The 123,685-nt window shown below is 33.4% G+C and overlaps 8 protein-coding genes across 9 annotated transcripts; 4 read left to right on the top strand and 4 right to left on the bottom strand.

Annotated features, from left to right (window-relative positions):
* Nucleotides 1-22,233: 22,233 nt before the first annotated feature.
* LOC103571731 (octopamine receptor beta-2R) lies at nucleotides 22,234-26,714 on the top strand. Of its 2 annotated transcripts, none has more exons than XM_008550001.3 (2): nucleotides 22,234-23,642; nucleotides 24,085-26,714. In XM_008550001.3, the coding sequence occupies exons 1-2, from the start codon at nucleotides 22,432-22,434 to the stop codon at nucleotides 24,173-24,175; spliced, it is 1,302 nt and encodes a 433-aa protein (XP_008548223.1). In that variant the 5' UTR covers nucleotides 22,234-22,431; the 3' UTR covers nucleotides 24,176-26,714. The 2 variants fall into 2 exon arrangements, with proteins under 2 accessions (XP_008548223.1, XP_053598225.1); XM_053742250.1 differs by having other exon boundaries at nucleotides 22,234-23,673; nucleotides 24,085-24,165.
* A 4,211-nt stretch (nucleotides 26,715-30,925) lies between these two features.
* On the top strand, nucleotides 30,926-37,925 carry LOC103571733 (probable basic-leucine zipper transcription factor J). The gene is made up of 6 exons (XM_008550003.3): nucleotides 30,926-30,944; nucleotides 33,552-33,586; nucleotides 34,762-34,836; nucleotides 35,476-35,845; nucleotides 35,929-36,443; nucleotides 36,532-37,925. Exons 1-6 carry the CDS (start codon nucleotides 30,926-30,928, stop codon nucleotides 37,132-37,134), a joined length of 1,617 nt encoding a protein of 538 aa, XP_008548225.2. The 3' UTR covers nucleotides 37,135-37,925.
* Nucleotides 37,926-38,026: 101 nt separating this feature from the next.
* On the bottom strand, nucleotides 38,027-43,127 carry LOC103571735 (DNA-directed RNA polymerase II subunit RPB2). The gene is made up of 3 exons (XM_008550006.3): nucleotides 42,923-43,127; nucleotides 39,189-42,411; nucleotides 38,027-38,871 (listed from the first exon to the last, which is right to left on the bottom strand). The coding sequence occupies exons 1-3, from the start codon at nucleotides 42,936-42,938 to the stop codon at nucleotides 38,586-38,588; spliced, it is 3,525 nt and encodes a 1,174-aa protein (XP_008548228.1). The 5' UTR covers nucleotides 42,939-43,127; the 3' UTR covers nucleotides 38,027-38,585.
* Nucleotides 43,128-44,687: 1,560 nt separating this feature from the next.
* On the top strand, nucleotides 44,688-45,982 carry LOC103571734 (peroxiredoxin 1). Its single transcript, XM_008550004.3, has 3 exons — nucleotides 44,688-44,982; nucleotides 45,138-45,361; nucleotides 45,451-45,982. The coding sequence occupies exons 1-3, from the start codon at nucleotides 44,938-44,940 to the stop codon at nucleotides 45,905-45,907; spliced, it is 726 nt and encodes a 241-aa protein (XP_008548226.1). The 5' UTR covers nucleotides 44,688-44,937; the 3' UTR covers nucleotides 45,908-45,982.
* Nucleotides 45,983-49,401: 3,419 nt separating this feature from the next.
* On the top strand, nucleotides 49,402-52,224 carry LOC128668733 (uncharacterized). Its single transcript, XM_053742321.1, has 2 exons — nucleotides 49,402-49,890; nucleotides 50,304-52,224. Exons 1-2 carry the CDS (start codon nucleotides 49,692-49,694, stop codon nucleotides 52,082-52,084), a joined length of 1,980 nt encoding a protein of 659 aa, XP_053598296.1. The 5' UTR covers nucleotides 49,402-49,691; the 3' UTR covers nucleotides 52,085-52,224.
* A 6,707-nt stretch (nucleotides 52,225-58,931) lies between these two features.
* On the bottom strand, nucleotides 58,932-69,781 carry LOC103571866 (homeobox protein Hmx). The gene is made up of 3 exons (XM_053742449.1): nucleotides 69,189-69,781; nucleotides 61,539-61,855; nucleotides 58,932-59,749 (listed from the first exon to the last, which is right to left on the bottom strand). Exons 1-3 carry the CDS (start codon nucleotides 69,779-69,781, stop codon nucleotides 58,932-58,934), a joined length of 1,728 nt encoding a protein of 575 aa, XP_053598424.1.
* A 254-nt stretch (nucleotides 69,782-70,035) lies between these two features.
* Nucleotides 70,036-92,374, bottom strand: LOC103571867 (cell death abnormality protein 1). Its single transcript, XM_053742450.1, has 9 exons — nucleotides 92,137-92,374; nucleotides 91,806-92,021; nucleotides 91,098-91,346; nucleotides 90,786-91,034; nucleotides 90,467-90,715; nucleotides 90,116-90,358; nucleotides 89,787-90,038; nucleotides 89,577-89,714; nucleotides 70,036-70,079 (listed from the first exon to the last, which is right to left on the bottom strand). The coding sequence occupies exons 1-9, from the start codon at nucleotides 92,372-92,374 to the stop codon at nucleotides 70,036-70,038; spliced, it is 1,878 nt and encodes a 625-aa protein (XP_053598425.1).
* Nucleotides 92,375-101,564: 9,190 nt separating this feature from the next.
* Nucleotides 101,565-108,115, bottom strand: LOC103571868 (homeobox protein Hmx). Its single transcript, XM_008550191.1, has 2 exons — nucleotides 107,080-108,115; nucleotides 101,565-102,403 (listed from the first exon to the last, which is right to left on the bottom strand). The coding sequence occupies exons 1-2, from the start codon at nucleotides 108,113-108,115 to the stop codon at nucleotides 101,565-101,567; spliced, it is 1,875 nt and encodes a 624-aa protein (XP_008548413.1).
* Nucleotides 108,116-123,685: the final 15,570 nt, after the last annotated feature.

Here is a 123,685-nt window from a genome sequence, read left to right on the forward strand (position 1 = left end):
GTGTGTTGTTATTATTCTCGTTATTTAACACTCTTTACTCCTTATTTTCATTACACACTTTTTTTAAACTCACTATTTCTCACCAAAAAAATTTTCCTCTCATAATTAATTTTTTTTTCTTACCCAGTTTTGTGCTCCATTTTTTGAATTAAAAACAAGTGATCGGTAATCAAGCAAATTTACTTAATTAAATCAAGTGTGCAATTTTTTTCCAAGCAATAGTATTTAATTTTTCGTACTAGCTGCTATTATTCCTCATATATCTTTTGTTAATATATATATAGTTGTTATTATTATTATTATAAATGAGGATTGTGTATAGAACACCGTTAGATTAAACAAAGTATCAAAACGTCAGTTTTAATTCAAGTGAATAGTGCATAATGCTTCGATTGAGCTTATTAGCCTTGTGTTTGACGTAAAAGTGAATAAAATTTATTATACTAGTTTATATTGTATATATATTGATGTATATTTATACATTTGGCATCAGCTAATCTAAAAGGACTTTATTAAAATGTAAGTTTTAATTTATTATTCCAACAAACTTTTAAATAAATTACTGGGGTAATTTCGAGTCATGTGACTCGTGACTTTGGTACTTGTGTGGCTTTATCGCTGGATTTTAAGATTTTTAGTTAGCTCGTTAAGGCACGGAAATGGTTTAACTTTGACAGTTGTAAGTATTAACGGAGCGTCTAGGCCATACGTCATTTATCTTGTAATTTCTTATATTTAAATATGATAGGTGATTTTTCGGTTGATTTTCCATGGGAATAAAATTCATAGCTAAATTTTGACGATTTTTCATTTTTATTATTAATTACTTTTGAACCGGGACCAAAATTTCAAATTAATTTATTATTTGATAGATTTTAATTAATAAGTAACATTTATTTGATTAATGTGTCATAAATTAATTATCTTTAAGTACTTAGTCATAAATTTGAGTTCAAAAGTTATCTAGTATATGAAATAATTTATCGTCTACAAAAAAAAATTTTTTTATTTTTTATAAACTTTTTATCCTGGCTACCAGTTGTCATTTTTTGTATGCATTTGAAATATAAAAATAATTTCACAGCTAAAATATTATTTTTGCATAATACATTTAAATATTTACTCAAAAAAAAAAAAAAAAAAAAAAACGTTTATTGATTTAAAATTATTTTCACTTACATTAAGTGATTTATTAAAGTACCATTCGTTTTTTTTTCAATCCAATAATTTTAATTAATAATTAATTTAAAATTAATATATGAATAATTAAACACAGTATATATATTTTTAAATATTTTATTGCTAACTGGGTTTTTAAAAATATATGACTAAATTAGTGATAAAAGTTGCATACATAAAAAAAAAATATTCATCGGCTATCATTAATTTGTTGTCGCTATTGTTATGATTATTATTGTAACATATGATATTTAATGACTTTCACTAGGTACCCTGATAATTACAGCAAACGTTAGTTTCGATAAATATTTAATCACGTGTATCCGATAGTTATGGGTCTGAGATATTCCCTCATCAAAGTGTACACATTATGATATGTATATAAATCTACATATGTATATATATGGATACAAATGACAATAGAATACTATATATATATATTTATATATATATATACATAATACAATAGCTGGTAGTCGCGTGCTAACTTGTCCAAACAAACGTGTACGGCCTTGTCAAAAGCCATTCTATAAAGGCCTGCTCATACTATATATATATATATATATAATCGCACAACACATGAAGTTATGAGCCGAGCGTACAATCACAGACATGCGATAACGAGAACCGATACCGTCATCGTCTCAGAGAACTAGTCGCATTCAATTGCAATAGAAATAGATACGGTCAGCTATTGTTTGTGAGTGTTCATTGACTCAACATCAAACATGCATTAAACTGACAATAGAACCAACATAAAAAAAAAAAGAATATAAAAAAATGAATAATTAAAACTGAGACTCTTTATTTATAACTTTGGTTAAGTAGTTGAGTGATCAATTATCCCATCAACTTGGAACACTTGTAGTGCTGTGGGCTTTAAACTTGCGAATAATCCCTTAACTTATCTTTATCAATGTCTTATCATGTACTTTATCTTCGACAATCATCTAATTTCATTCGTAACTTTGTTGATTTGCTTGAGAGCTTTTTAAAGTTCAAGCTTTTAAATTTTTTATTTCGTTTATTGTTTTAGTGACCAGTGAAAAAATAATTGCAGTTGACTTTTTAATTTATTACTTTTTTTACTCTTTATCAAAGCAGATTTTTTTTTACAGTCGTGGCCTAAATTTTTATTTCGAAAATTTTTTAATTGCTTACTATCCAGACTGACCAAGTTGCCCCACTGTGGAAACAAAAAAAAAAATTTGTCTTCAAAATTTTGTCCATTCTACTCCGGTGCCTAATTTCGCTCCATATTTCCCAAAAATTAATTTTTTAAGGAAAAATTTAACCGCTGACCTTTATTATAGTTATATATATGTGTATATAATAGATTATCAGTGATTGTTTAAATTGAAAAGACAGCAAATATATATGAAGAAACTATAAATAAATACAATGCTTAGCTGTCACCTGCAACAAGCAGAGCCCGAGTTGGTTGTAGAGCTTGTAAAGTAAAGTAACATGTAACCATGACACTTGTAACGAGAGTACAGAGTTGCCAGTGTTGGATAAATTTCTCAGCTCTTACCTGTACTGGTGCAATTAGCCGAACAATGTATCCCCACGTGGACCTCGGAAAAGTCGATGATGTTGAGAGCCAAGAGCATGCAAGCCGGTTTTAAGATTTATAAATAAACCAGCTTCACTGCTTGCAATCACGTATTAGTAGTAGTAGTAGTAGTAGTAGTAGTAGTAGTAGTGCAGTGGTGGTAGTATTACTATTATTACGATATCCAACCCCGTGCTCACCGTCACCAACTTGTCAACGTATTAATCGCGACACTTGCCTCGATTCGAGGTCACTTAAACTTTATTGTCAACTCTCGAACTTGAATCAAATATCACCTGAATAAATATATCTGTTAAATTCTTACAATGCGAACTTGATACTTTTTGTATATATATATATATATATTTTATAATGATAACTGATTGAAGCATACGAAGTACACGTGTGCAAGTTAAGATAAATTAATGGGAACTTAAATTAAATTATCGTTACCGTTACCGTTACCTCATTCATAACGTTGACAAAAGTTTTGCTCAATATATTGTTGATGAGTTAGTTAAGTCCCTGGGGAGTTTAGCTCCGAGTCAAGTCTCTAATAAATTTACGAAACTGTAGTTTCATGTAATAATTAAATACGTGTGTAGTGTGTGGTATGTTGTTATTGTTGTTCTTGTTGTTGTTGATGATTGGTGACACGGTCTGTACATGACAGCAGCTCATCTACTGCAGACAAACATTTATTCACCTTCAATATATTTTGAATAGAATCGAAGATCTAAATCCTGTAGGTTCAATTTTTTGTTATTGAAAAAATAATTCATTAAAAATTTCAGTAAGGGGTTGAAATATTTTTAAAATCAAAATTTGAATTTTTAAATTATTGGTTTTTGCCTTTATATAGAAAAATTAGGTGTAGGGTCTAAGTAGAGAAATTGAGGTCCTGGAGATTAAGTCTTTTTTTTTTTTTTTTTTTTTTTTTGGAAAATCAATTTATACGAAATTAAATAGTGAGACGAGGATGTGACTAAATATTAAACGGAATTATAAATTTTCTGAGTAAAGGAATGACGTAAAATGCAGAGTACACACTCTTGGGTATTATTCTTCTCTTATCGTTAAACTCATCGAACTGTCAGACTCGATCAATGTCCATCAATTTCTTGCAATGATCTTGAATATGACAAAAATTAAATTCCGTCTCCGTTTAAAAAACTTTTGTCTGCAGAAAATGCATACTCAAGTAAATTTTTTATTTGTTTATTCAAATTAACATTTTTTAAATTACAAATCAGCTAATTAAAATTAAATACCGTAAAAAAATATACGAAAATTTATATAAATTTGCATATTTGTGCTCTAACCTTCATCGTCCGAGTAACTCACTTTCTCGATTTACAAAAAAAAATTATTTTTACCCAACCCAAAAATAAAAAAACTTTTTAAATAAACGACTTTACAAAAAATAAAAAACCAATGAAACAAACAATCTAATTTAAAAAATAAAGAAAACGTTCCATCAAGATAAATGAGTCATCGAAAAAATCCTCAGGGACTGAACCTCCGTCAACCGATTTTATTCACCCTCACTCTCACTTACTCACTCACTTACTCGCTTACTCTCATATATCATATATTATATATATACCCTAGTGTACATAATGTTTATTGATAGCAATTCCGTTTTATTTTGGCAAGACTGACGTCTTCGCAACCACAACCACTACAACATATCCTACGATGCCAAATTCATCACCCAATATTTTATTTTGAATAATTTATATAATTAATATTTTGCATATTATTATTATCGTCATCCTGAAAAATTAAATTTTGAATTTTCTACTTTTGCAAATGACATCCGCAAAAAAAATTTATTCAAATCTAGTTAAATATTCACTGATTTCATTCTTATTTAAAAGCCCGCGAAATTTAAAAAAATTTGAAATTTTAAATTTTCTACTTTTGCAAATGACATCCACGGAAAAAATTTATTCAAAACTCATGAAAGCTGATAAGATCGACATTGATTTCATTTTTATTTAAAAGCCCGCAAAATTAAAAAAAATTTGAAATTTTGAATTTTTAAAGTTTCTTTGAAAAAAAACTAAGATCCATTAAGATCTGAATCAGGAATTCCGCGTTTTACAGACTTGGAATAAATTAAAAAATGACAACTAATTTTAGTTTTAATTAAATAAAAAATTTTTTAAGAGCTTCCATAAATTGAATATAAAAAAAAAAAAAGAAAATGTAAAACGTCTCTTAAAAATTAGCATAAAAAAAATGTTAAAATAAATTCATCAAGTCGGAAAAAAATGTTTAATACCGAACTTGTTAACTTAATTTTAAAAAATGTAATAAAATCGTCTGTACCAAAATGACGACCAAGGTACTCGTCAGATAAACTAGCCGCGCCAATTTATTCTCATTATTATTTATAAATTCGCCAGAGCCAGTGACGAGAATAAAACACGACTGAAAATTTCTCATTTGCATTGTCTTGTCTCTTTTTACCTCTTCCTCTTCCGCAAATCTTTTTTTTTCATTTAAAAAAAAAGTCCTGACACAAATGAAAAATAAAAAAATTCATATTACAACCGGCATAAATTAACTTTATAAAATAATCACATGCATGTTATTAAATAAATGTGACAATTACTATCAATATAAAGCTCTTGGAATTTTTTTTTTTATGTTACATAAAGTCATTAATTTTTTCCGTACACTCGATGCATGCAAATGATAAATTTTTCTTCGGAATAAAAAAAGTAAATTCGATAATGCAACCAAAGGTTAAATATAAAAAATGATCTTAATACTGTGGCTTAGCCTTTCTCAAGGATGAAGGAGTCAAATAAAATTAATTCGAGTCAATGATAATATTAATATTAATAGCTGCAGATAATAAAAAAAAAAAAAAAAGATAAATTAAAAAAGTAAATTAAAGATATTGTTGAAAATTATACTCTATGAAAACTCAATTTTACTTAATATTTATCTATATATGTATTTATATATTTGTGAGAGGCTTACGATTCCTATGGGGGTTGCAGTAGAGTTCTACATCCCCTGAGGCTATTAGTTGAGAGTTATCGAGTCTTTCAAAGAACCAACTCCAATAGTAAGACGCTAAAATCATGAGAAAACAAAATCAAATACAAATTATTTCTAATATTTGCACTAGTATCTTTTTCTTTTGATTTTATTTCTTATATATATAATTTTTTTTTTTAACTTTTGAACGGGAATGAAAAAATTCATTGTTGATTGACGAGCATTGATAAATTTTTTTTTTTTTTTTTTGAATATACCGCTTTTATTTATGGCGCCATCTTCCAATTCACTGCCGCACCATTGGGACCACTAACCAGTAGAGTGCGAAAACAAAAATAAAAATGTCGGCTCTTGTACATTATCGGTTTTGATCTTTTTTTGTTAATTCTATTAAAACACCAACGATTTCAGTAGTGCTTTTTTGTAGGGTTATATTTGTTGCAAATTCCGAGGTAATGGAACAAGACTTACTTGAATTGAATTTTTTTTTCGAGTGTTATCGTGTCTACAAATATCTAAACGGACAGCCGCCACTAAAAATTTTAAGTTTAACTAATTTTTTGAACATAAAACTATACTTTGTATGTAAAATTGTTCATTATGATTTACGCTTTGAAAGTAAACATTTTATCTCATTTTAGTCTACTAAAAAACTTAATAATCGATTTAACGTGAGTGTAAAAGTTTTAAGTTTTTAAACGAAAGTAAAGTGAGTTTAACTTTCGCGCTCATAGTCTGCTATTAAAAATAATAATAATAATAATAATAATAATAATAATATTACAATTATTATTGTGTAGAAAAAAAAAAAAAAAAAAAAATAGGTCTGCCAAAAAATGACTATTGAAATACGAGAGTGACACTGTTGACCGATGTACAGTCGTTAAAATGATTCATGGCTCAAAGCCAGGACAGTCAAGTTCAAGCAGGACCTTAAAATATCTACTCGTTTACTTTTATCTATTCGGTCATTCAATTTAAATTTCAAAATTATAATTATCGTCCAATTCAACTAGAAATCAATTATATACTATGACTAATTACTCATTACTATTATTCTACAATAATTTATTTATTTACATCGCAATTTTGCCGCCAGATTTTTATAGACTATAAATGAGTGTTATTTACGAATTTTGTGAATTTCATAAAATAAATTAGTCACTTTTTTTTATATAAATAAATTTATCAATGTCATATGGACGCATGTCCTATCGACGTAAATAGATAACAGAATATTGACTATCTGTCTCTTATGAATTCGCTCTGATTGGACACGATGGGAATTCACATGGACCATCATCAGTATATGTTACCCTCTGGGACATGCCACTGAAAATTATCGACGGCATAAAATTTGAAGCATTCACTGCTCTGGCTTTTAGTCTGATAATAATATTAAAGCACCGATAACTTAATTTTACGGTTAAAAATTCAACGTACAAGCGGTGAATTCAACACTTGGTATAATGCGATCCATAAGCTTAATTTTTTTAAATTTTAAATTATCACACATTTTATCAAGTTGACGTCATTATCTTATTTTATAATTAATACGTACATCCTGCTTATTTAGCACAGTTTGACTTTGTAACTTTATATAATTCTTCTCAAAGACTGCAAATGAGTTTGACATGCTCGGCAGTAATAAAAGGATTTATAATTGAGCTATCGATCTTTTCTTGCACTCTCGGCTGTACAGTTCCTTGCTTAAAAGTACCGAGAAATCGATATATATTTAACTTTCAATGCTGACAGCTGATAATGGAACTTGGCTTATAATTATCGGGTTCATTTATCACAAGAGACCGAGGAAATTATTCATATAATGACGTACGATTATTATTTAGACGAATTCTTTTAACATTTGTCTGCATCCTGGAAATGATGTCACGGTGATTTTCGACGCCTTGTCTAAAGGTCCCATAGAAAATACAGACTCAGTACAGACTCGGTGCTCGATATTGGAAAAAATCATCATTTTCATTAATTTTTATGTTCTAGCGTGATTTTAGAAGCCTTGTCTAAAGCTCCCATAGAAAATACAGACTCAATACAGACTCAGTACAGACTCGGTGCTCAAAATTGGGAAAAATAATCATTTTTATATATGTGCTCTTATAAGTTTACATATATGATTATAAATATATAAAATACATGTATTAATTTAGAAACTTACGTATGTAATTAATTATATTAAAACTTACTATATTAAATATAAGAAAACATATATCGTTTTTGGCCACTTATACGGTCTCATATTGATCACATATTTATCATATATGGTATTTTCCTACGGGTATTTGGTATGCATAATATTTACAATTTTTTTCTAACAAATTTCTGTCACTGCATATTACCCCATATTTGTGTAGGCCCTTTTTCCAAAAAAAAAAAAAAAATTAATCTCGTGACTTTTTTAAAATATTTAAAAAAATGTCTTATTTCGACACTTTTTATTTAAAAGTATCAAAAAATATATACTCCCGCAGTATATTTATTTATTTGTAAAAAAAGTTAATTGAAAGGTTAAAGTAAAAAATGTGGACGTAGAGTACAGTGTAGATACAAAGCTAAATATTTTTGAAATTGCATCAGACCCGGAAGCTATTTCGAAATGGCAACAGGTTATGTTGTTTGATAAAACCCCGTTTTGTAATACAACACGTACATATATAAAATGAACTGTGTAAGTATATTTGTGTACACAAGTGCGTTTGATCGACGTTGTTCAATGCACACACATACACACATGCGTCTACTTGAGTTGCAACTAAAAGCACAAATAAAAATTGAGCTTTCAAACGGCTGACCGACGTCATGATTTAATTAGGTCAATCAGAATTTGAAGACTCACTCGAAACCGCGTGATGTTTATTTATACATGAATTCAATAGTTACAAAATAAGTATCAAAATATATGTGTAAATGTATTCAAGTTGTTGAAGATGATATGCGATGATTATTTACTTGACACGACTTTGTATTGGCTCTTTGGTTCTTATCTTCGACTCGACCTTCTTCTTGGGCTTATTCTTTACTGACGAACGCCTACGAGCCAATACTGACAGCTAACTCAAGACGATGAGTTGTAATACTCTTGTAGTGGTTTTTATAAATTAATAACTTCCGTTTAGCTCTCAATGTGTCACATGAATAAGACAAATCAATTTTATAAAATAGTGTTATTATTAAATCCTATTTTTAGCAACCACTTAATTCTACTATCATCAAATTTTTTCTTTTTTTTTTATTACTTCGAGGATTTTATTTTTAAATCTATACCACATACTTTTAGAAACTTGGTTTATTTCAAGAAATAGTCGAGCAAAATTGTCATTAATTTTTTTCAGTCAAATTTGATGACTTTTTACCAATTGATCTTTTTAGATCTACTCAGATTCAAAGAGATCTAGAATCTGAAACCAAATTTTTTTTTCTGCATTTTAAATTTTCTTTAGAAATCGAAATTTGAAATTTTGAGTTTGAAAATTAACTTTTTTTAAATTAGATCTAAAAAAAAAAAAAAATTGGACCTACGTAGGTCGCATTTATCATTTTTCAGGCAGGACTAAATTTTTCAGTCAGATCTAATTTTTTTCCACAGAAAAAAATAAAAATTATTTTTAAATGAAATTTTGGCTGATAAATTTCTGAGCGGCTATCATAGCTCATGCTCTCCTGTATGAATTAATAATTAATTTATACGTTTTCAATTTGAAACTTGAGTTTCTTGATTAAAGGAAAAAAAAAGTTTTATTTTGAAATTTTATTTTGTAGTTTACCGAAACCTTTACCAATCTAACGCTCGTGTATTACGGTTTAGCAAAGTTTGGTATCGCTGATTAATGTCTTAGTTTGATCTGTCTAAATTCAGGAAAACTTGGAATAGTAGTTGTAGGTCTTGGAGCTTAATTGGAGATGGCGGCAACAAACTTTTGGAAACTAGTCATGTAAAAAATTGGTCATTCAATCATCTTGAAAGATCTTTTTCACTTAATACCACTTACGGAGTCTAAAGATACTTTCAAAACAATTTTCTTAATTAAATAAACTTTCTTCGGCTATGATAAATAAAATACAAAAAACTACCAAGCGAAATATTGAGGTTATGTAAAAAAATGTGCGCACTTGACATCGAAACGGGCAAACAGACGTAAAAGCAGACAACAAGGAAATAAAAATCTCAAAGTAAAAAATGTAATCATAAAAAAAAAATGTGGCCTATATATTTTAGCTCGGGTTTTTCCGTACTTATTGCGAAAAAAAAGTTGAAAGTCTCAAAATGTTCTCGAGCACATCATGAAAGTTGTAAAGGAACCTCAGCTAGCGCCCGGAAGCGATAAATTTCAATTATATCCCGGGGCTCGTTCGATCGATTTCACCCGGGTTTCCGGTATTTTCCTGGGGATTTCAAGAGGATGCATTTTTTTGTGTTCTTAAGATGTATAAAAAAATTAAAAAGTTAAAAAAAAGTATAGGTGGACTAATATAAAGAAGAAAAAAGACAAGTGGTACAAGAAATCTAATAGAATAGGATCGTTAGCGATGGAGGAAAAAAAGCTTAGCTGACTTCAATTGTAAAGATAAATTTTCTTTCTGTTCTCTCATTAAGTTGAAATAGAACTCCTACATCGGGCAATCCTTATAAAGTAAAAAGCCATTACTATTAAATCTTATTATTATGATATTTAAAACTTTTCTTTTTACAAAAACTTAAAGTTAAGATTAAATTCAAATAACTCGGAAAATACTGGGTCTATGAAAAAACCTAAAGAATCATTTTTTCTAGCAAATTTAATTCTCTACAAATTCGTTCATATACATTTTTATCATATCTTTGATAGATAATCCGTAATTTTGATTTTAAGTTCTCAGTTTCTAATTTTCACAGAAATCGCATCCTACTAAAAAAACAGTTTCTTTAAAATGCGAATTCCGGCTAAACTATTGAAAATATGACAAATATGATTTGATACAATTTTATAGGAAATTAAATTTCCTACAAAAAAGTATTCTATAACTTTTTCCATATACCCAGTAGTTTAGACACAATTTTCATCCAAAGTCAAGCTCCAAAAAAAAATTCAAACTCTCTTCATTTCCGACGAAATTTTCCTTTGAATAAATTAAACTACTATTATACCTCACCTGAATTCATTAATTAAAAAAAACTAATTATTCTTTATCCTTAATGATGATTCAATAATGACTCAGCTCTAATTTCAATTACTTAATTGATCAATATGATTTATTAATTAATAATAATTTTTTTTTTCGATAATTGACGTTTACTTTCACAACTCGGTACTTTAGTTTCGTTACAGCTTAAAATACCCAGTTGACCTCATTAATAACTAAAAACCCACATACCAAGTAAATTACAATAAAAAAAAATTTAACATCGAGATGAAATTTCATTGAAATCAATCCCCATTTCTGAATAAAACTGACTTTTAAAAATTAATTTACCATAAAAATTATAAATTAAATTACATTTAATTATCACAGCAATTTACGATTTCATACAAGCGAACTAAAATCATATATTTAAAATAGTAGTAATAATAATAATTACAGAAATTCAATAATGTAAATTATGCCAAAGATAATTACATTGTTTAAATGTATTAAATATCATGAAAATATTTTATATCCCAGATTATACGAATTACAAATAATAACTGTGTACATTCTGTACATACGCGTAGATATTTAAAGGTTTGATTATTGTAGGAATGGTTTAAATTTAATTATTTTATGATAATTCATCGACGGCCGAATCTGCTCGAGTACGTGGAAATTTTTAACAGTATTTATACATTTATATTCATTCATTGAATAATATATGCACAGAATTTCTACATACTTATTTAGTACGGATTTAGTCTAACGCATTTTATAGAGATACAATATATATATTTATATATATATATATGCTGATATCTATGAATGTCAATGTGCTATGCCGAGCATCACCGACGTACGCAACGTTTATTTCACATAATAACCAAATTAATCCTTTACAAAATTATTAATTACTCTATGGGCGCATATTCATGAATCAACGATTTATTTTAATACAATAGTTCGTCCTTTATTATTGTTATTATTATTATTATTATTATTATTATTATTATTATTATTATTATTATTATTATTATTATTATTATTATTGATTGTATAAATCATAGAGCTTGTCAGTTTTTGAAATTTTTTTCTGACTCAAATTATGAGGTATATATATTTCAAAAATTCAAAATTTGTTTTTGGACGAAAATTTAAAAAAAAAATTATTAATTGAAATTTTTCTATTATTTTTTTTACTTTATAAGTATATTTTTTAATAAGAGTTATCAGTTATCACTTATCAAAGGGAACCCCATTTTTTTTACCAAAAATTTATGGCAATTTTTTTAAAATTTGATTTTTTTTTTAACTATCTGTAATTTTATAAAAATTTTTTTTCATGTTTTCGCTCACTTCTTAACTAAAATCATGTTTTCAAGAATATTTTAACCCTAGGATTTTCTTCAAAAATATCTGAGATATTTTTGAACTTGATCTTTTCGTCTGATTATATATTTATTCTAGATTTTTTTAATTTTCATGGCTATTAATTACTCGATATATATTTATATATATATATATAAATATGTAAACAATCCAATTGATGTTTTTATTAACGAGGATTTTAATGAAAACAATGTTGTCAATTGAAAACAGAGATTGACAATAAAAATTCAAGCGTAATTTATTATTCCTATCGATGAAAAATAATAAAAGTTTATTAAGAGATCATATAGATCGTTAGATATAAACACATGTCATGATAATGCAACTTTTTGATGACACGCGATCCATTTATTTCCATTTACAGATTACAGAAACAATATTTTTCATCAAATGATCAACAAAAAACACGAGAAACTTTTTTTTAAATCGTGAAATATTAATTATAGTTTAGTATATAAATTTATTAATAGCAGTACAGAATATTGTTGTTGTTATGAAAATTATTTTCATCTCTGGTCGATTTATCTAGTCTATTTATGTATACACGTCAGTGCACACGTCTCAAGTGTCAAGACATTAATTGTTAAATTAAATTTTATCAAACCGACCCTGAATTTTTTTTTAATTACACAAGTCGCTAAATGAATAATTATTCAAATCAAATTTAATTATTAATCAATTTATTGTTATTTTTTTTTTTTTTTTAATTTTAATTTTTACAAAAATTCAATAATTGAAGTTTGAATTCAAATAACTCGGGAAATACTGGGTCTTCAAAAAATATTAAAGAGTCTTTTTTTGTAGCAAATTTGATTTTCTATAAATTTGTTTCTATACATTTTTGTCATATCTTTGACGGATAGTCCGTAATTTCGATTTTAAAGGCTCAGTTTCTATTTTTTTTTAACAATCGCATCCTATTAACGAGATAGTCACTTTAAAATACGATTTCTGGCTAAACTATTGAAAATATGACAAATATGACCCCATACAATTTTATAGGGAATTAAATTTCTTACAAAAAAGTATTCTATGACTTTTTCTATAAATGCATTAGTTTGGACACAATTTAAGTTTAAAGTAATTTAAAATAAATTTTCCCTTTTCTATTAATTTATCAAAAATAAATCTTTAATAATTGAATACAATTAAAATTGATGAGTTAAATTGAACGACAATCTGGTTTTGATCCAACAACCTCGGTGTAATTTGTCTAATTATCATAATTACATTAACATTTCATCACTCTCGATAGTAGAACGTGAGATGCATCGTCCAAGCAATTAAAACTTATGACAGCTGATCGATTTTCATCACCGGCAATTTTCGCACGCACATAATTCTCCGCACAACAATATACTGATGTACTAAACACCGGGCATGACCTTTCAACTATTCCTCCAACAATTGCTGTTTCATCAAATTTAATACCATCATTATCATTCAATCTAAAAGTAATCAATATTTTTTTCTTTTTATTCAATATCATAAAAAAAATAAAAAAATAAATAAATGAATTTTATAAACATGCTATTAATGGTTTCCGTAATTCTCATCAGTCGTATAAATGTCTAATATAAAAAACCTTGAAGCAAGTAATTGAATTATGCAATTACGCAATAGGTAGCACCGGAACCGTCAGTAGTTTACAATCGTAAGAAAAAGTATTATTTTTATCTCACAACTATATTCTTACTTAACATATTTTTTATCAGCATTTTAACGTCGAAATTCGGGGCGTGAACTACAAAAAAAAAAAGGAAACGAGGGTCTTTTATAATATACGGAAAATATGGATATTGAGGGAAAAAAACATATATATGTATAAATATATATCGAAAAAAAAACGAAAGTTTAATTTACTGGTTTTTAAGCCACGGATATGGATCTGAGATAAATCCCCGGTGTTACTGCTTTTATCTATAATAATTACTTATTATCAATGATATGTCTTTCGTTTTTTTTTTCTTTTTTTTTTTTTTTTTTTTTTTTGTTATTTCATTCTTCCAAGGCATTCATTTTATTTATTATTGTCGTAAACTTATCTACAAAGTTTGAATTTTCTTTTCTTGTTTCGTACGGAGGACAACTTTATTGCCTTTTTTTTTTTTTTTTTTAACATAGAAATGAAGATAAATTCCATCTGCTAGTCTCCCTAGATACACTTGGGGTGGAAACAAATGAAACGTATAAGAAATAAATTTATGAAATTTTTTATTTTTATATTTTTGCGTGGAGATTTTATACTGAGGAGTGATAAAGTCTTCAAAAATCTCAAATACTAGAATTTATTTTCAGAAAAAAACAAAATTCTATCTCTTATTAAATGTTGTTTGTTTTTTTTTTTAATTTGAATTTTTCTAAAATTCCCGCCCTTTTTTAAAAAATCCCCAGAGAAGTCTAGTAAAATTTTTTACATGAAAAAAATTTTTAAGGGTTTTCGTGAAAATCCATAAAAAAAAAAATCCTGATGTGAAAAAATTCTGGAATTGAAAATATGGAATTTCAAAGTAGTTTTCGGTGTTGGGAAAAAAAATTCGGTCGAAATAAATTGATCGGCATTAATATAGAAAAAAAAAAAAATTTTTTTTGATAAAATGGGATTTTGGTAAAATGGAATTATTTTTGCTCGGAAATTAACAAGTTTAGGAAGTTGTTGATAACTTAAATTGAATAATAAATGGTTCATTTGCCCATTGGTTTAAGTAAAAGGAAATAATAAAAGATATCAATGTTGTAATAAAAATGTCATTCGCTGTTACGGCAAAATTATATTTTATTTCGTGAGTTATATATATATCTGGGTTTTATATATATCATTAAATGGCACGAAAAGAATGTATTTAATATAATAAAAAAAAGTATATATATACATATATATATGTAGGTAAATTAGGAAAATAAATGTCAGAAAAACGAAAATAGTAAAAAACACGCACATGTAAATAAATATATAAAAAAGGTCAATGAATATTTGATTTAAAGTATTGATATATAATTTAGAATGAATTATAATATGAAGTTCGTTGTGTTGAAATTTTCAAATGAAAATTCGATATTGCAATAAAATAAACATGAATAGTAAAGTACTGTTTTATAAATCAATATACTAAAAATATAATCAGCCTTTGCACATTACACTTGAGTGAGGAAATATATATATACATTGACTGTGAACTATAAGCAGATATGTGCATAAAAAAAGACAATTTACCGAGTTGCTTATACTCAACTGCAAAACAGAAATACCGACACCTTGAACTGTGACAGTGAACCTTCACAATAATGACATAAAAAGTAGTCACCGTTTCATTTTTATTTAAATGCTGATATCCTTTTTTATTTTTAACTGATCATATATATATTTACACTAATGTATAAATATTTGATTTATTGATTTTGAGAGCCGCTAATATTTATCACTGTTGAATAATTGCAGCTATAAATTTTTTCTAAAAAATGCAATACCCTAAAGTTCAAAATTTTTTCAAACTTTACTTTGAATTAAAATTGTGTCTAAACTGCTGGATATACAGAAAAAGTTAATAAATACTTTTTTGTAAGAAATTTAATTTCCTATAAAATTGTAGATGAACATTTTTCTCATATCTTCAACAGTTTAGCCAGAATTTGAATTTTAAAGAGACTGTCTCTTTAATAGGATGGTATTTTTAAGAAAATTAGAATCTAAGTTTTTAAAATCAAAATTACCCATTATCTATCAAAGATACGATAAAAATACATAGAATTAAACTTATAGAGAATCAAATTTCCTATAAAAATGTATAGAGTCATATTTGTCATATCTTCAATAGTTTAGCCAGAATTCGTATTTTAAAGAGACTGTCTCTTCAATAGGATGGGATTTTTAAGAAAATTAGAAACTGAATCTTTAAAATCAAAATTACAGATTATCTATCAAAGATATGATAAAAATGTATATAACTAAACTTATAGAGAATTAAATTTACTACAAAAAATGATTCTTTCATTTTTTCCATAGACCCAGTATTTTCCGAGTTATTCGAATTTAAACTCCAATTATCGAACTTTCATAAAAATATAATAATAGTAACAATCATAGTAAACAAATAGTATCAGGTTAAATAAACGTCACATAATAGAGAAGTTATGAATGTAAATGTGAGCCATAAATGTTGTATTATAACAGCACACATAAGATTTTCAGTCGGAGTTAAAGGATTACTTAAGTGGTGCAGAATGAACGCGAGAAATGAGTAAGAGTGAACATAAACGTTTACAATAGATAAATGAGTAGTTTTGAATAGCATCGAGCTAGATATACACACATATATATATTCTCAAACGGCCCATTAAATGGATTATGTCAAGTAATCCTGGAGCGGATTGAGGCCAGGCCACGCAAAGTCTAATATAAATTATCTCCATATTTTATCATCATTTTAAAAATACTCCAAGTACTTAGCGATCGAGCTCTATTTACTACTATCATTATGATTATATTTATTAATTGCTAAAAAAAATAAACTCATTGTTTTTTGAGAAGGAACAAACCACTGAGCAGTTTCCGTGTCTGTATGCATTTAATAATAGCTGGTACATTTGTTGTATTAAAGAGAACGAGCAAATGCATACGAACAAGTTGCCATGTCGTATTTAAACCCAGGGCTCCGTTGAAAATCCTGTAGTTGATGTAGAGGTTCTAGTTGAGGAGAGTAATGTAATTAAAATATGGACTCTCAGAATAAAGTTTAACAAGTAAGTTGATGCCTGGACCTTTCCGAGCATGAAATTAAAACAGAAACTACTTCTATCTGATTTTTTTAGTTTATTATTTATTTTATGTTCTGGTAATGACTAATTGGAAATTTAAAAATAATTATATTTGGGCTTAGGTATGGATTTTTTTTTTTTTTTTTTTTTTTTGGGAGACAATGTTCGAGTAGATAAAATACACTCGGGTACAAGTTTACCTGGTGTTAAATCGATCTTACGACTTTGGTCACTCGTAAATTCTCCTATCGCTCTGCTCCATACCCGTGACTTGTGCACTTTGCTATTGCTTTTTATAAATTAACTGAGTAAGTAAAGAGCTCATAAAATATACTAAAAGGAATTATAAATAAAAAAATACTTGATCGAGGAGTTTTAAATTTCATAAGCTCATGAATATTCAATTTGACAAAAAATAATTCATTAATTTTTATATTTAAATTTTTGAGTAAATAGACCCGGGTCAAGTGGGCGATTTTTTTTTTGTGTTGACATCTGCAATGTGGCCACTGAAATTTTTCTAAAAAATTAAAAAATTTTTGGGTTTAGAAAGTAAATCGATTTTTGAGTAGTCATTTATTTCTACAACTGGAGCAGAGAAATTTTTAATTGCAGTAAAAAAAAAAAATTATTTTTGATGAAACAGTTGTAAGAAAAATGAGATAAAATTGTAATTATGAAAACAGTAAATTAAATTTTTTAAATTTTTTTTTCAGTGCGATAAATATAATAGTGAATTTTTATTTTAAAGGATTAAATAATTCAGAGAAAAATAAAAATTCCAGTGAAAAATGTCTGTGTGTTGGAATGATAGTACTTTTTATAATATATTAGTTGTAATATCGTACTTGATATTATTAAAACCTCTCGAGAATTTCATAAGATAGGCAACTCTGCATTCTCTTAATTTTACGTTACTTCAAGTCTCTTTTCTTCTTTTTTTTTTTTTTTCTTACTTTACGAATGAGAGCAAGCTCCGCTCTTTACCCTACTATATATCCTTGTCCTCTTTTCGTTTTACTAGTGCTTATACTGCATTGTAAGGGATTTTAAGACATTTTAAAAAAGTGTTAAAGCACCGCCGCTGGTTAAGTCAGGACATATTTTTTAAATTTAACCGCCAACTCTTGCAAAAAACTTTCTTTTACATGAACTTCCTTAAAAAAAAAAAATTAATAATCATGGTAATGAGGCAGTCTTAATTACCATCAAATCGAAAAATTAACATCAAATAACTGAAAAAATTCAAAATTCCAATAAAAAAAATTCTACTTAAATTTGGCCAATAAACCGAAGGAAAAAAAATTGTCGGTAAAAAAAAAATTCGCAGTCACATTTTTTTCAATTTAATGGTAAAAAAAATCAGATTCTAGTTTGTAAAAAAATTCCATTTGAAAAAGCACTTCGGCGTGCACTTATTTTTAAGTCAACATGCCTTTTTTTTTTTTTTTTTTTTTTTTTTTTATCTAAAAATATTTTCCTGCTTTTCCTCTTTAACTCGGTCTTGTTCCTTTATTTAAACTTTTTCTATCCCGCTTTTCCACTTTAATTTTCACTCTTTCATCCTCTCTTCTATTTTATTTTTTTCTTTTATTTTTATTACTTCTCACTCTGTCCGTTAGTTATCTCACTAACTGTTAGAGCTAATCTTGGGAAATAGCCATGGGGTTTTTCCATCCTTAGCCTCTCTATCTAAATATTTTTCACACGACATACGACTTACATAAAACCTATTTAAAAAAAAAAAAAATAATAATAAATTATTTTTGTTCTCCAAAGAATAAATATTTCCTTCAACTCATATTTAAATTTAATGGCTCATTAAAATCGCCAAACAAACAAAAATAATGACGCAAATGACCAGGACTTTGAGTTGATCATCAATAAAAAAATATGAAAAATAAAAAAATAAAACGCGACTATGTGATTTGTTGATACTGCGGTGATTGTCCCAGGTTCCGGTTCGGCAATCATGAATTACTGTTTATTTATAGGAATGCTGGGATCACTTGGATTATTATAAATGTATACTATTCACGTGATAGAATACTTCTGCACATATATAAATATATATAAAAGTACAAACAAGTACATACATATATAAATAGATGAATTTTATCATAAATTTATACTATTCTTTGTATCACCGATATATATATATATATATATATATATATATATATATATATATATATATATATATATATATATATGCATCAGTATTTTTTTTCTCGGTGACTTACCATAATAACCAACACAATATCCGGCTTTTGTAGATACGCGTATCTCCTGGATTATCATTAATTTTTCTGAGATTTTTATATATTAATTTTTTCTGAGATTTTTATATATTAGTTCCATAATAATAATAATAATAATAATAGTTATTAAAAATTTTTTTAGAAATAATAATTATAATTTACTATCCGAAAAATATATGTAATAAATGTGATAAATTACTTTTTCGAGCAAACATATATTTATATATATTTTCTATATATGTCAACATATACCCAAACCTAATTCATTTTTTACGCGCATATATATTGTATATGTCATATATATATTTTTTGAGCGGAGCAAAAATTGACTGATAAAAAAAATGTGGGGCAAAATGAACTGCTAAGAATAAAAAAAAAATTATTTTTTTGTATTTTTACTTCTGAGTCACAAACTAATTAGATATGGTGTAATTACAAAGAGGATTAGGGGGCAAAATGAGCCGCTGAAAAAATTAATGCAATTGTTGTTTAATAGAATAAAAGCGTAGAAATGATTTGTATGGTACATTAATCTATGAAACGATAAAATTATTTTTTATTAAAATTTTTAATACTGATAATTTTAAACGCAATTATAATTTACAAGTACATTAAAATAAATTAAATTTTTTTTAATTAAAAAAACTCTGAAACAATAAGCTGATTGTTCTAAAGAACAAATATACTCTGCATTTAAATTATTAAATGTACATGAGTAATTTTACAATTCTCCCGGTAAGTTCTTTAGTTATTTCCAGATAAATGCAAAAACGTCGTAATAAAGAGAGAAACTGAAAAAATTTTAACGGAAGTAGTATAAAATATAAGTACGCTACATATATATATATATATACATACATAGCAAACTTAAAGTTATCGTCATTTTTTTTTGTCAACGTCAAAGTGCTTTTAATCAGCGTAAAAAAAAAGTTAACGATAATAAATTTTTTATTATAAAAATAAAAAAGTATCAGGGAATAATGAAGTAAAAAAAAATAAATGGATAAATAAAAAGAGTTTAGATAAAAATTAAATATTGTAAATAATAATGAAAAAAAAATCTAGCTGTTGAAAGTTTCCAAGACTAGGTGGAGATGATGAAGAGCTTATTATAGACTTACAGGGAGATCTTACCAGGGGAATGAGAAACCTCGAAGACTATTAATCTTAGAGTTGAACCGTGAGAAGAGAAGCTGTTGGCGGACGAGACACCCTCCGTATTATCTTTAACCCTCCCTCTTTTGCTGTTAGTTAACGCCAATGCGACTCGTCCTGGGCGCCTTTATTTATTTTTTTTTTTTTTTTAGTGTGAGTGTTCCTAGATGATGCGCGGTATAGCCCACGGGAACAAGTCACGAAAGTACATTATTTATTAGGATATTACGGACGATCTAGAGCGTTAATAAATAAGTTAGACGTGGAAGTATAAATATCTTGGTAGGCACTCGTAATTTAAATTCATACTTTGTCTCGCCCTGAAAATAATTAAAATTATTTTCAGTTTTATCTCTGGCCCTTGGATTATTAAGCGGAATCTCGTAATTATTTTTTTTTAATTTATCATGAGGTTACATTTGCGCAGAAAATACTTTTAGCCTTTATTTTTGGAAATATAATTTTTTTAAAATATAAATAATCGGCTTTTGTTCTCCATTTCGCGAGTTATCTCATTACACTCTCATTACTTAGCGCCGGTTATTTAAATGGCTGAAATTTTAATCAAAAGGCTCAGTTTAGCCTTGACACTGATCTTGGACACAAAGACCACGTCCTTGAGCTGCAATGAGTTTTAAAAATACTTTTACTGACTTATCAAAAATAAATCTTTTTTTTTTTTACTGGCTCCACTTTATCAAAATCTTTGGCGAGCCTCTCTTCCCCCTCTCTATTTTATTTTAATTACTAGATTAAATGAGCAAACCAAAAAGCCCTGAGTTAATTAAAATAATTACTAAAAAATCTCGGGGTAAAATGGAACACTTTTATGTCAAAAAATTTTTTTTTATGAAAAATTCAAATTTTTTCCGGTTGGTTGTAAAAAAAAAAATGGGAAAGTTGATCAACGTCAAAATTTGGTTTTCTATGAACATAAAAAAACTATGAGGTAAAATGGGTCACAGTTGTAAAAGTAAAAAATTTTGATCGACCATATTTCCTTTTAAGCAAAAAAAATATCTGTCTTCAAAAACGAGCGCCATTTTGCCCCGGGTGCACTTATATTTTATTTCAACTATTAAATGGACAATTTACTCATAATTTTATCTTGTTATTTATCCCCGTAAAAAATGTAATCTGTAATGGATTTTTTTTCCTTAACTCACATATATATATATAATTTAATTTACGTTCACAAATACATGAACGAGGTCAAATGTAAAAATTCCATATTGCATTCTTGTTGTTGGGTGCCTCCGGCTCAACGACACTCTACCTCTACACATTCCACCACGTCAGTCAGTGCAGCTCAATGCTATACCTACAGGATAATTGACCCAAATATAAAACCAGCAAAAAATAATAAACAAATAAATAAAGATTCGTAAATAATTATCTCGCTTGTCCCGGCGACTATTATTTAACACAACAAATACTACTCTGTAGCCATCATATTTACGGATAAACATGTTTATATAAACATACATATATATGAATTATGTTCTAACAATAGCCGGCTGCAAGGTTAAAATGTATGCCCTCATTAAAATTTAACCCAAAATTTAATTTTTATTTATCATGATATTAATAACCTCTGGATTATATATGTATATATGTATTTATATAATTGGTGATATATTTAAAGCAATACTTATATTTTATAATTTCAGATCAAAGAACAGAAGCCAATGTGACATCCAAGGTCCGTTGAGCCCGTGAAATCTGGCAAGTGTCAGAGATTGGCCGTGTCATCGATTCGTCGAGCGGCGGCTCGTCGACGAGGATGAAGGCCGCCATTTCAATCCTCCATCTATTAGCGTCGTCATCAGTAACTTAATCCTATCAGTCGATCGGTCGGAACTAAAAAAATCACAAGCTAGCCATAAAAATCTAAACACGAGTCCCCTCTTAGCCAATAATAAAACAACAAAAAACAAACAAGAACAAGAACAAGGAGAAGAAGCTTATCAAGTCGTCGTCGTCTTCAAACTGAGGATGGCGACGACGACGGATCCAAATCCCTCGGACACGTCACTGGATCCGTCAGCTTCTAATTTAACGAACTCTTCCTCAAATGATAATAATTTGAATTACACGACTCAGCCGCCATGGCCAGACTTGTCGGTGTCTGTTCCCAAAGGCTGCATTCTCGGGTTCATAATAATAGCAGCGGTCTTTGGAAATCTCTTAGTGATAGTGTCGGTCATGCGTCATCGTAAATTACGCATAATAACAAATTACTTTGTGGTATCGCTTGCTCTCGCTGATATGCTGGTGGCGATGTTCGCGATGACATTTAATTTAAGTGTCCAGGTGACGGGTCGTTGGCTGTTCGGGTATTTTATGTGCGACGTATGGAATTCATTGGACGTGTACTTCAGCACTAGTTCAATACTTCACCTGATGTGTATATCAGTAGATCGTTACTACGCGATCGTGATGCCACTCAAGTATCCGAGCAATATGACGAAACGTGTTGTCGCGTATATGCTGCTAGCCTGCTGGGTATCGCCGGCGATCATATCATTTGTACCGATTTTCAATGGCTGGTACACGACCAGCGACAATGACCACTTTCGTCACTTGCATCCTGACGTATGCGAGTTCAAAGTTAACGAAGGCTACGCCATTTTGTCCTCGAGTATCTCATTTTGGATACCTTGTACCATTATGACGCTGACGTACTTGGCGATATTCAAGGAGGCCAACAAACAAGAGAAGCAAATGCACAGCAGGATGGGGAACGCGATGCTTCTGAGCCATCGGCCGAGTCGCGACCTCAACAACCTCAATGGCGAACTCAACAGCGGGGGTTCATCTAAAACGCTTACGCTCAACGAAATAAATACGGATCATCTGCACACGCCGACCAAGGACAAAAATTTGATTAAAATGAAGAGAGAACACAAGGCTGCGCGCACACTTGGAATAATAATGGGCACATTTATCTTGTGCTGGCTGCCATTCTTCCTCTGGTATGTCACGATAAGTCTGTGCGGCTCAAAATGCCACTGTCCGGAAATAGTCGTCAGCATTGTCTTCTGGATCGGCTACACCAATTCCGCCCTAAATCCACTTATTTACGCTTACTTCAATCGCGACTTTCGGGAGGCTTTCAAAAACACACTTCAGTGTGCATTCTGCTCGCTCTGCAGAAGAGAACCCTTTGATCTTGAGACTCTTGATATACGAAGACCGTCTTTGAGGTTGGTGCATTTCAATAAATTAAATTTTATAGTGAGTTATTTTTTTTTAGAGAACTTAATAGGGGCGGGCGAATTCACTGAACTTGAGAATTATTCGGAGGAACTTGACGCTGATATTTTATAGGAAATTGTAATACAATACTGATCATGTGGGAGTTTTAATTCGAAATTTGAATTTTAAATTGATCACTTGAATTCTGACCGAATAATTCGTATTGTTTGTGAATGTTTTGAATTTTTTGAATGGTCGAAAAATTTCAAATAATTTGACAAATTATGAAAATTTAAAAACTAAAAAATTGAAGGACTTAAAAAAAATTGAATACTTGAAATTTTTCGAACGATTAAATTCGAAAATTATTCGCCCATCCCTAAAACTTATTAATAAAATTTTTCACTAAAATACGAGCTCAAATTTTTTTTGTTGTTGCTGGCATTCTAGGTATGATGACCGTACAAAAAGTATGTACACAGAGACCTACATCAAACACAACGATCGAAGAAGATCGAGCGAGTACGGGAGCAGCCTCTGAGACGAAACGAAATTTAGATTTTAAATAAAAAAAAAAAATAAATAATAAATAAATACAAGCAATTAAATGCAATTGTCATAATAATCAATATTGAATTAAATTATAAATTAAATATTGTCATATATTTTTTTTATATTACCGCATAAAAGATATTTTATAATGCTGAATACTTGTCATATAAATATTACCGTAAACGTCTACTTCATATCATGTAATTATTTCATTGATAGGTACTATTTATTTAATGCCGCCAAAATTTAATCGTTTATTTATACTCTCGCTCGTGTTGTTATAAACACAGAGCAAGTTACAGAGCAAGTTAAGAATTAATCAATCACTGAGCTTAGACTTGTATTTTCATTTATTATTTATTATCATAATTGTTTTCCCAACAGGATTTTATTTCGCGTCGAGCTGATACTCAACGGCCTTTTTTTCTATTTTTTCATGTTGTCTTAGGAATTCTATGGCTGAAGAGTTTAAACTGAGAAAATGAAAAAATAAAAAATTTTTTTTTCTTTGCGATACTTATCATAGAATCATCGAATCACGATACCAAAGTTTAATTATACCATTAACTATCTCTAAAAATAAAACCAAAGAGTTATTTATTATAGGAGTAATCGATTTAATCGCCACTGAAAATGAAAATCGCCTCGTACGCTATAAATTTATAACTTTTAATAATTAAACCCTTTGTAGCTAAATAATGTTTGTATAGAATATTATTTAAATGCTCTCTACATAAAATTAATTAAAAATATCAACTCAGCATCGTCATCTTTTAATTTCATTTTTAAAGAATCAATTTTTTAAATTATTTTTTTCATTTACTTCGCCTGGAAAAAAATACGTAGATACGCGCAGATATGACCATACATACCCGTACATGATCATATATGACCATATATGAACATATATGAGCACATACAGTCATATATGAGCATAGATGATCATTTATGGATATATATAATCATTTATTAACATATTTGAGTACATATGGACATATATGACCATATATGAACATATATAAGCACATACAGTCATATATGAGCATATATGATCATTTATGGACATATATAATCATTTATGAATATATATGAGTTATAGGAACATATATAAATACATATGAGCATATAGAAGCATATATATGATTATTTATGAACATTTTTGAGTGCATATGTGCAAATAGAAGCATATATATGATCATTTATGAAGATATACGAGTTATACGGACATATATAAGCATATATGGATATATATGGTTCATTATACATAATTTAGGGCCTGGTCATATAAATACAAATATGATCATATATGAGCATTTATGGTTCATACATGAGTCATATAATCATATATAAGTTTGGGCCTGATCACTCATATTAATAGATAATCATATATGGTCATAATGGAATTTAAGTCTGATCAGATATTAACATATCTGATCAGATATCATCATATATGACCATATATATTCATATATGAAGCTATAACAGTATAGGATATTTCATATAAGATAATCGATCAGATAGAATCATTTTTCATATCTGATCATATCTGAATATTTTTTTCCGGATCATTCTCAGGGTTTCATTACATTAGATGAAAAAAAAAAATCAGTTAATTTAAATGAATTAAGAGGCAATATGTAACGTATGCTCAAGAGCCAAATCATCATCGTTCACCAAACGAACTTTATTACAAAGAAATAAAAAAAATATATATATACATATATAAATAAGTAAATCGTGTAAATAATAGCTATAAATAAATAAATAAATAAAGTAAAATATATAAATAAGTTCCACGGGAACGAGACTGGCCTGACATATTTATACGAAACCAACTCGTGAAGGAAAATATGAACGCTGTATAATTAATTATAATATTGATAATTATTATAATAATTATAATACTATAATAATAATAATTATAGTTAGAAATTAAATTAGGGAGACAGTGCAATATATAAAATATATTGTTGAGTATAATTAGGTGCGTATGGATGTTAATGAATGTTAGTTTTGCGATAATATATTATAAATATATATTGCTGTTACTTGCCGTACTGAGTATATTGTATATTATATATATGACGCAATAATATATTTATGTGGGAAGACGTTTATTTGGTGACATGATGAATTCCTCTGTTCTTTTCAGCGAATTATGAGTTTAAAACCCGTCAGTTGTAGCTAATTAACTTTTCGTCATACACAACACGCACACACGATTTACCCAGGCATGAGTATAAAAATATTACATGTGCGTCTGTCTGTCTCGTCCAAGCCAAAACGTTAACTAATAACAACAAGTGCAGTGTAACTTAAGTTACACTGCAGTTGTTGTTAATAGTAATGGTTTGTTGGGTTTCAGTATTTGTATATGACTTTGTCGTGACAACTCATTATTACATATGTATGTTGCCAAAATATATTTCAAATTGTCAAGGTGCCAAACCAATCCACCTTTAACTCATATAATATAATAATAATGATAATCATCATATATTTATATTCATATATATTTCAGAGGGTGGGCAAAAATGGACACCATTTTGTTTAAAAGAATTTTCTTTTTTTTTTTTTTTTTCCGAAAAAACGAATTGTCGGTTTTTTTTATAAAAAGTGGGGTATGTTAGTCAGTTTGCAGTTTGCTCAAATGTTTTTTTTTTTTCTAAAGAATTTTTTTTTTGAAATTTTTCATTGAAAAATTAAAAAGTTGACTCTGAGGTAAAATGGGTCACTTAAAAAAAAAATTTTCTGTAAGAATTCGGTTTTGGAAATTTTTTTATAAAAAATTTAGTCTAGGGTAAAATGGATCACTTGAAAAAAAAAAATTTCCTGTAAGAATTCGGTTTTGGAAATTTTTTTTTAAAAAATTTAGTCTAGGGTAAAATGGATCACTTGAAAAAAAAAAAAATTTCCTGTAAGAATTCGGTTTTGGAAATTTTTTATAAAAAATTGAATCTTGGGTAAAATGGGCCGCTAACATTTTTTTTTCATGGTTTAGAAAATCGTAGCTTACCAACTTACCCCCGGATCTTAATAAAAATGGTGACTAATTAATTTGAAAAAAAAAAAAATTTTAGCTCATACCTCGAATTTCTGCCTATATATATGTATATAAATATATGTGTATATATTATCGTTAAAAAATTATAATCGTGTTGAAGTGATAAATAAAATAAATAATGGCTCAGAAGAGAGATATTATTATGATAATTATGTTAGGAGTAACAAATTGGTGCTTGTAAATATTCTTTGTAAATAAATAAATAAATAAATTAATTAATAATGAATTAATAAATAATTGTTTAGCGAAGTTAATTTGTTCAACGTAAACAATGTTGTTTTTTTATTGTATTATTTATTATTTTTGTTTTTCCAGGAATCGCCGCTGGTTATGTGCGACTCTTTTTGCGTGTACTCACTTACTATGTAATATTTAAATGAGTGTTAATAATTAATAGATAGCGGATAATTGTGCTTGATAAAAAAATTAAAAGTATAGATGAGTTGATAATAATAATAATTTGTAATATCATACCCTTGACATAATTTATTTATCATCAAATAAAAAAATTTTATATGAAGCTTTGCAATTTGAAAAATTTTTTTTTTTCCATAGAGAAAAAAAATGAATTTTATTTGAGGTAATAATTAAGGGTCATTAATATTCATGGTTGTAGGATTGGCTGAAATAATATTAGCTCATGAAAATCTTCCGGCAAACACGAGATGAGTAAAGAGAAAAATAAAAAGAAAATTTAAGAACAGGATTAAAAAAAAAAGTGAGCAAATACAAGGGCACAGTAATTCTGCAATTTTAAGAGCTCAAGGTTCAAGTCATTAACTTAAAAAGCCAGTTTTCCTTACTTGCTACCACTGCAATAACCCACGAGTGTTTTATGATTTCAGTGGTTATAATTTAACTCAAAGTAATTACAAGTACTAGTGTCTTATTCCTGTAGATTTACTCGTATTACCTTTTCTTTTATCATTGTATTATTATTATAAATTAAAATAATAAGCACAGAAAAGATAATAATGAGTTATTTTAATTAAATAATTGAATTAATGAAGATGACACGTTAATGGGAAAATAATTGCTTAACTAAATGACACTGTTAAATATTGCGACGGTCTTTTAATCTCATTTAAGTTACATTCCCCATTACCGCCTCATCTTAACGCTAAATATGTGCCGTAATTAATGTGCTTGAGGTGAACCTTATATATATGTGTTTTAGTCCAAAATTATTATTTATAATTTATGTTATGTCTTCGTAAAGCACTTTATCTATGCATATATCCTTCAATGTAATAAATTCCTCTGAATTGTTTGATTAAATTTTTTTTTAATTTTTCCGCAAGTAAAAAAATTGACAATTCTTATGGTTTCAAGTTTTACTATTCATTAACGATTTTTGGAATTATCTGGACAAAAAAATAAATTTACTTTGTTCTTTTAGTCCTTGGCGGCGGGAAATTCAAAATCTAGAGAATTTTGAACTCTGAATTTCTGGATCTTACTCTTGGGTATTAAAACTCCAGATAACTTGATAAATATTCGGTTTTTCGAAAAATTATAAGAGACCTTTTTTGTAGAGAATTTAAAGGGCTATAAAAAAGGTTTCTTTACATTTTTTGAAAAAATGAATATTAATCGAGATATTTACAAAAAACAAATCACACTTTTGTTTTCTATAGATTTTGAATTTTCGATCAATAATTGTGAATTTTGAGTATAAAAATAAATATACTTTTTGAAGTTTTGAAGTTTTTTAACATTCATAGGTCCAAGTAAGTTTATATCTTAAGAATTTGCCGCAAGATTAAGTTAAAAATATGAAAAATTATGATAATTATTACAAAAAAAGTAAATTTTCCCTTTTTTCCAGATTCAAAATTAAAATATATGATATAAATATATAAAAAATTATACAAAAACCTTTGAATGATATTCCTACGAAATTCAAAAAATGAAACCTGCGAGCTTCAATTAATTAATTTAATTAAAAACGACCAAGATTTATTATTTCCCGAGCCAATAAATTGAGAAAAGAAAAAAAATAAATGAAACAAGTTGTTTAATCTCATTGAAATCCATACTATTGTATCGGGCTATCAATAAAGATTAGTTACAAGTTCTCGTTAATTTTCTCCACCCTCAAAAAACACCCGTACCAGAGAAGGTACCAGCTGGTAAGAACTTTTGCCCGCATGCTTCCCGAGCACGCGAATTAGCAGCGCGCACGGAAGCCTTCTTATATATAATAATAAATATCAATCGCAATGATTTATTAGAAAAAATAAAAAAATGAAATCTTTTTTTTTTTTTTTTACACATTTTTTATAAAAAATAAATTAAGTAAGTCGGTAACCTGAAGTATGATTAATTGATATACTACCGGGAAAAGTAATTAAGGTCTACTAAGCCAACGATCTGATTCTTCGAAAAATCACATCTAGGCTACTTCTAACAGATCTAAGATCTAGAAAAATCTCATAGTTTCCAGGATCTTTATTCGAAAGATCTATGGAAAAATTTGTGGAGATTGGTCTGGTTTGAAAAATTTTAGATTTTCATAGATCTTCATAAATCGAAATAACCTTTTCCGGGTAAATTTATCGATTGCGATCAATTTAATGAAAGTTTAAAAAATTACCGACCGCAATAGAAATTTCTTAGTAATTTTGAAAAATATTATTTTAATTACGAAATACTGTAACGAAAATCTTGAATCAGGCAAATATTCGTCATAAGTGTGGTCATGCAAAACATTGGCACGTTGACTATTCTCTCTATTTCTCTAGCTTTCACTATATATGTATGTATGTCTGCGCATGAAATCATTCAGTGTACAGTACTCATGGGTATTTTTTTTATTATTTAAATTAAAATAGCGATGGATTAGCGCGAGATGGTGGTAAAGTGTCTGGTTTAAAATTTTGTTTAAAAATAACATTGTTATAAAAAAGTCAAATGTTTGATAAAATAATAGATAAGTAATTGTATTTTTGTACGTGACATTGCCGTGAGTGGTAAGAATTAACTGCTGGCAATTACTATGTTTAAAGCTGACCTTTTACTGCACGTAACACACACGCGCGTATTATTATATGTTATTATATGATTTTTCAATGTCACCAGCCAATCAAATTACCAAGATTTTAAAATCATTTTTTTTATTTATTTACTAAAAATTTATACTCATATTCTTATATTTATTATTTTTTTTTCAACTAAAATTTTGATTAATGTTCAAAGTTAAATAACTCATGAAATACTAGGTCTACAAAAAAAATCAAAGAGATTTTTTTTGTAGGAAATTTAATTCTCTATAAGTTTGGTTATATACATTTTTATCATATCTTTCATAGATAATCCGGAATTTCAATTTAAAAGGCTCAGCCTCTAATTTGATTAAAAATCGCATTCTATTAATGAGACAGTCTCTTTAAAATACGAATTGTGGCTAAACTATTGAAGATATGACAAATATGTTTATATACATTTTTATAGGAAATTAAATTTCCTATAAAAAAGTATTGATTGACTTTTTCAGTATGTCCAGTAGTTTAGACACAATTGTAATTTAAAGTAATTTGAAATTTATTTTTGTTCTAAACCAAATTTCGCTTGAAATAAATTTTCTTTATATTATTATTATCACATATATATTATTACATATACTCAATAAAAAAAATAGCATTCAGTTGCAAGGCTTCTCCCACAAATTGGATAATGACGACGGAGCTAAAAAGTAAATATATGTAAATAAGTATTTGTCAAGGGATCGTGCATGTTTTTAAAACCAAAAATAAAATGCCATCATCAAAATAAATTACACAGTATACATATATATATATAAACCCCAGCCCATAAAAATTGATACCATTACAACACAGGAAAAAAAATAAACAGCTAATGGCAGTCATTTATTTAAAAACTCAAAAATATTACCGACAATCAAAATAAAAAAAAGTAAATAAATTAAAGTCGAAACAATTTACTCTACATTTAATTGACACATTAAATCTGAACCATGTACTAAATACTTAACAATAATAATAATAATTAATATATAATATGAACTAAAAATAAATGGGGAAATCAATTAACGCATACTATGCAATAAGAAAAGACTAATAATTAAATTTCGATGTCTTGTAAATAATAAATGTATAATAATTACTAAAAAATATATAATAATTATTAAAAAAAATAAATCACTGTACCATAGTATAAATTAAATAAATAATGCAATTATTGTATAAATGTATTGTCATTTAATTTGTTATTAATAATTTTAAGAGATTATAAAAAATATATAAATTGTTTTTATTTAAAAAAAAAAATGAATAAATAATTAAAAAAAAATTTTTAATTGACTTTTTATTTATAAGAAGCTCAGTCGAATGACCTGGTCCTAAAGAGAAGAGTACGGAAGCTGAAGCAGCAGCAGTTGCAGCAGCAGCAGTGAAGCCGATGAGTGTATGAGTTTATATTAAAGTTGGGAGAATGTTAGTGCGGTGGTTGCGCATTGCAGCAACCCCAATACAAACACCCACTCACGCCTCCCTTTATTCACATCCACTTTCGTCCTTATTCTTCACTCATGCACATTCCGTACTGCCTCCGATAGTACACAGCCAGACTACTAGTACATACTACAGTCAGCACTAGTGACATATATACGTATATATACATATACATATGTGTGGATATGAATGTATATATAGATGAGTAAAGTACTAGAGCACGGGGTAATGCAGTTGTAAGGCGCACTAGAAAACTGGCCCTGACTGAGAAGTCGAGCAGAGTCAAGTGTGACGAGACTGCAGTTTAAGTTACACTGCTTTATGTCACCTTCATATTTTTTTTTACATACTAATAATAAAAAAAAAAAAAAAAAATTTTTAATTAAGGAAAATAATGGAAGTAAATCAGCCGCGATTATTCAAAAAATCTAAAGAATTCGAGATTTAATTTAAATTAAAAATCCCATTTAAATAGACTTTCTTTATCCGTGAGTCTTTCGTGCGAAAGACGTAAATATTTCTTTTTATTTCTCGGACATTATTTTTTGCGGTGGTGAAAATGTTTTGTACCGAGTCAAAGATGTGACCTTGGCCGGGGTTGATTTTAAACTCAGATTGGGTACATGCGATCCCCGAGGAGTTGATATCGTAGTTTCATGATAAGAATATATGGATTAAATGCTAGTATCATGGTATATATCGTGTGAACCTTGAGAATAAACGTATCTGAGAGTGTGCCAGCACACTTATAGCTAATTATTATTACGTGATTATGTCGATATCATTCCTCCATTATTCACTCGACAGCGATTGTTGCAAGTTTTATTTAAAACCCACTCGGGAGATACGATTTATGTTTTATATATTAATAGATCACTCGCATGCTAAAGCTCAAGCTTTTTAGTTCCTACTTTGCTTACTCGCGATAAACGCGTTTCCCAGAAGACCGCGGCCGGATGTCAAAATTTCGACATTACCTAATTTCGACAAAATAACCCCCTCTATGTTCACACATAATTTTTTTATATTTCATATACTTGAAGTCAATAATTAAAAATTTTTTTGAATTCGCGCCCAAAAAAAATTTTTCCGCCAAAAAAATATCTGACGCAACAACCGCGAAAATTACGCGAGTAAAGTTATCTGTCCTTGCAGTAATCTGAAAAGTGATTAATATCAATCATGGTAATGTCAACATACAAATCGAAAACATGTGACCGGATTCAAGGTCTAGTTCAAATTCTAGCCTGCAAACTGCTCGCTTCAACACAAAAGTCGGCGGCTTCAAAGGCGGCATAGTCGTAGAACAAAAAATCAAAATTTTATCGACGTTACACAACTACCCGGAATTCCCCAACCATGGGTTGTTGGCCGTTCTATATAATGATACGTGTCCCATTACCACCATTTTGTCTAACCCATCTCTCCTATTGGTGCTCAGTGACGTCAGTTTACCGTCGATTGGCGGGCGGTAACGTCAGGCCGGTTTCATTTGCCGGAAGCACACACACATACTTGTATCACTTGCACACAAATTTACTGTCTCATGCTCGTGAGTTATGACGTATGTTGATGCGCGAGCCCAAGCCGATCTCGCGTTTTCATTCTCATCGCATACTACCTCCGCGGTCTGAGTCTAACACTTGCCAGCTCGTGATTCAAGTGCACAAGTCTTTGTTGTCAAAAAGTGATTCAAGTTCCTAGTGCGCGGCAGTTACATAATTTTTTCATTTTCAAGAATCTAGCTTCAATTTTTTAAAGTAGTAATTAATTATTTTTCGCGGAATTCATTATTAGATCGATCGTCGATCGCCGCTAAACCACTTAAGTGGAAACAGTCCAATCACCCATCGATTTAGGGAGGGTAAGTAAAATACTAAATACCAAAGGTCTTTTTCTACTTACGTTTACGTAACAAATTTTTCCAGTCAAACCAAACTCGTACCTATTCTACTAACATATTGTTACATAAACCTCAATTTTTTATTCACCGAAACTAAAATATTATTTTTTAATTAAAAAAAAAAAATTAATCAATTCTCTTATCATTTTTTTTTTTTTGATAATAAAAATTAAAAATAAAAAAAAAAGCTATTTCATTCCTCAGCAATATTCACACAGTATATATAGATGTCATGTAACTGTTGAATGTTTGTTATTATCTTTATTTATCAACACATTTTTACCCCTTCCATGTAAATTTTTTTTATTGCCACCAATTGCCATTCTATTGAATAAAAAAAAAAAAAAATTTTTTAAGTGAATAGTTATTCTGAAGAAGATGACGCAAATTGCTCAGAAAATTACTTATGGGAATCTCTTACGTAATGATTAAAATACGTGTAAATACGTTCAGCTGAAATAAAAGTAATTGGCATTTGTAATTAAATTTTAAATTGGATTGAATAAATATGTAGAATTTTTTTAAAGATAAATTATTGAGTAAAAAATCGATTTTTTTTATCTTGATTGTAAAAAAAAATGTGTGTATATATTGTTATCTGTTTTCCTGGTAAAGTAATCAAGTAATGACATGCGGCAGGCACATGATCAGAGGCGCCAAAAATAGTTTTTCTGTCTGGAGATAATGATCTAGCTATTACATATAATCAATGTAGATCTAGATCTAGATTTGAATCTAGATATTTATTAGCTGAAATTTATTGACATAATTTTTAATTATCCCTTTGAATTGTTGACTCATGAGAATGTTATACAACCTAGATCTTGCCAACTCAAATTAATGATTTTTTTTTTTTTATAAATAGAATAAAATGATTTAATAGATAAATATTTCCCGAGCCAGGAAAATAAATGGTAATAAATTAAATGATTGTTAATGCTCGTGAGTCATGCATCGATTCATATAAATAATTGATGTCATGTATGTGATAAGATAAGGTTCCGTTTCCTAAATACAACCTTGATATTATTTTTTTAAGAGCGTTAATGTTTTTTTTTTTCTGTCAAAAATATTTTCTGTCTCGTTAATGGGACAATTAATTTTTTATTAATAATATTTTTTTATACTGTTAATAGGTTTTCAAAATCCCTCCTATTTCAAAGCGTTCAACGGCCAGCAACATTACATTTGATAAGGGCGGGGAATTTAACGTAAATATGTTTTTGTTTATTTTATTACTCATAATTATAAGATAATTGCTTACATTTTAAATGATCACGTTGATATTTTTTTTTTAATGAGTTGTTGAAAAATATCAACCACCGGGAATCGAACCCGGCTAGTCAGAGTTCCTGTAAAAAATAAACCATATAGCAGCATGTATAAAAATTCGTCATATATGTCACATATACCAATAGAATTTTCACATATGAAACATATATGAATCATATAAGATCAATTTTCATAGATGATCTATATATGATTTGTACATAAATCATATGTGGATCACATATTGCTATATACGAAAATTGGCCATATGTGATTAATATGATTCATATATGAATATATATGGACATGTATGAATCATATATATGGATCACATATAGTCAATTTTCTAATGTGCATCATATATGGGTATATGTGAAAATGGGCCACATGTGATCCGTATATGATTCATATATGGATCACATATAGTTCATTTTTAGGCGTGCTTGATATATGGGTATATATAAAAATTGGTGATATGTAGTTCATATATGATTCACATATAGGTATATGTGATTAATATATTTTTGGGTTTGAATATTAAAAAGTATTTGTTGATTAACTTGTAATTGTACTTATTTCAGGTACAAGAAAAATGCAACAATACGAAAAAGCAGTCATCTGCTTTTCATGGCGTGAAATCGCGGCCGCAATTGTCGGTCCCACCATCGAATGCGGTCGTACAGAATGCAAAAATACTAACACCGCTTATAAGTCCGACAACGGAAAAGGAATTGCTGAAGGATATAATGTGGATTGGATCTGCGCCATCCTCGAGCACTACGGACTCGATAAATTCATCCCCGAATCAAAGGGACGAGGACAACACGACAATATTTTCACCGACTTGGGAGGAAAATTATCAGGATCTAAGTGGTTGGTGCTCCAGGATCCCCATGGATCACAGCAGTTACAGTTTTCCTGTAGGTGAATCTCTTAACCGTGGACATTCAGGTAAATCTCTCTTGAATTTCATCAACCTAATTTTTTTTCAATGTCAATTTAAGTTTACCATAATTATTATTTTTATTTTGCAGGCATGAAAATTAACGATAAGACTTACTCGACAAACGTGGGGGTTGTTATTGACGTGGGGGTCACTTCTGCATCGACAGTCGCCTTCGATGAGTTTAAGCAGCAAAGTTATAATAATAACAATAACATTAACAATAATAATAATAATAATGACAGTAACAATATCAATAATAATATAAATAATCATAATAATAATAACAACATAAATAACAATCAAATCGTTACCATCCTACCACCGATTGATGATGAGAAACCGGAAATTATTGGGGGGAGCATCGATGTACCTGATGAATGGTTGGATTTACCAAAATCTTCCATAGCCTTACGTACCGACGAGTGGATTCGGCTTGTTGACAATGAAAAAGTAGATGAACCGCTTCAGCGAATTGAAATCGACGGAATTAATGACAATTTTGACAACAGTAGTCCCGTCGAACCGACAGTTAATTGGGACATTATCAGTACTTTTGATAACAATGAGAAGGATAACTTCGATTTGCTGTCCTATTTATGTGATGTAAGTATTTTTTTTTACAAACAAAACGGGACAAAATGGACCCCAGATTATAATAAAAATATTTATTTTTTTTTTAATTCGGTTTCAGGACAATATCCGTTCACCAGAAAGTATATCAACAGACTCAGTAGACATTTATCAGGCGTCAACAAGCTACGACCCACAAAACAATGATAAAATATTACGATTACACAACACACGACAGAGCCGAAGAAGTTACAAATCAGAAAATCCGTCTTTAATTAAAAACTCATCAGATCTACATGACGTCAAACCATCGAAATCACTTCTCAAGTCATTGGTAGCACCGCCATCGCCATCGGCGTCATCATCATCGGGGGGCAGACTAAAAACCGCGAGGACGAAGACCAGAACAACCAAGGCAATTAAGACGCGTATGAAAAAAGAAGAAATATCAAGTGATGAAAAGAGAGGCCGCAAAAGGCAGTATGACAGTGATTCGGACGACGCGTCTTCGGACTTCAGCTATCGCGAGTCCAGGGAAAAGAATAACGAGGCCTCGCGTAAATCTCGTATGAACAAAAAGGCCAAGGAGAGAGAAATGATGAGCAAAGCTGTGGGTTTAGAAAAAAACAACAGGGTTCTAAAAGCTAAAGTTGAGCAGCTCGAAAAAATGGTCATGACCATGCGCAATGCTATACTTCAATCTGCGCTAAGAAGAAATGTTTAATTTTACAATATTTTTATTTTATACAATAATATTATCCATATATATTTCTACGCCATTTAACGTCTATATTTTTTTTCTTTTTTTTTTTTAATTTCTCTCGTTATCATTATTTTTATTTTTTGAATAACGAGATAACTAATTAAATGGCGTTAATTTTATTATGCAAAATAAACAAAGATTTAACATTTATAAAGACAAATCTTTGATATATATTATATATTTAATTTGAATGCTTTATTATATATGAAAGATATATATTTATATTTTTTATAATTATATGAATTATAATTTAAAAAAAAAAAAAAGTTTGAAAATTTTAGCGAATTATAAAAATATGATTCATAAATTATAAAAAAAAATATTTATGCTGCAATTTAAATTAGCAATTGTAATTGTTATTATTTTTATGTTGGTTGATGGTTATATATTATATATATTATATATAAAGGGGAACTGCATGATTTAAGTTAATTACTGATTAGTAATTAAATTTTAAAAGCTCTAATAAATAAATAATTACTGATGCAATTGATGGTTACTAAAAAAAAATATGTAAAAAAAATATTTATATATTTTTAGTCGGCATTATATATGTTTTACGTCGACAGCAGTAAATAAATCATTTTAATTAATTTAAAATTAACAGACCAATGGCGATATATGTTTAAAAGCCAATTGCTGAGCAATGCAAATAGATAATTTATAGCGCGACAAATCACTAAATTATATAGATAATTTGTTAAAATGCTTGAAGCGATTCTGTTGGAAAATATATTTATAAAATAATAGTATCAATTTTATTTATCAGTTTATTTTTAAAAATGACAGTTCAAAATAAAATTTAAGCTTAGTTTCAGTTATCACTTTACACTAGTGATGTAGGGCAGAGAAATTGGCTGACAATTGACGTCAATTGATCAGCGAAAAATTGACCAATGATTTTTTTAATTTAACGCCAGTTTTCGCGCCAACTTTTGCCTAGAAAATTTACCGCAGTTGACTGAATTATTTTTGATGTCAATTGACGTGCAATTGTCAGCCAATTTCTCCTCTGACCATAGAAATAATTTAAAATTTTGAATAAAAAAAAAGTCTAATAATTATGGTCGCTATCGAAATGCATTCTGGTATGAAGACAAATGCAATAGATATATTTATATAAATATATATTCACATGTTATAGTTATTGCCGATCTACACACAACACAGCATTTGCTAATAATGATAAATAAAAATTATTTTTTCATCAGCTAGCTTTTAAGCTGCAAAAATTTTATTTTAAATCTCGATAAAAATGAGCCTAGTAATTAAAAGTGTTGAAAATAAAAAGAATATTTTTAAAATTAATACATTTTTTATTCAATCATAGAAATATTCACCTCATATATATATATAATAATACACGTACAATTAAGTTATATAATTAATTAGTTAGTAAATTTAAATAGAAATTATGTAACCATGAGCCGCGGCGCGATATTCATTGCCATCAATTCTTGGAACAGCAACTTGGCGGCATACGGCAGCCGTATCTGGGATATCTGGGTTTTATTTTTGCAGCCCTTGCACTCAAAAGTGTTGTTACGTAAATTAGCGATGGCTATCAACCCGCAGAAGTTGCAGATATGGATGCGGTAGGGATCAGAAACTTCGAATAGACGCTCTCGTAAAAATTGCGCTGCTCCATGAGAGATCTGGCAATCACGTTCCATTTCACCGAAACGCAGTCCTCCGTCCCTGAATTCAAAAATTTAATTAGTTATCACAGCAAAATCAAGTTAGCAGACAATTTAAAATTTTCGAATTTTTTTTTTCGCCAAATTAATTACAATAAAAAAAAAACTAAAAATATGCACATGTAGAAAATTTAAAAAACTCTAAGAGCAATTTTTTTAAATATTTTTTTTTCATAATTTATCATTTAAAAACGAAACCAAAAATTATTAGACGTCAGCTAAATTGACTATTATTAAAAAAAAATTAAATTTGGGCATTTAAAATTTTTTTGACGACCCATTTTGCCCCAACTATTGTAAATTAAGTATCCAACTCACCTAGCACGACCTTCCATAGGCTGTCTCACTAAAATTTGTACTGGACCACGTGCTCGACTGTGGATCTTGTCGTCCACCATGTGCTTCAACCTCTGATAGTAAGTAGGACCCAAGAAGACCTGAGCATTAATTTTCCTTCCAGTGTGTCCGTTGTACATGACCTCGTTGCCTCTCAGATGGTACCCGTACTCCTGGAGTAGGGTAGAAATTTTCTGTACATTGACTGCGTCATTAAATGGAGTCGCGTCACCGATTTCCCCCTTGTTAGCAGAAACCTTCCCCTGAATGCACTCGATCAAGTGACCGATTGTCATACGGGACGGAATGGCATGAGGGTTGATGATAATGTCAGGCGTCAGACCTTCGCAAGAGAACGGCATGTCCTCCTGCCGGTACTGGATACCGCAAGTTCCTTTCTGCCCGTGTCTTGAAGCGAACTTGTCGCCAATCTGTGGTATCCTCACACTCCTTACTCTTATCTTACAGAACTTATATCCTTCGCTATTGAGGGTCAGCATCACCTGGTCAACAATTCCTGTTTCACTATTTCGCAAGAAAGTCGAGGCATCTCTTTTAGTGAATCTCTTGGTGGTTCCTTCAAGCTCGTCATCGGTCTCGGGCAACGTGATAGTCTTGCCAATGACAACATCGTCACCGGAAACACGAATTCCTGGTGCGATAATTCCGTCATCGTCCAGCTTGTCATAAATCGCGTGACGCATTCCCTGGCAAGTTTGTCTTGTTGGTTTCTCAAATTGTTCTTCCTGGTCTCCGATTCTCTTGCTCTCGGCGTCTTTGTAAGACCGGTAGAAAACTGAACGGAAGAACCCGCGCTCTACTGCGCTGGCATTCAAGATGACACTGTCTTCTTGGTTGTAACCGGTGTAGCAAAGAATAGCGACGATGCTGTTGATACCCGCAGGCAATTCTCTGAACCTCAAGTACTCCATGGATCGGGTGGTGACGAGCGGCTTGTGGGGATAGTAGAGCACGTGGGCAAGGGTGTCCATCCTCACGTGGAAGTTCGTAATGTAGACACCCATAGCTTGCTTACCCATAGCACTCTGGTAAGTGTTCCTGGGACTCTGGTTGTGATCAGGGAATGGAATGATCGAGGCACAGACTCCCAGTATCATCGCCGGATGGATTTCGCAGTGCGTGTACGTGGTACAGTAGGCGTACTCTTTGTCTTGTCGCAAATCATCTGGAGACATGGCGATCATGACCGTCTCTTCCTCGAGAGTGTCAATGTACTCGACGACACCACTTCCGACCAGTTCCTGCCACCCGTCGTTGTTGTAATCCCGTTCCTTCAACATATTGATGTGTCTCTTCTTCAGCAGCAGCTGCTGGTTCTCGACAATCAGCAGTGGTCTACTAATCCGACCAGCGTCCGTGTAAATTCTTATCTCTCGATCACGGATGTCCCGGATCATGGACACTTCGGATACAATGATGTCCATCTGACGTCGCAATTTACGCAAAGTGGCCATCAGTTGATCTGGGTCACGATGGATTCCTACCCAGCAGCCATTTACGAATATTTTAGTCGCATCTGCGATGGCACTGGGTGCGATTTCTTCAAGGTTTTCCATCGACCACTCCTCCAAGAACTCGAGGATCGGCGAGGGCTGGGAGCCGACACTGATGTAAGCCATCAGGGCGAGGTTTTTTACCAGACCTACGGCAGCGCCTTCTGGAGTTTCGGCTGGACAGAGCATTCCCCAGAGTGTGTTGTGCAACTGACGCGGCTTCGCCAGCTTACCATCACGTCCGATGGGGGAATTGACACGTCGCAAGTGAGACAACGTGGAGGCAAAGGTCAAGCGGTTCAATACCTGGGACACACCAGCACGAGCTTGATGAGCTTTCTTCTGATCGCCCCAGTTACCTGTGGCCAGAGAGTATCTCAGCCCGTCAGTGATGATCTTCGTCTTGATGGCCAGCTCCAAATTAAAATCTTTTCCACGATCAATGAACTTCTGTGCATACATCCGGACTTCTTTCATAAGATTTTTGAACAGGCCGCGGAATAGAAAAGCCAGGAGTGGTCCAGCCAGGTCTAGACGTTTGTTACCGTAGTGATCACGGTCATCAAGCTCACGACGACCCAATGCGGCGGACAGCAAACGATGGACCATGTAGCCAAGAAAATAAGCTTTCTTGGTCTCGCAGAAGTCACTGATACCCACGTGCGGCAGCATTTCCTTCTGCAAAATTTCCCGCGCGTATTTAATACGCTTGTCTTTAGTGACACCGGGACGCGCACCACGAGTACCGATAAAATTCAATGCGACATTCTGCTCCTGAACGACAAAAGCCTCGTCCAGTGAGGGCTTGACCATCTCCATCATCTCCGGGTCGTCGAAGTCGTAGATTATGTGCTCGAGGATGTCACGGTCGGCGACAAAACCCAAGGCACGGAAGACGATCATTATTGGAATTTCTTGTTTGACATACGGTAGGATAGCAATGATATGTTGGCCGATTGCTGATTTTTTTAAACTTGCGCCACTTCGCGCCATCATGTTGATCCACAACGTCGACGTTGGACGCGAGCTGTGCTCGAGACACGAACGTATCTCAGCTTTGTAAGCGTACTTGCCGTCTTTCATAGCGAAAACGTAGACAGTATTCGTCGCCATTTTTTCCTGGGCTATGAGAACTTTCTCGGAGCCGTTTATTATGAAATAGCCACCGGGATCCAGCGGGCACTCGTTCAGTTCCGTTAAATCACGATCCGATAGACCAGCAAGTAGGCAGTACTTTGAACGCAACATGATTGGGATTTTACCGATGAATGTCTTCTGATGCTGGGTCTCGATCGCTTCTTCCTGGTCTTTGACGATCGTCTTCGCGATGTCGACGTACAGGGGCGCTGAGTATGTAAGGTTTCGCAAACGAGCTTCGTTGGGCATCATAGGGGATGGAGCTCCGTCTTTCTCCCAATGTGTCGGCTTGGACAAGTAGATTTGCTCAAACTTAAGCAAGTGTCGTGTCGGGTTCTCGATTTCACCGGATGTGTGCTGAGCCTCTGCTTGCAAATCAATCTGTGGCGACTCCTCGACTATTCTCTGGACTGACATTTCTATAAACTCGTCGAAACTATCCAGCTGCTGACGGACGAGACCTTTCTCGTCGAAGTAGGCGTTTATGACGATCCAGCACGCCTCCTGCCATAGTTTTGATGAAATTTCCTCAGCATCTTCGCTCTCGTACTGATCTAAATTTTTAAATTCATCAAATTTTTTTTTAATAATTGAGTAAAATTGAGTACAAGGAAAAGGGGGAAAAATGGACCCGACAAATTGTAAAGAAAATTACAAAATTTTTTTTTTTGAGTTTTTGAACAAAATTATTGGGGTATTTTGATTTCCGTATTTTTAGTTTGTAAAAAAAAACACATGGATCATTTTACCCCTTCCTTATATATATTTTACTGAAAATAATTAATAATTAATTAGTAATTATTAATTTTAGTTTTTGAAGTTTGAATTTTTTGAGGTTACCTACAGTTTAAATCTTAAAAAAAAAAAAAAAAAAAAAAAAAAAACACAACAATAACTTATTTTAAAAATATTGAATTTATTTAAATTAAATTTAAAAATATTCAAATTAATTAATTAAAATAAAAGTAATTAAATGAGCGTCCGTTATGAATAAGTAAATAAAATTATTATTGGGGTTAAATATTAAAAAAATATACATATATATTTATTATGTAAAATAATTACCTTCGTCTGCGTACATGACGACTTAATTATTTTACTTTCTTACAAATTAATATAAAAACTACAGTATTGTTACTAATAATAATAAAAAATGTCAGTGGCCGTTAACTAAGCGGCCAAGCGGTTTCGTTTGACAAATATTGTATTTTTCACCGATTGCTAGTCCATTTAATACAACAGCATCAGAATCAGAGTCAGAGATGAAACTTGTAGGCAAAATATTATTTTTATGCTACCGCCATCTTGAGTTTCAAAATGGCGGCGTCTGAGCGCGCGCGGGCTCACTGCGCTGTAGGCTTCTTCGCTCAGTCGTTGAAACAAAAGACTGAGTGAGAGTGAGTGCAAGTAGTTGGTGAATGTTGAAACGTTAACGTGAAGTTTTTGTAATATTTATGCGCAATTAATTTAAAATTAGTGTTTTTTTTATTTAAATAATTAATTGTGTTTAACTTTTGGTGAAAGTTCATTTATTTGCAGTTTGTTGCGTAATGTGTAGTGTTTAGTGATTCGTGGTGATGATTCTAAAGTTCTAGAACTGATACCTGATGTCTATTTTATTCAAAAATTTACACAAAGTTAATATTTGAATAATTCATTCAAAATAAATAAAATTTATTTTTAATTTTTATTTATAATATTGAAGTTAGCAGACAGTTGTCAGTTTTTCAATTTTTTTTTTACGACTCATTTAGAAGAAAAAAAAATTTTTAAAATGCATGTATAGAAAATTTAAAAAACTCGAAGTGCATTTTTTCAAAATATTTTTTTTTATAATTTATTGCTTAAAAAAAATATCAAAAAATTGCACTTTTAGTTTTTTTAATTTCCTACATGCGCATATTTTTAGTTTTTTTTGTAATGACGATGAAAAAAAAATTCGAAAATTGTTCATTGTCTGTTAACTTCAGGATCGTACCGCGCGTGGGCTGACGGCGCTGTAGGCTTATTCGGTGAGTCGTTAGAACAAAAGACTGAGTGAGAGTGAGTGCGAGTAGTTGGTGATTGTTGTTACATTAATGTAAAGTTCTTATGATATTTATGAGTAATTAATTTAAAATTAGTGTTTTTTTTATTTAAATAATTAATTGTGTTTAAGTTTTAGCAAAGCGGTTGATTTATTTGTAGATTGTTGTGTTGTGTAGTGTCTAGTGATTCGTGGTGATGATTCTTTAGCTCTAGAATGTACCTGTTGTCTACTTATTCAAAAATTTACACAGTGCATATAATTATATTTAAACAATTAATCATATAAATGCAAAGAATCTGTGGTGTAGTGAAGTGTTCAGTGCTAGTGTAAAGTGTTGAGTGTCCAGTGCTGATGGAAAGTGTTGCTGATGGCTGATGCTGACAACTTCCTAGTTCCTGAGCAAAATCATCTGGCATCGTCTGGTGGGGAAATAGCAGTCAAGTGACGTTGTTTAGCTGCAATACACTTGGAGCAATTTAATTCAAATCTCCAAGTGTATTAGGACACCCTTCTGCACATTATTTCTCCGCCAAGGTTTGTTAAAACACTCAAGTGTTTTTTTTTAATATTTCAAATATTTTTCTATCATATTCTGCCACCATTTTATTTTGTAATTTTTTTTTTTTGACACTGAAAATTTTTTTCAAATAAATTGAAAATGTCTGTTATGAATTCAATTTTTTTGGCGGGCATTTTGAATTATTTTTAAAAACGATTTACTGCGAGTCGATAATACATTTTTTAAAATTATCGACTGTAAGTATAAGCGACAAATTTATCAAAGCGGTACATCTTGAAATTTCTACCCCGGGGTTAACACTCGAGACAAATAAATAAAACTCAAGTGAAAAAGCCGTAAAAGTTTTTCTTTTACAACCGGTTCGCTTACATTCCTATTTTAAATAAATCATAACAATAATAATTGATAAATATTATTGACATTCATCGAAAAATCGAAAGTAGTGAAGTGATAATTTAAAAAAAGTGTCTTGTTGTCAAATTTTATTATATAACCTAACTCGTGAATATTAATTTAATATTGCACATAAAAATGTCACGTTTACTGATAAATCTTTGTCCAAAGATAAAAAACTTGGTAAGTATTAAAAATTTTTTTTTTACGATACTCGTTAGCCGACATTCAATAATTTTTTGGTTTTTTAATTGTCCATTGACTTTAGATAATTTTTTTTACTGAAAATTAATTAAATTTTAGTTAGTAATAAAATAAATTTTTTATTTCAAAAATAGATTTCATCATCCGTTGGATCGTTGGCTGAAATAAAATCAGTCAATTTAATTAATAACCAACGTAATTTTTCAATGACATCGAGGCTGTTATCAGGTTACGCGCAGGTACAAAAACGTGCGCCGGATTTTGCCGGTACTGCTGTCGTCGATGGTGAATTCAAAGAAATAAAATTATCTGATTACCGTGGAAAATATCTCGTTTTATTTTTTTATCCACTTGATTTGTAAGTATCTTTTAAAATAATTTTTAAATTACGCGGGCTTTTCAATTTCGAATATTGTTATATTTAAAATAAAAAAATAAAATTTCCAGCACATTCGTCTGCCCAACTGAGCTGATAGCATTCAATGAAAAACTATCAGAATTCAAATCCCTAAATGCTGAAGTAATTGGGGTATCAACAGACTCTCAGTTCAGTCACTTGGCCTGGATAAACACTCCCCGTAAGCAAGGCGGTCTCGGGAGCTTGGATTACCCACTGCTGAGCGACTTCCACAAACAAATATCCCGGAACTACGGTGTGCTGATAGAAGAGCAGGGTATCGCACTACGTGGTCTCTTTATCATCGACAAGGAGGGATACGTGCGGCAGATGAGTATCAATGATCTGCCGGTTGGCCGCAGCGTCGAGGAAACACTCCGTCTTATCAAGGCTTTCCAGTTTGTTGAGAAACACGGGGAAGTTTGTCCCGCTAATTGGCAACCAGACTCCAAGACAATTAAACCCAATCCCAAGGACAGCAAGGAATACTTTGAATCAGTCAATTAATTTTTATTTATTAATTAAGTTTTTTTGTTAAAAATGTTTGGTAAATTATAGAAGATATAAATCATCTAAAAAATTTTCCATTATTATCATTTATAATTAAATGGGGTAAAATGGGCCAGCTGAAAAAATCTGAATGTTATCTAGATTCATTTTGCCTCATCTTTTTTATTTAAAAGAAAAAAATTACCGTGGTCCATTTTGCCTCAGGCTTTCATGTTGCCCCTCTGCCCCAAAATAATTGAAAAAATTAGTGAGTCATTTTTTAATGACGTTTTTTAATTAACAATTACCTTAGATTCCGTACGAAAAAATTAAACAATACAATAATTATTTTTTTTTTTATTCAAGTATTTTCGTGGGGTTGAATTGTTTTGGACAGCGCGTGCTGACGTGTGTTTAAAACAGCAATTTGCTAGCCGGCGATTGATACATTACAGTTTCGAGTATACGCACGTGCAATTGGTGTAATTTTACCATAAAAAATAACAATAATAATAATTATTATTTTTATCTCAAGTATAAAGATATAAGCAAGACCAATCAGTCATAAAGGGCACAAGGGCACGCGGATTTTGAATAGAGACCACCGTCTAGTGGAAAGAAAGTGTAGCATATATATGTATATAAGGGTGGTGGTGGGGGGGAAAGAAAGAGGCACACCAAGCAATCTCGTGCTGGTTGATTTGATTCTTTGTGGCGATGGGAGCAATAGCAGATCGAGTAGTCACTCTGAAAGAGCACGTTTCCTTCGTCGACGGATTATCCTTCTCTCGTCTTTATCTCTCGCTTCTGTGAATTTGTGTCCAATCCTACGGATTTATTATTATTGTACAAGGGAGTCATTCAGTGTGCAAGGATTTGCTTTTTTATTTTTATTGATAACCAGAATTTGTCTTGATAACAAAATAGTACGAACAAAATAAGTAGTTTATTTTATTTCAGCCTCGATAGATAATTGGTATCAGTAATTATTGTCTATGTGTAATTCAAAGCGGTAATCGGTTTTATGTCATGTGGTATCCAATTTAAATTTGAATGTCGATTGAAATTGGCGAGTAAGTAGGCAGTAGAGTTGAGAGTTAGTTGGGAGTGAGTTGAGTGAGTGGAAAAGGGTGATGAGTGCTACTTGAAATCGATAAGCTACACCTTTTGAGAGATTTATATATAGATATAGATGTATATATATACATATATATATATATAAGAGTTCGCCAAAGGGGATATATGCAATTGGAAATGGTAAAAGAGAGAGCGGTTGTATAACGGCGGAGCGAGAGATCATGTTGAAAGAGACTTACGTCTTCAAAGGTCTCGTGATAAATTTCCGCGAGTAGAAGCGAGTCTGTAAAGAGAGGGGGTGGTTTTCCGAGGAGTTAGATATTATATATAATAAGAAGTAGAGGGGGAGAGATGAAGATGAGGGAGCTTATTATTTCGGGATGTTAGTATTAGTAGTCAAGGTACACGAGTACCCTTTGCTTCTGTCTCTTTCACTCTTTTTGAACTTGGGTTTGAAGAAGTACGAATGAGAGGGAGAGAGAGAAAGAGAGAGTGTGCTTTACTATTACTACTGAGGCTGAGGCTGCTGGTAACGCCCCAAAGGAAGGGATAAAGTAACCGGAGATGAGCGATGGCAGTAAGAGGAATAGGAATGGGGGATGGGAAAAAACTGAAAAGCGACGCCAGAGATAAACGGCTCATCCTCTCTTATATCCCGCCAAATCCAATCCTGTCCTCGAGAATGGGAGTCTCGAAGGACTAATCATATTCGAAGCACTATAAACTTACATATATATATTTTATCATGAAAAAATAAGTAAATTTAATAATACGTTTGTTATTTTATAAATCTTTTTTTATATTATACCGGCTTACGGGAATTTTAGAGCGACCGCGGGAAATTTAAACTCGTTTTCTGACGGGCTTTTAAATATATGACGTCTTGTTAATTAACGTAAAATGGCCCTTGATCATGATTATTATTTTTCGGTTGGATTGGCTGTGAATAGGACGAGAAACACGAATTTTGCAATAGGTTTTTATTTTATTCAAAATTTTTTAAAATAATCGAGTTATAAATTCATCAGTAGATCGACTTTATATTTATGTATTACTATAAAAATGTATAAAACTTTTCTCATCTTACGATGAAAAAATATATTCGTGTTATAACCACAGCAAAGTCTCGCCTGTATGTTATATATATATTTATATATATATATTTTTTTTTTTATAAACTCATACTTTTTCTTGGAAGCCGGTGGGAGCCGTCTCAAAATGTACTTTCTGTCCGCACCTTCCATTCGAGAAAAGTAGGGTTTTGCTTGCGGTATATCACGTTGATGTGAAAGCTCGCAACTCCGTGACGACGCTTTTCCAGCTAAAACGACAAGAAGTATAAGCATAAAAAATATATATATAAATAAAGTCAAGTATAAAAATAAATTTTTCGTACCGAAAAATACCCAAGTATTTAATTTTAAAAATTGTTTTTATCGTTGATCGAACACTCCTGATTGCACACGACGATCAATGACCAAGTCCTTTAGAATTTCTCTGTGAATCTGTATTGACTGTGGAATAAAAGAATAAAGAAAGTAGTATAGCAGAAGGATGCACCGACTACTACTACTACTTTTCCGTCTCGACGATGGGTCGCCGGCTACTGGGACCCGGGACTTTGATTACTTGTTTTAATCTTCCAACTAGTGGTAGAGCATCTGTCACTCAAAACACGTAATTGTACGATCCACCCCTTTTGACTTATTCTATGCGCTTCTGCTCATTTCAATTTCACTCTCTTGCACACACTCAATAAAAATTTGTTTATTTCAAATCCCGCTACGGTGGCGCTGTTGGTACTTTTTTTTTTCGCTCACAGTAGATTTTTTTTTTACCACTTACTACTTATTCCAAATAGCAAATTTTCATGAGATCAAAAATTGATATGAAACATTTGACATCCCCCTTAATAGCACAGTTTGCTATAGCAAAAGTTTCCTTGAATTTTTCATCAAATGTCCATCAATTTGGTACTTTTCCGTTTTTGATGATAATTTGTATACAACTTGCTATATAATTTGACGTCAATTTGCTACGTAAATTAGAATACAGATTCACTTCAAAAGTTGACTATAAAAAAATTGTCATCAATTTTCAGTTTTTAATTTCAAATTTTGAGCTGAAACTCTGTTTTCTTGAGTAGGGGAGACCGGGGCATAGCGGCCCACTTAAGCGAGTTATTATTTCTAGCTACTATTGATCATCTAAAAAATTTTCTTGTGCCTTATCTTGAGGGAATATATGATAATTTGGTCAAAACCCACAAAAAAAAAATTTTTTTTTTCTGGGGCACAACGGCCCACTTCTGGAGAATAATTAAAAAAAAAAAATATTACCAAAAATTTTTTTCTTTTTTAATATTATTCATTTATTCTAATTTAAAAAAAAAACATTTTGAAATGATAGTTATTATTTTTTAACTTCCCCCACCCCTTTTCACTTTCTTTGTTTAGAAAAAAATTAAATTACAAAGATTTTCTATTTGAAACTCAGAAAAAATTTTAATTCCGTACGATGTAAATTTAAAAGTACCGCCAAACGATTGGTTGATGACATCAACGGTCGGTAAAGTTTTTGAAACAGTCGCTAAGTGGCGTTGTAAATGTTGAAAATAAATATGGAGTTGTACATCATATGACTATATTTGTGTTGGAGGTTCACTACAGTTCGGCGGTAAATTTTACAATTTTAATTTTACTTCTCATATTTTCTAAAATAAAAAATGGTGCGCAATTATAAATCAAAAAATACTCATATGTCATGGAATGAATTGGCTATGGCAAAAGCTATCGAAGCAGTTAACCAAGGAGAGATGGGATATCTTGCTGCTTCAAAAGCGTTTGGAGTACCAAAAACCACTCTGAGACGCCGATCCAATTTTTATAAATTAAACAATGATATAGAGTTTGTATCATCGAAAGGTATTGAGAATCTAAAACAATTATTTTATTAATACACAGTAAAAAATTTTGCATCAATGCGTCAAAAAATTTTTATGCTAAATATTTAACATAAAAATTTTTAACACAAAATTCTTTGATGAGAATTAATTTAGCACATATTTTATAATTTTAAGAATTTTTTTAACAAATAAATTGTCAAAAAAAAAAAAAAATGAGAAAAGAAAATTGACATTTAGAAAATAAAAAAAATAAAAAATCCAATTTTTTAGGAATAATTTTTTGGAGTAAATTAATTTATTAAAAAAAATTAAAAAATTGTCAAGCGACTGCTAACTTTAATGGATTAATTTTTTGACGCAATAATAACGTAAAATTTTTTACTGTGTAATTTAATCGAAGAAAATAATTATAAACTAAAATTTTTATTGTAGGGCTACCCAGAAAGTTTACTCCAGTTTTTAGTCCTGTGCAAGAATCCGAACTTGTCAGTTATTTAAAAGATTTAGAAAGTCGATTATTTGGATTATCAAGCTTCGAGGTGAGAATCCTCGCTTATCAGCTCGCTGAAAAAAATCAAATTAAACATCCATTTGTAAATGGAGTAGCTGGAGAAGATTGGCTGCAAGGATTTTTGAAACGTAACCCCACCTTATCGTTACGCAAACCTGAAAGCACATCAGCAGCACGGGCAGCTGGTTTCAATCGGATTGTCATTCAAAATTTTTTTAACTTACTAAAACAGATTATGGAAAAATACAATCTACTTCCTCATCGTATTTTTAACGTAGATGAAACTGGCTGTAGTAGTGTCCCAAAAACTCACGGGAAAATCATTGTTGAGAAAGGAAAAAAACAAGTTGGAATTTTAACGTCAGCTGAGCGAGGTAAAAATGTGACAATGGAGCTTTGTGTTTCAGCTTCAGGACAATTTTTACCACCATTGTTCATTTTTCCTCGTAAGCGTATGAAACCCAACTTGTTGAATAATACAATCCCAGGAAGTTGGGGGCTTTGTCATTCCAGTGGCTGGATGCAACATGATCTCTTCTTGCAGTGGTTCCAATGGTTTGTTGACCAGGTTAAGCCAACTTCTGAAGATCCAGTGCTGCTGATTTTGGATGGGCATACGACACACACTAACAATTTAGATGTGATTGACTACGCTCGTGATCATCACGTTGTAATTCTTTGCTTGCCACCTCATTGCACTCACCGTTTACAACCATTGGATGTCAGTGTAATGAAACCAATATCTTCTTATTATGAGCAAGAAGTAAAAAAATGGTTATCAGAGCACCCAGGAAGAGTCGTCACGCCTGAAGTTCTGCCAATGCTGTTCAGTAATGCATTAAATAAAGCAGCAAAGCCTGAAACTATAATAAATGGTTTCCGAAAAACTGGAATTTACCCAATGAATCCAGATATTTTTGACTCAAAAGATTTTGCTCCTGCCGACACTACCAATAGCAACAAACCACCTGAAGAACAATCACTAGAAAATCTGACCCAAAGTCTGAGTGATTTGTGCAAGACAGATTTTATTGAAGGACCTGAACCCGAGCAACAACCTGAACAGCAGCAACTTGAGCAACAAGAGCTTAGACAGCAAGAGCCAGAAAAACCTGAACTGCAACAACAACTTGAAGAGCCAGTAATTATTCCAATTGCCTCCACCTCCACTGGTAAACCATCGTTGAGGCCCCCATCTAGGTACTTTAGACCACAAATTATTGACGAAAGCTCCGATGAAGAGATGGAAAAATCTCTTACTGAAAATATCACTAAAACTGCTGCATCATCCAAAGCAACGATGAGACAAAACACATCGAAGTTTTATGTAACACCTTACGACATCAAGCCATTGCCATCAAGAGACTCCCCGCCAAAAAAACGACGTCGAGGTGTGACGAGGATTTTAACCAGTAAACAATACCGTGATGAGTTGGAAGAAAAAAAAAATAATCAAAAAATAAAAAATATAATAGCAGAAAAAGTCACTAATAAAAACAAAGCTCCAAAAATTAAAAAAAAAAAAAGTTCTCAAAAAGAAGACAGTGATTGCCATTGCCTGTATTGTAATGGACTCTATTCTGAATCAAAGGAATCATGGATTCAGTGCAATAACTGCAAAATGTGGTCTCACGATTCCTGTGCAAGTATTGAGGAAGATTTTTCAGATGAATATACCTGTGATTACTGTGAAAATAATTAATTGTATTTTTTTATTTAATTGTTTAAATATTTTTAGAAAGCTAAGTGTTTAAAGATTTATCAATTATAAAAATTGTTCTTTGTTATAATTACTCTTAAAATAATTAATTGTATTTTTTTTATTTAATTGTTTAAATATTTTTAGGAAGCCAAGTATTTAAAGATTTATTAATTATAAAAATTGTTATTTGTTATAACTATTCTCAAAATAATTAATTGAATTTTTTTATTTAATTGTTTGAATATTTTTAGGAAGCTAAGTATTTAAAGATTTATTAATTATAAAAATTGTTATTTGTTATAACTATTCTCAAAATAATTAATTGAATTTTTTTATTTAATTGTTTAAATATTTTTAGGAAGCTAAGTGTTTAAAAATTTATCAATTATAAAAATTGTTATTTGTTATAATTATTCTTAAAATAATTTAAAATTTGTTGATTAATACAAAATATTCTTATTTTTTAAGTTGCTGTATAATTTTTAATCCCAAAAGTTTTTGTTATATTTTAGATTAGAAATTACTTGATTGTGGTTTGACAAATTTTAATTTTTTTGAAAAAAATTCTTATCAAATCATTTTTATCATAAAATTAAAAAAAAAAAAAATTTTATCAATATATTTTTGAAAAAAAAATTTTTATCAACAATGTTTTATGGAAAAAGTTTTTTGATGGTCCATTTTGCCCCGGATTTCGCTACTTAACTAAAAAAAATTAAATTTATTTTTTGACAAAATTTTTGGAGTGGGCCGCTGTGCCCCGGGTGGGCCGTCGTGCCCCGGCCTCCCCTATGTCTTTGACATTAAAAACTTTTCTCAACAATTTTAATGGGTTTTATTTCTTCAATTGATAATTTATTTATTAAATAAATAAATTTATAAATATGATATTTTTATTTACTAAAAAAAAATCATTTCTGTGGATTCAAGGGAACAGATGTAGTGGGATAACAAAAATCCGAGAGAGAGGGTGTTCTCTTGTCTCTGGGGGTTATTTTCAGTCGATTATCCTTAGAACCATGGGGTCAATGAAGAGTGTGCCCCAGACCAGTAATTCGCCTCCACTGGACTCTATTAAAGGCAAAGACATGATGCTCAGTGTGTTGTGTACAGATGATGATCGTGATGATGTGGTTGTATAGACGGCGGAGAGCAACTAATGCATTACGGGGCCGACGAACGACTATTGTAATCGGTCTACTCGGTCGCGTTAACGTTTCGTGTAGCTCACATGAGTGCACCTTAGTAGTAAATGCACATACGTGGGTTTTGCACGAGGCTGACGTTTAGCTGAGTGCTGGGTACGGGAATATAAGCGTCGATTGGATCGAGAATTCCCAGTGGTAATATGCACACCACACAGCACACGGTACACTACACCAGTAAAGTATATAGTGAGTACTGTACAGCAGTTGAAGCACTGGGAGATGAACTAAAGTATCTACTGTCTCCCTTTATTTTTCACGATACGCCTTTTACTTTTACATTTTTTCCACATTTGTTGTGTGGATTTAATCCCGCTGGGGAATTTAAAAAGATTTCATTGCTTTGATATTATTTCATACTTTCAGCTTTAGTCTTTGAGTTCTTTTTTTTTTTCAACTGTAAAGATGTATAGAGATTTTTAGTTTTGTTGGTTTCCCTGAAATTTAATTATTGTTTGTTTTAATTGTACAACTTTTATTAAAATTTGATACAAAATGTCGGAATTGGATAAATAGGTTCTAAAAATACCATTGGTTCAAAAGAATATTTTAGAGACTAAAAAAAAAATTTTTTTTGCTGTTGCCCTTCGAAAAGTCTGTGGAAAAAAAATTATCGCAAAGTTTTGAACTTAAAAACTTTAAAAAATTTTGAAATTCTCAAAAAGTAGAAAAAATCGAGTTATGGGAAAAATTTTTAAATGTAAAATAAATTATGAGAAAATTTACCTCAAAATGTGAGTTTAGAAATTTTCAATAGAGAGCTAATGCACTTTTGTAATAATTTTCATCGAGGTTCAAAGTTATTTTTGATAAGAACTTTGCCTCCAATGCAGCAAAATGCATTTTTCATTTTTAATAAAATTTATATTTTTAAATAAATAAAAAATAACTGATTACTTTAGTAAATAATAAATAAACTCCATTCACATTTGCATCAAGTCGAACAAAATCGGTGAAAACGAAATTTTCCGCATCTACACCTTCATACATTAATTTCCGCCGCAAGAAATATAAAGTATACCTGCTCGCGAAAAAAACTCAAACCATTACTCACATATAATCTCACTATGTGGAAAACTCGCGTCTCTATATACCATATATATATAGATATATATATAAATAAAAAAAAAGACTATTCCATCGTTGGTTGTGCGAGCACTCTGCGTAATAATCTGACTGCGGACTGTCTACACAAAGAGATAAAGACATATAGACGTACATCCAGCGTTGCACACTACACAGAAATATGTAAGCTATGAATATATTGGAAATAATCGTGAATATGGTATAAATAAAAAATTTATCCGTAAATAAAAGTAAAAAGACAAAATAGAAAAACCATTAGCTGACCAAAATAAAAATCGTTACGCTGTGAATAGCCGTGATATTCATTTTTTTAAAAAAAATTTTATAATTTTATGAAGCCTGTATACATTATATATTAATGTACTAAAACCTACTAGCCTATTATGTGCAATATGCTTTGGTTTTGAATCTCTGGTGCTCCACTCATATGCTTTAGGTTTAATATCTCGCGAGATGAACCAAAAGGGTGCCAGTGTAGTACCATATCAAATTGCTTTTCAGTAGCAGACGGTCGCGAGATATCCAATGAATATAAATATATATATATATGTATAAATTGTATAGACGGAAATCGTAAGCTATGGAGGTAAAGCATATACAATAAAGTGTAGATATATATGTATATGTATGAAGCGAGGGAGAGAGAAACGAGAAAAAGAATTGAGAAGAGAAGAGAAGAGAAGCAAAAGCTAAAGCTAAAGCACAAAACTGCGTGGATGCTGTTGGTGTTTTCTGCAACATGTGCTCGATACTCGCATGATGATGTATACAGGGTGCGAGTGAGTATTAAAAGTGGTATAGAGAGTATAGAGTAGAGGCACTGGGTGGTACTGAGAGAGAGTTATATCTGGTGTATGGAATGACGTATACAGGATAAAAGAGCAAGTGAAAAGGGAGCCTCTTTTTAATCTAGCGACGATTCGTAACCCCCGACTCCTTTCATAGTTACGTGCTTAGTGCTTATACCCATTGACTCTCTTCTTTATCTCTCCCTTTTTTTATTTATTTACTTTTATTATTATTATTTTCTTTTTTACAACTTTTGTGTGTGATCTCTGTCTAGTTGAACTGTTTTCTCCATCGCGTCTTCATTGCTTCCGTTTTAACAGACTACGAAATGCTTACGAGTTGAGGGACCGGAGATATGCTGCGATGGGTGGGCGCCACACGTTGGGCGCCGTTTTACTTCAATGTTCTTTTCTTTGTTTTTAGTTCTATAATACAGGTTTCAATTCATTTTATTTGGTCTTTGTGACGTAGATAAAGTACAGGGATACACGTTTTTAGAAAAATTAATTTCTATTGAATGAAAAAACTAATACTCCACTCGAAATTTGGTTTAAAACTTTTTGGAAAATTTAAATTTTATTAGTCAAAATTTAATTCAATTTAAAATTTGAATAATAATATTTAATTTGAATACTAATTGCACACCCCTATTATTAAATAAATATTTTTATCCATTGATGACTAAATTTATTAATGTCGTAATAAAAATATTTATTTTCCCTTGTGCTATTATTATTAATAAATTAATAATTTTTTCATTTATAAAACCCAAGTATCCCTTGGCGGCTCCCACCTCTGCTCTATATATCTAGAGACAAATTGACGTGCGTGGTCATGATCAATGTAGAATATTTTTTTTTTTATTGATATTATTAATTTTATAATATTTTTGTTATTATTTTATTCCATTAGGATAATTGTGTGTTGATTACAGTGAAGGAGGCGGGTTAATGTTATGACTGATCGTGATAATAGAGATGTTAGTCTGTCGAGTAGAGTAAATTAAACGGGAAAAAAGAATGATGAGTAGTGAGCATTGAATGGCCAAAGTAATAGTAGTAGTAGTAGTAGTAGTAGAATTAGTATACTGCTATAGACGTGGGTGATTTATATCTAAGGTTAAAATGAAGCGTCATCTGCCCATATGATCTATCAGGTGATTTGATGTTAAGCGCCAGCTGTTGGTAGATTAGTTCGAGCCAACGACCTAATTAAGCGATTAATTGTGTCCACGGGTCGAATTACTTTAGGATTACTATCATCGTTTGATTTTTAGGGTTTGATAAGTGTTTTAAATTATAATAATATACATATTTATTTAAGTCACCGTTTTATTATTTTAATTTTGAAATAAATAAGATAACATTTTTTTTGAATTATTTTAGTAAATAAAAAAAATAATTAATTTTATTGTTGGGGAAAATGAAATAATTTTTTTTTAATAGGGTAGGGTATGTCTTTAATATCTATTTATATATTTTTATTTATTTTCTGGAGGGTAATTTTCAAAAGGAGGATCGGTCAAGTTTTTATTAAGCAGTTTTTTTGTGACTGGAGATTTGACAAACACACTCGTAACACGATCATTACACTTTTATATGTGTAAGGGTGATGATAATCATGGGGATGAAGGGGGCGCTAAATACACTGCGGGGGCACATGGTGTGCTCTCTCTCGGCCATTGTCATCCCCTTTACGCGTTAAATTACTCTGGGGTACGATACGATATACACGCGTGTTAGGATGAAAAGGATAAAAAAAGTAAAGTAAAATAATAAAAATGAGAACGAGAAGGAAAGAAAAGAGGGCGGAGACGTAAAGCGACGAGCGACGGCATCAGAACGACAACGAGCACTAAAGACCCGCAATTCGACTCCAGATTGCCGGGGTAACAATAATGTCACCGGCAAACTTTCGATCCGTTGCAAACTCGATACCTACTGTCGTCATCCACCATCACCAGGACCTTTTTTCACTCCCTACTTTTCTTTTGTACCTCTTTAGAAAATTTTTTTATTACTACACTCTTCAATACGATCCCATGTACTTTCAGTTTTATTTTTTTTTCAAGTCAATGGAAATTTATTTTTTTATCTTGCAAATAAATATTTATTACGTGAGTAAAGGATAAAACGTACGTTTGATCAATTCAACTTTTTCGCGGCTAAATTTATATTTATTTTTTATTAATTTTTATTCACAACTAAACAAAAAAAAAAAAAAAAAAAAAAAAAAAAAAAAAAAAAACAAATTTTATAAACGAAACATAACATCAACGAATCCCAAAGGGCAAGTAGAGTTTCGTGGCGTCTAAAGATACCGAGGGTGTGTATGTGCAAATGAATGTATGAGAGTGTGATGGTGTGTGCAAAGTAAAAGAAAAGTTTGGATTTGTCATGACAGAGATGAAGAGGATGAATTAAAAATAAGGATAAAAGGTTTTATTTGAGATCATAGGCCAAAGAGCAAACGAAGGTGTGATGATGCTTGACATATACTCATACATATGTATGTGCTGCACACCACGACGATGATTGAAGTGCACTTAACTCTTGTAATACGTCACACTCATCAACGAGTCGAGTACAAGCAAAGTATTGTCACCCGGATGTGTTCCCTTGTGGTCTAGGGTCTGCGGTGTGCATAAAAACTCTTATCCAAACTCATGCACTCATAAATTATCTCTCTCTCTACTCACTCAGTACGTTTGCTTCTGGAGTATAAATATATATATATATATATATGAGTAGAGTTAAAGAACCCAAGAGGACATTGTATATAATATACGGACGACAACAAAAACGATGCACCAATGCTCAGATGGATATGAAGATGGAGATGATGACGTTCACTCACTTATGAACACTCGTAACCGCTTCCGCCGGTGCACTCGTGCAGATAATTTTTCACGGCGCCCATTAGATGCATCTTGTACATCTTTTTACTTAAATAGAGTAACATTTTTTAAACTTTTTTTCATTCCTTGAATGCAGTCGGGTGTGCAAAATATTTTTTAAAGATTATGGAGGATTTTCTGTACTTGATATATCAAGTAAAATATGATCTTATTTTTATAAATACTTGTTGATAATTATACTCTATGTTTTGTTTAATGAGTAAATAAATATTTTTGAACATCGGTTGTGCACACGCTGGAAAATAAATTCGTTTGGCCAAAAAACGTAACGTCAAATATAAGACGGTAATTTATCGTTAGAAATTCTGGTGATTTTTGGGGTCAAATTGAGAAGATGAAGTGTAAAAAATTTTTTCTGAGACTAATTTTTGAAAAACGATTTGTTAGTCGAGTAAAAAAATTTTTCAGCGTGTAGACGTGTCGCATTTAGATTTATTCTTTTGTGTTTTTATTTTAAATTAAATAATAATAATAATAACATTATAGGAGAATCTGGGCGAGTACGAATCAGTTATTATTCATAAAGCGGTGCAATTTTTAATAAATAATTAATTCCGCCATATAATAATATTATCATCATAATTATCATCATAAAATCTTCATTTTTTTTACAATATATCATTATCATTACTATAATTATTATTAATATCAATAATTATTTTATTATTATTAAATCATTATCATTAATATCATAATTATCAATTATTATTATTATTATTACAATTACAATATGAGTATCATCGTCCATGATATTTAGTGGGTATCACGGTGCAGCGAGGAACCTCGGATATTGATGATGATGAGCATCCATTATCAGTCCAGAGTGATAGGATGACGAGTTAAGGTAAGGTTATTGCGACGACTGGACTTGAGAGTTGGGGGGTGGGGGTGGGGGCGGTGGTGGTTGCGGATGCACCTGATGAGGTAGCAGTGTGTGGGCTTGTACGTGCGGTGGCGGCGGTGGATGATGGTGGTGGTGATGATGCTGATGATGGGCCGCTACTGCCCCATGTGGGGAATAAAATATTGACGGCGTTGTCGTACACGGCACACAAGAAGTACCAACGCCAACAGTGACGCCAACTGAGTGAGGTCCGCTGGTTGCTGTCAGTGGATTCGCAGTTACGATCGACGGTTGTCCACCGCTGCCGACAGAAGAGGTCGCGACTACTGTGTTGTTGGCAGCAGTTGCTTCGTGGTACAGAATTGGCACGCGTACCAGCCGCTGTGCCGCGTGTGCCATACTCGAGGCCTCTATTTCCGCAGCTAACTGACGTTTCCACTTATTCCGACGGTTTTGAAACCATATCTTAACTTGGGTCTCTGTTAACCGTAACGACGCTGCCAAAGACGCGCGTTCCGACGACGAAAGATACCGTTTCATCTCAAAAGTCGTTTCCAATTGAAATACTTGCGATCGTGAGAAGACGGTACGGGTTTTTTTCTTCCGTTTTACATTCGAGTCTTGGCCGTTTACGTTGGATTGGCTGCCCTGGTTACCACCGGCATTGATCGACCCATGGTGACCCGAGGAACCGGGGGACTCCCCGTCGTCGCCATCCATTCCGTCATCAACGTCGCCCAGGTCATCGTGGACTTCGTCGCCACTTGATGGACTCCGGCCGCCTCGATGCAAACGATCGTCCGACGGATTGTCATCGTCATCTTCTGTAAAAATAATTAATATAAATTATGAATTAGGTCGTAAATCCTTTTAAATGTCTTTTATCACTTGTGTCTATTGACAATATATATATTTATATAAGTATCTAGATAGTGGGACTTTACAAACATTAACAAGGCAAAATGGCGATAAACCGTTGGGGATAGTTTGATGCTATAAGTACTGTGTACTCGCAGAGGTGGCAATAGCAAAACGATCGACGAGTGTAAGGCGATCGACGTTGGTTTGTCGTAGCGGAAGCCATGGAAGCCGTATATTTATTGTATATAGTTATAGTCTTGCACGAAAGCATTCTACTCCCTGGTATATATCGTCTCAATTCTGTCTCTCATCCGTGCACACAAATACGTACAGTAATATTCGACGCATAAAGAGAAACAGAGAGAGAGAGAGAGAGAGAGAGAGAGAGATATCTGACAAACTACGGAACTGAATTCAGCCCTTTGCATATAGCTTCCCTCAGCAAACCCTCTTCCATCGGCGCCCTCGTTCTATCATCGCCATCCCGAGCGTTTTGGTCCCGCACGCACAACAACCACCAACACGGACATACAGAGATATATATAAAGCAGAGGATAGTATAGAATGTAGAATAGAATAGAATAGAATGAGTTAAAGAGAGATAAAGAACAAACCACGGTGAATACCCTGCAACACACCCCATTCGAAAATTTTAATCACACCCTCCTGTTGGCCACGTAGTGGTTTTGTGAGGAAACCAACCTCATTCTACCACACACGGAGCGTTAACGGAGTTCCCTTTAGCATGCAAAATGCCAGCTCGTCTAGAAAACCAGAGAAAACTGACGATACGATGAGCGAACTCGTATATCTTTATGATGTCACAATATATATGTATATATGTGCGAACATATTTCAGCGCTCACAAAACGCAGATTTATATTTCAAGAGCCCACCCCTAAAAAACTCCACGGAGGTTACAGTTTATTGAAGTAAAAGGGTTGACGTGTGTTGAATTTAATTTCAGTGTAAGTAAAGACAGACTTTTTGGTCGTTTGATGGTATTAATTTGATCCTTATCTATCGACTGAGTGTGTGTGTTATTGTGTTCACTGTGAATAAGATGAATCAATTTTTGGGATGGTCGTTCACAAGGGGACACCAGATGGCTACGGGCTATCGCCTAAATTAGCGGTTTATTACTTTTGACAACTACGATTCCGTGATAAAAATTCAATTGACCTCCATTACATTTGGCTGTGAGCTTGAGCTTTTCAATTCGCCTAATTGCGTCTACACTTTTTATTATTTTTCTCTACACTCTTTAGTTTAGATTAAAAAATAACGATAATTTTTTTTAATGATATGAGTGGTTGAAACAAATTACTAATCGCCGGTAAGGGCAGCAAACTCTGGCCAACTTTTGATTATTATCGAGTTTATGGCGGTTACATATGTTGACATAATATTTACTTTAAACATGTGCTCTAATAATTTTACCTCTCTACTGACATTTGAAACATTATAGTTTTAGATAACCAACTATTCGAAAACATCCCGCGGTTCAATTCAATATTTTAATAGAACTCAAAATTTTTGAATTTTTTATTCAATAAATTTTTTATTCACTTCAAATCTAAAGAAGAAAAAGTAGAAAAAATTTTCCATTAAATTGATAAATGTCCAAAAATGACCCAGGGTAATAATTTTGAATTATAAAAAAAGTCGAACAATCAAAATTTTAAATTATAAAAAAATTAACGACTAAAACATTAAAATTCTGATAAAGTGTCAGTAGGAAAAAAAACTCACCTCGTTTGAGATAAGACCCGGAGGGTGGACTAACGCGACTGTGTGATCCAATAACGTCGCTCGGGGATGGATGCTCAAGAGCTTGCAATCCATGAGTCGGCCTCCATGGAAACGGCCAGCCTCCGTTACCCGGTAAAACTCCGCGTATTCCATCAGCGTCACTGGCATCCGATTGGCCGGCATTGCTGAGCGCCGAGCTTGCAACGGCGGCAAGTCTTGAGTGATGCTGCTGTTGAAGATGTTGGAGTGTCGATGGGAAAAAAACACCACCCACTCCTATGGGATACCTCTCGATCAGCGAGGACACCAGACCCAGCCTGAAAGAATATCACAGAATTTTAAAAAATTTATCGATGACACGATTATCATTTTTATAATTTTTATCTTTGGTAAGTTCGGAATTGGGGATGACGGCAATTGAGGAAAAATCGATAGAATATGTAATCCCCAATCGTATTAATGTGGTTTAAATGGCGATTTAATAATGATGTACACAGTACAACGGATATATACAAATGCATTAATTTGTATCAGAGTTAATTTGTATTCACCCGATAAAATATTCGTTGGCGTTTATGTCTGACCAATGCCCAATAGCGGAATCAACGAATCGTTATAATCGAGCACGCAGTATCCAGTTATACACAATCTGTTTGTTGCTGGCTGATGCTACTGCCTACCACTGGCAGCAACACCCCGCTGCCTCTGGCGCATTGCGTTCCTCCTCATCGTTTGCGGGATAAACTAGCGTACAATTTCAGGTAAATGCTGAAATTCTCTGCGGCATCGATCGAAAACGCAACATTGGGTGCTTCGCGCTATCGCGTATCGCTATTGACCCGACCATAAGCTATTATCTCGTAACGTCGTTATTACTGTGCTTTATATATACATATAACACAGGGTAAAATGGATCACTGAAATTTAGAGGTTCGAAAATTTATTCAAATTTTTTTTTACGGCTTCTGTATTTCATTAAATTTGAATAGAGATCCATAAATAGTCCGTATCTGTAAAATAACTTTAGAGAAGACCGCTGATTATTTTTTTTCGGGTTTAATGCCTCTATTATGAGGAAGTAGTATTGTATTTACTAAAGCGCGATGTGTTTTTGATGCTTTGAAAAATTTTAATTGTAGAGAAAATTATTATTTTGAAATTCTTGTATAGAAATTTTGAATTGTGTCGTCAGTAGAATTGAGAAATTTTTGTAGCGACTGGAATGCTATGAGCCAGCGGGCTGATATTATATTTGGTCGGCAAATAAATCCCATATTTGGATATGGTAAACTAAATATTTTGTTAGCGTAAATAAATTATATTGAGTCAACTACACGAGGAGGAATATCTAATAAACTTTACTCGTTAATTGTGCGTAAAATTGGCCGAGGTTAAATAATTACTCTTCTATTTTTCTATATAGTGTTCGATTATGAGGTAAAAAAACTCAATTTAATTTAATTTTTAAATAAAAAGTAGGAATAAATTTTTTATTAAAATCTAATAAAATCTCATTAGTAAAAAATTCCATAAAAATATTATAATATAATTAAAAAATCTAAATTTAATATCGCGTGATGATCCACAAGGATTTGGTGACAAAATCCAGAGAATCCACGAAACAACTCAAGCCGTAGTAAAGCACGACAGGATAATGTAGCTCGGATATTAGGGCTGGCAAAGGAACACACGAATAAGAAAGTTGAAAAAAGACACCCTAGTCTCATAGCCTCTGTCTTTCTGTCTTAAGCCCTCCCTATGTATACCAGTACCTGCTTGGCAAACTCTTGGCTGCTTACAAACAGACGCTTGTCAGATTTCCTTTATCTCCGGCGAGGAATCTGGAGCGCATGCCTTGGGGTTTATCGTCTCTTTCTACCTCACAGTCTCTCTTCCTCAACGGTTTTCCAACTTATTTGTCCTCTCACTTAACAACTACCCTCTTTATACTTTAAAATCTTTTAGGAGCTACCCTCATTGCAACATCACACTATCCAGTCCCGTAACATCACACTCTTCATCTCCACTCACCAATAATACAATCTCTTAAGTTCTTAATTTATCTTACCCAATTCCCATTCCCATTCTCCTGTTTGTCCATCACTCTGCTGCACAATAAAATACGGTGTCATTTGTCATACCTTATTGTTAGAAATAGAGCTAATAATCTAAACTACATCCAGATTCAAATAACAGAAAAACTTTTTTATTGTATACCTGAATTTGATTTGCTCTCACACAATTCAATTGAGCCACTTGTTAACTTTTTGTTAGAAAATGAATTTAAATTCTTTGAAAAAATTATATTCCCATTTATTTCCTATATTTAAAGCAGGTTTTGGGTCTGTCCATATTAGATCAAATACGACTCTCATATTTTTAGAAAATTTCATGTATACTGAAATTTATTTTTTCAAATCATAAATCTCAATTTTTCATAGAAACAATTTGATGTCAAATTTATCAGCATTAAATATGACGTTATCATGGGATACTTAAACTATTAAGAGATCTCTTGTAAAGTTTGCTATGGCTATCCATAGAGTGATAATCGAAGTACGGCAGTATATCCAGGAGAAAAAAAGGGGATCGTTGTACGGCTTCTGAAGCCTATCTACCTCATGCAAGTGATCCTACCTACTTACCTAATACCCACATTTTCCTAGCAATCGTCGTTATATCGTTCAATCATCGTCGTTATTACATTTTTATAAAAAAAAATCCTCTTTACACAGAAATAAACATCTTATTCTTTAAATACTCGGTTTAGAAAATTTCGCAGCAATTTTTCCAACTCTGAATAAAACACAGAAAAAATAAATTTTTTGGCGGAATAAATTTTTACTCACTTCAAAAAAATTTTTTTCTTCAATTTATAATGAAAAATATTTCTTACACCAAGAAATCCTTTTTTTCTCTGAACAATTACTATTTTTCGTAACCCAAAATTTTTCATACAAAGCGAAAAGTAACTCGCGCAATATTGTAGTATATTTTAAAAGATTTAATACAGTTGAGAGCGTTTTCGCAGGCTGTGTTTAAGGGCAAGAAATTTTCTTCAATCGATCCTCTCTCTTTTATATTTACTGGTAGGCGTACGCCAGCATGTCGAGGATTTTCGTGCCTCAGTTGGTTGCTTTGGTTTGCTCAAGTGATTTTTTCATCAGCGCCATCACTCAAACGTCTGTATAAAACTTCACTTCTGACAATGGATGAACAATTTCGCATGCTGCCGACCACATTGTTCATTTTATTCTTACATATCTGATGCTCGATCGATCCCCAACCAAACTGTACATATACTTATATTTATATACACATACGAAGTTGATTTCATTCCCATTGCGAGCGATTGCTACTCGATAGCATTGATAAAGAGTATACTTGGTCAGTTAACGATATACCCAGTAGTCGAACACTATTCTAATGGCATTAAACTGTTTACGTACATTCATATATACATGTATTATATATATGAATTTATTTTAAACGACGAGGAATAAGTAAGTCATATAAAAATGCAATAGTAAAATGAACACATAATCGAAGCCATATAGAGTAGAAACGACAAAGAACTTTAGTGTTTGCACGCTTCACTGGCTAGACGCTGGTAATCAACGCAAGGCCTCGACGTAAATAAAAAAATATAAATATTACTATTTCTTATTATTATTTTAAACACAAAAGATCCCGTTAATTTATCGAAACCACTCAAGCGCTTACTCATATACACAGACATTGTTTCTGCATTAATCCCTCGTTTTTTTTTTTATTGTTTTTTTGAATTTACAACTCGAGTCTGATAGATCTGATTATTTTATTGAACTCAAAATATATCTGAAAATTTGTTTACTGACTACTGATTTAATTTTAGTCTGATTAGACTGTTTTTGAATTTTTTGATCTGTTTTTGAAATTTGTTAGAAAAAGTTGAATTTTGGTCTATAGCTGACTAAAAATCATTGGAAAAAAGTCTAAAAATAGTTTAAATATGGAACAGTTCAGTCGAAAATCGACCAAATTTTGTTTTTTAATTCAATTCTAATAAAAATAAGAAAACGTTTATTTTATTTAAAACAGATCAAATTTTTTAACCCGGGTAAAATTCCCTGCACTTCCTGTGCTGGTCAACTTGCCCCATACTCGACTAAAAATCGTAACTAAGCATTTTTAAATACAAATAAAATTTTTTTTTGTATCAGAAATGTTAGTTTTTAATGACTATTGTATAATTTGTGAAAACTTTTTGTAGAAAAGTAAAATTATTCATTTGTTTCATAAATAAATCTTTTGATCTTTTGTTATTACTGATAACGATCGTCAGTAGGATGAAAAAAAAAGAAAATTTATTGTACAATCTGGTATAGAAGCTTGATCAATTATTAGCCAAGCCGTTTGTCGTCAGTATCTTTTTCCAGCGAACCGAAGAGCTTTGATCTCGTCTTGCTTTCTTGTCTTTTTCTTTTATTTTTTTCTTTTTATTTTTATTTTTCCTTCAATCGCGAAAGTACTTGGTAAAGTCCGGCGGTCTTCCTATGGCCATTAAGCTACTGGTTAAGGGGAAAAACTGTAACTCGTAAAAAAAACTTTAAAAAAATTGTTTACGCTGATGAAAATTTTCATTTGGGCTCCGTTTGTTCTGTCATTGATGAAATAAATTTTGAGAACGCGTAGATTTCGGTAGCTAATTCATGATCCGATTTATGTCTATTCTCAGGTAGCTACTAAGAGTATACAATAAAGTGCTATTGGAATGACTCGACAATAAGTTATTGGCTTTAGAAGTGCAGGAATTAATCCACTAGTTGGCTTCGTGCGATCACTGTTGAGGGCCAAGTTAGGGGATTATTTATTTCTTGTGCTTTCGACGACCGGCACCAACCCAATTGATTACTCACTCTATAAAAACTATTATTCCATACTTTTGTTATATTACTAGCACTTCATTTAATACAGATTCATTTTATATTTTTTTTTATCCCATAGAAATTTTGCAAAAGTTACGGCCTCTGGAAATTTTTTTTTTGTCAAAATTTAAATAATATCCTTCAATTTTTGAATTTCTCGGTACGAAAACTAAAAAATCCATGATTGGTTTCGGTCCGATTTTCAAAAACCAAGTGTTCATTAGATGGCGTTTTCAGATCTTAAGAATTTTTTCTGACTATTTTCAGTTTGACGTCTGTGTCTGGTATAAAAATATTTCACGTCAAATTTTAAAATTATAGCAAATTTGAAAATTCCCGCGGATTCATTTTTGAATTTTCTTTTCACAGACTAAATACAAAAGGGATTTAGGTCTTTGTAGATAAAAATTTTTTCTCAATACTTTTTCATGAATAATAACTTTTTAATAAAATTACAATACGAAAAAAATTTTTTATTAAAATTGAATTTAAAAAAATGAAAAGACTCGCTGACAATGTAACGTAGATTACATATGTTACCATACATATATTCGCGTCAATAGAAATTCTTACAATAAGTATTGATAGTACATATGTGATATCTGCATATATATAAGTCTATATAGTAGCAATATAGTTATATAGTTTCTTTTGTGAGTACGACAACCGGACAATTCGTCACTAATTAACGAATCACTCATTGATGGCTGTAATTAACGTGAGAGAATCTGTAGCAGAGATTATCAGAATGGGAACGCGATTCGCAATTTGATAGGCTTCTCAATGCTCAGCCAAGTTATTGGCTCTCCATCAGCGTAGAACCTGCATTATCACATGACTAAAATCTCTTTGTCATTTTATTTCAATGCCCAGTAATTATTATTCAATTACTAATTACTATCATCAATCAGGCTTCTTCAAATTAGTAATCACAATATTAAACAGTGATACGATAACTGATAACTTTTATGAATAACCTCTTAAAAACTATATGATGATGTATAGTAAATTTGAATAAAATATTTTCCGAAAGCACTTACGCTGAAATATATTTCTTCATCGAATTATATATACCCAAAGTTAAGTTACTAAAGTTATATAGCTTACGGAGGGTACAAAGGAACTTGGAAGCGTTGGATTAAATAATAAATAAGCCCGAGAAAGTTGCTAAGTTCCTTCCTTGCAGAGGATGTAAAGACTCTCTGGCGAAACAAATGAACAGATTGCCGGATAAGAGAACCCCGGTAGGTTCTTTTACTTTATATATCTATACATGGGTGGGTGGATGTGTTAAAGTGAGGGATAAATGGGGTACAGTCTACTCAGGGGAGTCTTAAGACTCCTTAACCTTTACTGTACTCTAAGTACTCCGCTATCCATTATGCACGTTTGCTCCCAATTGATTTCTTCAATGCCCTGCACATTAACCTGCCACCTTTTTAACTACCAATCTTACTATATCTATACTCGCTGATTAACCATAACCGAACCGGTGATCAAATCAAGCCGTTCCACTCACGGTAGGGATGACGAAGAAATTTTACAAGCATACCTTCACTGTATTCCTTTGAGGCATCTTGAGAAGCAGTTCACGCGTGAAAAAGTGGATTCTTGAAAAATAAAAGGCTCCTTGTACTTTTACCCGTCGTTTATTTTCATTATGTGAAGCAAAAGAGGCCTATAATCACACTATAGACGGCACTAGTCCGTAATAACTTAATAAAATGGTAAACGGGTGGAAAACAAGCAATTTGAGCCACCTACGTCACGAAATTGGGGTCTAAAGGTTTAGATTCTGCTGGTGCATATTCAGTGAGCGTCAAATCAGATAAAATCTCTAGCCCCTTGTGGAAATCATCCGTGTCCCCTTTGTAACAGGCATGGAAACTCAACTTGTTCTCTATCATAGTTATTTTAATTCAGGACTCGCCGTCTTTGTCGTTAATTTTTGCTTTTATATCTATAAATATATATCATTCCATCAACGGCACCCCCAACACCGGGCATCAGAGCATCAGCACATTCGAGCATCAGAGAGTAAGTAACTACAGTAAGAGGGTGGTTGTTACTACGGTTGTTATTAAATGAGACAGCCTAATAGGGCCATTACCCGTCTTCTCGGACCCTCGAGGGTCCATTCCCACATATCATATAATCCTTACCGCACGCGTCATCATATTGCTCTTGGAATAAACCTCGGAACCCTAAAAACCGACACACACCCTCGCTTTTACTCTTTTATATTATTATTATATTATATATACCACACACTAATATAACACACTATCCATAATATGACGTACGGTGGATATCTTTATCCATCTTGCACGCGCGCAAGCCCACACACCGTGCAGCCACTCTGATCACACGAAAGATAATTCTGTTAGGCCTTTTGACAAAAGATTACTTTTAACAACAAAAAGTAAATTCCTAATGACAGTTCCGTACATTTTCTCTTGAAAAAGGAAAAGAATTCTATCACGAGGGATTTTGGGTAGAAATCCATCATAGGTTTACTTGGTCTCGGATAGCTTTTGTTTACTGGTGCGGAAGTAAACCTTTAAGATTTCCCTGGCATTCCTCGGGGAATTAGTTGTATTTTTACTTAAGTGCGGGTGCGTTATCTAAGGATGCCCTTTTAAACAATTTACAAATATTTAGTCTCTAAGCAGCATAATGATGGGATGAATATGACAGAGTATTATGAACGAATATAAAAAAAAAAAAAAACTAGTAGTCTTACCTTGACAACATGGCGAGATTCGCAGACGCCTGATGACCCATTAGCGGATTAGTGTGGTCTCCAGAAGCCGGAAAACTCGGGGGACTTGTTGTTGGACCGGAACTCCATGATAATCCAGTTGCAGGATTACTATTACGTGTTTCGGTGGTACTCTGACTGACTATTGATCTAGCACTGCCGGAACCACCACTGCCGGTGAGTATTAATGACGTGGGTGACAGTATCCTTTCGGTGGGTGAAGAACCACACGAGGTGACTAGTTTTTGCGAGGTGGTAGCTGCTGGTGGAGATCCACGTTCCGCGTCGGACGAACGGTTGACGATGCTAACAGCAGCCGTGGCATTCGCCGACGGGGATTCTGACCGGCCTAAAATACTCGATATACTGAAAGACGTGTAGTGAGCATTGCATGCCGGCCTCAAGGCAGCCTTGCCGACGTCGAAGCTGAAAGGATGGCTGGGAATGTTGCAGCCATGACGTTGTTTATCCTGCAGCAACATTTCGGAGTGCTTCGGCGACGAACTGCTGCCACGCGAGGCTTCCAAATCTTCCTCGGAGACGACCGATACCTCTATTTCGGTCTCTGCCGACATGTCCTCCTCCGCCTCCCCCGTCGTCTCAACCGCCACCTCCAAATTATCGGCTGCAGAAGCAGCCTCCTCTCCTGCGTCTTCACCTTTCTTCGTCTCAATGACGTTCAGCCTCCTCCCGGCACAAGCCGACGGGAACAACACGCGTCGTACAATTTTCGTGGCTACTTATTAACAAATTCTACAAATATGTCAATATACATATATATATATTTACTATATTATAAATTGTTTAGACTACAGATGCACATTTACAATCACAACATTTGTTTCGAAAAATCATTTGACCAGGCAACATTTGCTGAAAAAAATTAAAAAACAATCACAATTTAATTTAGACTTGTAGTTTAAGCTAACACTTGTTTAATTCACATTCAATAGCTCGGCACATCGAACACCGTGTTCTTTTTCTACTACCATCAATAATAAATAACCCACACATTATTAAATTCTAGTCCAGGCACACTCGAGTCACTGTCAACAAAACAGTTTTCACCGTCTCGTCACACAAATACATCTGACAATCATGTTACTATCACTGTTATGCAATAGCCGGCAACAATGGTCGTTAATAAGAGGAACGACAATGCGTCGACGACGACGAGAACGTTGGTGACGGTGGTAGTCGTCGCGATTCAAACGCCCGATCACTCGATCGCGGTTCATTCGTAAGCGATACCCGAACAAGAAGATGATACGAGACAAGACACTTGAGGTGGGCCAACCCCTCCGTGGTATTCACTCCCCACTCGAGCCCACCATCAATTAATCTCCATCTCTTTCTAGCTTTAAACTGATCTTCCTTCCTTCCTCCAGTTATCCACCCCGTGTACAACCACACTAGTCGTCCCGGCACAGTAGTTATTGACACCACCTAACACCGAATTAATCAAAAATCCTCAATAGCCGCTCGCTTAACTCCCAATTATTGACGCTCTCGGTAATTAGCTCTCGGATTTTCCCACAAGCACTTCTCAAAGGAAATCTCGAGTCGTTCACTCAGTGGACCTTAAATGGCAAAATTAAACAGGGCTCTGAAAAATTTATTTGCTCGACCGGTACCACAGGATAATCTATAAATAATTTAAGTAATCACAGAATCTAATTGATACACCCCAAACAGAAGTCAATGCGATGATACACAGTCGATGAATTAGTGGAGAGTATCAGTAGTGAGTGCGAGGTGAGCGGGGGCTGATTGTGACGGTCTGCGGATGGTTACTGTACTAAACTAAGGACAGAAAACACCGGAGAAAACCGCAGGTCACACGGGCACACACGGGGCGGCGCACACTAATACATTTAAATGTACACCAATTCAAGAGCCGAGTGTAGGAGAGATGAGCTCAACACATCACACACAACACACAAATATTCAGCATATCAACAACACAAGAACAACCCAACCACCAACCCAACTAACACAACATACATTAATACAGGCGTCGGTTTTATCTACTGGCATCGGTGGCGCGAGTCACGGGGCGGCGGTTCCCGCAACAGAGAGACTACCGCTGGTTGCCGTCATCCCTCCGAATTTCACAGACACCATCACAGCGCATCAACCTCGTATACTTGCATACACACTCACTTATACATTTGTGCGAGCGCTGACGGGAATAGAACCAAGGGCAAGAGAGACAGCACGAGCCACTAAAACCCGCGGGGGTAGATTTTAACGGCTGTCGCGCGGTGAAAGAGCCAACAGTAGCTGGGAAACAAAGACACACTGATAGCAGCACGTCATCCCCTACAGAGCAACGTGTGCAAGTGAAATGGAATGACTTTGGAAGTTTGCCTCGAGGGTGACAGGGCGGAGTTTCGGCTCCAAGGGGACGGCACTCACGATTTCTCATAGGGTGGAGGCACGATCGATGGCCTGTACTTGCTACAAAACGTTAGGGGTAGCTTTCAGCGTCAACCAATCCGGCGTGACTACTCGTGGTCCTTAACTCGAAAGATACACAGTACGTATACGGTAGGTAATGTGGGTAGGGATAGATAATATGGAGAAGAGAATAACGGAAACCCAGGGAGTAAGCGAGCGAGTGAGTACGCTGGCCCGTCCCGTGCCACACCGTGTTACTTATCCATTATAACACTCCAAGATCTTGATTTAAGCCTGCAGCGGCGGTGAGCTTTTAACCAATTAGCCTTTATAGCCGGCATCCCCTGTCTCTACAGCAACTACCACTACTACTGCTCAGCTATTACTGCTACTACCACTACTTATATAACCAGAACTACCTTTACAACAACTACAACTAGCTACTGTTAGCTACTGGTACTGCTGATGCTGCCGCCAACATCCCTCGTATACACACACCCCACATGCGCGTTTTATATACACACCGCACTATTCACTCCCTCTCGCTCTGTCGGCTCGTTACACCAGTTCCTGGCATTTAGTGTCCCTCTCGGCTTAGCACTCCACCATCATACGCCACCAATGGTCTCAACTCATCGTACATTCAGCTTTTGGTATAGCCTAGCCTTCTCTTACTCTACATTGCCTGGCGCCCTACCGCCCAACAGCCCCTTTGTCCCACCGTACCCCCTTCAATCTCTAACTGGTGGCTCTACCGACGCGCGATATACCCACCTAATCTACCGGTTCTCTTCTCTTCTCTTCTCCGCTCTCCCGCAGGCCACTCACCATTACCATCATCCTCAGCAGTACTGCTAGCCACCACTGTGTGTATATTCAACGCCCCGATACTTACGGCAGCCTGCAGCGATCTGCTCACCAATTCATACTTCTAGAGTTAAAATTCTCTATATTACTGTGGCTCTACCAGCACACCACTGTGTCGCATCGTGTCGTTTTCTCGATATGCATTATGCACCACACTGAGACACACATTATCCGCTGGCAATCCATACATATGTTTGCCTGTGTGTGTCTCATGTGTGTATACTTATGACTATTCTGATGCTATTCTGGGCGAGTGTTTTGTACAATGGGGTAGTTATTTTATAGCTACACAGATATACTCTATGCAAAAGCATCAGACACAAACAAGAAGCCCGGCCCTCGATTTTATAGTGATCCCCCGGCACGCTCTCGCCATCAACAGCCCAGGCAACCATTGGGCTAAGTAGATGCTTACACGCGGGCATTCTAAATAGCCATGTTGGGAATTCTCGAGCAACCAAGCGTCGATTTTTACGCGGTTTCCTCGATCCACTACGCACCTACACATTTATTTTCATACATGTACATCAACTTCTATATACATATATATTAATACTACTGAGTACACCAGAACACGAGCATCAGTAACCACCCGGGCAATCTGCCGCGCCTTTAAGCCTCTATATCGATCCTTCAGTTACACGCTCTCTCACTTTGAGAAATTATTTTTCTGAGGAAAAACCAAAACATGACCCTCAATAATGACGTAAAATTGGAGGCAAAAATTGATACAGAGCAAAAAATATCGACTAATTATGTGCGAAGCTTTTAGCAAGGAATTTTTACCAGCACATGCAAAAAGCCGCGCAGTTTCAAAAGTACATTTTACAGAACTAATGTAATGTAAGAAAAACGATTTAAAGATTTTTGTACTTTATTTGTGAGGCTCGACGGCCAAAGATCGTTGCACAAGATTTGGGTCAATTTAGCACCCGCTCAAGAGCTTCTGGATTTTATAACAATGCTCGACGATCGTTTTCGTTTGGCGTGCTACTGCAAACTATTTTTTTCTTTTCACCGCCGTCTTCTCTTCTCACTCGGGCCTTTTTATTTTTTACTTTTCTTTTTGTTGTATCGCCGGCTATCTCGATATTTTACGTCCATGTGTGTGCCACAGTTTAACATACATACATACATATATGTCGATGAAATCTATGAGAGAATAGCATAGAAGCGATATATATATTTTCGGAAGATCGGTTAAAAAAGAGAGTAAAGAAGATAAAAGATTTTACTTTATGTCTGGCGCGCGGTGCGTAAGAGGATTATATTCTCCTCTCTTGAGACGTAAGTGGTGAGTATGCTTCACTTTTCACGGGCTTTGGTATTGTTGTCTATTATCCGATGTGATTAGTCGATGATGCAGGTAAGCTACCGCGGGGGGTACCCTATTATGCTGCAACGTCCAGAGCCAAGCTATACCCATACATTTATTAGTGGACCCACGGCTCCGGTTTTTTGCCCTGTATACATTACTACACTCGGTTATATATTCTTACGTGTGCAGAACAAACGACCGATCCACGCGCAATATTTATATTTTATTCTTCCGTACACTTTGTTCTCCTTTGCGCCCAGACCTACTTTTTATAAGCAGACTTTGTTGTTTTCATTTAATAATAGATACCGAGACTTATTCTCAAGCGTGAGTTCAAAAATGCCGACTGGACGCCCACTGAGAATCGACAATCGATTATCCGTCGAAAAGAATGAGGATAAATAAATAGAAATCGTTAAATCGCCGGTGTAACGAGAAAAGCGGTTTTTAAATTTATTAAATTATTTTTAATTATGTAACTGAAGAAATTTTTTGTTACATAAATGTATACGTCTTTAGTGCAGGTCAATTTTTTTAAATTTCCCACAAGGTTATTAGTTTTTTTGAATTGAGCTTCAATTGAGTTTTCATTTTTTAAAAATTCAAATGATTCGTTAGTTTTCTAATCGTTCGTGAATTTTTGAATCTCAAATTTTTTAGCTTGCGAGATAAATGAATTTAAAAAGTTGACAGATTTGAATTTTTTCAAATTAATCAGCTAAAATTTTGAATTTAATATTAATAATTAATGTAATTAATTAAACAAAGGGATGAATAGATTCATAATTATTTTATAAAGGAATGAATAAAAATACGTAAAGTCGACATTTGCAGTGCGACTAAAATTATACGACATCTTAAAATAATTAAAATGATGAATTAAAAAAGATGTTGAATAATAAATAGTTTGTTTAATAAATAAGAGCTTAAATGAATATTGTCTCGAGTCTCGAGTAATTATAAAATTACGTTAATAAGAAAAATACATTAAAGTAAATCTAGATTGAGACGTTTCACGAGATAAGTGCTGGCTTACATTTTAATTAACGAGAAAAGAGTAGAGCCGAGGGCTTATTTTCCTCTCGTAAGATCCAATGTTTCACTTTAATATTTTTATTATTTTTACTTCATACATATACAGATTAAATTTTTATTTTTTTCTCCTGTTGTTTTCCCGTTTGAATACTTTTTTTTTTTTTCTTCCCTCGAGTTAAAAAATTTTTTATATTTTACTTTCGTTAGAGCTTATGAGCCAAAAGAGTCGAGAGAAAATTTACGCGAGGTGACGGAGAACGACTGCGGGTATAAAATATAAGAGGATAAAAGAGAGATGACAAAAAAACAAAAAGTTAACTATTTTTTTTTCTCCTGTGGCTATTGGAGGAAACATTCCCGCGACAAACTCAGACAGCCGTTTTTTAATTCGCGTTTAGTCTCAACGGCGTCGAGTAATTAGTTGCTCGGTACGAAGCTTATAATGTAAGGCATTAAAGCCGTATTACCGCTTTCTACTCCTTGATTTTATACCAGCCTCTTTATTACTTCCTCTACTTCCTCACACACCGGCACTAAAAACAACTATACATATTTTATCCTCCGTCCTTTTCTCTCCTCTTGCTCTATTCTGTCTTATCATATATATACGTAATCTTTAGCATCAACATCACTCCCTTAAATTTTCCAAGCTCATCACCATTGTATTCCACTCCTCCTTCAGGCTTCACTGTCGTTAATCGTTTGTTGTCTAAACGTGCTGACGATCTACTGTCTTTCACTCCTCATACTTTATTGTACACTAACAATCTGTCAATATCCTCAAAAATTATCGTGTTATCTTGTAAAAACTACACAAATTATCTTTTAATTATTTTATAAGTACCAAAAAAAAGATCTTGCATCAGAAAGGGAAAATATCCAGTCAAAATTTTTTTTATTAGTGATAAAAAATTCTTTTTTTTTAAATTTTTAGAAGTCCATATTGCTCATAAGTGAATTAAAAAACCTATTTTACGGAAAATTTCGAAGTAAAAATTGAAAAATTACAGTTTCTCGTACAGAAAAAGTATATAAAAATATATATTCGGGTAAATCTGGATATATGCTGCATATATGAGATATATATTCAATTTTATATATATTTTTAAACAGAATTTAAAGATTGAAAGCCTGGTTGTTATTAAGGACTGAAAAAATTCATACGAAACTGTAACGCCTTGAAATAATAAAATTATGAGTTTTGAAGTAGAGACTTTGCTGATATTAGAAACTGTAATTTTCCACTATTTTCTTTTCATGTGTATGGATTATATATATATGTATATACGCGACTATTTGTTAGTTTTCTTTTATTAGTAAGAGTTTTTATTTCCATCATCTAGATAGTAGGCATCTCTCCCTAAGCTTACCCTGTCTTGCGTGTAGGATTTTCGTTTGGGTCTGTTCCCAGCAAACCGAGCGAGTAACGAGAACGAGTATCCCTGCTAGCTGAAAATGGAGTCCACCGCGCTAGCTCATAGTCATTACTTGCTCGGTGAGAAAGCCTCTGGTTTACTTGCAAGTTGCTTCTACTGTTTACTGGCTACCAACAGCGGGGAAATTTTATGCTTTTACATATATATGTTTATGTATGTTGGTATACATAAACATGTGGGTATAAAGAAAGAGCGCGAAATGAAAGAAATGTAAGATGGGATTTCTTGGTGTCAACATATGACAATTTAAAATATGAAACTATATATAGGGGAGACTGGGGCAAGACGGCTCCCCTGGGGTAAGAAGGCCCACCTTAGAAATGAACCAAAATTTTTTTTTTCTTTTTTTCTTTTGACTATCACAAATTCAGATTATTTACTCATTTTTAGCCCCTATACGTGAAACTATGGGCAAAATGAACCACTCAAAAATTCTAAAAAAAATGTATTTCATATTATTATAACCTATTCATGATTAATTTAATAGAAATATCATTTTTTAGTTAATTCTATGGATTTGGAGTAAAATAGAGCATTTGAAAAAGTTAAAAATATCAATAATTAATTTTTTATTCAATAGAAAAATAATTATTAATCAATTAAGTTATTTTCTATTAAATAACTTTTAATTTATTCATATAATTTGTTATAGAATCCAACAGAAAAATTATAATTATTATATGTAACAGTATGAGTAATATATTTTTAAAATTAACAACATTGACTATTAAAATGTAACAAAAATACTTTTTTAGATATTAAATTTAATTTAAGTGTATTGTAAATTAATCCTCACAATATTCACAAATGTACATATCGAAAAAATATTCGTCAACTCCTGCACAGGAATCATGAGCCCATTCTTTACATTTTTGACATTGAATCCATGATTCTTTTGATTCCGAATACAGTCCATGACAGGAGAGACAGTAACAATAGTTTGGAAAAAAATTAAAACACCCAATTTTTTTCTACAAAAGTGAACAAATTACTGGTATTATATCAAAAAAGATTATTTCGAGTAATATAAAAGTAAATACAGTTGTTAAAGGAAAAATATAAACATTTATAACGCGGGAAATTTTTTTACAATTAAAAACAAAAAATTTTTTTTCATTTTTTTTCGGAGGGGGCCGTCTTGCCCGAAAAAAAAAAATTTTTTTTTGGAGCTTCACCAAAATTTTGGTGAATTGAGTTAAAGTTGGACGAGAGTAAATCGACTTGATGGTTAAAAGCCATAGAGAATAATAATTTGCTTAGGTGGACCGTCTTGCCCCGGTCTCCCCTAAATATAACTTTTTATCTAGCTTTAGAAGTACCTACGGCGAAATTAAACAGCACGTGAAAATGTAAATGTCTGACTCTCTACTCGAGCAGATCACTTGCTTCGTATTTTTAATTAATTTATTTTATAATTTAAAAAATTACTAATTGAAATTTAGTTTTTTTTTTTTTTTTAATACTAGGAGGCAATATAAAATTTTTAATTGTTTTTTAACTACGAGTTGATATCAAAAACTTACAACTTAATCTACTGATCCGTCATTAAATATTTTTAGTCATTTACCCTAGAGTAAAATAAAAGCGACATATGTTTTTTTATATTTATTAATATAAAAATTTTATTTTTAATTTTTTTTAAACGAGAGATTGAATGATATATTTTACTAAAAGTTTCAAATAAAATAAAATAATCTATTTTTTGTTATTAAAATTATTATCAGAATTTTTTATCAGTAAATTTGCAGTCCAATTTATTTGCATCTGATACGAATTTTATTTTTAAAAATTCACTTGTAAAAACTTACTGTCCAGAGATTTTGCAAAAAAAAAAAAAAAAACAAAAATTTATTTTCCAATTTTGAACTTTTTCAAAATTAATAAAATTAAATATTTAAAAAATTTCTTATCTGTACTCCTGTATTTCTTCATTAGATAACAATTAATTGTCAAATATTAAATGAAAATATTTTACAATTTATAAAAATTCAAAATTCGTCGGATCCCGCAGAAAAGTATAAATAATTTTCCATTGATTGGTTGTAACCGCGCTCCATTACAACATATCCAAACAGCAACCCCAGCAACACAAAAAAAGTAAAAGTAAACAAACTAAAAAAAAACATCATACTAAAGAATGTGTGAATATCATCAACAAAACACCAACAATAAAGCGCAATGCTAATTACCCCTCAACAAAACTCGCTAATTAATTCTTTATTCCCTCCTTTCATTACTCCCAACAATAAAAAAAAATAAAAAGCAAAAAACCTAATAAACTCGAGAAAAAAAAAATAAATAAAATAAAATAAAAAGCCAGCATGCAGCTGATGCTCACCCGAGCAAACATGAAGAGGGTTTCACGTTGTCTATTTTGACATTCAACGTGTATACTCAAGCGGGAGGAAATAATTATCGTATACAATCTAACCATCATCATCATCATCGTCGTCACGATCATGTATTCATATATATATATATATGTATGTACATAAAAAAAAAGTATTCTTCGCCTCAAGAATATTTCTACGTGTTGCAAAAAATTTTATGAATTAGAAACGAAAATTTTCTTGGGGTGTGAAAAAATTTCTTGGGCCAAAAAATTATTTTTTTTTTCTGTGTATAGCAAATTGTAGCGAAACACTAATAATCCATTGAATCTTAAACTCTCCAGGCTATCATCAGCATCTCTTTAGTATATATACCCATATTTATTACCCTATCACTTGAATAGCTAACACTCAGTTGATCCACACATACACTTGTGTGTATCATGATCAACAATGCACTCTAGGACTTTTTATACATGAATTTAATAGGTTGCCAGCTAATAAGCGCGATATCTATACAACTATAACGGAAGCGCTTTTAGCATTGTATGAAAAAAAATAAAAAAAAAAATAAAGAAAGAATGAAAATATATATAACCCACAGGCATAAAACTCAGCTCTTCTCTCAGTACTTGGCTGTATACTATCGTCCTGGTAGTTGGGTGTCAACATAACAGACTAAAAGAGAAATAGATCTACCCATTCTACCCTATAAAAGCAACTGAAAAGAAGCGAGAGATAAATAAGCATCACAACAGGAGTCGAGAGTCGAGAGTCGAGTACAAAAGACAAAGATAAACCTGTTGGAAAAAGAGGAAGAGCACAAGTATACGTACATATGTATGTACGTGGGCGAACCAAAAGACATATCAGTATATTCGGGCAAGGAGGAGCGTAGATTGTAGACGAACACCCTTACGGTGACAATACGAGTGGCTTTTTTTATTTCGCCTCGGTATAGATCGGGGACCGTAAACCCGTTGGCTGGAATCGGTGACAGTGGTACTGTAGAGAATTCGATCGATCCTCGCCTCGGTTCAAAGGAGCGAAAAATGGTTGCTTGGAAAATGGGTATAGTGGAGCCTCTCCTTTTTCCATCACCACCACTCACCCTTTTTCTCTTTCGATTCCATCATGTCCCTCCACTTTGAGTGCTCCATCTGGTAACTACAGCCACCTCTCTGGCATCCGCGATGAGAGTTAATGTCGCCAGGAATGATCACCTCCCGTGACGCCACTGTGAGGAAAAGCTCATCCCTCAGTCTGTATATAATACAATGGATATACATATACATATATGTGTATATAAATATAGAGGTAGAAATAGCCTGTAGAGTGGGTAAAGCGCGACATCCGGCTAATCAGAAAATGTATAAGCGCGGTAGAGACTAATAGAGAGTGAAAAGGCATCAAATAAACAACAGAGGCCGCGGTGAGGATCGTTTGGTGATGGTTAAAGAGGTATGAAGGGGTAGGAAATGAGATTGCATGGGTGTTTTGGCGATGAACAGGAAGACGGAGGGGCTGGCAGTTCCAAGGGGCGCGGGATGAGAAACGGAGGAAAGGAGAGAGGGAGAGAGGGAGAGAGGGGGAGAACACACGGAACGAGTTTTGGTGGAGGATGGCAGCAGTAGTCAAGGAGGGATATATATGAAATGAGGATGAGAGAAAACGAGTAGTGTGGAGGGTGAGATAGGGCTATTAGGGTTGGGTGTAGGCGCCGCCCCGGCTATTATAGAGGGTTGTTTCAACTCCCACTACTTTTACTACGGTCTGCTCTGTCGCTGTATAGATATACCGGGTATATTTCTCTTTACTTGGTGTGCACCTAACGATGAGAGCGCACAGAGCTAGACAGAGAGACCGAGCTAGATTTTGGTTCGGGCTTGAGCTGTCTGTGGGCACGCAACCCAAGAGGGAAGCTTGTACGGATGAGTATGCGGATATAAGCGTCCTCTTTATCTATCCTCTAGGTGTGCGCTCTACTCTCGGGTTTGCTGCTGATGGGTGTGTGCTGAGTGTGTGTCACAGAGATAGATACGTTTATGCTACTCGCAGAATGAGAATAAGAGGATACGAGTTGTGCCCTGTGGGTTACCACGGCAACGCTAGTCTCTGTAGCATATATAAATATATATATATATATATACATATGTATGTACACGGCACTCGACAGTGTTGAAGAGATGGCTTTAATAGGAATAGAATCTCTTTGGTGTGAATGTCTAGGTGTACAGTTGGACCCGTTTTCGGGGAATGTGTACGTCAGTTTATTTATAGGTGTGTAAAATACCATGAGATTTTAAATTGCACTCGTTTTTATATAAATTTTTTTGTCAACCAGAAATAAAAAAAAAATTTTGATGTATTTTTGCTTTGATATTATGTAAAAGATATTTATTTATTTTATTTATTTAATTACTTATATAATAAATATAAGAATGAATATTTTAGTTGAAATATTAAAAGTAATAAAATTTGATTTTTATATTTTTCAAAAAATTCCACGTGAAATTTTTTTGAAAAAAATTAAACCTCGAAGTGAAAAAACTCCGAAAAAATTAAAGAATAGCAGTATCTCGAGGTTGGCAGGTTTTTCGAGCTAATAGCAATTTATGAATAAATTAAATGGCAAAAATTTCTGACTAGCGAAAGCTTTTATTTCCCGCAAGAAAAAAGGATAAACGTGTAACGTCATATATATCTGACACGTTTGCAAATGTACACATATATATACAGAGTATTGTCATATGTACCGAGTTTTACCGCGGTATGGGTATCACAGGGGTGAGAATTTTCCGTAACAGCATGGTGATACATCGGTATGCATTTCAGGCAAAATTTCTCAACATACATTTTGCGAGGGCAAAAGTGTACGCGAACTAACAAAGGGAACGAGTAAAAGAACGCGTTGAATTTACTATGAGTTTCAGTATACGTGCAGATAATAAGAGAAAAAACAACCAAATACCTACTCCATAACCTATAGGTATCCATATATATACATATATATATATGGGGACTAGAGTGACTGAGAAAGAAAATGAGTATAGTTGGATGAGAACGTCGACAGCTCGTCTAAATGCTAATAGCTTTATCGAGTGTATAACTCAAAGTCTCGGGTTTCGATTCTTCGCCAGCGAGAAAAAGCTCCACCGCTGTTTTGTCTCCTACATAATGTGTATATATTTTTTTATATACATATTTACAATATATATGTATACAAATATTAAAAAAATCTTAGTACCACTTCGTTTTTTTTTTTTTTTTCTATTATTATCTTTGCTTTTTCAGTTTTGTTTAACACCTCTGATTATTCACGTCTTTTTCTTTCATTCTCGTGCTTTTCTTTCTTTCATTTGCCCAGCCATCACAGCGATAGAATGACAAGTATACCAAGACAGACGGTTTATCACGTGATGTTTTACAATGAGTTTCCATTAAATTTTTTTTTTATTTTCTTCCTTCATTTTACTTTGTAATTTTTTTTTCTCTTTCCTCCCCGTTTATTTATAAATTTAAAAATATAAATCTATATACTTTTTTTATATGATATAATTAAACATAAACATTTTTCCATCATCAGTCAGCTCAACTAATTCACGATGATAATAAATTTTTAAATAAATTTTTTTTTTATTCACTATTATTTATTTTAATTGGCTTGCATTAATACACCGGATTATTAAATTAAATAACGCATTTAAATAAATAAAATAAATAACATTATTTAATGAATCCTTTGAATTTAAAACCTCTTTATTTTTTTTTTAATTACAAAAATATTTTGGGGGATGGATGGAAAAAATAAATGATTTAATGGCCACCCGTTGGCTTTCGTTCAGATGATTATTGTATTACCGTTAAATAATTTTTATGATATTTATTAATGCGTATGTTATATGTATGATATACAAACTCACTTACCAGATGTTTCGGACCCCTCATTAGCTCTCAAGTAGCATGTACTTTATTTAAACTATTTTTTTTCTTTATCTCACTCAGTGCGCATGAAAGTGCACACCTGGTGATGACTTGTGGGACTTCGCGAATCGACGAAACCAACTGCGATCTCAGTTTACATGCTAAAAAGTTACGATTACATCCAATTATATATATATTTATTTCATTCAACATTCGAAATTACTCAAATAATAATAATTATTGATTTTTTCTTGTTAATTTTAAAACTGATAGCTTTTATACGCTTCTGATCCTTTCGCCGCTAACCCTAGTCGAAAAATATAACTTCGTTTGAACCTCTAGCATAAAAACGGAAATAAGCGCAGCATAAAGGTTCAAATAAGGTTCTAGACTACGTCTATTTCAATCCACTAAACCTTTTCCGAAGCTCTGTTTCAAAAAAAATCGGAAAATTATTAATTTTCAATAATATCGAAATTAGTACTTTTTGAAATTATTCTTGTTTGAATTTATTAGGAAGGAAAAATAAATAAATGACATGAATTATCATGGTTTAGGTATCATTACACCACCCAAAGGCTTATTTTCAATCCACTAGCCCTTTTCGAAGTTCTGTTTAAAAAAAGCCGAAAATTGACATTTCCATAATATCGAAATTAGTACTTTTGAAAAATATTCTTAAGACAATTTTTTATTTACTAAATCAGAAAATATTCTATAATTTTTTTGATGTGGGTAAGTAGGGGTGAAAGTAAAATATCACAATAGAAAATATTTTTTTTTTTCCATGGATAATAAGAAAATTAGTCGGTGCGTAACTCGACACTTGAAAGAATAAAAAAATTAAACGCTATGATAATGAGAACAGTCACGTGGCAGGGGTACTTGTAATTATCGATAATAGTTATTTATACGGTGGGAGAAAAATAAGTAAAGTAAGAGATAAAAAGTATAATAGAAAGGAAGAGTGGTAATAAGTGAAGAGAGTGATGGGCAGTCAGCCGGGATGAACTGGAGTCAGCAGGCAGCACACGCAGTGGATGTGAAACTTGGAGTAGTATTCACTCATAGTAAAAATAGTAGTAGTAGTAGCAGTTGTAATAGTTAACAGAAAATTTCTAGATTCTGGTGTTGAGTGTTGAGTCTAAAGCTCACTGTGAATACTCGACTGGTGATGCAAGAGTACAGAGTGTATGTGTATACATTTACAGGCACAATGAAAGAGTAAAAGAGAAAGAGCAATAAGGGAAAGGGGAAAAGTAAGAGAGCTCTCAATGAGCCCTTCGGTTATTCTAAACAACAAAGCCCCCATCACCCTTACCTCCCATTCTATCCCGTATCCGCTTCCACGACAATCATTTACTCTTGCTTGAGGCCATCGCTCGTCACACAATGCCCAAGTTATCCATCCACTCCACCGGCTACTTGCCCGTGAAAACGACCACCACCCGAGGCAAACTCCGCGTCTCACCTCTACTAGCCATCACGTTTTACTTTTTTTCATCGTCTTATTCTGCATTGTTGTTTACTTATGTCGATGTGGACATAATAGAACTTGATATTTAGCCCATTTGACAGAGGGGACTTGGAAGTGTCGTAAATTGGAATAACTTTCGAATAAATTGAAATAACTTTTCTGGCTATTGTCATATTTGATCAATTAGTTTTTTTTGTCGCTTTAGTTACAACCGCCGAAGTTTGTAATTTTTAACGATTGAAATTTTTTTTTATCGAGTTTATTACCTAATAATTTGAGTTGTTTGTCAGTCGTTAAAATCCTTAATCACTTGGAATTATCTCCCAATTATTTACAGCGTAAGCATTTTTCGACAAAAAAAAAATATATGTAAATATGTCTAAATGTATAATTGGAAATAAAAGGGAGTGTTATCTCTGTAGATTAAAGTCACAAAATGTTTTGACATTTAAATGTAGCAGATTCAAAGGGTGGCAAGAAATTGATCGATTGAACGTGATCTAGAGTAGTAGAGTAGAGTCGCTGACGATGATGATGATGTGGGAGTGGTTGTTTTATATACTCGCCAATATAGGGGCTTTGTGCGATGCGTTATTTCGTCGAGAGAGATGCTGTGATTATTGCTCAAACGAAGCGGACATAAAGACACTGGGATATGTGTGTAACACCCTCGGGGATGTCCCATTAGAAAGAAAAAAAAGTCCTATACAAAAGTCGTACTCCCAGTTGGAATATTGCTGGCAGGTTTGGATAGACAGATAGATAGATGGAGTTGTCTGTCGACTTTTCGTAGTCGGTGGTCTTGCCTGGGTGATTCCACATGTCGAGCTCTACACAAATGCCCCCGATAGATTGATGGAGAGAGGAAACAAGAGTTTAATAAGAGAGTCTTAGTTGATAGCTCTGGCAAAAAAAAAGCTATCAACTTTCTCTTGATATATATGTGCATCAGTCTAAATGGACCATACTGGTTGTGTTCGGTCGCACCCTAATAGAAGCCAACGAGCGCCAAGTGGTTTCCCAGCGGGCCCACCGACCAGGAACGAGTGCCTCTCGATATCCGTCGGCATTTATCATCGATTATATAGATGTATATAACATAAATATATACTAGACTATATAATCCAATAGTACTCGAGACCTCTTCAGTACATAATGGTGTTGGTTAACTTGGGAATTGGCCATCTAACGCCTCGCTGACTTTTCGAGGAGAATTACAATTACTAGCAAAAGTGTTACTGTGTATTAGGTGTCACTTGATGGATTAGTAGAGGCAACATTCCCCTTACGTGTCACAGGAAATTTTTTAAATTTTGAGTGCTACAAAATTTTATTTCTAAATTTTTTGTTGCAAAAAAAAATGATGTATGAGGAGGAATTTAAAAGATTTTTTCGATGGCCCATTTTGCCCGTATGAATTTTTTTTTTATTTCCTGATCGAATAAATTTAGTGAAATTTTTTTGTTTTCGTATGTATAAAATTATTATCACGATAGGATTCGCGAGAAAATAAATTTTTTTGTGACGTAATGAATAAAAATGGAGGAATAAATTCACGATAAATTATTTAATGATTAAAATTTATTGAATTTAATTTTGAATAAAAACAATATACGTATTAATTAACTGAAAAAAAAAAACTGACAGCATGAAAGCGCTGGACATGGGATTTTTAAATTTTTTTTATTGAATAGCAGGATAGAATGATAATCCGAGCTGTGTGTACGTTTCGGATTAAATTCACAATGGATTGACTTTAATCAATTAACTGCTCGTTAATTTCTATTGAAATTCATGGAAATTAAACTCAAAAGATATTATTCCCTGATAAATTTTTGTTAAATTATTGCCCCGAGATAAATCCATTGTTTGGAATATTATTATTTTATTGTATTATACAAACGGTCGATTATATTGTTGAGTTAAATATTATTTTATCAATTTTTATCTCCAAATCTCTTAACATTTTAATTCGTTTATTTTCAATATCCCCGATATTTTATAATTCACTTTTCATAAAAGTACAATATTATTAAAAAATAATGACTTTTTTCAATTTTACGTCAAAGGACGTCAGGCAATAGACTATTTTTGGCCAACACCAATAATCAGTAACTTAAGCTAAATATCAACGGACTTTCGTGAAGATGATAGCAGTAGTTTTGCAATTTCAAGTTTTGAGTGCTGGGATAATCATTACCGAGGATACTTTGGCGCCTAGATGATAGTACACAACACACTACTATCAGGAGTAGACCAAGTACACTAGGTAAAGACAGAATGAAAGTGCGAGTAGGAAAAAAGAGAGAGAGAGATAGAGTATAGAGTTGAGTATAGGATCGCTTTTCGCCAAAGTCGAGAGCGCTTGATGAAACTTGCAACTGCAGTATTACCCATCATACACTCTATCCAAAACTATCCAAGACTTTGTACGCTTTATATACCCGAGTCCCAGCCCCTAAAACTTGGATATCTACTCAGGGATCCTTAGATAAACTTCGTACTCTCGAACTAAACTCTCTTCGTCCTTATCCCCTTCGCTCTTTTCATATTTACAAAAGCTCATTTCATATATATTTATATATATGAAAATATGTATGAGAAAACTCGATAATTATGATATTTATCAGCAGCAGTAGTGATAAATAGCCAGAGAGCGCAGGGTTTGGTTTGAGGAGTTCAATTAGAGCGTCGGCGGTTCGAGTCCCAGATGCGATTTTTTACCGAATTTAAAAAAAAAAAAACATTAAATTGTAATTAAATGTCCAGAATTTATTCATGAAATATCACGGTGGTTTTGAAATGAGAAAAACTGAGTTGAATTTATAAAAATGTTCAGCGATCGGGAAGATAAAAAAAAGTTATGAGTTTATTGAACAGAATAAATTTAAAAGATGATGAAGACGTTTTTAGATTTTGTGCAAGAGTGTTAAGAGTCGGTAAAAGTATTAGTGGACGTGGCGATGGCGACGATAACGGTGATGAAGGTGGCAGCAGCGATGGTGGGTGAAGGACAGCGGAAGGTCGAGTACCAGGAACGGTTACACGAATGAAAACGTGGGGAATAGGAAAGCGTTGAGTTGGTCCTTGACGCGCCTGACAGCAACGGCTCGCCCTACGAGCTGTTGGACACGCTGTAGCCTTCAACGAAATTAGAATAAATTGTCTCTTGTCTTTTTGGTTTACTCGCTTTTACGCCTTGTACGCTGGTTCTTTTTTTTTAAAGCTGAATTTTCAGCTCTGAAATATACGACCGTCAGATTTATAAATTTTCGCTTATTCTTCTAAGACTTGAATTCATTTTTTTCGTAATGATTTTGGGAAAATGATAAATTTATTTTATTTGGCTTGTTATTTTGGTGGTGTATTAAATTTTTATAGATATCTTTAAGGTTTTTCTGACCCTCTTATCAACCAAAGAAATAGAGAACCCAATCTGCAGTGAGTTACATAATGTTTTTACGATTTTCTGAGGTTTTAGATGGCCGGGGGAGAAGAGAAGAGAAAAAAGGTAGAGTCTGAGACCTAAAGTCCCCAGTGACATCTTCAAGAGAGACAACTCACGGCTGTTATATAAGACGACGAGAAAGAGAAAATAAAATGGCGGGGGATAATCTCGTGTATCTTTCGGATAAGAGAGCTATAAATTTGTTTGGCTTGTCAGCTAAGCATTAAGGCGAGAGAAGCTCCAATCTGTTGGTTATACCACCAATGGCGTTGTCCTGGATTTTCGGAAACACCCAAACTCGCTGTATGATTCTTACACACTCGCAGTTCCGTGAGGTGTATATATAGGTCTATATATAAATATATCCATCGTTATATGTAGACATTATCAACACAAACAAACCTGGGATAACATTATAGGGGTGGATCGTGAAATGAAACAAGAAGAGACGTAGGACCTAAAGTTTCTTATCCTCAGTCAACTTTCTTCCTTCTCTCTTACTCTCTTTGCATATTCACTGTTTCTTTTGTTCTCTATACACATAAGATTCTCAGCTGCGGTTTATTGGATTTTGTTGTACTCAAATCTTTAACATCAATTCCCTCCCCCAGAAGAAGAATCAAAATTCTTCGATAATAAAACTTTATATTTTGAAAAAATGTCCCATTCTCACTTGATTTTGCAAAAAAAATTTCGAAAATAATTATGTTAGATAATAATGATCCTGAAGTTAACAAAAAAGTTAACAGTTTTTGGATTTTCTTTTCCAATAAACCCATTAAGAAAAAAAATAAAAAATATGCACATGTAGAAAATCAAAAAACTACAAGTGCAATTTTTTAAAATATTTTTTTTTTTATAATTTATCGTTTTTTAAAAAATCTAAAAATTATTAAACGTCGGCTAACTTTAGTATCATTGAATAATTATTATTGTTGAAACTATTTAGTTGCACAGAATAAATATGAAAAATATATACAAAGGTAATTATGATAATCAAAGCTTAAGTGTTTTCAGTGAATAAGTCAAATATGAATGATCATTGCAGTATAAGCAGGCAGTCATTTATTTATTTATGTATTTAAATTGAGATTGAGTATATTATTGTTAACATATCAATGCACTTACAATATCAGAGCTTGTATCGTGTATAGGCAAAATCGGTAAAGCGTGTATATTGAAACTGAACGATGCTCATTATGCCAATTGCAGAGCTACGATTCATTAATAGTTGTATGTACTTCGATACGATTCTCTTGAGAGTAGTAAAAAATATTAAAATAAAGAGAGGAAATTATTTTCAGTGATTGTTTCCATTAAAAGACGACGACAAATTAAAATGAATGTATCTGTTATGTTTTTAATTTTTTATTATTATTGTTGTTTCGAAGGATTTCAATAACGCAGCTCATTAAGCTTCTCTATGTACAAGTGTACTTGTTTTAATTTACATATATATTTATATATTTCTTCTTTATACTTATAACTCTTGTGTCTGCAAAAAATTAACAATACAGCAATCATGTCTGCTTAGTTTTTTTTTTCAACGTTTTAATTATTACATTAATTACGTTAGGAAATTCGGTCTGATATTAAATGAAATTAAAAAAGGGTAATGTTTTATTTTTGAGCTTGAAAATCTTAAAAAATTCGTTTTTTTCCGACAGAGTTAATTACTTTTGTCATTTTCTTTGTTTGATTCAATTTCAATTACAATTTTTCATCAAAAATTACAGAAGCTATCGCAATAAAATTTTAATCCTCAATTTTTTCTCAATTTTCTGAAAATTATTTCTCATTAGCTTCCATAGAAAAATTGTTGAAAAATTTAAGTTGGGATAAATCCTGAAGATATCTTCTGTGCGCATATGCAGGTAAAATCATTTTCTGCTTGTAGATAAAGTAGTGATGAGTCTGGTTTTCTAAAGAATATTCTGATTCAGATAGAGTTGGAATTTTTATTTTCGATGCATGATTTCTTGTACAGAAAACTTTATATTCAACAGTTAAAAAATTTTAATCACTTTCTACACACAAGTTATTGGAAACAGCTATATAATAAGGTTTGCATTTGCATTGAAAGTCAATGCATGCTGAGTTTTCTGTCATACATTGATCGTCTTTCCAGCAAATACCCCCCAAAATTGGCAAGCATGTCGATCTGTTTATCGCAATATTATTTTGCCTACAAACACATTTTTTATCTTCTGTACATTCGTGATGCCACGGCTCTCCGCAATCCAAATTTACTTCACAAACTGACAGCAATATTTCTAAAACAAAATATGCACAAAAAAGTAAATATTGTTTCCTTTAAAGTAACATTTCAAAGCGATTTTACATACTTGGAAAACACTGGGTTTCGGATACAGGAGCGAACTTGGTTAGACATTGACATGAGCTGTTACTAAAACATTCGGAATTTTCGAAATGGCATTTGTTGTCAAATGAACACGATGCACCAATCATCGGTGCACATGCTACTGTACTTAATGCATAACTTTGCACATTACAGACACATTTTTGATCGTTTGAACAGACTGCATTAGGGATAAGACTACAATCTGAGTGCTGTTTACATGGTGCTCCCAATATAACTGGACGTAAAAATAACGATTTAAATAGATAATGAAAATATAATATTTTCTATGAAAATTATGATGAAATTTATTACCATGTTCACATTGATAATTTCTTACAACATAGGCCGGCTTGCACAAACAATTGTTCATATAGCAAACAGAGTTTTGGTCGAAACAGTCATCATAATTGTCACAACTACGTCTTAACTTTACTAGACACGTACTACCAAAAGAAAAATAATTTGATTCACAAACGCATTTTCTATCATTCGAACAGTATGTATGTAATAGATCACTGCAGTCCTGGTCTGTGAGACAAAATTTTTCAGAACTCTCTAAAAAATGAAATAGGTGATAAATTATTCTGAAGATTACTAATTTTCAGCTGATAAATCTTTATTCTAATTGCTATTAGTTGCATGATCATTTTTTAATCTACTTACGTAATATACATAAATGATTAGAGGCCTTAATAAAATTCGGTTTGCATTTACAAAAGTTATCAATGCAAGCGGAATTTTCTACTAAGCAGTCTCTATTTTTCGAACAAAAGTCTTGGCTTAGTGATGTACACCTAGTTCTATTATATTGAGAGTAATATGGTTTACAAACACATTTTTTATTTTCTGAACATACCGCGTTTTTTATTTCATTACAATCTGCATTATGCTTACACGGTTCATTTAACGAAGCTGAAATAGTATATAGTAAACATTAAGCATTGAAATGAGAAATTTTCTCTCTATACATTTTTATACATACGCAGCGAATGTTTTTGATTATCTTTAGAAATTGAGCTGGGATCATGTGAACATTTATTTCTAATACAAAAAGTTCCATTGACAAAACATTCTGAATCATGTTCACAATACTCTCCAATGTAAGGTGCGCATTTTAAATTATTCACTTTGATATAATTTGAATGACAAACACATCGATTATCTCTTGAACATTTAGCGTACTTAATATTTTTACAATCGTAATTCATTTTGCAAGATAGACCCAAAAAATCTGCAATCAACATGCATTCCCAAATTACTATTTACGAATTTTCTTGAAAAGGATCATATTTACCTGCTAGACATCTAGTATTAGATTCTCTAGAAAAAAAATCATCACATGTGCATTCGTGGCCTGAACAAATAGAATTATCAGTTGCGCAGTCTGTACTTTTGTCACAATACTCTTTCAACAATGGCCCACATGCCGTTTCATTGATTCGATCATATTTGCTGATACAAACACACACATTGTCTTCAGAACATATTGCATGTTGTATTTGATTACAATCCTCATTATGGTAACACCATTTATCTGAGTAAACTTTATTTGAAAACACAAATAAATTCTTATAAAATAATCAATTTATACAAATATTAGTAGAATCATAGGGGGCAAGTGTGCGCACACTCGACTCACATTACTCTATAATTATGATGTTCAATTTAGCTCATACGTACTAGATATACATTCATCATTTGATTCTGATCGCTTATACTTTGGCTTACATTGACAGACATTTTTAATGCAAAGTGAATAATTCGGTGTACATTGTTCGTTTGTCCAACAAGAATAACCTAATTTAAATCCACATCCGCTTTGATTTGAATCAGAAGCAGTTTGTGTGAAAATTTTTTTTTTTTCTAAGCATTCTGTCAAATATTTATTTTTGCACTCAATGTCATCATAGCAAGCCGATATTGGGTACACTAAAGCGCAAAAAAATTTTGATATGAATTTTAAAAAAAATTTGGTTGATTTTTATACAATAAAATGTCTTACCTGGTATACATCTGTTATTAGACTCAGACTTATAGCCAGATTCACACTGGCATTTTTCATTAAAACATATACTTTTTTCAACGATACAATCTTCATTTCGGAAACAGAACCCTCTTAATAATGGTGCACAATCTTTCTCATTTAGTTTATAATAATCATCTTTGCAAGAACATTTTTTATCAATCGAACAATTTGAAAACCTTATTGTATTGCAATCTGCATCATTTTCACAAAAATCGTCTAAAGATTCTTAACATAGATGGAAAAAAATTTTTCATTTAAAAACAAACTAATGCCTAGAGAAAAAAAAAATTTCATAAAATCTAATTACTTGATTCACATTTGGATCCTAGACGTTTATAACCAGGCTTACATTGACATGCATTGTCAATACAATATGAATTTTCAAGTAAGCATTGCTCATCACTCGAGCAATAGGCACCATAAAGTATTATACACGCTGTTTCATTAATGGAAACATAATCTTTTAAGCATTGACACCCTTTTTTTTCTGAGCACATTGAATTTTTTATGAAATCATTGCAATCTGCATTTATTTTACAAGGCATTGTCAAATAAGCTGAGGTAAAAGAGAAAGTATTTAAATTTTTGTCATCACGTAAACTATTAACTCATTGGAAATAATGATACATACGCGGGTCGCAATAATAACTATTTTTACGTAAAACGTCGAGTTTACACTTGCATCTATCATGGATACAAATCGAATTTTTAGTTGCACAATCTTCATCTGTTGCACATAATCCATCTAAACGCGATGCACAAAAAGTTGAATTTATTTTTATTGTGTCCCATCTACAACTACAGATATTTTCTGAACAATCGGCATTCCTTATCTTTTGGCAATCTGCCTTTTCCGAGCAAGGGAATCCTAAAGCCGCTGAAGTGATCAATAAATAATTTTTAAAAAATTGCGTTTTGGTAATGTCAAAATATTTGATTTCATCGAGAACTTACTACGCAAGCATATATTTTGACTCACTGGTGAGTAAAAATCTTGACATCTACACTCACTATTAACACAGACAGAATGCTCAGGAGAACATTGTTCACTGTGCAAGCAATATGATCCTAATAATGCTTCACACCTCGCTCCTTTTTGAACATAACTAAAACTACAAGCGCACTTTTTTTCCTTAGAACATCGCGCATACCATAATATTGTGTTACATTCATTATTGTCTTCACAAGATTCCCCAAGTTGTGCTGAATTTAAAATTTTAAAAACAAAATTTTAGCAGTTTTATAAGTGAATTTAATTTCACTATATTTCGTCAAATCTATTTACCTTCTCTGACGCATCTATACAAGCCTTCTGGTTGTGTTAGTTTGCATTTAAAGGTTCTGTCACAGCATGATTGACGATAATCCGGATTACACTGTTCAAATAAAATCTTTATAGTCTATGTATGATTGCCTATTTGATTTCTAAGTATTATACCAATCTGCAGATTCATTTGGAAAATCCAATATCATTGTAAACCGAAACGGTAGGGCCTTAGGAATCTTTGAAACCTTAAACGTAAGGTACACGGGTTCGAGCCTCAGCTAGAATAGGATTTTTTCCACCATGTCACAGGTATCTACTTTAGGAGGTCGCCATAAGAGGGCAGTCTATACTAGAATAGATTTTCTAGGGTTTTCCTGGTCATGGTAGGCTTATTTGCATCATCAACACAGGCACAAAATGTAGGTAGGGCGTTGGGAAAGAAAAACAGGAAATAAAAAAAAAAAAACAGATTTTAGTAGAAAGGCGAGATCACTTTCTCTCCCTGTGTAAAAAACAGTTAAAGACAAAAGTGTAAAAAGGCTACTCTGCAGAAACTGTACACTGAAGCCCACTAGTAATAATAATAATAATAATAATATAATACCATATTGTATATAAATTTTTTCAAAAAGAGTATGGTCGCGCCAAATGGGGAATGAATAAAAATTTAAATTGTTTCTCTTTAGGACTTGATTTTTAAAAATTTGAATTTAGCTTTGGAAAAAAAAATTTAAACGTTTGATATAAATTAGTCAATTCATATATTTTATAAATAATATACTTACTAGGTTTCTATAATTGGCACAATAGTCTATTTGACTTTCATTATGTCCAAAAACTGGAATAATGATAATCGAAATTAACGTTAAAATTATTGCGAGCATTTTTACCGTCAATTGAATTGAAAGACTGAGTGGAAATAATTTAATCTAGTTTTTATAACAACGTTAGAAGACATTAAAAATATTTTAACTTCCAGGATCTGAACTGGTAATAAAAGTTATATTTTTGTATTCATTTTATTTAATAATGAGTTCAACGTAGCATTACGAGCTTTATTATTGTCTTTATCATACTTTAATTTTATTACGCTTCAGTAAATTTTAGTAAATGATTTTAAACAGTTAAGCTATTTTCTTCTCTCTCTATTTTGGATGTTAGGAGTATTGACTTTGTTCCTAAATAAACCTATTTAATTACTTTATTTTTTATTTCAAGTAATTCCATGATTTCAAAATTTTTAAAACAACAAACTATAAAAAAATAAATATATCTAATTTTTTATTCGAATTGTTAATTGTTAAAAATAAATAAGAGAATAAAAGTTAGAAAGCACTATCTACTTATCAGCGTAATAGCTTCGGTTTATCTTAAAAATATTCTGTTCAGTGTTTGCAGTCAGTTTATCGTTAAGTATAAGTCGAGTTTTACTTATTCCAAGTTTTAACTAATATGAGTAAAACATAAGCCACAAGTTAGAGTAAATTTACAGCCGTTATCGAAGTGTAAGCTTACAGAAAGTAATTTTCACCATAGTCAAAATTTCTAATTTAACGATGCATTTAGTGACTGGAAGTTAAACAAGAAGGGGTTTCCCTTATATTTGTAAAAAATTTTACTTCTCTGGTACCCTGATAGCCAAGTTGGTGAGAAACTGATGAGAAACTTGCAGCCGCAACTGGAACCAAGTTGACCGCCAACAGTTGGTACCTCCAATAGTTGATGGACATTTTCTGAGAAAGTTGGTGGCAAAAAATGTAAATCCAAAAAGTTGACGATCACTTCCTGAGAAAGTTGGTGGCAAAAGTTGCTTGCAAAAGTTGGCAATCATAAGTTGACGGTAAATTTCTTTTCAATTTCCTCAGAAACTTGCATTCCAGTTGCGGCTCCATACTGACACCAACTTTCTGAGAAAGTTGGCGGTAACTTGTAGCCAAAAGTTGCAAAAGCTGAAGTTGTCGATAACTTGTCGTCAAGTTGGTCGGAAACTAATGAATGACCAACTTTTTCACGATCAACTCGTGTTATCAGGGTAGGGATAAACTGGTGGCCTGTCACAGTCCCTAGGTCTTATTACCTAGAGTTGAAAACCTACAATGAGATCTTCTTTACCAACGATGAAATATTTTTTATCATCATCTGTCTAACATAATCGTTCCATTATCAACCTTAACCCCATTAAACATATCTTCATAGGATATAATCGCTCTGTTACCTTTTACAAGATAAGCTGTTATCGAAATATGTATTTTATTTTAAAATGACATTATTTCACATTTCAGTTATATAAAGCGTCTGCTTTCCCACATTTTTCCAAACCAAGTAATCATATATTATCTGATATTTAGTGGCTACATAAATATAATTCATTACTTTTCGATCTGATCTAAGATAACCTGTCAATTTTCTTCCAATCATGTCTTCTATTCCCGTCACCAAATTTAACAAAGCGAATTTATTTGTGTACAGGCTTGACACCCTTGTTTTTCATCATTATCCCCCATCAGTATCTCAGCTGGGATGTTACATAGAAAGGGTTCGTTTCTCCTGCAAAGCCGAGAATCCCGGCGATATAAATGTCAAGTTAACCACTCAGCTTTTGGCTTTCACGATGCCTTTCCTTCACGCAAGTAGTCCTTGAGGGATCTCATCGTGTTGCCTCATCGTACCTTCATCCCTTACTTTCCAGGATTTCTACCCCGCGTATTTTCTCTTCAGTATCATCTCTTTCAAGAGAAACTACTCCGTCAAGCTCTTCTCAAACTTTCCTCCCCATGTCCTCCTCAATTCTCAGCAAACTCCTCGCTTTAGATCTTCTTTACTCTTCCGCGGGTAATCTTTACCCGGCGCTCTGTGGCCAACAACAAACAAGCTGATTCGGGGATGGGTAGGATGAGTAGGGCGCGTAGACGGAACTCTATAGAAATAACAAGAGAAATTTTCGGTTAAATGTAATCGGGCGATCTTTGCAGTTGTGGAGAAAAGTGAGAAGGCAATTTGGGGCAAGCCACGTTGCAAGGTCCACGCCAGTAGATAACGAAGAGCCACTGTTGGGTAATTAACGGCGTTTTCCACCTCGGGAGTGATGCGGCTCGTTAAGGAGGTCCGAACTCGTAGACTACCGTTTCCTTTCTCTCTTACGACAACCAATTAATTCCGCCTTACTACATCTGTAGACCAGTGGATACTACAGGCATATAAGGTAAATATACTCAGCCAAACGGTTTCTGGTTCTACAATGTTTTCCAACTCTAATGCCTGCTAAATCTCAGACTTCAAGTACCAAGAATCTTTTTTTTACATTATCATGCGTCGGAAAAAATTACCATTAAGCTTTAAGTCTTGATCTTATTAGACGAGTCTTTCCTTTCCCACCCCACGCAAAAGCTTATAGATTGCTTTTGATACTTACGCTTCTCGAGAAAAGTAACAGTAAAATTTTACTAATGCGATTCTCCCTTTTTCTCAAAGTACTTCTTACGTCTCTGATTTGCATTTTCCCTCGGTATTATTTCCATCGGAAGCTACGTAGGAACCGTGAGCTTGGATTTACAAGGGAAATACGTGAAACACAGGTAGATAGATCATAAGAATAGATTCTGATGAATATATATACCTGTATATATAGAAGAAGAGAAGGGAGAGAAGTTGAATATCAGAGATGTGCTGGCTGAGTGGGTGGATGACACGCCTACCCAACGCGACTGCGGCGGAACGCGGCCAGAGATAGTTGCTTGCCCTGGTAAATAATGCAAGCCGGGGGTAATGGCGCTATCTCTGCGCATCTTTTATTAAACGTTCGCATCGCCGCCTCTATTGCCTCTTCACCCCCTTTGGAACAAGCACCCGCAGCCCCCAAAGTATTCCATCGCTGTCTGTCTATCTGGAAATTTTACCTATACAGACACCAATAACGACACATATCTGTGTATTTCCACCACAATACACCTTTCTCCATCTTCAAATGCCGAGAATCATCCACCGAAATCTCTTTCTCTCTCGCTAACTTTTCATTCCCCTCATTGTTGTCCTCGATTGCTCTCTTATACGATGCGCAACGTGCGATTCTCGCCACGTTCCATTGTTCCATCGTCAACCAGATTATCCGGATTGTCGATAACACACCCCACGAGACTCCTATACACTTTTCTTCCTTTCTCAGTACTCTCTCCCGGTCTCCCTTTCCTCCGTTTGCTTTTATTTCGATGTATTTCGTATCGACCATTTGTTTGTTATTTTTCCGCACACTGTTTTATTTACATTCCGAACTCACAACAATTTTTTATCTTCCGATAATATACATATTCCAAGCTGCACAACCATACATTTTTCACAACCGTTATCTCACGATGTCGTCTCTTGAGTTAATGCTGTTGTAGTCCGCACAGAATTCGCTAATCTTGCTGATGCAGATGCAGACGCAATAGCGACATGACGACAATTAGCATAATTATTGACAACATCTTCAAGCAACGGCTTACACTTCAACTATGACGTAGGTCGTCTTACCTAACAGAGCAGTTTTCATCTCAATGACATCTAGGTCGCTGTAGATCATGACAATGGTAATAGTACGTGTTATGTCAGGTTGTATAGCAGCAATTACATCTAAAGTGTTTTGGGTCAGACTGTGACGTTTGTATATACATAATATATATAGACGGTTATACGGAGGGACAGAGGGTAAAAGCGTTGAAATCAATGCTTCTGTTTGCACTGTTGAGGTTGAGCGGAAATTCCAGTTAGCAAAGGGAAGAGAGTGAGAGACCTGTCTCTCCCTCGATCTATCGTCGGGTGTGTCCACACGTGCATGTATACACATATACATAATCATCGTTTGTGGGGATCAGTTAGGCCAGTTGTAGGATATAATAAAACGTAAGGGTGGCTTTTATTTTTTCATTCACTCAAAACACATCCCCTTCAATTATAATCAAATTGATACCAATATGTATAATCAGTAAGCGTAAACATTGTTCACTTTATCTTATATTTTGACTACTATGTTGACTGAATATATTTGTGATCATACACTGTAGATAGTAGTTATTATTTCGGGCATAATGATAATATGATGGGATAATTTTATGTGACGATGAGTTTATCGGTTTTTTCACGCTCAAAAAACTACAATCGTGTTATATTCAAAGGATTTGTTAAGTCGAAACGTATCATTTAATATTAGGCCGCTACGGTTCGGATGTATGTATAAAGAGAATGAATAAGAGACGGGATAGAGACTGTATAGCACGGAAAGTAAAGATAACGCGGTAGTGCCTGGCTCAAACAGACGATCCATCGATTTCCAGGTCCTTTTGTTCAGCTGACAATATCACCCGCTATCCGATTTAACTCGATATCCTTCCATGGACATTTGTAGATATGTATAGCGAGCATTGCCGGAAGGAATTGGATCATCTTACAGCAAATCGATACATACACTTGCCTTCAACATTTATTTCGGTCACATTTTCTGATAAGCTGCTCTTCGCGATTCTATCAGTAGCCCAGACAAAATCATTTAGTTCATAGAAAAGTATACGAGGAGCTTTTTAGATTAAGGTATTAAGGACTGATCTAAATTAGCGATCAAACATCCAGTTTAATTGGTTTCCCAAAAAAATAGGTTGCCGGTTAAAAGAGATAAAGTTGGAAAAAAATTTTAGCATCACTATGTTACGTAATTTCGTAGACATTACAATCCGTTTTGCAGAGTGGTTCGACGAATAAGAAACGCGACACAACTATTAAAGCTATTACACGCTCAACTGCACTTTGGTAACAGTGGGGTGTTAAAATAGAACACCCCCTTACTTTAATTCCAGTCTTTTAGCATCAACTTTACTTACTTACTTACTTATACTTACTAAGAAAAGGAGTAAGTATAGAACTGACAACTCAAAGATCAAACTTTATAATATATATGATATCTAAACAGACTATTTTGATGGGTTGACTTTTCCAATTACTAAAATCCCAGTTAATGCGAACGAAATGGATCAAATGGAAAAGCAAAAAAGAGAATAAAGGGTTCTTGAGATTTTTGAGTCTGGCAAAACGCTAATTCTCGTGTCTACTAGCACCTTTTTGGTGAATTTACGCTACTGCTTACTGAGAAACGGGAATAAGATTTCAGAGAGAATGTGACGGTGGGGTAACAAAGTGTACGAGGGGGAAGATGCGAGTTGGTTATTTCACGGTCCACTTGCTCTACAACTCACACCCTCGATACAGGACGCCAGAAAATCGGGCCCTTACAAATCCAACCCCTGCTCTAAGAATTAATTCGAGAGAATCGTCCAGCAAGACCGACAGCAACTACACATAGATATATAGATATATATATATGTACAAATCCAAGTCTCCTTTTGTGTCATTTGTTCCACTCTCCTTTCTCTCTAGAGCTTTACTTAATCTTTTATTTTGAAACCTTTTTACATCGATACACAAGTCTTTGTTTCTAGAAAACCCAAACTCTCGGGGTATTCTTCAGCTGTGTCAATCCACATCCACGTTACTACTGATAACGCGGTTGGTTTAACAATGCCTTTAAAAACTACCGAGTCGCGCCGAGAGTATTGAAGATAGTATACGACAGAGTGGATGGAGATAAAACTAAAGGTCGAGCCAAGTTGTAGGGCTAATCTCCTTGACGCGGGATTCCTTGAGAAAGGAAAAGACTAAGGTTATAAAGAGGATCGTATTTCCTTGAAGGGCTACTCGTGATTCTGTTTCTGCTGATACCTCAAGCGAATAGGGTGGGGGCAGCCTCGGGCACTTTCAGAAGGGTGTCAATGTTTCCTCCAACTTAACTTTCTGGGTAAACTCAGTTTGTTTCACCTTGGGTAATCAGTTTCAGAGATTTGATATCTCTGGTTAAATTACTGGGTTGCTTTTGCGAATGCCTTGTTGTTGGATTAAGTTCGGGATTTATCGAATCATATTACAAGTTATTTCGTGTCATGTTAATTTGATTTTATGCTTTCAGTAACCCAAGCATTATGATTACTCCAATATATTGAAATGGAAACTGATATCTGTGGTTTAGTTTACTTCTGTTTACAGAGTGTATTATAGTATAATTGCAACTGCAATTAGAGAAGGCGAAGGCTTTAAATTTACTAATAGCGATTATGAGTTTACGGAGACAGATGTTTCAGCAAATGTACAAACGGCATTCAAAGGAACATACGCGTCTAATTTAATCATCAAAGCAACTTGGACAATTTTCCATTAATTTGTCGTGGCCGCTTTGGGCTGTAATACAGACCGTCGATTGTCAATCGCGAGCCGAGCATGAAGGCCGTGTGGTGGCAAGGGGCTCGGGCAACCTCAAAGCGAAAAATGAATTTATTACCAACCTACGATTTGTTAAGCACTTGAATAAATAATCATTAATTCATAAAAAAAAATTTTAATTAATATTATATGTATATCTTTTACTAGTAGTTGAGAAGAAGAAGTATAAGACAACAAATAAATATATGAGGATTTATAGGATTTTGTTGTTGATAATAAATTAATGGGTAAACGAGCTGAGTTATTTACAAGCATAACATAATAGCATTTATTTTACATTTTAATTTTTTTTTTTTTTTTTTTTTTTTTAATAATAATTATCTTTTTATTCACATTCACAAATATTCGCATTCCACAATTACCTTAAATCTATATTTAATATCTCAATTATCACACTTGTACATAATCATAATTATAATTAATATTAATTTATTAAATTTTTTTTTGCACATGATCATAATTATAATCAAAGACTTTCGACTGTCTTAATTATTACTGCGTATTCTCTAAAAAATTTACTATGATCTCATATATTTCGTCATCAACTAGGTTCGGCGATGAGCCGCCAGATGGCGCGCGGTAAAAAATTTCTCTCATGCGTCGACACTACTGATGGCTGGTGTTAATTATGTGAAAAATTTTTAACTGATTTTATTTTATAAATGAATATATATAAAATTTATCTGAAAAGAGTGCATTAGATGAACTTTTTTTAGAAAATACACAATCTAATTTGTCGTATCCCCGATGCACGACACATGGCATACAAGACTTTGCGTCATCAATTAATTACGTCCTCGCTTAATCAGGTCACAGACCTAACGCATGTTCGATACTTACACGCACATACATACACACACTTACACATACGATTGTACGTTTGGAATCGTAGGTAATCAGGGAGTATTAACAGAAATGTTTGGATTACAATGTGGAGTGTTGGGCGCAAAGCCAGGTACCAAATGTCTGTCGCTTTGTCATTGACAAATTTGTAGAACACAAGAGACGATATTGTGTTCTAGACAGTGGCTCAACTGATTGTACATAAAATAGTGTCATAATATGTAGGCATAGAAAATTAAATCGACATAATCCAAGTTGTAATTAAACAATTGGTTGAAGGGTTTGTATTATTAGGATGAGATTAAACGTGACTGAATTGGTGATCGCTACGCATGTGAGTGCGCGTGTGCATGCACATGATGTGACGACAATGAGAGACCCACGTTGGAGGTAGTCGCGGCTGATGACACACTTATTGGCGTTGGGGCTGTGACAGCAGGTGATGATGACAAGTGGTGACCGAAAAAGCTCGGCGTTGATGACCCGTAAGGTGGAGCTGGATGATGGTAATAACCTGGTGGAGGTGGGGGTGGTGGTGCGTGATGCACGTGCGAGTGCGGATGTTGATGTGGATGCGAGTGAGCATGTGGGTGGGCATGTGGATGTGCGGCGAAAAGAAAGGCTGGTGCGTAGGGCGAAGGATGTGGGGGAGTAGTTGGTACAGTTGGGCTGTTGACATCCAGACCGGGATTTTGTTTTTTCCACTTGGTCCGGCGGTTTTGAAACCAAATTTTGACTTGGGTTTCCGTGAGGGATAACGACAGCGCCAGGTTCAGTCGCTCGCACACTGACAAGTATCTCGTGGTCTTGAATTTATTTTCCAATGCCACCAATTGTTCGTAAGTAAATGCGGTCCTCGCACGTCGGGGTTTGCCACCAGATGAGCTGCCGCCATTTTGTGCTGAACCACTTTGACAAGATGGATTCTGACCACCACCTGAAGATGATGACGACGAGGAAGACTGCCTTTTTTTACTGCCATTCGAACCCGTTGACGCGGTATCACGTGTCACTGTTGGTGTCCCACGATCATCGACTCCCTGCATGTCAACATCATCCTCATCCTCATCGTCCTCATCGATTTCTTCTTCCATATCTTCTACTTGGTCATGCACACTGTCGTCTTCTTGACCGCTTCCACACAGTTCTCCTCTCGAGTCTCCATCTGTGAACACAAAATCATAATCAACGATTAATGACATCCCGCCTGAATTTAAATTGTGAAAAAATGATCGAGTAATTTGTTTAACGCAATCAAGTAATGGTGGTTTTAAAAAAAATTAACGTTAAATTTTTATTGGAGAACAGCTTGCGATACTTTGGCAGCTGAGCCGAGAGAGCTTTGTGAAGTGATGAGAGACTGTGAAAGTGAGAGAAAGAGAGAGAGATAATTTAGCCAGCGGCTAGTGTAGTTGAACGAACGAACGACCGGCCCGTTCGTCCGGCCAATCGTTCGCTCAATGAGAGAGACGAGATTGGAGATTCAATCAGCGCGCAGATGTCCCGGGGACAGATATTCCCTGGCTCGAAACTCTCTCTACATAGTTAGTGGCAGTAGTTGTAGGTAATAGTAGTAGTAGTAGTCGCTGTATCAGTATAAGTAATAGTACAGACATAGAAGGGGCAACTTCTATGGTATGGTCCGGGACGATGGATCGTGCGACAGACTGAGTGAATAAGAGACACCGTCAGCCACAAAGTACGATCAGGACTATCCCCATATATACATATATAGATATATACACCGTCAGTATAACGAAAGCGAGTGAGACAGAAATTTTATCCGAATTGACGTGGCTGCTCGTGGGCCACGCGCGAGAGAACGCGGCTTGCTGCTACTGCTGCAAGTCCACAGGGGGCGACGGATCGAGAAGCTTTACGCCGTAATGGGATTTGTATCTCGTTAACGCGCGATCGTTCTTCCAGATATATCCTCTTCTCTCTTTCTCTCACTCTCCTGCTCGCTATACCGCTCACACACTCGTCTCTTATATTTTTTATTTCATTCTTTATACGAATTACTTTTACGGTAAAATATATCGTATATCGGTTTCCGTATTCCTGATAGTCAAAAAAATACTATCCGAATAAAAGATCCTTAGTGGATTTTTTTTATACATACGTGGTTCTATATCAGGAGGGACTATTCCAATTGATTCTAAGTAATTTCCAATGCGTAATTCACGCTCCCTTATCAGGATACCTCTCGCGTTTATTTTTTTTTCCTTAAGTCCAAAGAAAAACCAGATTATTTTTATCGACATGTGCTTTCGCGGTTTTTAATTAAAGTACTCATCAGCGTCGTCGCTTCTGTTTACGCATCTACCGTCTCCTGAGGACTCGTTTCCTTATAAAAAAAATAAAATTTTCAACCGGCTTAGTGTTGCCAAAATTATCCCGAGAGGATCCCAATCTTGATGATGTAATAAATGAATGAGGACATATGTATAAATATATATATATATAATGTGTCATATGATTTCCATGAGTTGTAGCACTAGAATATTTGCCCTCAGCTATCACGGCAAAGAGGAAGTAACGATCAAGTACATAAACTAACCTAAAAAAAAGTTTATGAGAAAAAAAGGAATAGAACATGCGCGAAGAAAGGTTTGTCAGTGAGAACTCAAGCGTGCGAGCTTTTTTTTTATGGATCCTCAGAATTTAAGGGTACACTAGGGACCGGCAAATGTCGCAGTCGTCGACGCTGGTGACCCTAAAAAAAACTTTTATCTTTTTTCTGTATTCTTTCTTCATGTATGTGTGTGTGTGTATGTGTCACATTATCATCAGCACGCTCGTGCAAATCGTTCAAGTCGAGTCGTCCAAACGATTTGTCTTCCTCGACGCGGTCACGTTGTGATTTGAAATAACGAGCTTCAACATTTTTTTTTATCCAATTTTCTTTGTTATATTTATAAATATATATAGTATCTCTATTTCTGTATATTCAACTTGACAATAACGTTTAATTAGTTGAGATTTTTTATTTGTTTGATTTATTTTTTTGTTTTCGTCAGTTGGTATTTTGTTAATTAATTAACATGGCGACTTGTCAAAGATAACAAATGACCTTTTTGTTTGGTTTCACATAAAAAAAATAATTACCCACGTAAATTAGTAAAAAAGATGGGTAATTGATTTCCCCTTATCAACGCTGAGAGCTTTTTTTTAATTCAACGATTTTACCCTCGGGTAGGAGCTCCGTAATTAGCCATTTTTATTTAAACCTAATGGAAGATCTACTTGGGTAAAAAATTTTATTTAGCTACGCAGAGGAGTTTATTTTTGCTCGCTTAAAATAAGAGCATAAAAAGCGAATATAAATGATGGTAGTTTTCGCACGTTCAACAAATCTACCCTGGTTATCGGGTGAAGGCGAGTATTGGAGAATCGAAGAGGAATATGACGGAGACAAGTGAGTCAGTAGGATGACAAAGCTCGCACTAAATTCACGGAACGAGAGACAGAGTAAGAGAGAGAGAGAGAGAGAGAGATAGTGTGAGTTAGCGAGGGTTGGAGGGTGTCATTGTGATGCAGAAGAGCCAATTTTCTGGGCGGCTTGGCGCGATGCGACGCGATGCCGTGCGATTATCATAACAACCGATGATATTATTCCCTCGGCCGTGACGCGTGTGAGTAAGGGAGATGAGAAAAATAAAATAACTAAAATCATCTGGGGCTCATCACTAAATCCCTGAAAGAATCCTAGAATATCTGATGTACTTTTAATGAGAATACAAAAAGCAACTTGCGGAACCGCTGTCCGTCATGATTGATGGCCAATTGATTCTCCAATTTCGGAATTTCCTATTTTCAATGCGATCAATCTTGAGATTTATCTTGTTATTGCACTGGTTTATGCGTCAACTGGTGATGTTTAGTTACGATAATGCTGTTTTGATTGTTATTTTCATTATCATTTTCTTCTATTCTGTGACTTTTTTCGGTGATCACGGGTAGAGTGAAACGCGGCAAGATTGATTTGCCGATCAAGTGTCTGTCGTGTTTTGGGTACTTGATGTCCCGTACCGGAATTGTTGGAGCTGATGACGACGGGGTTCAAAGACTGGTTAACGCAGATTAGCACAGCTATTTGTCACGCTACGACAGTTTACCCCCATCTTACTGCTTCTGCAAAAGCTATTTAATCCCTGTTAGTATCGTACTTTTGTTCACGATGTAATTGCGAATATGTGCTTGAGTTATTAAACATTCTAATCGAAAAATTTCACTAAATCGTCAGTTTTTTAATTCTGTTTCAGTTTTCGAATTATTCACAAGGTTTCAAATTAGTAATCAGTATCCGCTTTATTTTTGAAATTCAAATTATTGAATACGCCCGAGTCATAACTCAAATTCGGATTTGTCTCAGAATTCTCAATGACGTTTTTGATCATCAATTTAGACTTTGAAAATTGACATCAGTATAAAAAGCTATCCACATTTGAGCCTCAAAAGTCTCATTTGACGTCTTCTCTCCCCTCCCTTTTCTGTCGAAAATTTTTCAAAGTCCGAAATACAACTTTTGGTTCGTTGAAGATTTTGAGGTCTTAGTTATAATTCAAAATCGATAGTTCAGATTTAGACCTCATAGTTCTCATTGAGGATTTTGAGTACTAGAGTTACTTTCTTGGCGGTAAATAAAACATCAAAGGAATTGAGGCTTTTGAGGACTAAACTAGAATTTGTTTTTTGACTCGGGCGCTTACTGATAAATTTTTAAAATCCGGACCGAACATTTGAGTCATTCGAAAATTCAAACTATTTTATTGTAATTTAAAAATTCAATAGCAATATTCGATTTGAACTTCTCTATTACTGGTTACATTCAGTCGTAAAAAACATCAATAAGTTTATTTATTTTTTGGTTACATAAAAATACTGAAGAGTTAGTGCTTTTAATAGCCATTCAAAAGTGACACATTCGCTTTGTTTCTGGATGAAAAAATATCAAAATTGATGACGGATATTTTCAGTGATAAATTCACATGTGCGTGTGTGTGTGTGTGTGTGTCGTTAAATAACGTAAAATAAAACGCGCGTGCGTAGATACATATTCTGTCTTTGTCTGTCTATTGCTTATTCGTCATGGCTAGTTGCTCTTACAGACGGGTCGTTAATCATTTCTGCCGTTTCATTGTATTTTTATGAGGCTCACATATTTTACTGTTAAGTGAGGTTTTAATAAATATCAAATTTTTTTTTATTGTTATTATTGTTTTCATTTACAATTCATTAAATTATTTATATTTTTAAAATCATTTTACATTGTTCTATAAATAAAATTAAAATTTCATTACAAAATGATGTAACCAGTTTTTGAAACGTTTAATAAATTAATTGAATATCTTCTGCACGAGCCATAAATTAACTAAATATTCATCTAATTACTGACCAGCTTTAAATAATAAGAGCATTTCAGTAGTAGTTTTTTTTCATCAGACCGTCACGATTCCTTTTTTCTGATTCAAGATCCCTGACACTTTTTAAAGGCAAACAAAAAATTAAACTCATGTGACTGGAGTCTAAATATAGGACAGGATGCCGATGTCTTCGACCGCACAAGCTGAGATTTACAAGAGTCCAAACGGAGTAACTGAGAAAGAAGTAAAGAAGGAAATAAATAAAGCAATAGAGCAAAATAAGTTATTTTGCAGCGATGAGCCGGGAGCTGAATAATTAGCGAGGGCTGTGTCCCCGTCGGGAAACCAAAAATTAATACCAGCATTCACACTCTGGTTTTATTCATCGCACATGCCCGCGTCCATCAAAAATCATTTAGAACCTTGAGCGTTTATCGACGATGAGCAAAAAAGTTTATACATAATTACAATTTACCTTCATGTAAACTACCAGTTCTACGTCGTCTTCGATGGCCCCTGTCGTGGATAACCCGTCCGCCGGTAAACTTGTGAGGGTCAAGAATATTCTCAACCGAAAATGCGAGTCCACGTTTATTTGGTTGTACAGTAGCATTAGTATTCGTTAAACAATTACCACCACTTCCTAATGAACTACTACAATTTGTTCGTGATAACTGATTCGCGGGATTACAAATACTCGTAACCATTGACCCAGCGGCATGTCCAGTTGCTAGATAAGGCGTCATTGGAGTTGTTGTGTGTCCAGCAACATTTATACCATTGGTATTACCACCAGAACTAATAACAGCACCATTATTACCACTATTACCACCACCAATACCACAACCACCAACACTACTAGCAATACCACCAGCACCACCACTTCCACTGGACGGTAAGCACGAGAGCAATCCAACAGTGCGATTCCCAAAAGGACTAAATTGTTCATTTATGCTGATTGTTCTTGAGGAAGCCGTCAAGTCAACGGGACTGCTTGGGTTGCTTTCAGCTTCGCGACACACGTCGACTTCGACATCTTCGTCCTCGTCGTAATTGCAACCGTTTCTCTCGTGAGCCTCATCTTCATCATCTTCCTCCTCGTCGTCAGCCGCGTCTCTTGATGACGACAGTCTCGTCCTATTTACAACTTCCGCGGTCTCAACATCATCAGTATCTTCCTCGTCGTCATCAATCCGCGGCTGGTGGACCAGAGGATCCCTCTTGACATCATCAATGCAGTCCTCGTCCATTGCAGCACTGGTTCGCGAGGCCGGAGATCCCACTGGCGATCCCGCCGGTGCACTTGTTTCCAGCATCTGCTGCTGCTGCTGTTTCGGATGCTCAAATCCAACAACAAATGGATCACCAGTTCTCACGTGCAACAACAAACCACGGCGTTTATTTTCCCGTGGCACGACTGCCCGTAGATTAACTTCCTCAGGACCCAGACACGTAACAAGCCCGTCTCCGTGCGGTGACAGTGTTCGGGATTCCTGATGCATCCTCCACATTTTACATGCGGAGGATCTTATCCTGCTGCTTTTATCTCCTTGAAACAGACATTATCTGACACTGAACTCAACTTTTGTTAAATTAACGGTAATCAAGTTCTGGCTGATTGAAACAACCAACCAGCTGGTGATTCGAAAAACACTTGTCTTCAAACAGCTGCCGCTTTTTTGACCTAGGGCTTTCTAATGACACTTGTTAAATCATATATTCGTGAACAATTATAGTTCCGGGCACTTTCTGACACTTTTGAGCACTCAATGGTAAATGGAATCAGCAGGATCACATTGAAATAAGTAACAATCCGTAACTAATGAATGGTTGTCACAAAAACACGCAAGCTGTTAGACATCACAAGTATCAGTAGTATCAGTAAACAGACAAGCAATAACTTTGTTACGCAGCAGCAGTAGTAACAAAGTCTTGGCAACGTTTGTGCCGCGTATAGAGAGCCATGGTGCCGGAATAGGTGTGTATATCGCGATATTATTATCCCAGTGATACTGTCGGGGTAATAGTTGATACAGAGCAAACTGAGTTGTGAGTAAGAGAAAGAGAGTAAGATAAAGGGATCCTGATGGGGATGCTTGTTACGCCTCAGATGGGCGTTGCCCGAATGCGACTGCTCCCAAAACCATTGGTACACCCACCAATCACAGCATCCAGATAATTTCCCGGCTACAGTCCACCAGCATTCAGAGTCTGTGCTCTGCTCTGCTAGTAGTATCTGGCGCTGATGACTACGAGTTGCGCGGTTGCTCACACAACTCAGATACCTGCTACATAACGTGGCGTTTGCTGATCTACGTCAGGTTATTATTCAAGTTATGACACACGACACTTTAATTAATGGCTATTTTTTTAATTTTTCCGTCGGATTTTTTTAAAGATCCTGACAAATCTCCAGCTTGATAAATTTTTACAAAATTGGGTTAAGTTTCGAGGGCTAATGAAGCATCACATTTTCCGTGATCTCGAAACTCGGAGTCTGTTTTCTCTAAACCACGGTAATGGAACAAGGACATTGTTTGTTTGGCCATTTAGGTAATTGCCGAGCTACTGGCTGGCGTTTCACATCCGCCATCATTTTATCCTGTCTCTAGGCATACTTTGCTAAAATCGAACGCGAGTGTTCCTGCTGGGACTAAGTCGGGGAGTTATATTATATTCAGCGATACTGCTGTACACGTACTCCTTAAACTATTCTCCCCGCGCTGTGTTTCTGCTCTTTAGCTCTTTGTGTGTACTCACTTGAGTAAATCTCTCCTGAGAGTTTGTTATCTATGTATGTACTGAATTTGCTATACGTATTTAAAGTAAATCCAGTTATTATGGTGACACGCTTGCGGTGTGTTATAATTGTTGAAACATTGATCATCAGTGTAATTGTTTTCTTAATTAAAGAGAGGGAGTCAATGCTACACAGAAAAAAAAGGATTTCTTCGCGAAAAATAAAAAATTTTTATCATAAAATTAAGAAAAATTTTCTTAAGGCGAGGGAAATTTTTTGTGCCAAGAAATCCTTTTTTTCTGTGTAACTAAAGTATTTATTATTCATTCCATCAAATCCCTGTTTCCTAATTTTTGTAATTTATTTTTTTCTAGATTTTAAATTTTTCTTGCAACTCTACAAAATTAAAAAAAAATTGCAGTTAAAAAATTTTGCTTTTGGTCTAAATTTATACTCCGAATTTTTTCCTGATTTTGAAGTGATAAATTTCAATAATGTCAAAATTAGATTACATTTCAAGTAAAATGGAATTTATGCTTTAGCCACAAATTACTTCACCTAGGTAACAAAACGATTCTTCTTTGGCAACAAATTGTTACTCGATTTAGAAAATGTGTCACTACTTAAAGTCTTAATATCGTAAACATCTTTACATTGTAGTGTCACTTAAATATATCTCAACAGCAATTTATACATCCAAAAGTACTATAAATGAGCAAAGTTGAAATTCCAAAAATTTATCAAAGGCCATTTTCCTAATTGGACCCACATTTCAAAAATCTAATCCCAGAAAATTTTCCATAAACAAACTCGCTATTGCTATTAAATAAAAACAAAATTTTACTACAGATAATTATTCGCTCAACTAAAACTCAATGGCGTGTATCGTAAATCATATATATACATATATATTTGGGCGTAAAGTTTGGTCAATGCATAAGGTTTATAAGAAAGACGTTTAGAAGTATTCAGGTCGTATACTATCGCTGCACATCGAGTCTCTACTTGAACGAGGAATTTATTTCGCGCCTCATTACACCCTGAACGACGACGACGACGTCGTACCCCGTTGCATGCCCCCCATCTGTTACACTCGAGCATTTATACTCACCCACACACACATATATATATATATATATATATATATATATCCAAACTGTATAAAAGTATTAGTTTATCGTTTGTATAGCCATCAGTAGCAGCTAACTCGATAGTACGGTTGGATTATCTAATCGATAGGCCATTTAATTGGAGTTTAGTCGAGGTGGCTTGCTAAATAACCACGTAGTTATTAAACTTTTACACTGGCGTTCGCTAAATTGATTGGCCTATAACTATATATGCACACTGGATACACACTCAATTGCTGCAATGTTTGACTAAATCACGTGCCGTAATACCAGTTATTTATTATTTATCTTTAATCAATCAATTAATATACATATATTCAATTCATCGTTATCCCTCATTTTTACTTTATTTTATTTTAATATTTATTAAATTCACGTAATTGCTTTGCTGTACTACATAAATTGGACGGAATAATTTTCATTAAAAAAAAGCTCGTATAGATTTTTAACGTCCTTTTGAATAAATGGACAAAAATATGTTTACCCGAGCTAAAAATCTAGTAGCAAGTGTACCGGGCGGTAAGCCCAAGTAAACGAGCATCCACTGCACAATAGCAGACATCAGGTGTGTAGATTGCGATCAACAAAAGACCGATCTTGTTATCCTTTTGCTGAAGAGTCTAATTGTTGAAATTTAAACGCTTGATGTGTCATATCTGCGACAAAGTCCAGGTTTGTTTGCTCGCTTTAATTATAGTTTGACAATATATATAGGAGATTTATAAGGGGAGAGGAGTTAAGGGCTCGAGAGTTGGGGTCGGGGGTAAATAAAAAGTAACCAATTACGACAGTGGGATACTTGGATGGACAAACTTAGATAAATTTATATTGAGAAGAATCATAAATGCATGGTCTTTTATTTCATATATTTCTTTTGTTCTTGTTTGTGTGTGTGGGGGAGGGGGGTGGACGTGTGAGGATATAGAGGCAGTTAGACAAGATATTTGTTGGAGAAGTATATAATGGTTTGTATCACTTGGTGAGCCCGGTCACCCTAGAGTTTTCACGCCTATCTGAACTTGTACACGTATTTCGCGGCACGATAATTGGCCAATTAAAACGCCCGCGGTCTCGCTCGAGTTACCTGGCATCCGATAATTATACGGTATCACAGCGGTTCGCCTGTATGTATCCACGCGACACTAGATAAAAAGGGTAGAGATGCTGGATGGGTATTATGGAGTAGAGAAGGATGAAATCTGGACGAGGGAGGGCAGGGAGGGGTTTGTCCAGGAGCCAGGAGCCAGAAGCGAGGAATGAAGAGTGAGAAGTGGAGTACAAGCTTCAGGGATGAAAGAGTGAAGGTAGTGGTGGTGAGACTAGTGGGGGAGGAAAGAGAGGGAGTGAGATGAGAAAGGGGAATTGAGTTTCTGGGGGGTTAAAGACGCGAGGGAGGTTTATATAGTGTCTGGGTGTAGATGTGAGGGAGGGTTTCATTCGCGAGAAGAGAAATCGCGATGGAGATAGTTTAGCAAAAAATAATAATAATAAAAAATATATGTATAAAATAAAATAAAGTGGCCGCGGATGGGTGGGGGCGACCGCGCCCGACTACGAATCGACTATTTTTTTATGATTACGCAGATTCGATATTTTTTTCTTTTATTTATGTTGGTATTTATTTTTTGCTAATTAATCAGACACTATCAATTGTTTTTCGGGTTAATTACTTTTCAAGGTTTCGGGTTAGTTAATTAATGAAAAATAATTGGAGTAATAATTAGGTGGGTATATCGAAAATATATATGACGGAAGATTATTAATGGGAGTGACGAGTAATTTCCTTGGGGTGAATACAGATGGCTAAAAAAAATTCATTGATATTTATATTTATATTTATATTTATTCATATATATGTAGATATGAATAGTTTTTTTTTGACGTTTACTTATGGAGCAATTTGTTGGCCTGAAGAAAAATCATTATAAATCGTGTGTGGCTGGAGGAAATTGAGTCTGTCGACGTCTGTGATATGCTGAGTTGAGTAAAATGAACGAGTTTTCAAATGTATTTATATTTATATGTATGTATGTATAACTGGGTGAAGACGATACTCTTACAAGAAGTGAAGAAGAATATGAGATTTTCGTTAATTATATTTTTTACACAACAAACGTCATATATTTATGTAAACTTTTTTTTGACTTCTATACTATATTTTACAAAAATCAATGAGTTACTCAAAAACTGCCTAATAAATGCCGATTTTTTATTTTTAAAATTTCGGATACCTCATAACACCTTATAAACGTATATGACTGCATAGTAAATGTCCTAACATCAATCTTGAACCTTCTTACTCCAAGTTACACTCTGACCCATAAATAATCCATTTATATCCATATTACTATTATATCAGCAGCTAATCGCGTGTAATAATGAGGTAACGAATCCAGCAAAACCCGCGGCAATAATTCACGTGTCATTAGCTCTAGCATATCCATATGATTCAAATGCCCAGTAATTCAAAGTCGTCAATTACTTTACCACAATCCAGATCGAGCATTAAATGTCACCGTGGCGCGGGTGAAACTTGTCAAACTATCTTACAGATAATCTCTGTCAGGACTTTTATATCCACATACAGATGCTCACATATATATAAATCTAGCATGGTCTTCTCATGTGGCCTATCATCTATGCGGATCGGATCGCAGTTAGGGAAAAGACCAAAGTATATATTTATTAGGGAATCTTTTAATTTGACGGGCCATAAAGCACGCCTAGACTTATATCACTAATAAAATCAGTAACACTATAGTTTTTTTTGCATGTATCCTTTGGACTAGTGGAGTATACTACAGAAGTACCATGTAGACCCATAGCCTCGACAGTTGGTGCGGACTGTATGAATGATATGGAGAGAACCCCATGGGAGGTCACGGCTGACACCACGGCGTGTCGTATCGCTGCAATAATAATGCGTAAGCGATACCCGGTTATATATATATTTATGTATATGTGTAGGGGACTATTGGTGTATGTGTCTAATACGACATAACTGCGTTATGTCAAGCTCCGAAGCACATTGGCACCGCTTTAACCTCGGGAGATATATAATGCACCAACGATCACTGTATTGTATATATATATGTATATATATGTAATGTAAAGTGATGTTGTGTAGAGCATGAAGAGGTATAATAGGGATCTGGTGCGAGTTACGAGAAGGTCTAATCACCTCCTTAGGGTCCCATTCGCTCGTTCGCACGCGTATACATTTTAGTTATACACTCGTTTTTCCTCATTTGTTACGGTATCGGTGTTGAATTAATTTAAAACATTTTTTTTTATAATGAAACTTTTATTTTATGTCGAGTTTATATTTTTTTTTGTTTTGCAAGAGAGAAAAATATAAAAAATGGCTGACCCTGCGGGAAAACTCCAAAACTTTTCGCTGTTTTTGAGCTTGGGGCTGAGTCTAGATTTTCTAAAGAATTTTTTAGACGACGATCCTGATCAAATATAAGGCATCCGGTGGGTGTTTGAAGGCTTGAGAGGATGAGGCTTCTTTTTTTTGAAATTTTCAATTTTTGTGGCGGGAAGTTTAAAAAATATTTGAATTTTTGGTAGAAATTTTTTTTTCGGACAATTAAAAGTGAATCGGGCCAAAATTTTTAATTACAGTTTTTAGAAAAATGTAGAGTGAGTTGATCAGTCGGCTGGGGAAAGTGGGCCATGATTTTTTAAAAAATTTTGCTGTGGGTTTACCAAAATATTAAAGTTAAATATTTTTGTCGGTGGATGCCTGTAGGGAATATTATTTTTCGTTAAAAAGTCAACAGAGAGACTTAGAAAATCTAAATGTACAAGCGCGATGATAATTTAATTTAAAATAATGTTTTTACGAATGTTAAGTAGATACAAGTGTTGTATATTATTTAAGCAAAGGAGCATGTGAGACGTACTCGAGCAGTCGACGGAGTGTATGAGCGCGACAAAGAAGTTGATAAGTTGTGCAGAGTGTAAAATGAAAGATCAAGAGTTTCGTGGCACTTGCGTTTACTCTTTATCCACTAATTCATAGCTAATGACTCTCTGAGATCTCTCGACGTTTGAAAATCCGCCAAAGGTCGTCAAAGGATTTGTTAACGAGAGCATTAGCTTGCAGTAAGTAAATTTTCAAATTTATTTATACAAGTACTAACACTTAATTATTTTGTCTCCGCTTTATTTATTTTATTTTTGTATTTATAATCTTCTTGCTTGATTCATAAACTTTTCGACCTTTATTTATTTAAATTCTTATTATTTTTTTATCTCTAACTTCGATTTTACAAAATTTTTCATTTTTTTTTCTAATTTTTATTTTTTGCTTTTCAATGAAATTACAAAAAAAAAAATTTTGCAAAACTAAATCTGAAAAATTTCGTTTGTATGGAAATCGGAATTTTTTTTAACTGTATAGTAAAAATAAATCTAATTTCAAAAAATACCTCTAGGTCTTTTATACAAAAAAAAAAAATTAATATCTTAATTAAAATAAATGTCAAAAAAATTTTTTTTCAAATCTTATTAATTTTTTTTTTCTTCCATTGATACATATAAATATGAAAACAAAAATAACTAAAAATCATCAACTTTGAGCTCACATCCACACATATGTATACTAGTCACACACATGTGAGAATCTAAAGTTACTGAAAAGGTTTCGCGTCCTCTGTAGCTCATATGATCTCGCTTATCCACAGAGCAACCAAAACAAACAACAACTTCACCGCGTATTATATATACTCATATATATGAGCCAGCCGTGTAGACATGACACGTCAGACATCGGGAATTGGCTTACAGATAAAACGCAAAGTAGAATAAACAAATAAGCCAAAATAAAATTAAGAGTTAAAGAGTACAATATAGCATTTGCTCATACATTTACATCCACAACATATATACATACATATATATATATATATAGAATTATAATACTTGCAAAATGTTGTTGTGGTCGCGGCCGGTCGCCTTTTGAAAGTGTCAAGTGACAAACGGTCCCGCTAGTGAGTAGGCGTACTCGTATGTGTAGATATAATTTGTCAGGAAATCACCCAATTAGCCTTCCAGTTATGCGGCCCAACAGATTTAACCAATTAGTTTAGCTATGTGAGCCCCTAATACATTTGCCCGCGAGGCCAACGACGTGCAACAACGATATTAGGCTTTCACATCATCATGGGTGGCTCACACTCACCCATTTCATGTGCAAGTGTTCACACATACATGGACACAAATAGTCGAGGCATATGTGGAACGCCACTAGACTGTTAATACAATTAAATTGTAGTATGTTGTATGCATGTACAGTCAGAGCAGAGGGTAGTTGGAGAGTGGAGATCTGAGACTGAGACTGAGGATGAGGTTGAGGTTGAGACAGAAGTAATGTCTGAGAAATGACTACAAACGATCGCGGTATAGGACCAAGATGAGACTAGTAAGTGTAGTAATTATATTCCGTAGGAACGTCTCTATCTATAGAACCGAGTTACTGATGATGGCTGTACTGATGTGTGTGGCGGTTTAACTTTAAGGCATTACATTACACTAAGTGAAAGATATGCATATATTTTATGTTTTATATATATTTGAGGATGTGTACGTTGTGTGAATTTATTATGTAGGGATGTTAGGAGCAGCTTCATGCATGTACAGGGTTAGAGATGACGGACCAAGTGTGCCGGAGAGTGAGGTCGAGTAGAGGTGAAGCAATTTGTCTCACTAATGAGATGTCACCTTATCCGTCGTTCTCTTATACATCCGAGAGATCATAAAAATAAGTTATTATTTCTTCTTTTTTTTTTTTTTTTTTTTTTTTTTTGGAGTAGTTATCTTTGACAGCTGATTTTTTATATGACGATTTGAATAAAAATATATATGGAAGGTAATTGATCGAGAAACTGACAAAGAACAAAATTGATAGGAAATTTTAAGAATGATAATTTTAAAAATTTGATTGTTTAAATTTTTGAATTGGAATTTTAAAATTTCGATTTTAAGGAAGGGGCGAAAAATGGACATTTATAAAAATTTTTTTAATTTCTGGATATGAAAAATTTTCTGTAATTTTTTTATTTATTGGGAAATTCCAGACGAACGTTAGAAAATTTTTGAATAAATGACTGAGAAAAAATTTTAAATTTGAAAACCAAATTTTTAAATAAAAGACTTTTACGGAAAAATTTATTTAAATTTTTATGGTTAAAAAAAAAAAAAGAAAAAAAATCATTAACCCCTTGGCGTTTTAATAGAGAAATCTCCTTACTCTTAATGTAAACCTCTAATTAATTTATTACCGCTTTTTAAATTAACCACCGGTTCTTAATTAATTTTTTTTACCCTTTCACTTATGAATAATTTAACAAACTCTTTATAAGAATTAACTTGTTAATTTATTCATTTTTTAAAAATAATTCAAAAATTTTAATTACCATTTTTTTTTTTGCTAAAAAAATTTTTTAACGAATGTATAAATATATAAATGAGAAAAGATACATAAAGGATTCGAAGGAGACGTAGCGGTTACGGATGACTGCCTTTCCTTCTCGATTTACTTCCACAGATTCAACTCTCTTTTGAATTCTTGATACCGTCAGACGATTTCCTTTATCGCGTTACTCTTAAAGTAAATCTTAATTTTAAAAACCTCATTAGTTCATGAAAATATTTTTTCCCGGATAAATATTTAAATGTTTAAAAAACTGGTCATAAATATATTTAACTTTAGCCGTCACCTGAACCGTCGAAACTATGTGACATTTTTAAAAATGAATTTAGAAGCATTATAAATGAATAGACGTTTCGTTTGAAAGGGTGTGTATTTAAAAATACTCCTTAACACAAATTACTAATGAAATGAAACGAGATGACATTGATAACTATGAGTGACAGTGGAATTTATAATGAGAATGGGAAGTAGTCTAGGCCGGGATTAGTCTACTGGATCCTAATTGAATCGTCCTTTGGTAGACTCTAAGCAATTGCCGTGCACCGCCTCGCTGGCACCTACGTCTAGTTCTACGTTACACATGCCGCTGCCGACGGAGCGAGACGACTCGTCACCCCACTGGTGACGTTTCTAAATCGTTTTCTACTCGAGCTACGATACTAATGATGTAGTTGAGTTTTCTTAACTAAAAAATAACTTAAATTCCTGGGTATTAATTAGTAAATTGTCGTCATTATTTTATTTTTACTTCAGATATTAACTTCATGAGAAAGTTTTTTGTAATTGATTGTCTGATCTGGAATGAGGGAGATGTCAGAGGCTTGGTTTCTTTGTTAGAATATTTATTTATCTTATGAGGGTTTCAAAAAAAAATGTCTGTTCAAAGTAGAAAATGTGCGCGTCATCAGAAAATCTGCGATTCATATTAATATGTCCCACAAATTGCTGCCGGGACGATATTTTGGAAGAATTTTTTAAATTTATGTCAAGTTTTGATGATAGACACAAATTTTAATTAATTTCTGTGGCACTAATTTTATTCTACAGATTTTTCGAACTTGATACAAGAAAAAAAAACTCAACAGAGCATAGAATGCTTACAATAATTTTCTGTTTTCCCGGGTAATAGAATTTCAAGCAAAAAAAAATAATAAAATTCTTCTCAGCCGAAAAGTAGCCGATTAGGTTTGAAAATGGTCGAAAATAGGCTGATTCAATTCATTAGCCAATTTCCGGCCTGTTTATTAGGATTAATAAAATTTCGGTCCATTTCTGATCAATTTTCGGCCTCTTCCAAAAAATTCTATGGCCTCGACGTGATTTCGACCGAAATTTAGCTTTTTCTGGCAAATATTTTTAACCTGCTCCGAAAATAGCTAGTGCTTCACTAAAATTGAAGACTCATATTAATTTTGATCAGAATAACTGCTATTTAATAATTCCATTGAAAATTTTCTGCAAAGATAAAAAGGCGATTAAGGGTTCAATTTTTCAACGCATATTTTCTGTACGCATGCAGAAAATTCTTCAGATCATCAATTGTGAAATAAATCATACTTTACAGTCTGTAATAATGATTTTCAGTGCATCAGTAGATATTAATGAATCTAATATGTAGGTATCAATTACACGCATTACACGAGGAGACTAATCACGTAAATAATAAATAATAACGATTGTAAAGCCCTAATGACAACTAATTGGACGAGAAAAGGTGATATTTTGACAAAAGCGTGACGTATCGATATGCAATCATCGGTCGCGTACACGCTATTAATGCAATTACTGTGTTGCTACCAGAGAACCCATAATTACCGTGTAATTACTAGCGATAATGTTTGCAAAGCAATAGCTACCACCTATTGAGTACACTGATAAATTCCCTGTAATTTGTTACACTGAAGCAATAATTACAATCACATAAACTGCCATTACTCCGACCATTATTTCGTCATATTTGAGCTTTGTCTCTTTAATGAACAAAGGCATAAAAATACCGACATATTCTATATAAATTTGTATAATAGAGAATACAGAATATGAGTAATGGCTAATATATGTAAACAGTATGACCGCAAAGTTATCAAAAGTGCCTGTTGGGATTTTTCACCCACGCACATGCACACTTATCAAGCCACGCGCACGCGTCAGTATTAAATTAATGTAGTCGACTCTCTGGATGATGATGGGAGAGTCGCGATTAAACAAAGGGTGAAAATTGAGCAGCTTCCACTCGTCCTGTCTCTTTTCCCGGCCCGCTTGCGACTAACGCGGCCCAGAATTATTGCCAAGGGGTTGATTTACGTGCACTATTGTCTGCATTGTTTCTTAAGCACTTTCTAATAAAATCGTTAAATTAAGTCATTTACAATAAATTTTTTCCATACCATTGAGGGAAATTTAATTAACAAAATTATAGACAGACACCCGAGCAAATTATGGAAGCAGCATTAAACAGTTTGATAATATTCGTGCGAATAAATTTGAATAAATTGGATATAAAATATTAATTTTAATTAAACAGTATAAATGATTATTGCTAATTAATTAAAAAATATCCATATATATATATATATGGATGTGAACGGCAATGGCAGTAAAATAATAAATATAAATACCAAATTAAAATGACAAAATTTGTATATTAATATAAAATGTGTTCATAAATGTAATTATCGTGGAAATAGACTTGGAAATATCCTAGAGCAGTATAATGATGATCCCGATAAAGTGAAGCGAAACGCTATTTAGCGTTCTCTCATGCAAGCAAAATTTTCGTACCCAACCCAAATTACATTTATATATATATACGTATTATATAATGCGCGCGCATTTAGTCCACAGGGGCCTGTACTCCAGTAGGATCTGGGTATGAGAGTACAGTAGTTCGTTGAATGCGGTTTAATATTAATGGGAACTGATGATAAGCAGCGCAAACAAGCGTCGAGTCTCCCGGGAGAGATCTGCCTTCTGTCGGCCGCTACGCGTGCACTGGGGCGATACACACAGCTACATTTCGCATACACAAAATACTAGAAAATATACAAACACACCTGCACACATCTGCACACTTTCACACACAGACATCCACACAACATAGAGACATACAGACGGATTCAGAGTCACAAGTGACAAGTACTGATCCACACATGGTCACACAGGTTTTCTCATTCATGTTGGCGTTGTTGTTGTTGTTGTTGTTGTAGACGTAGAGATGGACGTGGACGTATAAGTAGTCGTGTATTTCAGTAACGGGACGAAATTGGCTGGGTAGGGCTCGCGCTATAGGTCGTGCTGTACCCAAGTACATGTAGAGATGTGTGTGTATAGAGGGACTGTATTACCCCCTGTGTTATATGAACAAGAACCCTCGTGAATTTGTACCCCCAAGTGCGTTTACATGCTTGTCATTTATATCCCCGCGAGAGCTCTCGCGATCATCACCACACTAAAAGCCCATTTTACGCGGCTTTCTCTCGTATTGTCATTCGTTTATTTTCTATTCACTGTTTGTTTTTATTTTTATTTTTATTTCACTTTTTATTCGATTCACTCCAGCATTTTATTTGACCATGTGTTATTTGATTTGCTAGACGGACAAATCCATTAAATTATTATCCTCTATTCTTTGCGCGGCTACATAAGAGTCGCATCGCCACGCATGCAGTAGCCGAACCTCAATTTCTATCAGCAAATGGAAAAATTTAAATGTAACATAGGCTGTCTTTCGGTTTAACCTAAAAATACTTGAGGATTTTGCGATAATCGTCAGATCTACTATTCCTTAAGCTTTCAACCTGTCTAATTTCTGGCAAACAAAAGCACTGACGGCATAGCATCAGTATTTAGCTCGGACTCTGGCAGCTTAAAGCTTAAAGCCTTGTTTATAAACTACCATCAACACCCATCGAAATACCCACTCAATACTTTATCCCATGGGCACATGAACACTCGTAGAGACCTGATGTATATATCTGAGTATTTGGAATGGTATCCATTGGACTACTAACGCCGGATAATGTATATATGTGTACACATCCTTCGAGTGTTTGCTCGTCAAATTAGAAAACGATCGACGGACTCTCTACAGCTCTCGGGCCATTGCCGCAAAGGGAATCTCCCCTGAGTAAAGTTGTTCGTTCATCATATATATGTATATATATATATATATATATATATATATATAATGATTTAGTAGGAGTATTGGTAGTAGTCGATGCCACTGGTTACTGCTATTGCTAGAGCTTCGATTTGTGTGTGCTTGTGTTCATGATAGCATACCCCTATATCTATAGAGCAACTGCCGGTCTACCGTCAGGAAAGAGGAAGAGAAAGAGTGAACAGAGAATAAAAACAGATAAAAATAAAAATATAAATTCAGGTATATAGAGTGGTAACGAGAGGACGGTATTCGCGGTTTAATTCGACTCGGTGCCTACGATTCTCAACGGTCCGGTTTCAACGTTACGCCCCACTCATTTATATATATGTGTAACTGTAGTAGTTTCATATATATTTAATATATATAACTGACGGGTGGAAAAAAGAGCGTTCGAGTTGAAGGGGTGGTAGATGGAGTTAGGTAGGTGGAAAGACGGCTACTGCTGGGGTGTAAAAAAATTCCGAGCGTTGCGGAAAACGACGAAGAGTTGAACTGTATGTATATATATATATATGGAAAGAGAGAGAGAAAGAGAGAAAGAGATGGGGTCGGAAGAGAAACCAGGCCGGGCGAAGCTCATATCGTATTAATAGGCAATCCGGGCTACCGAGGGGTGTCATAAACTCAAACCCCTAATACTCGCCTAAACTACCTCGGTTAAATAATGGAATCCCTATTTCCTCCCCACCTTTAACCACCCACTCAAATGCCCTCTTCCGACTCAACTAAACTCAACTCAACTCAACTCTCAACGACTATAGGGGAGCCTGGGGCACGAAGGCCCCCTTAAGCCGGTTTTTTCTTTTTGTGGCTTTTAACCATAAAATTCACTTATTTTCCGTCGATATCGAAAGAATAAGTAGAAATTTTGCAAAAAATCGAAAAAAAAATTTGTTTTTTTTCTGGGGCACGAAGGCCTCCTCTCCAAAAAATTATCAACAAAAATTTTTTTTTTATTTGCCGTTAAGTTATGACCTTTATAATGTTTTTATGACGTTTTAGGCCAGTATGTGATGTATGAGGTAAAATGGACCATTAAAAAAAAAATTGTCACGAAAAAATTAACTTGACGGAAAATAAAAAAAAAATAATTTTTTCTTTATAATGTTTTTTTCGAGTTGTCCGTTTTGCCCCTCATATCACGTATTGACTTAAAATATACTAAAAACATTATGAAGGTCATACTTTGACGGAAAATAAAAAAAAAAAATTTTACCTAATTTTTGAAGAGGGCCTTTATGCCCCAGGGGGGCCTTCGTGCCCCAGGCTCCCCTACTATCCCGCGACGCCTCCGCGTACCGAGGCTCGTTATCAAACCGACCCCTACTCTCGCTCTCTTTCTCTTTTGCTTTTGCTTCTGGTTCTGGTTCTTGTTCTGCTTTTCCTGCAACCGCTGGGGGTGTTCTTCATCCCCAAACTTTTAGCGGTCGCCATTATTACCTCACTCACTTTACTCCCGTTAAGGGGACGAACATTAACAATAATAAGCTTTTGTAGTCATTTTTTTTACCTACCGATAGCATCCATAATTTATTTTCCTCATGTCGATGGAGTTTATTCGATCTAAAATATTTAAGTTGTGTAAACGATGATAAAAGACAAATTGTTAAAATTTCTGGGGCTTACGAGCGTCTGCATTTACGGTATTTATATTTGGTGTAAGAGTGTCATCCGAGCTTGTGCATTTTGCATAATGTATACCTATTTATATGCAGGTGTGTGTACAACCGTTCGCTTACTGTAGAGCTATCTCGAAAGAGCAGCAGCATTTCTCCGCAAGCATTTCCGTGAGCTGTTAAGAGACTCAACTGATATGTACACGCTCTACTCTGTACACTCTACGATATAATACTACTCTTATACTTATACTCTACTCACTGTGACATGAATAATCGCCTCGATTTACCCGGAAATCCGAAAGGTTTTTACTTCCCCGACTCCACCAGTTACCGACCCAGACACTCTTTCGAGGAGGAATTACTGTATCTCGACAAACGAGCGAAGGATAAAGCTCATCCTTTTACTTTTTCAACCTTTTTTATTGCCCTTACAATCTACTGATACTAAAACTACACAATTTAGTAATAATTATCCACTGAAAATTTCATTTTTTATGCCGGGTTATAATTGACAAATTTTGATTTTTTATTTATCTATTTTGGGGAGTCCAGAAAACTGTCAAATTTTTTTTAAATTTTTAATTACAGCCCCGGTAAAAAAATTTCACCGATAAAAGGCTGGAAAAATTTTTAAGCTGTCAGATAAATTTCTGAATCTTTTGACGGCCACTTTTTGGCTGGAAAAAAATTTTATTATTTTTTTAGGCTTGAAATTTTTATTCCTTATTAAATAAATCCAATAATTATGCACGGACTTTTTTTTATTCAGCCGTTTCACGTTAAGTGACTGAAAAATTATTTAATCATCATATAAGTGGCTAAAAAAATTTAATTTACATATAAATATATGAACTCTTGAAAAAGAAAAAAAAACTCTATAAATTGAGTCAGTCAAGTAACAGCAGCGCAACACTAAAAACATAACTAATGTAATGACTAAACCGGTCGCGTAAATATGCTCGCGAAGAAATTTAATGGCAATTTAGCTTCA

The sequence above is a fragment of the Microplitis demolitor genome, chromosome 10 (assembly GCF_026212275.2).
Source record: "Microplitis demolitor isolate Queensland-Clemson2020A chromosome 10, iyMicDemo2.1a, whole genome shotgun sequence".
In the NCBI taxonomy this organism is placed as follows: domain Eukaryota; kingdom Metazoa; phylum Arthropoda; class Insecta; order Hymenoptera; family Braconidae; genus Microplitis; species Microplitis demolitor.

Bases quoted from the DNA above. Each gene is read 5' to 3' on its own strand.
- LOC103571867 (XM_053742450.1), bottom strand. From the start codon at position 92,374: ATGCCTTGTAAAATAAATGCAGATTGCAATGATTTCATAAAAAATTCA. The intron at 91,347-91,805 runs GTAAGACATTTT...TTTCAAATAAAG, and splicing joins TAATAACAGATGTATACCAG to TTTACTCAGATAAATGGTGT. The intron at 89,715-89,786 runs GTATGTAAAATC...ATTTTGTTTTAG, and splicing joins CGAAACCCAGTGTTTTCCAA to AAATATTGCTGTCAGTTTGT.
- LOC103571866 (XM_053742449.1), bottom strand. From the start codon at position 69,781: ATGTCGGCAGAGACCGAAATAGAGGTATCGGTCGTCTCCGAGGAAGAT. The intron at 61,856-69,188 runs GTAAGACTACTA...ATATTCTTTCAG, and splicing joins AATCTCGCCATGTTGTCAAG to GCTGGGTCTGGTGTCCTCGC. The intron at 59,750-61,538 runs GTGAGTTTTTTT...TTATTTTTACAG, and splicing joins CGGGTCTTATCTCAAACGAG to AAGATGACGATGACAATCCG.
- LOC103571734 (XM_008550004.3), top strand. From the start codon at position 44,938: ATGTCACGTTTACTGATAAATCTTTGTCCAAAGATAAAAAACTTG. The intron at 44,983-45,137 runs GTAAGTATTAAA...TTTCAAAAATAG, and splicing joins GTCCAAAGATAAAAAACTTG to ATTTCATCATCCGTTGGATC. The intron at 45,362-45,450 runs GTAAGTATCTTT...TAAAATTTCCAG, and splicing joins TTTTTTTATCCACTTGATTT to CACATTCGTCTGCCCAACTG.
- LOC103571868 (XM_008550191.1), bottom strand. From the start codon at position 108,115: ATGTGGAGGATGCATCAGGAATCCCGAACACTGTCACCGCACGGAGAC. The intron at 102,404-107,079 runs GTAAATTGTAAT...TTGTGTTCACAG, and splicing joins AACTGGTAGTTTACATGAAG to ATGGAGACTCGAGAGGAGAA.
- LOC103571735 (XM_008550006.3), bottom strand. The intron at 38,872-39,188 runs GTGAGTTGGATA...TTTTGAATTCAG, and splicing joins CCTATGGAAGGTCGTGCTAG to GGACGGAGGACTGCGTTTCG.
- LOC128668733 (XM_053742321.1), top strand. From the start codon at position 49,692: ATGGTGCGCAATTATAAATCAAAAAATACTCATATGTCATGGAATGAA. The intron at 49,891-50,303 runs GTATTGAGAATC...TTTTTATTGTAG, and splicing joins AGAGTTTGTATCATCGAAAG to GGCTACCCAGAAAGTTTACT.
- LOC103571731 (XM_008550001.3), top strand. From the start codon at position 22,432: ATGGCGACGACGACGGATCCAAATCCCTCGGACACGTCACTGGATCCG. The intron at 23,643-24,084 runs GTTGGTGCATTT...CTGGCATTCTAG, and splicing joins ATACGAAGACCGTCTTTGAG to GTATGATGACCGTACAAAAA.
- LOC103571733 (XM_008550003.3), top strand. The intron at 34,837-35,475 runs GTAAATATGTTT...TACTTATTTCAG, and splicing joins ATAAGGGCGGGGAATTTAAC to GTACAAGAAAAATGCAACAA. The intron at 35,846-35,928 runs GTAAATCTCTCT...TTTATTTTGCAG, and splicing joins TCTTAACCGTGGACATTCAG to GCATGAAAATTAACGATAAG.